This window comes from Rattus norvegicus, chromosome 2 (genome assembly GCF_036323735.1).
Source record: "Rattus norvegicus strain BN/NHsdMcwi chromosome 2, GRCr8, whole genome shotgun sequence".
NCBI lineage: Eukaryota > Metazoa > Chordata > Mammalia > Rodentia > Muridae > Rattus > Rattus norvegicus.
This window is the reverse complement of record NC_086020.1, coordinates 221,140,005-221,283,209: the sequence shown is the minus strand read 5'-3', so window position 1 is coordinate 221,283,209 and position 143,205 is coordinate 221,140,005. Positions and strand designations below refer to the sequence as shown.

Below are 143,205 nucleotides of genomic sequence, written 5' to 3'. Positions count from 1 at the left end.
CCTGGTCAATGCTTCAATGCATGCCCAGTGGAAATTTGCCTCCCAGATCACTTGGCCATCAGAGAAACCCGTGGGTAGATCAGTGGCCACTCATAGCAGAAAACTGCCTCTACTACTTTGGTGCAGAAACAGACACAGGACAGATACATAGACAAGTCTATTAATCCCCAGAACACCCCTATCTATCTAAAAAAAGAAGTTGGGTAAATATAGGCTATTATAGGATTTAAGAACATAAGCAAAGTCATGCAGACGGTGGACCCCAGCACCTCTTGTATAACATTTTCACTTAATTATACTTAACTTAAAGGGTTGCTGTCCACCATTTGGCTATATTCTGGCTATCTCAAAAAGTTTGCTTTTATCCCTCTGTCACCTAATCTTGGTCTGTCTGCATAGCACTTGCCCAGGGTATGAAAACAGCCCTACTGTGTGTTAGGAATCTGTTGTTGAGTCTGGCAAGCTCATACCTGACAAAGAGGCCAAGGTTTACATCACCTACTCAATGGACGATCTTCTAGTCAGTCGTCCTGATTCTACCAAACTGCCTATGAACTGTGTTGACCTCAGAAACAGCCTGTAGACCTTGGTGTCTTCAAATTGCTCCAGAAAAGATTCAGAAGGTGTCTCCACTCTGATACCTACATAGAATTATAGGGAAGCATACTGTACACCCTCAAAACCTAGAAATTCACAAGGTTTTTTCCAAAACTCTTAATGATTTTGGGAGATGTAAAGTGGCTCAGACCTGGCTTAGGCACTTAAGCTTACTACCAAGAACTTAGAAGGGGACACCGATCACTCTTCTCCATGCCAGGGACTGTTGAGGCTAGTATGGGAGTGGCTGTGTCCAAGCCTGTCATTAGCAATCCTAAAATCACCCATCATCATCCCTACTGGGGCACTCTGGCAATTTCAGAGCATTTTGAAATAGCTGCATTTAGGGCATTCCTCATCCAGGGTTTTGAACTTTTGCTATGATTTGGTGTTAAAGTTTATCTCAGAGGGACTCAAACATAGTATAGGTAAAGAGCTGGAAGTAAGTTATGTCTCATTCAGGAGATTCACAGCATTGGCTCTAGCAGCAATCCAGTGTCTAGCAACATTCTTTGGCTAATTATCCTGGCCAGCTTGATTCTAGTCTTCCACCATCCAAGGCAGTGTGCTGTACCTGACTCATGGGGTTATTTTTCCTGTGGTCATAGAGTCTTAACCCCTTGCTGTAGCTAAACCCGTTTACAGACACTTGTGGTAATGTTACAGCCCCTCCCAGTCCACCACTCTTCCTTGGGTTCTGAGGTACTATGCAGTGTGTTCAGTGAGTTGAACTCTTTGCAGTTGCATAGTTTTAGATTATTTTGCCTTCCCCTTTGTCAGTATTTACAACCTATACTTCATAGAGTAGGAGTAAAGCAAGCCTTAGAAGTGGTGACATTGGTCAGGCAGCAGATCAGAAGGCATCATACCATCTTTCCCATCCGCTCCTGGAACTTGCCCCCAAGTCAGCATCCTTGCTGTGCTGACTATATTTGGCTACCTCTAGCTTTTCCCAGACCATTGGCTGATGGTAATGCATGGCTAACATCTTGGTCTCAGGGTCCTTGCTCTGCTCCCTCCCCTCTTGCTGTGCAGTCTGCCTTGATCCATTATAGTCATGCTTTGTGTCATCAAAGCTCCCCTTTACAAAAGACACTCGCCATTTTCTGAGAACAGGCTAGGCTAAAACAATACGGACAGCCTGTCACACATGATGACATCGACCCTGGAATGTTATATCCTAGTGCTATCTGGCAGATGGATGTTCTTTCTTCCTGTCATCTCATTTGTACAGTTTGTGCATGTTTCTGTTGATAGCTGTTCTCATTGTTTATCCCCTGCTCACACAGGGGCCTGCCAGCATGCTGTTGTTGCTCATGGCCTGGCTGGATTTGCTGGGATGGGCCATCCACAGCACCTCACGGTGGGCAGTGCTCCTGCTTATAGCTTTTCTGCATTAACAAGCTTTTGTGTTCAACACAAAAATAGCTCACAACATGGACATTCCTCAGGGACAGGGTAACATAGAAAGACCCCACAGATGACTCAAGCAACAATTAGAGAAGCAAAAGGGTTCTCTAAACAGGGCTTTATTTACACTAAATTTTAATTGTGCAAAAGATGGCATTAACAGAATGGCACAGGTCACCTGAGGACAGGGAAATGAAACCTGAGGTGCTGTAGAAACACATCATGACAAGAAAGTGGTTTGGCCTGTTCCCCGTGCTAATGTGGGGAAGAGGGTATTCTTGTGTCTTCCCTGAAGGTGTGGAACAGCCAATTTGGGTACCTTCAAGGCACCTAAAGAGCTTTGGATGCAGTGAAGTTCCTGGTTGCAGGTGTGAAGAGGCTGAGGCTGGAGCCCACAGAGAAACCGAAAGTGTGGCCCTTGAAGCCAGTCGAGCGGTCTCCAAGGAGGAGGCCTCCTGCACAGACCTCAAGGAGGGCGACACCACCAACGTGGGGTCAAATAAAAAGGCTGATGCAAATGTCGGAGGAGGGAGCACGAGGCCTGGGGTTGGGAAATAACCCTGCAGCTATATTTCTGATGTGTCTGGTAATCATATCCATTCAGGTAAGTCCAGTCAGGGAAAAAGCCTACTGGACCTACGGCCCCAGGCCATCGCTTTTTCATTTAGTGGCTTGTCACATCCTTCCATCCCTGTTTATACTAATGTCGTCCTCTGTTCGGGAGAGTACTTCTGTAACTACCTGGAGTCCGGTGCGCTCTCTTCAGCTCTCGGTGGTGAGCTACAGTCCTTAGATGTAGACAGAATTTAATGTCACACAGATGACTACTGACGTGTGAGAGTGACCCCTCATAGCAGGAAGAGGTATGATTGGGGAGTGAGCTGAGGCCCACTCCTGGCTGTTTGGACCCACAGTGATAGTGTGTATTTGGCCCAGTTATGTCAGCTCCAGAGGAATGGAGGAGGCTCATGTAAGATTGTTTCTCCTGTTATTGTCACAAAACAGTCCTTACAAGCTTCAAGCTTCAATCTGTTGAACCCGTTAAAACATTCCTTTCACTTCTGTTGGGCACAGCAGCTGTTATGTTCTTCCCTCTTCTTATCCTTACAGTCTGGTGTTGAGCATTTCAGCGAACCACCTCTGGACTAAGCACGGAGAGTCTTCATGAACATCTAAGAAATAAGAAAGGGGGAGATGTGGGGAGCAGAGGAAGGCCTAAGTGAATTGTGTGTTGTTTGACATGAGCACGGCCATGTCATGGACCCCAGTGCCTCAGATCCATGGACATGGCAAAGCCTTTTCCGGGTCAGGCTCAGGGCCAAAGCCTTCCCCTGATCCAAGCACGAATGTTGACAGTGTGTGCAGAAAGCATCAACTTCAGCTTCCTCCTCCCAGCTGCAGCTTCCTTCTCCTATCTACAGCTTCTTCTCCTATCTACAGCTTCCTCCTCCTACCTACAGCTTCCTCCTCCTGGATATTTAAAGCCGAGACTCTTCCCTTACAGAGACTGTCCCCCAAGACTAACCCCTCCTCCTTGTGCTGTACATAATAAACATGCTGAGTTCCGGGGTCGCAGAGTAAGTGCTCTCCACCAGAGAGAGCAAAGCCCACCCAGTCTCAGCTTTTCTGTATGTGTGTCTGTCATTTCTTCAGTGTCTGTAGTTTCTTCATTCCTGCGTCGCCCCAGTTAGGTTTTCAGTACCCAGCAGTACTGAGCACAGCGGTTCCTAACTTAAGCACTAACAGCTAGTGTATGGCGGAACCTAAATCGAACCCAGAGCCACAGTTGTTTTTTTCTTGTGTGTTTGAGACAGGATTCTGTAGCCCCTATTGACCTGGAACTCACTATGTAGATAAGGTGGCCTTGAACTCACACTTGGTATCCAGGCTTCTGCCTCCTGAGTTTTGGCAGAGTCCCAGTTTTTCCCACACTGTCGCTGCTGCTCTGTTGCATATTTCTTACCGGTTTTGCTTTGCTCTTACAGGACACTTTGAAGGTTGGTAGTTCTGAGAGTAGTGTTTACAGGCTGATATGTGCACACACATTCACTGTCCCCACTCCTGTCTCTCACCCTCTTTGCTTCTGAAGAGGACCATGCCAGAGAAGTTCTAACAAGCGTCACCTGTTCCTGAGGCATTCTGAGTGCCTTTGTTAGTTGTTTAGGGGAAGAGAATATTTCTTTGTGGCTACAGAGAGGTTTTTGACCTCAATGTGGTATTTCAGAGTATACTTTTGGGGCCAGGGTTACTGTGTCCTTTCTAAGGTGGGGACAAAACTATTAACAAGGCACTTCTTTGGGTGGAAAGATAGTGCCTACAGAATATGAGTGTTTCTTACAAAGCTGGCCTTTTGAGAAAGCCCTTGCAAAGTATTCTAATGTTTGTTGCCTTGAAGATCATCTTAGGAAAGATAAAAGTTGCTCCAAAAATCTAAACTTTTGAATTAAAAAAAGTTCCTTCACAGTGGGGCTTTTTCTCTTGAGAGCAGTTCAGTGTCTTGCCAGCATAGCTGTCTGTGGGGACGGTGAAGATGGCTTTTGTTAAGCTGTCCCCAAGAGTGTACTCTACAAGACCTTCAGTAGTAATTGAATCTGAATGTGCATTTCAGTGTCACTTTACCCTTGCTGGGATCAGACTGAGGGCACGTGCAGTGTGGACAGGGCCCACACCAGCTGCACCCCCAGAGCACAGGAACAAATGGGGCATGATGGGTGGATGATCTGTTTTCATTTGGCAAGAAGCCTTTGAAATTTGACTTCTGGGTCCATAATTTTAATTTCCCCGTTTTCCAGAAGACACTAGGAAATGGAAATTGACAAGGAAAGTGGTTTTATTTAGTTTGGAAAAGGGAACAAAATGAGGTTTGTTTCTCAACTTCCGTATAGTAATGTTCCATAGGAAGGATGAAGCCCACAGGAATACGCCCTCACGGGTCCAGCTTTTTTCAGAATAGTGAGATTTCTCTGAGAGAGCTCAGCAAGAGGACCCCCAGAGAAATCTTGCCTATTTGGTCTATTTCCTGAGTGCTCCTGTTAGTGCTGCTGCTGGGGGAGTGTCCTCTTAAATCCTGGAGTCTGTAAACTGCAGTGCTCTTCGTTATGGCGAATCCTCTCAAGTGTCCCTGGCTCTTGGTTTCACTAAACTCAGAGCTCATGAGTGAGTGATCTAGAGTATAGTGGGTATTTTCTGCACACTTCCGTGACGGCTTTCAGGATGAGCTCTAGGAAGCGATGTTATGGTCTTACTTCATTGGTAACCTAGCCCATGCTTTGGGTTTTAGCACTTAAAGAGGGTTTGAATGGAAGCAACCCCTCTTTAAGTACTTCCTGTATTGTGAGATCCCTGTGTTATAGAGCTGGTGACTGTGGCAAGAATTACTTCCTTTTTGTATTCTAAATAAACTGCACATACCTGAAACTAGATTTTTAAATGGCGAAATCTTATGCCAAAGCTATTATCATTCCTTTGTGGTTCTGAAATATCATGTTCTTATCTATTAACATTTCAAGCTTTTAATGGAGCTTACTTGAACAAGCAAAGGTAAGCTAATTTCTGAACACATTAAAGTCATAATGGGAGAAAGGTATGTAGCTTTTAGTTAAAAATAGTAAATGGACAACCACAGTTTATTCTAAAGTCTACAGTAAATATTCTCATACTTAAAGGTTTGTTCTGGTGAATTAAATCATTGCCGGATGAATTCTTAGGATTGTTTAGTTATCTTACTTTTTCTCAACTAGACCTTATGTTTTTTTCTAATAATTGAAATTTGTTTTTCTCTAAATTTGGAGGAGAGGAAAATGTTTATTTTATTTTACATCTCTATATATAAAACTTGCTTTGTATTGTGGCTCCTCTGAGTAGCAGACTGTCCTAATCCAGTCATGAGGAGTGGGTTGTCTTATTTACCTGTTTATTGTCTTTTCTTTTACAGCAAACTATCTTTTCCTGTCATCTTTACACATGCATGTGTACTATTAAGTGCAGCACTAACAGTAGCACAACAAAGAAGTATGACATAAGTCACTAAATGTAAAGATTTCTTCTGTGAAAAAACTATGTTGGATCTGTTGAACTGTAACTTCTTTGTATATTTAATTTAGTCTGTTATTAGATAAGTTTTGTTTTAAGTATGTGGTTAGTGGGCCATGCCACTGAATTTGAAAGGTGTCAGTTTATCATGTAATTTGTGAATATATTTTATGTTGGGTTTTACATTCTTAGATGAATTCAAGAATACTCTTATTTTATCTATATTAAACATTTTAGCTAGCTAGCTATGGTAGTTCACATCTGTATACAATTTCATCACTTAGGGAGCTGAGACACAAGTTCTAGCCTGGACTATAGAATGAAACCAACTGAAAAGACAAAAGAAAAACAAAATCCAAAAGCAGCAAAGCTAGCATTTCCTGTGACTCTTCACATTAGTGTAAAGATCGATCTTAATTATGAACAGATTAAGTCTGGCTTTCCTCTGAACTCAAATATGTTTACTCATAGCCGCTTTCTTTCTCTCAAGATGAGTTATCTTTATCCACATGAACCAAACAGGCCACCCAAAAAATAGTCTTTAGAACATAGAAGGTGGCAGAGCCTGTGATTGGTGACACTTCAGAGTGTTTCCAGCCTCACGGGTGTTCTTAGAAATCCCAGCTGTTTCTAGAATTTTCCTTTTTCAAAGTAGACTGAGATTTTTCTTTTAAGCAAGTGTTTACTCCAATTTATAAGGCGTTGTCATTTTTAAGTTACATTAGTTGTATTTTCTTTTAAAATGTTATGGATGTTGCTTTTCACATTTTGATTTTACCAGATTAGGTAATACTAGGTGGTAACTGTATGATAAGGGAAGTCTCATAAGGAAACACAGGTGTACATGTCTTTCCACAGTTTACCTTCTGCTGGACTTCACATCCATATGTAGGCCATAGGGTGACACTCGACTCTGGGCATCTCAGGAAATGAAAAGCACTTCCGTTATTGTCACACTTAAGGCCATGGTATCCCCAGTAAGCAGAGAACTGAGCTCCAAATAGTTTGTTAACTGCCATTCTCTTCTGTTATGTCAACTGAGCTACCATCAAGGTGGCATACAGAAGGAGTGTGTTAGCATACAGAAGGAGTGTGTTAGCATACAGCATACAGAAGGAGTGTGTTAGCATACAGCTATACAAACGCAGTTCACTAGAAATGATCGCCATCTTCCAGGAAAGCATGTTCTCAAAGGAAGTGAACTACAACGGTAGTCTCAAGGCTGAAGGAGGTAAATGTTTACAGAGCGCAGAAAGCTTTTCTGAGAACACCACTGTGGGTTCTACAGTCATTAAACCAATTAGTTCAAGTTGAAATGCTTTTTTACTAAACTGCTTTGCATAGATTTTTCTAATGGTTCCTGTTTTGATAATAATCTGCTGATATTAATATGCATGCTGGGATGTCCTTTGGAATGTCAGATCTCTCTCACTTTTAATGTAATGTCAAGATGTATTTCCTTGCCTTTCCTGTTGGTTTGACTCTTGTGTTTGTGCTTTCCACTTTACAGGCATGCAGTATGGTGACTATGTTAATAATCAAGCTAGCTCCACACCAACTCCCTTGTCATCAGCTTCCGATGATGAGGAAGAGGAGGATGAGGATGAGGAAGCAGGTCTGCTTTAGCTTCACACAGTTTCCATCTTCGCTTGTTCAAACTGTCTTTCTTTTACAGTCTCAGCCTTTAGAAAATGTCTGAAGATTGAGCATGTGAACAGCTCAGTGTGGGTTGTAGAGCTTGGCTCACTTGACCTAATCACGTCTTTGATGATGGTTGAATGTTTTCTTCTTATAGACATGCCTGTCTTGCCCTGCTGTGTGCAAAGGAGTGAGCCCTGACTGAAGCTCCTGGCTGGATGCTGTGGCCCCCCTTAGGGATAATGTTTTCAGCTTTGCATGTCCTTCAGACTAATCAAACTGAGCTCTAAGGATGTTTTTTTTAATGTGACAGAGCAGTAAGATTGTCCTGTAGGGTCTGGGTCCTCTTGGACCCTGTCAGCATGTGCTTAGAAATACCACATCAGTATTTTCCTGCTTGTGAAATCGTAGTTCATCTCATTCACTAAAGAAGTACATATGGTTGTGTAGTGACAACCTGCTTCATTATATTTTTGTGCTTTGATAGGTAGAGTACTATTAAAAATTAAACAGTTCAGGTCTTCCAGTGATATTAATACTTGAGAGGAGATGAGGAAGTGAGGCTGCTCTGTCAAGTGACAATGTGACCAAGTTCTCTTCCTTACTGTATATATTATTGATGGAAGGATTTGCTACAGTTTGTCTAACCAAAGCCTGCTGTTCTGTATGTGTTGTTTAAAATGGTCAAGTCTTTATACCTGATTTGAGGGGATAAAAATAAGAGATGCCAGATAGGAAGAAATTGTCTTTACTCAGTATATAAAAATATCAGTTATTTTTCGGAAATGTTTTAAATATTTTTATTTTAATTTGATTTCAGATTTTTAAAGTTTAAAAGGTATTCCCTGTGTTTTGTCCAAATAAGCCACCTTCTTTATAATTCTTTCTATATTTTTCCCTCATTGTCTGAAAGTCAAATCTCAGGCATGAACTCTACTCCTGTATACTGTCGTGCGTGTTGCCTAGTCACAGTTACAGGAGGCTGACATTGGTGTGATGATGTCTGGTGTCTATAGCCCGTGGTTAGTTCTTAGTAATTGTCCCAATTTCACTTTTTATAGTTGTCTTCATGGACCTGGATACAGTCCATAATAGTTCTTTGAAATTAGTTGGTATGTCTTCAGTAGTTCCGTTGATGTAAAACTAATAGAAACAAAGTTCTTGGTTCAGAGGGGATAAGAGAATCTATTCAAAGCTGAATGTGAGTGACTGACTTAGGAACACTGGTTTTCCTAAATACTGTATTCCAATGCGGTAATGGTTTCAGGAAGTTTGATAGTAGCAGAATAAAGGAAGTCATAGTCAGGTGCTTTTCAATCTCTTGGTGGAAATACCAGGTAGAGGGATGCACAGCCCAGTGGGAGGGAACGTTTGCTGTGGGGCTCAGGTGTGATCTGATTGACATTCTTGTTGGGTTGGCAGAGGCTGGGTTTCTGTACATTCCGGAAGGGTTTAGCTGACCATCACTAGGGTGTTAGGTCACACACAGAGGTGGGAGGAGAGCTAGTTCAAGATGGTTTTGGATTTCAGCCTGTAGCATTCCAGCTTTGTAAAACCTGTCACACAGTCTTATAGAATTGTTTAACACAGATGGCTTGTTTCTGGAAACGTTATTCACATAGGCCAATTATTTTATAGTGTTTCCTGATAATGAGTATCAGATCATATAGTTTTTCCTCTTTATTGGTACTCTTTTGATTTATTGAGACTGAGAGTATCATGTAGCTCATGTTGGTCTCATACTCTGTGTAGCCACGGCTAGCCTTGAACTCTCTTGCCTTCACTTTCCAGCTGCTGTAATAAAAGATGTTCACAGCCACACTTGGGTTGAAGGACACAGCTCTGACAGGATTTTAAAACAGTGTTAGATTTCAATGCCCTGGGTGATGTTGTTCGCATATTGATGGCTAACATTCTGTAAGGTGGTTCTGCCAGGCCGACACTGTAAACCCAATGCTTTGTCCTGGTGAAGCTAACGAGTCCTTTGCAGAGATGTTTTTGAGATTTGCAAATGTACTGGTTTTGTCTGTTCATTCTTACCTATGTGCACATGTGCTGAGGCGTGGGTCTGTGCACAGGCAGAGGTCAGGAGAGCGCTTCGGATGTCTTGGAGCTAGATGGGTTCCACGTAGCCTGGAATCTTCCTTTCAGTCTAGGTGGGTAGGTGCTGAGAGCCTAACTCTGGCCCTCATTGCTCAGCAAGTACTCCAGCACCTGAGCTAGCTGCCTCAGTCCTCAATACCCATTATTCAACTGTCACCCCTTGCTTTAGTAGTCATTAATCTCTTCAAACTCTCAGGGTCCTGTATTGATGAGCTGGACATACTTTTATGAAAATCCATTGGCTTGGCTGGTGGTAGTGCCTTCAGTTGGGCTCTGATACTTTCTTCATCCCTTGCAAACATAGCAATGTTTGGGTATGGGGAGATAGAACAGAGACAGTGAAGAACTGTTCCTGAGTCTCACAAGTGCATATTGCCTGTGTGTCTGCTACACTGGCTGAATCCTGCCAGTCCCGGAGTGGGTGTTATTGTGAAACCTGCTGTTACTACTAGTCCATCCTTTGCATCCTAAGATTCTAGCTCCTCCTCTTTTCTCCTTTGGTTTTTTCAAAGCGTCATAAGCTGTCTAACCAGTGTAGACTGAGGGGGCAATTCTTCTCAAGAACTCCATCCATAAGCACTTCTCCCCCTGGCCTCATCTTAGGCTCTTAGTCTCATGGTAGGGTTGTAACAGTGGAACCTAGAGCTACCGAGTTTATAGGGGGATAATCTATCAAACCTGGTTGTATATCTAAAGTTACCTTTCCCATTGAAAAGGAACAGACAGCTTCCTTAATCCAAAATGTGAAATACTGCAAAAGACAGGTGTTTTCAGACCAATCTAAGGTGACAATTCTTCTTTTCATGATAGGTCATACATAGTTAATCTAGATGTACTAGGCACACCTACAGTTACTGTTGGGCCCATGTTTAAGATACATGGGAAATAGAAATTAGTCTATATTAGCTTTAGATTCATTTAAAGACACCTCATCTTTTATATATACATATTCGAGAAAATGAAAGAAAAATTTAAAAATTGAAACCTTTCTGGTTTCATGTATTTTAGATAAGAATTTTTCAGTCTGTATTTTTGTTCTAAGGAATAATACAGTGGCTTCTAGAAATACTTAATAGGGAAACAACACTTATAATTATAATACAACTTGGAAAAGCAATGATTTAAGATTTTAAGCAGTGCCTTACCTGGAGAAAAAATACTTTTCTATTGTCAAAAGGGAAGATTTCTTAAGTGGAAAAAGGAAATAAGACTGCAGTGTACTGGCCATGAACACGGGAAAAGTAGGGGTCTTGGTTAGTAGGTCTTCAGTGTCACAAGGTAAGAAGGGATGTCATACAGCAGTGTAGGAGAAATGAGGGCACGAGGCAGGCATCAGCTGGAGTTTGAAGGGTTACAGGGTGAGGTTCTCTAGGATCAAATGAGTTCTTGAGATTTAAGTGTGTTCAGAATGCCCACATACTGGTTTCATGTGTGTTTGTATGTATGTGTGTTTGGTTCCGTTGTGATTGCCATCGGCAGTGATACTGAGAATGGACCAGAGTGGATCGACTAAGCATTAGCTTTTACCAAAGTTCAGTTGTGTTAATTGGTTCTGACTCTTAGTGGTCCATTTGTGATTACAAATGTTACCACTTTGCTGTTGTGATAAGACTCAAACTTCTGAAAGTAAATGAGCAGACTAAATATTTCTAAATAAGCTAGAACGACTGTCTATAAGAGTCATACCTGAAAGTCTATGGTTATGGTATTATTAAGATTGACAGTTTAAAACTTATTAAAATGTTTTCATATATTTTGATGATAGTCTTTCTACTACTATTCCCATCTCTTCCTAGATCTTCCCATCTCAGTCCCCACTCGGCTTCAAGTTGTCCCTCTCCCTCTCCCTCTCCCTCTCTCCCTCTCTCCCTCTCTTCCTCTCTCCCTCCCTCTCCATCAAATGGAAATCAGAGTGGACAAATAAACTAAAAAGAGAAAAAACCACACACTGAAAAGCACAGTCAGGGAGCCCATGCTGTGTTAGCACACTGCTCCTGGGGATACGTCCTCACGGTGTGGTTGAGAGGTGAAGTAACAGTCTACTGAAGAGAACCAATTTTCCCTTCTCAGCAGATACCAGTGGCACATAGCTTCCTGGTTGGGGGTGGGACTTTGTGTCTACTTCAAGAAGAACAGATTTTATTTAAGATGTTAAAATTTTAACATTTAACTTGCCACAAGAGCCTCAGACATGATTAAATAGAAGCAGGTTCTTTAATAATTTGATATAAATATCTTAATCTTTGTCTTTACTTTTTTCACGAATAATTATTTTGCTTTTGCTTTAAGATTTACTTTTTAAGAAAAGCATTCATTTATAAGTATTTTTATGTGGGTGAACAGATGCCACAGCATTGTGGAGGTCAGAGGACAGCTTGTGGGAGACAGTGATCCCTTTCTGCCATGTTGGCCTTGGGCAGTCTCACTCAGGGGATTAGGCTTGGGTGGAAGATTCTGTTCTACACAGAGGTCAGCAAAGGGTGTTGAATCCCCTGTAACTAGCGGTTGTGGCCACCAGTGGTGCTGGGAATAGAACTTGGATCCTCTGGAAGAGCAGGCAGTTCTCTTCACAGCTGAGCCATCTCTCCAGTCCCAGTGTTATTAAATGTTTGAGTGTTTTGCCCAAATGTATGTGTACTACATGTGTGAGGCCCAGGGAAGCCAGAAGAGGGCACTGGATCCTCTGGTACTGGAGTTATGGACAGTTTTAAGTCACCCTATGAATTCTGGGAATGGAATCACCCAGGTCCTCTATAAGAATAGCAAGTGCTCTTAGCCACTGAACCAGCTCTCCGGACTCAATAATTATGATTTTTTTTTCCTCCTCTACTTCTTTTTTGAGAGAAGGTCTCACTCACTGTGTAGCATTGGGCTGGCTTGGAATTAGTTATATAGACCTACTGGCCTCAGGTCTCAGATTCTGTCTCCTGGGTGCTTAGATTAGTGCCCAGCAGGACTTGGTGTTTCTCAGCAGTTGCATTTAAATTAAACCTTTGTCTTGGTCATAGAGCACACCATAGATTGTGTTGGTGTTTGTTTTGAGATAGGGACTCATCATGTAGTCTTGCCTGACTTGGAATTCCCTATGTAAGCTAGGCTGGCCTTGAACTCGGGAGTTCTGCTTTTTTCCTTACTATGGTATTTTATAGCCATCCTATTGAGGTGTAACTCACACACCATAAAATTAACTTACTTAATTACTGCTCAGCAAGTCTTACTGTTTTCTTACTTTATTACCCACCAGTATTCCAGAACATTCAGATCACCTCAAAAGAGACACTCCTTATCTTTTAGGAGTCACTTCCCATTCTGCCTTTCTCAGCAGCTCGGCCTGAGTAGATGCTGATTTGCTGTTGAATTGAACTTATTCTGTGACTGGCTTCTTTCTCTGAGCACAGCATGTGAGGCTCATCCATGTTGCCCCCCGATATCAGCACTCTATCCCTTTCCGCTGTTGAAGAGCCGTTCCATTCTGTACGTCATTTTTTTCTTACCTATTCCTCACGTATTCCCGGGTTGGTGGACATTGGTGGCTTCCGTCTTTTGGCCATGAGAAGTAGTGCTCCTGTGAACGTTGGTCAGTAGTAAGGGTTCGTGTGTTTTGTTTTCATCGATCTTATGGCATTTCTTGATCACATAGTAACTGTATTTTTAGAGATTGTCATAATGTTTTCTAAAGTGGCTATACTATTTTACAATTTCATGAAGTTTCTGGTTTTTCTTTATTCTTACGCAAAAATTGCTATTACAGATCTTTTTGGGTTAGCTGTCTTGGTGGATGTGAAAGTGGTCCTGTGTTCCTGTTTGAATTTCCACTGTCCCAGTGACTGGTGATGATGAACATCCTTTGATGTGCTCACTGCCTTTCATTTACCCAATATGATGGAGGGTTCTGGGTTCTCCAGTTGTGTGGTTTTTAACACACTTAGGCCTTAGTGCATCTTATAGTACCCCTCCTGTGCTGTGAGCCTCAACTCTTCTAGTGATGGCTGGCTTTGTGGGTGAGCTAAAGTAAGTTGCTAAACATTTTTTGTCACACCAAAGGAGAACCCTGAACCCACTGAGCCATGTCTTTTCCCTTTACTCTCCCCTCAGTCCTCAGCGGCCACCAGTGTACCTTGTGACTCTGTAGACTTGCATGTTCTAGAGATCCATTGAAGTAGAACCATACAGTATGCAGTATGATATATATATATATCCTTTTGTGGCCTGGCCTTTTTTCTTTAGCATGTTTTCAAGATTTGTTTACCTTTAGTGAGTATGAATATTAATTTCTTTTGACTGAATGGTAATCCATTATTCTAGATACAGCACTTTTTGTGTGGCCACTACCTGTGGGTAATTATTTGAGTTTATGTGTGTTTTTGTTTGTTTGCTGTTTGTTTTGTGATGGGGTCTTGTTATGTAGTTAGACAAGTGGTGATCCTTCTGCCTCAGCTTCCTGAGTACTAGAATTACAGCACACACTCACACCTGCTACCCTGTGCGTTTTAAAGCACTAGTGCTGTGATGCTTTTTGTTTTGGCCACTGAGTAGCCCAAGCTCAGCTTCAGCACTGAGCCTCCTGAGGACCAGTTTTATAGTTGGGCCACTGTGCACACCAGCATTGTACTCGAGTTAGATCTGCAGGCAAACGGAAAGTGGCAGGTGAATGCACAGTTCATCGCCAGAGAGGAGGGCTTATAACTGCAGCTAGTAGTCCACTTCAGGGGTCGAGGAGTCAGACCGAATGGCAAGTGGTTTTCCCTCCTGAGCCAGTAGTTAGCCACATGTATTTAGGCAGTGGTAACTGACCCAAAGTAACTGTACGTGCCCATCCTTTACATCCCAGCTTTAAAAAATCAAGTTAAGATGTTCAGCAACATGGGAATTAGGTAAATGCAAAAAATTATTTTTCTGTACATGGAGGGTTTTTTTCCAGCCATAAAAAGTGGTTGTTTGCAGAGAAAATTAATGAAACTGGAGATAATCAGATCATGTGAGTTAAGCCAGTCCTAGAAAGACAAATGTGAATGTTTCCTCCCATCCATGACCATACAGTGTTATAAATGCATACTCGTATAAACCACGTGCAGGTAAAAGTAAAATTGTGTGAACAAAGGGAGCCAGTGGAGGGGAGAGGCATGGTGAGGCCTGCTTAACATGTGACCTATACTTGATGAAAAGGTAAAACAAACACTTTTTTAAAAATGGAAAAAACTAAAGTCACGGGTGTTTGTCAGTTAAGAGCCAGGGAAAACGAGAGTTTTGTCGCTTTGGTCTCAAGATTGGGGCCACGTGCGTTTTCTACTGTGTTTATCTGTGTAAACTGCAGTGTATTCACCTGAGCTTCCCAATGAAGTACTTGTTGAGTGAATGAAGGAAGGAGCTGTCTCTTATGTTCTATTCTCCCGTGTGTCCTAGCACCTCTCAGCTTTTCTTAATCTAACCGGTTTGAGTGGTCACAAACCGTAAGTTCTTATTGTCTGATGTTTATGTCTCTGAGCATGGCTTCCATTGATAGTTTCCTAGTCAGTGTGGCGAGTGTGCTGAATCTCTGTTCTGCACAAGGATAAACGGAGACACAAAACACTTCCGTGTTATGCTGGAAGGCACTCAAGCCATAACGTTTTCTCGTTTTAATTTTTCATTGTTTTTTTTATGTGTATGAGTGTTTTACTTTCATGTGTGTATGTGTACCACATGTCTGTGTGTGCTCATGGAGGTCAAAAGAGGCATCGGATCCCCTGAACTGGAGTTACAGCTGTTAGTAGCCACCATGTGGGTGCTGGGAATCGGACCAGGTCCTCTCTGAGATCTCTTGACTGTTAAGCCATCTCTCTAGCCTCAGAATCTTCTATGAATGTGTGAAACAGCTCTATTTCAGGTGTGGTTCCATTAAAATATCTGCTAGTTCTAAATTTTTATTTGCTTATTTTTATAGTTGAGGTCAGTATAAGTTTCCAGAGTTAGTTTTCTTGTTTTGGGGATCAAATTCAGGTAGTAAGTGGTCAGTTTATCATGGCAAGTGCTTTTACCTGTGTTTGTGTCTCTGTGTCTGTGTGTGTGTGTGTGTGTTTCTCTGTGACTGTCTTTTAAAACATCAGAACATCAGTCGTGTGTGTGTGTGTGTGTGTGTGTGTGTGTGTGTGTGTTTCTCTGTGACTGTCTTTTAAAACATCAGAACATCAGTCGTGTGTGTGTGTGTGTGTGTGTGTGTGTGTGTGTGACAGAGAGAGAGAGAGAGAGAGAGAGAGAGAGAGAGAGTGAGAGAGTCAGTCATTTTAATTTGGTACCAGAGTTGCGAATGTTTTTGGTTCAGCAGCACAAACTATTCATGTTGACAGCTGTCGCTGTGAGATGCACTGTCACTTTGAACTTAGCAGGTGTTTGGTTTTCCTTTTAGGTGTTGACAGCTCTTCTACCACAAGCAGCGCTTCGCCCTTGCCCAACAGTTATGATGCCTTGGAAGGAGGAAGCTACCCAGGTAATCTGTTTAGAGCTTGTGCATTGCTCATTTAAGTTACTGACTGCATCTCTTAAGTGACTGGATGCATATCAAAAGCAGACTGCATTTTTAAGTAAAAAAAAAAAAAGTGGGATATTTTTCTGGCATTTCTCAGCTGTAATATAGTAATATAACAACCATTCATGTTGTTTCTGGTGACCTGAAGAAATTGTTTTTTTGTTTTTTTTTTTAAACTTTTCTCTTTCTAAAAAAAAAAAAAACTATTTAATAGTGAGCAGGGTATTCTTTTCTCTTTTAAAAAACAGCTCCTTAAATTGTGCTATTTCTGTTCATTTGCATGGGTCCTTGAATCCCTTCCAGCTAACCCCTGAGTACGCATTTGATTCCTTACTTTCCTTGTGGCTCCTGATGCCCATGTGGTAAAAAGCCAAGTAGACCCAGGAGTGGGTTTTAGAGACATTGCTGTTTCTTCTGTTTTTTCTAAATGTATAACTACATACACATTTGTATCCCGTGTTCCTGGTCAGAAGAGAGGGTTGTTTGAGCTAGAATTGCAGAGGGTTGTGAGCCTCAGGGACTGAACCTCTTTCCTCTGTGAGAGCCATTACTCTACAGCCATTGTTCTTAATTATATCTGGAGAGAGCTTCATTACGTGAGAACGGGCAGTGGGTGGTACTTATGGAGAAAATACACAAGCTGTTGTAAGCTGTAGTCATTCCACTGTAGTATTAACTTGACACTGCAGTCTTCTGGATGCTGCTGTCTCCTGTCACCCACACAGTGGCACATTCCCTTCCCTCATGACTGCAGAGTCAGGACAACAGCTCAGATGACTTTGTCCTTCTGGTCCCTCACCACTGTGATAATATCATTTCACTGGGATAAAATTTAGCTGAAGCTGTGCTGCTCTGTACCTGACACACTGCTCAGTTACAATACCGGGAATCAGGACAAACATTGAATCCTCTCGACTCCCTTTACTCTTTAAACAAAGTCTCTTGTGGTTGAGCTGTGTGTGTGTCTGTGTGTGTGACTGTGTGTCTATGTGTCTATGTCTGTCTGTGTCACAAGGTGTCTTCTAAATTCAAACACAGTCAATAAAAAGATAGATTCTTCAAGAGAACTTTTAAACAAATTTTTATTAAGTCATGTACTTATCAGTACATGTTTTTGCAGACTCTTAGCTTGTAAGGAAAACAATTTTTAATACAAAAAGATTAAGTGATTAAGTAAAGTAAGACCAAGTCAATATACCAAAATCTTACACTGGTTACACACACACACACACACACACAGAGCAGTGTGCACTGCCAAGTATTCAATTTTTCTCTAGTTTTACTGGAATTTTTGCTTTTATGTTTAGGTAAAGAAATTTTCTTAGTCAGTATTGATGCCAGACGTTGTTCTAGAAGGTTTGGACACTTATTTTATATTCTACTCACAATTTAGCTCTGCAGATAATAAATATTTCTAGAGTATTAGAGGAATATGCCACTACTTTCATGGACATCTTACATTAAGGGTCAGATAAGAGCAGTTTGGAAAGAACCGACTTTTATCTTCATTCCCTTGTTTTGTTTTCTGCTTCTTAGCCCCCTTCCTCCTGGGAGAGTCGCAAACCAAAGGGCCGGGTGACCTGCACATGCACTTAGTGATCCTCTCTTTCTAGTTGACATGAGTTCTGCATTTGGCACAGTAAAGCATTCTGAAAGGAAAAGAATGCCAAAGGTTACTGCTTACCAACTGGATTTTGGGTCGTGAACACCTAATTTTTTCTTTGTAGATATGCATTCTTCTTCAGCAAGCAGCCCCGTTCCTGATCGTGCCCCGGAACCTAACTCCACCCTCGTCCCCACTCCCACTGCTGCTCAGCCAGCCAAGGTAGCAAAGCCTTTTGGCTATGGCTACCCAACGCTGCAGCCTGCTTATCAGAATGCAGCAGCACCACCCACCACAGCCCACCCCAGCGGGCCAGCGTATTCTGGATATCCTCAGGTGTGTATTCAGTCGTGTTTGATAAGTCGATGAAAGTTGTGTCAATTGGAGGACGTCTCTGATAATCTGAGTTTAAAGAGGTGGAGTCTGGATAAAAGTGAATATCTTGGATTTTTATGTATTTGCAGTTTTTATCCCGGTGTTTGCAATCAGGAGATTAAGTGTAACTTAAAACTTGATGTCCATAAATGCGTCTGTGCTTGCTGTGTATGCGCAGATGACTGCAGAGCAGGGAGGGAGCGCTGGGCTACCTGAGCTGCAGCTGGAGGCAGTAGGGAGTTTCCCACCGTGCATCTGGGACGTGAACTCGGGTCCTCTGGGAAAGCCAGTGCTCACAATCATTGAGCCACTTCTACAGCCCATAATAATAGCTTTAAAATTCTTTACATTGCTAAGCTGACAGTTAGCTTAGAAAACAAGAGAATGTAATTTAGTATTTATTTTAGCATCTGTTCTTTACTTGGAGTCTTATACAAAAACAACCCTGTGAGAGTCTTCATGAACACAAGTGCTCTCTGCTTTGTGTGTTCAGCAGCTGTATTATTTTTTTCTGTTGTTATGATAAGATGCTGTGACCAAAACTGATTTATGGAAGAGAGAGTCTGTTTTGGCTTATGATTCCAGAGAGAGAATTATAGTTGTGAGGAAGACGTGCCATGAGGTGGCCAGAGCAGAAAGCTGTCTGATCACATTTCAGGACATGGAAAACCAAAAGAACAGCCTGGAAGTAAGGAGAGGTGACTTAGGTCCTCAGCAGGTCCATGGCCTTAACAGTTCTATAGACTCCCCTAACGGTGCCACCAACTGGAGACCAGGTGTTCAAATGCATGAGCCTAGAGTGGGAGTGGGGTCATCTCCTGAGAGTCTCTTGAGCTGTCTCTAAGAACGTTTCGGTTTAGTTGTTTTTAGCATGATAAATAGTTCTCATTTTTATTTATTGAGTAGAAAATAAAGCAGGGAAATGAGTGAAATGGCCAAAGCAGTGTGTGTGTGTGTGTGTGTGTGTGTGTGTGTGTGTGTGTGTGTGTGTAAATTCTTTTAACATATATATACACTTTATATATAGACACACACTTTATATATATTCTGTGTTAGCGTGTGTGTGCATGTGTAGAGGTCAGAGGACGACATGGAACCAGTTCTCCTTCCAGCCGGGTCTCCTCCCACCTTTACGTGGACCCAGGGATTGAACTCAGGTCACTAGGCTTACATGGCATTACCTGCTGAGCCGTTCGCTGGCCCTAGAATATATACTTTAAGGAGTCTCCTGTAGTACAGCGTCATCCTTAAGAATGTTACGAATGCTCTACTGCTTCAGCTATTAACTCTACAGACTTTCCTTATAACAACTGCACCAGTTAGGTGGTGAGAAAGGCCCAGCTTGTCTCCCTCAGGAAGGCAGGCACCTTGTGGTGTTTGTTCTTCAGAGGCCAGGTGCTAGCACAGTATTGCTGGTTTCACATTCATCCCACGCCTGCCGCAGAGGATTTTGGAGAAAGACCTTTGGGTAGCCAACAAAGGGAATAATCATTTCTAAAGGCTATTACAATTCAGTGTACATACAAACTTACCCAGCTATCTTAGAAATGCCCTTTTATATTTGGTTGTTTAAACTATTAGCCAAATAATAACTTAACTGGCATTATGTTTGCTTTTGTGTTACAATTATTATTTTAATTTGAAACAAACTTTACCCTTTGAATTTATGCCTTCAATCTGATGGGAGGCTGAGGCAACAGCCCAGTAGAGCTTCGTTTTGCTGCCATGTCATTTTACTGCCTCCTCTGCTCCAGGAGCTTGGTCACATTCATATTCATATAGGAACCATAGGTTTGTGATTATTCTCTTTCATTTAGTATTTATGTATCAAGTCATAAATTCATGATTGTTAGTACAGCCAACCTCTTATTTCTTGACAGAGGCCTGATTAGAAACTCTTGACCCACTTGCAGAGCTGTGAGGATTGCCTGATGCTTTACCTGGTGACCTCCTGGTCATTTGAACTGTCCTCATTAAGTTTTACCCAGTGGGTTTTACCATTTGGTGATACCTGTCTACCTTCAATTCCAGATGACCATTACCTGAGTGGGTGGTAAATAGTGATTTTCTTGAAGTGATCATCCTATATGTATTAGTTAGAATCAGTGCATTCATATAGTGAATGTTGGTCCCTTTACTAAGGAATGTGGAGGATAACTATATACAGACACAAAGTGTACCCTTTGGGTTTTTTGTCCTTTGTTTGTTAAAAAGTTTGTGGTTAGAGTCACGTGTATGTCCAAGTTTATATTATAAATAACAAAAGAACTAAATGGAAAACTAATTTAAAATGTTTAATACAGGTGAAAAATGAAATGAGATATCCATGAATATTTTTCATAACATTTGCATATCAAAATAATACAATTTTTGGCCCAGAGTTGACTGAATCTATCACCTATAGCTTACAGAATAGAATATATACTTAAATATACACCTAATTAAATAATTTCAGAATAATATCAACTTTTATTATGAGTAGAAAATTATTAAATGTAAGATTTGTTTTGTTGGTAATTACGAGCACTGACTGCTCTTACAGAGGACCTGGGTTCGATTCCCAGCACTTACACTGTGGCTTCTGAGGGCACCAAGCATACAAGTGGTGCACAGACTTACATGCAGACAAAACACTCATACACAAAATGAAATTTAAATTTAACTTTACCACAGTGATGAGAAAATACAAAAAGCCATATCTGTATGAATCACATATTAAAATAAAAGGTTAGTGTTGTCATAATTTTTGTTTTTAAATATGTACCCCAAGTGTCAGTAAAATTAGCTCAAACAATATTTGTCATGATACTAGAGTTTGGGCTTGGTTTCCTAAACTTTAAAGATTGCTTTTTATTTCTTTTTGAATAGTTTTGTTGTTGTGTAAATAAAGGATTTTGTATTTTGAGGGAAAGTTCATGGAGAACCCAGTCGTGCAAATAAATAGCCTTAAAGGAAGTGTCAGTACAGGCGCTGTTCTGGTGAATTTCGACTTACTTACCTCAAAGCCTGGGTGGCAGCAGTTCCTTAAGTTATTTTGCGTTCATGGGAAGCCGTGCATGCAAAGCAGTACTACCACAGGCACAGCACGGAGCAGAGTCAGAGGGGCAGACCTCTCCACACATGTGCAACCCTCAACCTGGGACAACCCCGGAAAGCAAAGGGTCACATATCACAGATTTACATTACGGTCCACAACAGTAGCAAAATTTCAGTTATGAAGGAGCAACAATAATAATTTTATGGTGGGGTCAGCACAGCATGAGGAACTGAGTCAAAGGTCACAGCATAGGAAGGTGAGAACCACTGCTCTAAAATGAATGGAGCCTGAAATGCTTCAGTGTTTGTCGTCCCTCTTTAATAATGTAAACCATATTTTTTGATTTTGAACAGTATGAGATTATAAATAATATTTGTTTTGTTTTGAAATGTTTAATTACTCTTTAAATTGACTGTTTTGTTAAGGTATGACTCTAAATCCAGATAGAAATTTTCTCAGTATCTATAGTTTCCTTTGCATTAGAATCCAGTATTTAGGAACGTCTGTCATACTGGTTGTAAGCGCTGTCCTTCTGCCTTGTCTCTCTCGCAGCAGTATCCAGGTGTGCACCAACTGTCCTCAGGTCTGGGAGGGCTAAGCCTGCAGAGCTCTCCACAGCCAGAAAGCCTACGGCCTGTGAACCTCACCCAGGAGAAGAACATCTTACCTGCAACTCCCATTTGGGCACCTGTACCTAACCTGAGTGCAGAGCTCAGCAAGTTAAACTGTAGCCCAGAGTAGGTACTCTGTGTTTCATAGCATCTTTGCAGTCGGAGAGCTTGATGGACACAGTAATCAAGCAGTGTGGTGTTGGTCCCTTGATGGGAAGTTTTGTTCATTGGGCTTTTCTGTTTGGGTTTGTATAGAGGTACATTTAAGCTTTCCTCTGTGTGTTGGGGCAGGGTGTGTATGTGTGTGGTACACTATATTTATTTGTTAGTGGTGTGTATGTGTGTAGAGCACTGTATATGTGTGGGAATGGTGCTGTATATGTGTGTCATACACTGTATATGTGTTGGGATGGGGTGTGTGTGTGTGTGTGTGTGTATGGTGCACTGTATATGTGTTGGGTGGTGTGTGTGTATGTGTGTGGGCTGCACTGTATATGTGTTGGGTGGGTGTGTATGTGTGTGGGTTGCACTGTATATATGTTGGGTGGTGTGTATGTATGGAGCACTGTATATATGTTGGGTGGTGGGGTAGCATAGACACACATCAGGCATCCTGCTCTGTCACGGTGTTTTACTCCTTGGAGACACGCAGTCACTGAACCTGGAGCTAAGCCGGCAGTCAGTACACCTCAGCAATTTCCCTTCCTCCACTCCCACAGCAGGCGCACGTGGCCACTCCTGCTCTTTTACATGGCTACTGAGGATTTGAACTCAGCTCCTCAGACTTGCATAGCAAGCTCTCATTGCTGAGCCATCTCCTGCTCGGGTAGCTCCTCGTGCCGTAGGGTAAACTAACTCACTGTTAGATTTAGGATATGTCGCACATTGAACAGTGAAATGGGGTTCTTGGTTTAGGTCTTTTGTTAGCTGTCCTGCACATGCCTGACTGACTAATTTCCTTCTTATGAATAGCTGTAGTGTCCTGCCGATCTAGTTGTCACTCAGCTCTTGGAGGGTGTGGTCACCGCGGTAGCTAACATCCTGAATGCTTGTGTCTTTTCAGCTCGTTTCGATGTACCTTGACCAGTATCCCACAGACACAGGCTTTACTGAATAAAGCTAAGCTTCCCTTGGGACTGCTGCTGCACCCCTTCAGAGACCTGACGGTAAAGTACACTTCAGCATTTACCTTCTGACACATGTGTAAGGTGTCCAGATTATTTTGTTTCCTACGAATGCTGTCTTCTTTTATTAGAGTTGGAACAATCATTTCTAGGTTGGTGATCAGTCCCCAGGACCCACATGGTAGAAGGAAAAGGCCACCTGCCACAAGTTGTCCTCTGACCACCACATTCAGGCTATAGCAAGTGGACCTGCACACACTCCCACATAACGTGGGACATGCAGGATGGACACAAATAAATGTCATCCTTTTAACAGTCACTGTCTCTCTTAAGATTCAAGCCAACGCTTGTCTTCTGAGTAGCTGCCTGTGCTGACTGCCAGGGTGCACTGGTCACAGCCTGGGTTTCCTCCCGAGTGGGACAAATGTGAACCACAGCTGTGTGCTGGCTAACTGACATGGAGTCAGTCTGGTTCTGAGGCGCTGAGTACAGTGTGAAAAGCAGTTACTACCCTGTGGGTATAGTTAGGAGAGTCATTCTGTAAGAAAGTCTGGGTCTCACTTTCAGCTACTCAGTAGGTTGGAAGTCACAGGCACCAAGGAACAATGCTCAAACTTTAAGAGTCTTTTATTAAACTGTTATGTTCAGATAGAGCTGAAAGTTATCTGATTGAATTAGACAACCTTGTGACAGTGGGGGAAATCTACAAATGTCAGGTCTGCTGAGTGAAAGCAGTTACGTCTCCACAGTATGTTTGAGGTAACAGCCACTTTGCTAGACTCTTACACATCTTCCTAGCATTTCATGTAGATAATTTTAGCAGTACCTGCCTGACAAGATAGCCTATTTGGCTAAGAAAATAAACATTAAAATTTTAAAGTTGAGAAAAAATATTAGCCAGAGGCTTTTGTGCTTAAGCTGCATTTTTCTGTCACATTCTTTTTCTGTGGGACACTTGCCTGTTAGGCTGGATGCAAAGTATCAGTGAATAGAAAATAATTAAAATGCATAACCAGTCCTGGGAATTCATTCATTCAGTAAATAGTATGTCATTTAAACACTGTTAAACCAAGACAGTTTATTTCTTCCATGCATAGCTGAGAGTTTTTCCTTTCTTTTTCTTTTTTTCTTTTTCTTTTTTTTTTCTGGGAAGGTTGTCACTATGTAGATTGGTCATAAACTCACATAAACCCACCTTATTCTGCCTCCTGAGTGCCGGGATTAAAGGCAGATGTGTCTGTGCCTGCTGCCCAGAGTCTTCAAGTACAGATTCCACATGTTATAGCTTGTATACACTGAAAGTTAATGGTGATATCCTATGGGATCTAGAATTAGGAGTAATTTTTTAATTTTCAGTTACTTTTATTTTCCATTTGTTCCTCACAAGTGATATGTTATTATGATAAAATAATAGTGCAGAGCATTAAATACAGAAATTTTGTGTTGATTTTTTTAATCCCAAATGAAGCATATACTGTGGTAGTGAGTGGATTCAGGGACATAGAGTAGTATATGACATGTTAATGTGTTTTATTTTCTAAATTGACTAATTATGAAGTTCTTTCCCAAACTATACATAGGGGTATGTTTCTGTGGCATTGGCTTCTTTCTGTCCTCAGCTGCTGTGGGGTAACAGTCAGCCGCACAGCAGCCTCCTCTGCCTGGTCCCAAGGGCAGACATGCAGCAGAGGGCAAGGCTGTCTTCCACCACGAGTGCCGTCCCTTGCTGTTTCCTGAGTCAGGCTGAGAAGTCCTGGCATTGTTTCCTTGGCTCACCGGGCTCTTTGGTCGGTCAGCGCCTGACTGTTTTGCCTTTGTGGCAAGCGATGGCTGCTCGTCTGGCCAAGCACCCATGTCACTGAATGAATAGCACACACATGTTTGTGCATGCAGCAGGCGTGTTTGTGTCCTGATTGCCCTGGGGTCTGTGCTGCAGCAGTGTCTCTACTTTCTCTTGCAGCAATTGCCAGTGATAACCTCCAACACCATTGTGAGGTGCCGGTCCTGTCGGACGTACATCAACCCTTTTGTGTCCTTCATCGATCAGCGCAGGTGGAAATGCAACCTGTGCTACAGAGTGAATGATGGTGAGTTTCAGGTTCTAAGATGAGTGTGCCAGTGTCTTCTGACAGCTCTCCCACTGCCTAAAAACAGCTTTCATGACATTTAATGAAGACAACACAGGCTAGGGAGCCTTCAGTCTGATCTCTGGAGACAAAGTGACAGGGCAGAGTGAAACAGGGTGGAGTGGGAAGGCACACAGAGAAGCTGGGCTGGTCTCTCAGGTGACACGTGTAACCAGCCGCTGAGTGTTCAGTGAGTTCACACGCAGGCATGTGTGTCTTCCTGTTAGAGCTGCTTCCTGGTTGTGCTTCTCTAGGTCCCTCACCCCCATGTCTTGTGATGTTTATTATTAGGGGACACAAGTCTAAGGACAAAGGCAACCTGTGTCCTAGTTTTCTCAGGAAATAATTTTAAAAGTATTAAGTGTTTTCTTTTTTAGTGTTGAACTCCCAATGTGTTGCTAAATGTGCCTTGGATTCTTAATTCTTCTCTAGTTCCAGAAGAGTTTTTGTACAACCCCCTGACTCGGTCTTACGGAGAGCCTCATAAACGGCCGGAAGTTCAGAATTCAACTGTGGAGTTCATCGCTTCCTCAGACTACATGGTAACCACTCGGTGTCCACGTGGGTGGTGGGACACAATTAAATGAGTCAGTTCTTCTAAGTAAGTTCTCTTCCAGATTTTGAAGTCTGTATTTTAAGATATTAATATGCAAGTTTGCATGTAACAATCAAAACGCTCTTCCCAGATCTGATTTGGTCTTCCAGAATTATATTAATTATATTAATAGCAATGTGTTGTATTGCTAAGCAGCCTTAGCCATGGCTTAGGGACAAACAGCATCCACAGTTAGTTGCCACTTGAACGTGACAACTTACTGAACTGGAGTATAAATACTTAGGTCATTTACAGCTAAGTGACCCCCCCCCAAAAAAAAAAAAACAAAAAAACCCTAGTGTATATTGTTGTCCAGAACGGTGGTCTTAAAATTTTCGCCATCTTTAACGGCTCCTCCGGCACAGATAGCAAGATGGATGGCTGACTTGTTCCGTTCCCAACTTCAGTCATAAAATTCTGTTATTTTCTACTTAGAAAACTAGGTTTTACAAAATACTTAAAAATAGGTTTTAGGTTACATAATGCTCATCTCTGTCTTCTCATTTTTATTAAAAATAATAGTAAACCCCTCCCCCCATTGTTTTTACTCTGGTTGCTGGCCCTGTGAGGATCCTCAGGTAAAGAGAGGTAACCAGGAACAACTGCCTGAGGCTTGGTCGACTCTTGGTGTGGTCTTGTTTTTGTAATTTGGGTGTGAACTTAGCCTGAGGTGACTTAACTGCAGTTTTCATGTCAGTTTCTACCTCAACTCCACTGTCTCCTCGTGCCATCTCAGCTTTGGAGCTCCCATGTCCGCCACTCTGGAGGACTTCGAATCCTAGCCTGGGTGCAGTGCAGTAGGCTGTGTGTGCCCCCTGCTTATGATTCCAGCCTCATGGACTGAGTGCTGCTCAGTGGGAGAGCAAATGTGAGGGCCTGGGTTCACTTCCCCAGCACTAGGGACTAACAAGAAGAAAAGTTCTTTATGCCCTTCTATTACTTTCTGTGACTCAGTGACTGGGTTTCAGTAAGCCTTCCTCTACACATCATTTGGACTTGTATATTATTAACAGAAGTACACATACGACAAATATGTTTAATTTCCCATCCACCAACTTCACTCCTCATTCTCGCTCCCTTTCCTGCCCTAGAATAAACTAAATTCTAATCTGGAGGCTGGAGAACTAGCCCGGGGGTAAGAGTACGTACTGCGCAAGCACGAGGACCTAGATTTGGATCCCAGTACTCACATCAAAGCTGGGCATAACCCGACAAGCTTTTGTAATCCTTGGTAATGAGGGAGAGAGTTGGCAACAGGAAAACCGCTGGGCTTATTGACAGCCTAGCTCCAGGTTCAATGCCAGACACTGTTTCTATCACTAAAGCAGAGAGTGTTAGAGCTGGACAAATCTATGACACACACACTACTTAACTCACACACTCTCATATACAGTTACACACTCATATATACACATACTTCACTTACATACACCTACACACACTCAAATATACCCATTCATACACACGTACACTCACACATTCACATATACTCACACACATTTACATACACCACCCCCAGACTCATTTATAAACACAAGGGCTTCTAATCTGAGACACACACCATTTCACTTTCGTATGTGTCCCACCTGTCTCTAGCAGATAGAGACTTAACTGTCTATACGGTATACCATCACAGGAACCCTCTTTACATTTAGCCTTAAGCTTTGCGATTTAGGCACCATCGGATAATCTAGTAGCTAATGCCAGTGGCAGATTGTCAGACTTTAACATCGGTTCTTAGTTAGGTACCTGTGGGGGCAGGGGCGGGTGTGCATTTGAGGCCAGAGAAGGTGCTGGATCTCCTGAAGATGCACACCATTCCTTGTAGGCATCTGGGAACCGAACTGCAGTCCTGCAGGAGCAGTTGTAACCACTGGGCTGTCTTTAGGCTCAACATTTGATTTTATCTTTTGACAATAATTAATATTTTATTTTTAAGTAAAAAAATAAAACTAGGGGCTGGGGATGTAGTTCAGTGGTAGTATCTGTCTAGGATGTGCAAAGCCTTTGTTAATTCCTAACAAAGCAAAAAGTGAAAGATATTTTAAAAATTAAAATCTTAGGGGTTGGAGAGGTGGGTCAATGGTTAAGAACATTTGCTGCTCTTCCAGAGGACCAGAGTTTGGTTCCCAGCACCCACATGGTTAGCTCACAACTATCTGTAACTCCAGTTCTGGGAGATCCAATGCCCTCTTCAAGCCTCTGAGGGCATTGCATGGGAGTTGTTTACTTAGGCAAAAACACTCAAGCACATAAAATAAAATCAAATAAATTTTAAAAAAGAAAAACTTAAAATTACAAATTTTTTTTTAGGAATAATTATTTAGACAGGTTAGCGTTAAATAACAGTAACCTAGCATGTTTTTACTTTAGAAGATATGCTAGTCAATATTCCTTTAAAAAAAAAACAAATACACTTAACATACTTAGCCATTACAACTGTCTTTAGTTCTAATCACAAATGAACTTTACCAGAGAAATAAAGGCCACGCTGTTCTCATTAGCTACTGTGTGGTTTTGTGCAGATGCTCAGCAAACACAGCTAGACCAGGAACAAAAGGAAGTGCGACCGCTAACTAACTGTCTTCATTCCTCACAGCTCCGGCCTCCTCAGCCTGCAGTCTACTTGTTTGTTTTAGATGTGTCTCATAACGCAGTGGAAGCTGGGTACTTGACAGTTCTATGCCAGTCCTTATTAGAAAACTTAGACAAGTAAGAATTTTTTTTATTTATATATGTGTGTATAAAATGTATGTATACATTTGAAGTTGTCTTTTAAATTTATGGGTTTGGTTTTTTGCTAAATTTCGTTAGATTCTGCTATGTTTACCTAACTTTATAGAATAAGAAGTCTGTGTTTAAGTTGTTACACTTTAATAACTGACATGGTATCTGACTCATGAAATAATAAACGCTCCAGTATTCTGAGAAAACTTAATCTTACCCCTGCCTCTGACTGGCTGGCCTGACCACTGAGCCACAGAGACTATGTCAGGAGTCAGGATGGTACTATAACCACAGTGGCTAAATCTGGGGCGTATTAGGTTGAATGACATCAGGGCAGGCACTGAGAGTTGCACGCCCAATTGTTTGACTCACATCTAGACTGATCTACCTGCGGATCACTGCTGAGCTATCACAGGAGACTGCAGCAGCTGGGCTGCCTGTGTGGTGAGGGTTGAGAGGAAAGGATGCAGGCCTTCAGAACTGTTGTTGGGTTGGTGACTGACTGTGTTCCTGGAAATACTGACTTAAGTATTCTTCAAGGTGTCGACAGTATGTTTTAGTTAGCTAGATTTTGTTATTCTGCAGTATGGATGCATCTTAAGACATTTGTGGGCTGGAGAGATGGCTCAGTGGTTAAGAGCACCGACTGCTCTTCCTGAGGTCCTGAGTTCAAATCCCAGCAACCACATGGTGGCTCACAACCATCTGTAATGAGATCTGATGCCCTGGTCTGGTGTGTCTAAAGGCAGCTACAGTGTACTCATATATAATAAATAAATAAATAAATAAAATATTTAAAAAAAAAGACATTTGTGGGCTGGAGAGATGGCTCAGTGGTTAGAGCACTGACTGCTCTTCCAGAGGTCCTAAGTTCAAATCCCAGCACCCACATGGTGGCTCACAACCATCTGTAATAGGATCTGAGGATTCCTGGTGTATCTGAAGACAGCTACAGTGTACTCAGTACATTAAATAAATCTTTAAAAGAAAACCCAACATTTGTACAATGATGTATATAAATTTGTCAGTTTAATAAAGCTAATAAATTAAAACATAGATCTAGCAATAATTTATGACTGTGCAAGGTATTTTTTCACAAGCTAGTTGTATTGACACTAGTGAGAGAATGGTTTGAAGCAAGGGAAGGGAGAAGTTGAGTTTGCTGAACTGTTAGAAGCCAGAGAGTGTGCTCTGCATACTTGCACATGAGCCACATGCTGCGTGTGGAAACTGGAGCAGAAAATAACGTGATGCACATGCAGTCTTAACTCTCGCCTGTTGTCGGCTGTGAAGGGATCTTCCCATTAGCCTTGAAAAGGATCTCTCACAGTTTTTACCAGCTAGAAGTTGTCTATACCATCTTTAGGCTCTCATACGGCCAGCGGCTCTGTCACTGTCCAAGCCCTACACCTGTCTGCTTAGCTCTGTGACCCTTGGGGTCAGTGCCCCTGGAGGTACATGAGTGGAGCAGGTTCCTGTTGTATCTCATACTCTATAATCCATCTCCTGCATTAATTAGTCTCAGGAAAGTATGAGGAGACAGCCCTGGCTATCCCAGTAAGGATAAGCATTTACAAATTAGACTGTATAAAATTAGAAAGGTAAAACTGAGAATGGAAAACAGATATTTTTGCTTGATTGCAACAGAAAATAGACACTGGGAAAGTAAAGACAAAGCTAGCCTGGGAGCAGCACACCAGCTGTAGTAGCACATTTCCTGAAAGCCCTCTGGAAAGACTCCTGAGAGAGGAATTTGCTACAGAAACAGTTGAACAGAAATTAGGGTGGGTCAGTAGTCTCCTCTCTGGTTGCTGACTAATGCCCCAGACTTCCCAAAGGAGTGCTTATCATCTGTAGAAACTCGGGGCTTGAGCAGTGTTGGCACCTGAATACTGTATTTTTCTCCGTTTTCACTGGCCTTGAGACAGTGAGTAACAAATCAGTTATCATAACAGGAGTACAGTGCTGTGCTTTCACACACATTCTAGTTTTGAAGATTTGCTGACGTTTATGATGTGTACTGCCTGCATGCCTGGCCTCAGATACCCAGAACTAGAGTTAGGATGTTATAAGCCATTGTCGGTTTTGGGAACCAACTTGGGTTCTACCCAGGAACAGCAAGTGTTCTTAACCACTGAGCCACCTCTAACCCCTGGAATCATTTGCATTAAAAATGTTCTAAGGAGGGGCTGGGGATTTAGCTCAGTGGTAGAGCGCTTACCTAGGAAGCGCAAGGCCCTGGGTTCAGTCCCCAGCTCCGGAAAAAAAAGAAAAAAAAAATGTTCTAAGGCATTCTAAAATGTAGGCTACGTAAGCAAGTGAACACAGCTGTATGCACTTGGAGACACCCTTCGCTTCGCAGCTGAGGGGAGCTTGGCCGACAGGACAGAGCAGGCTTTGTTCAGCAGGCTTTGTTCTTATTAGTGTTTTTACTGAAAAACCTTTTCCTGAAAAGTTTTTTCCTTAGAGTGATCCCTCCCTGTTTGACTGCCCTTGAGACTGTCTGAATATACAGATTGGTCTTCCCTTTCTCAAGTACAGTGTTGTGCTTTGATACAGCACTTCAAATGCTTGGCACTACTGTGTGATACTAAGACCAGATGTAGGAGTATGAGAGTGAGATACAGTGTCTCCCTCCTGTAATCTTATAATCCAGCACCTGAGTCAAGGGCAGCCTGAGTGACAAAAGTCCAGGCCTCAAAACAAATGCAATGCCCTAGGTCAGTGGTTCTCAGCCTGTGGCTGACAGCTGCCCTTCCACCAGGGTCACATATCAAATGCCTTGCATAGCAGATTTTTATATTGATTCATAACAAGCAAAATTATGGTTACGAATCAGCAACAAAAACAATTTTATGGTGGGGTCACCGTAACATGAGGAACTGTATTAAAGGATTGCAGCCTAGGAAGGGTGAGAGAAAGGAAGTCAGCAGAAGTGTTGAGCTTCTAGAAACCACATGGGTTCTGGCTTGCTCTTCCCTGAAGGCTGTTTCGCCTTCTGAGCCTGAATTAATATGAATTAATATGGGTTTCCTGCCTGAAAACAAAATGCTGAACTTGTCACTTTCCTTGTATGTGGCTCAGACTCTGTCTCCTATACAGAGAGTCATGTGTAGCTGTCCTTAGACTTAAGGTGCTTTTTCATTACTTCATAAACAATGTGGTGGGACACTTTGAATTTCAAGTTGCCGTTTCTGTCACAAGGCTTCCTGGAGACTCACGAACAAGAATAGGATTCATGACTTTCGACAGCACTATTCATTTCTACAATTTACAAGAAGGATTATCCCAGCCTCAGATGTTGATTGTATCTGATATAGACGGTAAGCATGTGCCGGGAAGTCTGGAGCTGTGGACTCTCGAGTGGGGTCTACTCGTAAGTTCCATCTTGTCGTGGAGAGCGTGACTTGGTATATCTGGGAAATGCTGGGTTCTGACTTTTTACATGTGTGTGTGTGTGTGTGTTGGATGTGCATATATGATGCATATATGGAGCATTCCAATATGCATGGCAAGTGTCTTTGCAGAACCAAAACTTGCTACTTTATAATGTTCTCTTGACTGTGTGCTGATGGAGTGCTTTTGTCCCTGCAGATGTTTTCTTGCCCACACCGGATAGTCTGCTTGTGAATCTGTATGAAAGTAAAGAGGTGAGATTAATTTGTTTTTTCAAAGTAGCAATGCACTTACTCCATCAGCAGTTCCCATGATAACCTTTGTTTATGGTGCAGGGCTGTTAGACACTGTAGGAGGGTATCTAGTGAGTCCTCCACAGTCCAGAGGTGCAGCTGCCCTGCTTTATCCTGCAGTGTTTTAGAGAAGAAAACCATCTTGCCTTCTCAGTAATTCAACCTTCCCTCTTTCCTCAGCTTATAAAAGACTTACTGAACGCATTACCAAATATGTTCATCAATACCAGAGAAACGCACAGTGCTCTTGGACCTGCACTTCAGGCTGCCTTCAAACTAATGTCTCCCACGGGCGGACGAGTGTCTGTGTTTCAGACACAGTTACCTTCCTTGGGGGCAGGACTTCTGCAGTCCAGAGAAGATCCGAATCAGAGGTCGAGCACCAAGGTATGGTGTGTTGAGTGTCTGGTCATGACCCCGGTGTTTTCTTCCCACTCATCTCTTCTTCGTTACATCAACAGCAGTGATAAACAGTAAGAGTTGAAGCCACACTGCCTTTATTTGCGGGTTAGGTGTATGCTTGACTCAGTTAGCAAGCCATAAGTTTGGTCTGAGGAGACGGCTCTGGCCGTGCGCATGTGTCAGATAAAGCGTTGGGTGTGGTGCTACAGGGTCAGCGCAGCAGCCCTGCAGCTCATGGTGCCACATGTGCTGTGCGCTCACATCCACACACTCGCAAGATAAAGTAGTTTTTTTTAATGTTTAGAAACATACCCTAATCCTTGAAAGTAGTGTCTTGTCAAAGATGGGATGACTGTTTAAAGATCAAGCTGTGGCTTGATCCTCTGCCCCCAGTGTCATTTCTATGAAACAAGTGAAAAATGTAGTTAAGCTATTCTAATTTAACATGCTTATGAGCAAACTTTAGACTGTAGGGGGAATACTAATCACGCGTGAGACTTAGATGGCACAGAAAAATATAAGCCAGTGGTAGTCTCACTATCCTGGCATTAATGTTTAGTTAACACACAAACCAGTTTAATTTGTCTTCCCTCACATAGACTGTTAACCTTGGCCCTTTTCATTGTGATCTCCAAGTTTGTAAGTTAGTGAATGTCACACTCAGGCCACGGTAGGGGCTGGGAGGGAAAGCGTTCAACCTTCCTCACCACGCTGAGTAACAGGGCATTGTAATGCTCAGCACTCACTCTGGACCTAGCTTTCTGACCAGTCTGATGTCATCAGTATTGGCTCAGTGTTCTCATCTGTGAAAGATAAAGAACGGAATCTTAATGGGATGTGTGTGGTGAGAATTAATCATTCAGCTTATATAAAATATCTCAGCAGTGTGCCTTGAAATTAATTTTTCCCTCTAGGGGTGAAGGTGGGGAGATTCTCGTTCTCCAGGCTGGGTTTGAACATTCAGCCTTACTTCTGCCTCAGTTTCCAAAGAGTTGGGTCTGACCCATACATTGTTCCTTGCTGCAACGCTTTTTTTTTTAAAGTAAACACTAGGTTTTATTACTCTTAGAAATCTGGGCCCATATTCTACTGTATATATTGTTATATGATGGAATAAAGTTATATGCCTTGTTATCAGAGAGACATATGCTACGTGTATAACCAGAGGCTCTTCCTCTCTGACTTGTTGGCTTAGGTGGTGCACCATCTCGGCCCTGCCACCGACTTTTATAAGAAACTTGCTTTAGATTGCTCAGGACAGCAGACCGCAGTGGATTTGTTCCTGCTAAGTTCACAGTATTCTGACCTCGCTTCTCTGGGTAAGACGATGTCATTGCATTACCAACTTAAAGATTTCTAACGTGATTAAAGCTCTACCGGAAGCATTCTTAGGGGGAGACAGGCATGTGGATCATGCCTGTAGGTAATGTAGGTAATGTCTATGACAGTCACCAGTCTAAAGCCCTGTACATGAAGAAAATATTCTTACTACCTGCTTGGTAGCACTTAGCCATGCAACAGTGAACTTCAGTGTTTGCCATATTTTATGGATGCTTCAGGTTACAGCTTTATCTGGTTCCTATCCGTGTCGGGCTTATTCGTGACAGATATTTTCATAATGTGGTATCTGTGCTGCTGTTAGACAAGTCAGTTATCCTTCCTTCTCTAGCTAATACGCGATGTGCTTCTCTCTAAAGCCTGCATGTCCAAGTACTCCGCAGGGTGCATATTCTACTACCCATCGTTCCACTCCACCCACAACCCTTCGCAAGCAGAGAAGTTACAGAAAGACCTAAAACGGTACCTCACCAGGAAGATCGGATTTGAAGCTGTTATGAGGATAAGATGTACCAAAGGTACGGCCCGGGGAAAGTGTGTCCGTCAGTCAGCGCCCCAGACCCTTGGTGATGACGGTTTAGCATGGGGACTTCTGTTGGATCCAGCTGAACCCTGTTTGAAACACAGTTACGGAGCGATCTTTGACCACCTCCTTTTAGTAACTAGAATTCTGGTTTATTGAAGAGAAGCGTGAGTAAAGCACATGGTGGATTGTTTGAGAGTGACAGTGGGGAGAGCAGGAAAGGCTTAGCTGCCGCTTCGCTGATGATGGGAACCCTCGGCTTTTTAGTTTTGTGTATTGTATTTACGTCTGATCTAGACCTGCATATAGGATATGATGGTGAGGTTAGGTATAAATATAGGTTGAATATGTAGGCTCCCTTTGGAGAACACATTGTTCGCTTAGTTAGAACATCGCCCAGAGTCTGGCCTCACCTGTAGTTACCCACAGCCCGTCTCATGCCGGGTCTCTCTCCCTCAGGACTTTCGATGCACACTTTCCACGGGAACTTCTTTGTCCGGTCCACTGACTTGCTGTCTCTTGCCAACATCAATCCTGATGCTGGGTTTGCAGTGCAGTTGTCAATTGAGGAAAGCCTGGCGGACACTTCCCTGGTGTGCTTCCAGACTGCCCTGCTGTACACATCAAGCAAAGGTAACGCTAGCAGCACTGGGACAGCCGTGTCCTCCTTCCTCTTCCCTTTATTAGTAGAGGGGGCAGAGTGCTGTTCACTGACAGCACTGGCATTTGTAGTAAGTGACCGTGTGTTGTTTGTTTCTCTTCTTAACTCACATTTGAATCCTTAAATAATACAGCTAGAAAATAGATTTATTACATATGTCTGTGTGCCTGTGTGAGTTTGTATGTGCCACATGCAAACAGAGACTCCTGGGATGCCAAAAGAGGGTGCTGGACCTCCTGGTCTCATGAGTTACTCATGCTCGTGAGCCCAGTATATGGTGCCGGGAGTCAAACCCAGGTCCTCTGCAAGAGCTGGAATCACTGGAACCACGGAGCCATCTCTCAGCCTCAGATAACTTACAAGGACTTTGGTTTGCTTATTTCCTCTGTGTAGTACACTTACAGGCAGGAACGCCACAGTACACGTGTACAGGTCAGAAGACAACTGCAGACATCACTGATCCTTTCATGAGGGTCTCAGGGCTCAAACACAGGCCATCAGGCTCGACAGCAAATGTCTTCACCTGCTGAGCCATTTCACGGGCCGTGTGTAGTTTGTGGAAAATTTAGTTTTCAGCATCATGTTTCTGGCAAGCACAGAGACCTTTGCCTTGGTGCTCTGTAACAAACAACTGCACCAAGGAAGTCCCTCTCTTCTTACTTGACAGTGTGAGCTTTTTGACACCTTACTCAGTTGAGTATTGTTCTTGTAAAATTATAAAAAATATTTGCTGTCTTTTATCCCCACTAGGGCGGGCATCGCAGTGCCCCAAGGTATCTGGTGGATATCCTCATCTCAGTCAGCAAAGCCCCTCACCCGCTCTGCTCCATTCCATATAACAGTGCTGATGGCGGGGTTGGGGAAGCACAAGGCCCTGGGTTCGGTCCCCAGCTCTGGAAAAAAAAAAAAGAAAAAAAAAACAAAACAAAACAGTGCTGATGGCCTCTCTGAGCCCAGCAACAATCTCTCTACCCATCCAGTTCCCAAGGCAGGCTTCACCGTGCCAGAAATGTATATCCCAACTCCGTGGCAGACCAGTGTTTCTGCCACCACACACTCTCCCAAACTCAGTTCTCCATAAGAAAGAACACACAGAACAATAACCTGTGATCCCATTGATAAGATATAATTGCCCACCTAATCATACAAAGCCCTGAACACATCCATCCCTTAAGAACATTCGTAACAACCTGTAAATGTGCAGAGAGGAATCTTAATGTCCGCCTCTCCGTGGCTTCTTCTCTCAGTCTCCTCCCTGTCTCCTTCTCTTCCTTCAAACTTTTCTCCCATCCATCCTTCCTTCTCGTCCATTGATAGGCCTCATTCCATCTTGTACCTGCCTTCACCTACGTAATGACATCATCCCACAGAGAACAATTTAGAACAACAGTAAAGTTAAACTAGGAACTGAAGAGACAGCACAGCAGTTAAAGCACTTGCTGCCTCAGAGGCTGCAGTTCCATTCCCAGCACCGCACAACTGTCTGTGTCTCTGGCAGCAGATCCAACACCCCCGTCTGGCCTCTGTGGGCACATGCACACTTACACAAGTGTGTGTGTGTGTGTGTGTGTGTGTGTGTGTGTGTGTGTGTGTGAGAGAGAGAGAGACAGAGACAGAGACAGAGAGAGACAGAGAGAGAGACAGAGTCATCACAGATAAAATCTTTGAAAAAGATCAAAGCCAACCAGAAACTACTGTTCCAAATATGCTCACAGTTTACAGGATTGGAGAATTTTTTAAGATTTACTTATTTTATGTGTGTGAATTTCTTGTCTGTGTGTATGTGTGTGCACTATATGCAGGCCTGGTGCCTGTAGAGGCAAGAAGAGAGCATTCATCCCCTGGGGCTGGAGGTACAGACAGTGTGAGTGCCATGTGGGTTCTGGGAACTGAACCTGGGTCCTCTGAAAGAATAACATGCTCTTGTCTTCTGAGCCATCTTTCCTGTCTGGGCAATATGTTATTCGAAACATGATAATTAGACTGGGGGCGTTGCCCCAAGCTATAGTGCTTGCCCGGTGTCTGTGAGGACCTGGGTTTTCCTAGTACCAAACCAGAAAGAAGCATATTAATGACAAAGCCTTTCTGTTCTGCAGGCCAAAACATCCATCTGAGTGAAGAGGTGATGTTTGCTCTCTTTCTTAGCCTAGTATGTACGCCTGACGATGGGCTTCGTTTTCTTTAGGTGAGCGGAGAATTCGAGTTCACACACTGTGCTTGCCAGTGGTGAGTTCACTGGCTGATGTTTATGCAGGAGTGGATGTGCAAGCTGCCATCTGCCTTCTGGCCAACATGGGTGAGTAGCATATGAAATAACAGGAAATGCATGTTTCTAACCTAGAAACAAGCTTTTTAGCTTTAGAAATCCCCCCCCCCCAAAAAAAATCAATGCATTTTTATCTATTACAGGATAAATTAAATTGTTCTTACATTTTAAAAATAATTCCTAGTTTCAGTCTATTATGGGATTGTGATTTGTAAAAACCAGGATCTCCTTCAGCTAAGATGTAGCTGTGACAATCCACACTGTAAAATACAACCCAGGCCGTGAGCAGGGATATGCGATGTGTCACAAGGTGTGTCCATGTGACTAAGTACATGACATTCAGTGAAAGGACATTTGTGGAGAACAGATTGCCAAGACGGGGACAGAAAACTCTACAGCAAAGGAGCCCCCAGGGAAATAACTTTGGGGTGATAAACTGCCCTCTTGTGCACCCGCTGTGGTGACACGACTGTATCTGACGTGTGGCTGCTGTAGAGACACACTCAGAGTAGAGAAGCCTTCAGAAGTACTGATGGCAGAGGGTTGTGTTTTCTTTTATGGATAAACATGCAGTCAGCCTTGCTATTTCTCACATACACTAGAGAATGCGGCCATTATTACCAACTTGGTGCAAAATTAGACTAGCATTGCTAACAGATACCGGTCTCCACACCTCACTGGGCAGTACTGGGAACTGACGCAGGATTATGGCACTGGTCCATGCCACTCCTCCTACAGGATTTTATTCTGTAGCAGAACTCAGTGTGCACGCATGTGCGTGACGCACACTGAGGAGGCAGGAGAGCGCTCGCTGGAGCCCAGGGCTGAGCGCTTGCTTCTGGTGACTTTGCAGCTGTGGACCGCTCAGTGTCATCCAGCCTGTCGGATGCCAGGGACGCCCTGGTGAATGCCGTGGTGGATCCCCTGTCTGCCTACAGCTCTGCAGTGTCGAGTGTGCCCCGCTCCACCCTGACAGCACCGAGCTCACTGAAGCTGCTCCCTCTCTATGTTCTGGCACTTCTCAAACAGGTAGTTTGTGTTTCTCTTCCCCCCTCCCCCCTCTGTTTCTTACAAGCTCAGTTGAATGAAATTGAATGTTGATTTCAGTACTTAGCGAGGATTCTATACTTTCGTAGTTTAAGACTTTTGAAAACTAAGGGGAAAGTGTGGGATATGGAGGTACACAGAGGCACCAAGAGTCCTGTAAAATATGTGCCTTTTTTTACTTCATTTGAATGAACAATTTAAATTATGTGCTCAAAACCAGCCCTTCCCATGTATTTCTGGAAGAGACTCTGCTAAGGGAAAGCTCTAACTTCCCGACTGCCTTCCTTCCCTGTGTTGCATCCTCTTAGCAGGTGTTGTGTGGTACATTGCCCTGCAGAATGTTTCTGTTTTCCAAAAGGATAGGATAGTTCAGAGAAACGAATTTACTTCCTTACTTCCTATTAAATATCAGCTGAGTCTTGAAACCAAGTGTGTGGCCTTGAAGATGAGCTTTTCCTGTGGCTGACTACGTGCTTGCTGCTCACCTATGACCGTGTATGCCTCACTTGGGTCGTGTGTCTTCTTTCTCCCAGAAAGCATTTAGAACAGGTACAAGCACGCGCCTGGACGACCGTGTGTACGCCATGTGCCAGATGAAGTCGCAGCCACTTGTGCATCTAATGAAAATGATTCATCCCAACTTGTACAGGATAGACCGGCTGACGGATGAGGTGTGTACGTGAGTGCGTTTGACACTTCTGTCTTGGTGTCTCGTCTGATGTGACGAGGTGTTTCCCGTAGTTCTTCCATGCATTGTCCGTGGAGATACAGCATTCACATAGGGACTCAAGTTCAGATCCACGAGAGGATGTTCAGATGCTGTCAGCCAGGAGTTCTTAGAAGACTGTCCTGTATTTGACTCAAAGCTAAGTTACAGAGTGATCTCCATTTGCATATTGTAGGTATTGGCAGTTTGTGATATGACCAGATCACAATATTAGTTACATGGTAAACCAGGTCTGTTACCTAGTAATTAAGTAAATGCACAGCTGTATAGTATCTTTTCTTCCTTGTCCTCAAGCTGTGTTCTTTGGGATTAATATTTACTCCATGCACAGTATTATGCTGTACAAAGGGGCGGTCCGCTATGGTAGTTTTAATAACACTGACCCCAGAAGGGAAGTGAGGAAACAAAGGATCCGTTTTCCATGTTCACCTTTCAAAGTGGAACACCTTTGAGTAGCGTCTTCACTCTCAAGGGTGTCGCGTGTTAGTATTTGGTAGGGGTGGTGACCTGCTTCTGGTCTGTTGATAGCAATGATCTGCTCTACGACTGAGTTCTACCTTTTCTTTCCAGGGTGCCATACATGTCAACGACAGGGTAGTACCCCAGCCACCTCTTCAAAAACTGTCTGCAGAGAAACTGACCAGAGAAGGTGCTTTCCTCATGGACTGTGGCTCAGTAAGCATCACTGCCAACCACGTTTCCGCTCTGACTGGCGGACAAGGCACCCGGTCCGGCCCTGTGATCACCTAGCAGATGGGTGTGATGAGCTGTGACACAAGGACTCTGCCTGGCACGGGAGCTCAGTTAACTTTAGACTCCATAGTAGGACAGCACGTTAGCATAAATTAGTACATTATCAAGAGATAGATACTCTCAGAAAAGAAATCCCTGCCATCAGGAACCTAACCGTCAGAATCATAGATTCAAATGGAGCTCAAGAATTTCCCTTGTAGTTAACTTACACCCATTGCCAGTAATTCTGCTGGTGTTAGAGGGTCAGAGAAGTCACCATTGCTCAGGAGTGGTGGGAGGGGTGTACAGTGGGCAAGATATGTATGCACACCAAGGAACTTGGGAGTTGAAGGAGGGAATGGGAGGTAGGGCCAGGCATTCATATTAAAGCAGTTTGCTCCTATTCAGGAACTAAATGAAGGGGCTGGAGAGACAGCGGCTCAGAGTCAGTTCCCAGCACCCACAGGTAGTGCACAGCCATCTGTAACTCCAGGAGCTCTGCCTCTGGACATTGCACACATGAGGGACACAAACATGCGTATGGGCAAAGTGCTCACACGTGGAGTATTAAGATTTTCATTTTATGTACATGAGTATTTTGCCTGCATGTGTGTACATGTGCCACATGGATGCCGGGTACTTGGAAAGAAGAGAGCACTGGGTCCCTGGGGCTGGAGTTACAGTGGTTATGAACCACCATAGAGATGCTGGGCACCAGACCTGGGTCCTCTGCAAGGGCAGAGAAGCTCTTACCCGCTGAGCAATCTCTCCAGCCCCTAAATAAATAAGCCTTACGTGAGGAAGAATGTAAACTATTTCAAGAAGCCTTAAAATATAAGCAAAGACAGTGAGAACTGCTTTGGTTTCTTAGAACTGGGTTCACAATGCTCTATCTCCCTTCGTGTTTGCTAGATCTCGTGTTTGAGACAGTGTAATGACCTCTTTTGTGTATGATAACCAAATGAGTTGTAGTGGATTTCCTCTTAGGGAATTTAATGTTGTTTTCCCCCTCCCCTTTTTATGTCTTAGGTTTTCTACATTTGGATTGGCAAAGGCTGTGACAGTAATTTCATAGAGAATGTGCTTGGGTATCCTGATTTTGGATCAATACCACAGAAAATGGTCAGTGCATTTTGTTGTGTTACTTTTCTGGGGAGGTAAACAAATGTCTGTTTACCTGGGATAGGACAGGGAAGGCAGACAAAAGCAGGAGTTCATTCAAGCCAGTTTCGTGAGCAGTGAGTTTATCTGGCATATGTATAGGAACATACATGAGGGTCACGGAAGCCGTGACTCAGAAACCGCTGTATCCTTGAAGTCCCACCTGCCTTGGACAGTAGTCTCGGGACACTTAACCATGAGTCCCCGTCAGTTAACCTGCCTCCTACAGTCTTCAGTACCTACGGACAGGTGGCAGGCAGGAGAGACTGCTGGATGGAACCCAGGAGAGTGTGTGGGTCCCCTTCTCCCTGAGGAAATGTTAGCAGAAGACCAGTGTATTGTTTCAGCTACTTTGTTTTACATGACTGCACACCAAGGGTATCTCTCCTCCGTGGTGGGGCTGGAATGGTCACGGTGACTGTTGGCCTGGAGGAAGTAACTTTGTGTCAACATTTTTGGCACTATTATTAAGTTTTATCTTATTTATATATGTGTGTTGGCTTTTTGTTGTTGTTCTTAACATAAACATTTTGTAAGTTTACCTTTCTTTCCTCCTCCCCCCTTCTTAAAACTGAGTCTCCCTATGAAGTCTCAGCTAACTTAGGACTCACTCTGTAAAGCAGGTTGTCCCCAGGTTGTCAGTCCTTCTGTCCCTGTGTGCTAGGATTACATGCGTGTTTTGTGGCAGCTGGCTTAGTTTACGGTTTTGAAGTGTACAGCTCGATCATTGTGAGATGTATTCACAGTGGTGGACAAACAGCCAGCAGCTGTGGGGGCTGGGTACAGATACTCAACAGCTGAGATTTTTAGTGTCTCCCTCTCTGTTTCTCTCTCTCTCTCTCGCTCTCTCTCTCTCTCTCTCTCACACACACACACACACACACACACACACACACACACACACACACACACACACACACGTCAGGATAGGTTGGTGTAAACAGATTTGGGAGTTTAGCAAGAGGAGGCCTTAACAGGGTTGTCAGTGTGAGCACGAGGCGAGGAGAGGGCTGCAGAGGGAGGAGCTTGCCTGCAGGTGTGGGCTAGTGGTCAGCGCAGCAGTGCACCTCCACACTAGCTAGAAGCTGTGGAAGTCATGCTATTTAGAGGATTTCTAAGGAGCATCTCCTACACATGAGACTGTAGGGTTGTTGGTGACAGACGCTAGAAAATAAGATGAAAACTTAGTCCAGCAGAGTGAAAGGCTCATTGCTGTTCTGTGTCACAGAATCCTAGACATGTTTTGTCTGTACACGGAGTCCACCCTCTTGTGTGACCCTCTCAAAGGGATGTGTGCTCGAACCTCCAAAGAGGAATGGCCATTAAGCCTGTCTTACAGTACTCAGACGTCCATACTTGTAATAACTGCTGTCAGGAGATCGGATCTGTCTTAGGTGTCTTAGGTGATCCTCTTGTCTTGTTTTCTTGTTTTTTGTTTGAGGGGGCTGTTTGGTTTGTTTTGGGGTTTTGGAGTTGTTGTTGCTATTGCTGCTGCTGTTTTGGGGAGCAGATCTCTGCATGTGGCTCAGCTGTCCTGGAACTCCCTGCACACTCCAGCCTGGCCCTGGATCTCAGCAGTCCTCCCACCTCAGTCTCCTGAGCGTGAGGGTTGTGGGAGTCAGCCACAGGGCCTAGCTTAGTCTCCTCAGCAGGTTTTGTTGGTTTGTGTTGTTACCTTGACTCCCAACTGACAGGAGACATTCCCAGGCTCCCGGCCTCTGTCTTCCCTCAGTTCACTCTATCCCGCCTCCCCAGCACCACTGTCTAATTTAGAACATTTCCATCACTCTCAAGAAAGAAAACCTTTCTGTCCAGTTACCCGTCCTCCCTGGCAACTGTCAGTCTGCATTTTAGTTATGATTTTACCTGTTCTTGAGAAGTCATATTAATGGAGTTACACAGTACTTGGCCTTTCACCATCTCTGAGACAGAGTCTAGAAGGCGCTGATGTGACAGTAAATTTATTGTCAGGTACATGGACAGAGAAAGGATTCATTAAAATATGCTTCAAGGACAGCCGGTAGGCAAGCTCCCAGAGGGAGGATGGGGTGCCTGAGGGGTGGGATGTGTGTGCAGAAGTTAAGGGGAAATGCTTGGTCTTTTCTCATGAGCCATTTATGCAGGGTTCGGGGCCTGTAGAGTGGACAGCTCACTGTTGTGCACAGTAGGTTTCACAGAGTGGGTTGTTTCCTTGAGGTTAGCCTTAAAAGCATTAGGGTTGCCAGGACTTAGGCTCACAGGTACCATGACGATGATTCCCTCAGAGTGTGGTTCTGTGTGTCAGGATTATTGAAGTGTGGAGATTTCTTCTTTCATTTTTGTCTTTCTTGAGCCAGGTGTGGTAGTGTCCACCTATAATTCCAGCATTTGAGAGTTAGGTGAAAGAAGATCAGGAGGTTAAGGCCACCCAAAATAAAAAAGCACCTGAATGAATGAATGAATGAATGAATGAATGAATGGTATGGTATGGTAATGGTAGAGAAAGACCTTTAATCCCAGCACAGGAGAGGCAGAAACAGGCAGACCTCTGTGAGCTCAGTGCAAGCCTGGTCTATATAGTGAGTTCCAGGCCATCTAGGGCTACACAGTAAGACTGTCTCAAAAACAGATCTACAAAAAACACTACTGAAAATCTTAATTTAAAGAAGTTTAAGTATTGACATGAATTAAATATATGATAATTCAGTGGTTCCAAGATAGGGCCTAAAGAGATAGCTCAGCTGAAAATTCACTACTCTTCCAGAGGACCCAGGTTGACACAGCTCCCACACAGCAGTTCACAGCCGCCTGTAACTCCATTCCGAAGGGCTCATCCTCTCCTGGCCTGGGCACACTGCAGGCACACGGTGCACAGACCTGCATGCAGGGGAAACACCCATAGACATAAGTAAATCCATTTTTTCCTGTTAGTCACAGGAGGGATCTTTTCCTTTTAAGTTAATTTATTTATTTTATGTTGTGTGTGTTTTGCCTCTGTGTATGTCTGCCCGTGGATGTCTGCCTGCTGCCCACAGAGACCAGGACAGGATGTTGGATCACGTAGGGCTTCTGCGCCAGACAGTTGTAAACCACCATGTGGTTGCTGGGAATTGAACCTGGGTCCCCTGGAAGAGCAGCCAGTGCTCTCAGTCACTGAGCCATCTCTCCAGCCCCACCCCCCATAAGTAAATCTTTTTTTTTTTAAATCAAAGAAAAATTAAATTCTTGGAATGTGATTTTTTTTTTCAAGTAAGTTACGTGCAGTTTTAAGGTGGATTTGGAGCTTAGTGACTGCCTCCATTTGAATATTGCCTTAGAAGAAACAGGAAATTTTAAGACGAGTGGCATACCAGTTTGTGTAGGCTTCGCTGGGCTGTCTAGAAGTAGTCACGTAAAACACGCATATACCTAGCAGTGAGCACACTTGTTTTCTACAACTGAAGTTCCACTCATGTGGCTGCTGCTCTTGGGTCTGGGGCAGATGCAGGCTTGCAGTTGGCAGCCCTGGAAGCCCCAATTCATTGCTACCCCAGTGTCTTTGAGGTGGGAAAGATTTTCAGGACTTCTTAAGAGGGCTAGTTGAGGATAGCTGTTAAGTAAATAAATCACACAGTGTAGGACACAGTAAATTATTTCTCCCCAAAGCTGTTCGTTGTGAATGTGCTCGTGGGAATTGTGTATGTCCACACATGCTTACGGGATTAAACACTGCTCTGTTCCATTTCTAAAAGGAGTGCAGCCTGAAGAGGGAGGGAGGCTGTGCTCGGGGTTGCCATGTATTTGTGTATCTAATTATATTTCTTTTACCAGACACATCTTCCAGAGCTAGACACACTTCCGTCAGAGAGAACTAGATCCTTTGTAACTTGGCTCAGAGACAGCCGACCATTAAGCCCTGTCCTTCACGTGGTAAAGTAAGTCTTCCATAACTTCTTTATGACGTCATCCTCCCTGTGCTTCTCCTCAGAGCACATTTCAGGATTTTCCTGAAGTCCATGAAGTGATGTCTGCAATGCATAGTTTTTCTATAATCTATATCTACAGTAGCTAAATGCTGTTTTCTGCCCTTCAGAGATGAGAGTCCTGCCAGAACAGACTTTTTCCAGCATTTGGTGGAAGACCGCACCGAAGCCGCACTCTCCTACTATGAGTTTCTGATTCACGTTCAGCAGCAGGTTTGTAAGTGAGGTGAACAGAGCCCGTCAGATGAGCGCTCCACAGCCTGGAGGAGCTAGTCCATCGGAGAAGCACATGGGGACTTGACACTGAGAAGACACGATGCACACCACTCTGTCTGAGGCTTAGGCCAGAGATACGGAAAGACAGCAAGACAGAGCAGAGCTGACCAGGGAGCCGACGCAGCCGCCAGTGGATGCGGATGGAGTCGGTTTCTGCGAACTTCCGGGAGAGCAGCAGTGCAGTGCTCTTCTGCCCGCCCAGGCCTGAGGACCATGGAATGACATGTCACAATCTAAAGCCAGATAAAGCCATCGCACAGTTAACATTTCCCAGCTGGAACTCTGACAAGAGATGCCAAGGGGCACCGAGCGGTACCACAGTACTCGTCTGTATGATTTACTTAAATACGGATGACTCATGTCCATTAAATGAATTCAGCATTTTCCCTGTAAAGACCATAGAGTTTCAGTACATGAACCATAGACATATATATATATGTACATACGTGTTACATTTGTAAAGAAATGTAAAATGTACCTGAGACTGAATTGCTGACGTGTGCTGCATCGTCAGACGGCAGCTCTGGCAGAGAGGGACGAGGTGACTAATGCATATTATGAGTTGAGTCCACAAAAGAAACATGAAACTTTGTAATTCTGTTGAATCTTTTATGTGGATTTATTTATGATCAGCCTACTAATTAAAAATATTTTGCTTGACAGTTGGTTTGGTGGTTCGTTTGTTTGTAGAAGTTTTTGGTTTGGGTGGTATTGGTGATAAACAGTGGGAGTCTTAAATTTGCAGCTTGGAGGAAATGCAATACCAAGTTCCATTCATCAGTGAATGAATATTTTGTCATGGGTTTGTGGTACTACCAAGAAATTACTGTTTGTATTCTAAAACCATGTTATTTTCAGAATACATTTAATGACTAAGCATAATCTTATCTCATTTAAATTAAGGATTTTTTTCCTACCTATTTGTAATGAGAGTTTTTTAAGAATATGTGACTTTCCTTTCTAATTGACTTGACGATTATCATATTGAACTCTGAGAAAGTTTTGTTCTGATCAAGAATTCTGTCATTCACAGCAGGTTATTTGCTATAAAAACTGATGCTGATCCATTGGATTGTGGAGTGGAATTTTATTTTATGTTCTGTAACAGTTCCTGTTGGTAAATGTGGGGGAAAACATCACGTTCCTGGCACTGTGGCTTTTATTGGTTTATGCTTTGCATTCCTAACAAAATACTTTTATTTGGTCCCAGCGTCGGGCATAGACAGTGATGCTGACTGTGAAGAGAAGGCACTTACTTGGTGGCAGCAGTGGTCTGGTGACGAGCTGACGCTGTTGCATACTTGGGTGTAAATGTGGGGCCTTTTCTCTCTGAGAGTAACCATAGCCCCGGGGAGACAGCCCGTGGAGTCCCTCTTTTCCTTAGGTAGAGATAAAGCACTCTCTCCCTTCTGATGAAAGAGTTTAAATGACTCAGCATAATTCAGCAGAGCTGTAATCAAAACCAAGCGTACTCCCCACCCACAGCCCCCACTTGACTCTGTTTATCTCTGGATTCCATTGTCAGCACCCAGGAGCTTCCTGCCACTTAAGGTCACTAAATGCTGTCGTTTTGTTATTTTGGGTTCTTATTCTTATTTATCATGTATTACTGTGTATGTGTATGAGTGAGAGCAAGTGTGTGGAGGTCAGGACGTCTTCTGGAAGTTAGCTCTCTCCATGCACTCCAGCCATCAAGCCCTTTACTGAGCCCTCTCACTGGTCTAGTGCCATCATTGTGTGCCACAAGCTGATGCCCAGGGTGCTTACAGTGTGAGGTGAGAAGACGGCAACCCTGTCTTATCTGTGTGGCAGGCAGAGCTGGGTGTGGCAGGGGACAGCACCTTGGTGGGAACAGAAGGCCCTTCTGAATGGCAAGAGCCCAGTGAGTATTTGGGGGAGAGCCAGTGAGTCTGAAAAGTACCTTTGGATTGCACTCGATTCTTCTGGAAGACTCCAGAATATCAGCAGAGAAGCAGGAAAGTGCCCAGTGCCTTCCCAGAAACTAGGAGACTGAATTATCCGTTGGTATGTAGCACGTCTGACAGACAGACAGACACTGTCTAGATTCCAAAGCTGGGTGTGCAGCTGTAGTCCCAGCACCTGAGACATGGAGGCAAGAGAATCGAGAATTCAAGGTGATCCTAGGTGACATAGTAAGTTCTAGACCAGCCTGGGCTGCATTAGTACCAACTCGAAAAAAGGGGTGGAGCGGGGTGGGGAGACAGTTCTCAAAGTGTTGATGCTGGGGAAGGAATGGAATTCCAGGGAGAAGTTTATTATATGTTCATCTGACACTTCTTCGCCAAGCCAGGTGTACACCATTGGGCAAGCGCCTGACCAGAACCACATGCTGTGTTTATGAGCGTATACATTAGTATATATGTATGTGTCAAATAGCATCAGGCATCTGTTTTGACTTGGTTTTGTTTTGAGATAGGGTCTTTTATGTTTCAGATTGGTCATGAAGTTAACTATGTAGCTGGTGGGGATGTAACCTTGAATTTCTGACCCCATGTCTTCACCGAGTGCTAAGATTACAGGTGCACCTTGCTGCCTGATAGTATAGAGTGCTGTGAATGGAACCTAGGCCTTCGTGCGTGTTAGGGGAACAGTCTACCCACTGAGTTCTCCCAGGCAGTGTTTGATAGTTATTTAAGGATGTGACTATTTTAGTCATGAGACCAGAAAATACACAGATGGGAAAATTGGTATCTTAAGGAAGCCATGAGGCTATTTGACATGTATTTCCACTAAAAATACTTTTGAAAACAGGAAAAGATGAAAACTTAGTTGCAAAAAAAGTTTAACATTAAACTTTATTATCCAGACACAAGTAACCAAAAATAGGGGTGAGCGGTGACAAAAGGGGCCAGCGAGATGGCTTAGTAGGTAAAGGGGCTTGCTGCTAATCCCGATAGCCTGAATTCAGCCCTTGGGCTTCTGTTCAAAGGAGGAGACCAACTCCCACAGCATGCATACGGGACACAACACATGCAAATGTAAAAATTTAGGGAAACTTTCAATCTTGGTTTGGCACATGAGAAAAAAACTTTATGATTCATTCTCCTTTGATCTCCAAATTCAGGGATAATAATGCCTACCAGAAAATTGGGCATCACCCTTCCTGCCACCTCATGATACTTGTAAGAAGTAGGCAAGCGCATATGTTCAAGTGGCCTTAGGAGAGGTAGCCATGACTGAGGGGACACAGGGTTTAGGAGGAGAGGTAGCCATGACTGAGGGCACACAGGGTTTAGGAGGAGAGGTAGCCATGACTGAGGGCACACAGGGTTTAGGAGGAGAGGTAGCCATGACTGAGGGGACACAGCGCTAGTGCCCTCTGATAAGACACATGTACACTTACAGAGGTTCATTGTGTAGATCAATGAACGTTACTTCCTAGCCTGTAACCACTTGTACTAGCTAGTCTGTCAACTTAAACTAGACCTACCTGGTAAGATGGACCCTCACCTAAGGAACTACTTTCATTGGATTGGCTTGTAGGTAGGCCTGTTGTGGCATTTTCTTGATTAAGGATTGATGTGTGAAGGCCCCGCCCTTCTGGACAGTACCACCCTGGACAGGTGGTTCTGGGTTGAATAAAAAAGCTGGGGGTTGGGGATTTAGCTCAGTGGTAGAGCGCTTGCCTAGGAAGCGCAAGGCCCTGGGTTCGGTCCCCAGCTCCGGAAATAAAAAAAAAAAAAAGCTGGGTGCTGTGAGCAGCTTTTCCACTGCGGGCTTTGCTTCAGTTTCCGGCCTCCAGGGAACCTACAAGCCTGACATATGCTTCCCTCCCCCTTGTCACCCTTGGTCAGTGCTTTATCACAGCAGCAGTGAGGCCAGCTAGAACACTCCTAAGTGAGTTACCACAGATCCCTAGAAATTGGTCTTTGGGGATTTTTAGGATTCAATGTTTATTCAGAGTCACACTAGTGGAGGTTAGAGGGCAACTTGTAGTTCTCTCCTGCCATGTGGGCTCTGTAGATCAAGTCAGGTAGTCGAACTTAGTGGCAAGTCCTGTGTTCACTGAACCCTTCCACAGCCCCTGCTCCCCACATGTTATTGGGGTTTTTAGCTAGCACACAAAATAACAGCGTTCATTGTGACATAATAATATATCTCATTGTACCTTGCTTATTTTTACTCCTTCACTTGGCTCCCCATCCTCCCACACACAGATCCTCCCTCCAGAGTCCCACGTCAGCCCCACTCCTTCCGAACGCACATGCACACATACATACACACATTGAAATCTAGATTTCACTTATGAGAATAAATATACTGGACATTGTAGTTAGTACACACTTTTAATCCCAGCTGTGCAGGCAGAGGCAGGTGGGTCTTTGAGTTCAAGTCCAGCCTGGTTTATATATTGAGTTCCAGGTCAGCCAGTGGCACATACTAAAACCCTGTCTCAAATAGTAAAACTTTTTTTTTTTTTTTTTTTGGTTCTTTTTTTCGGAGCTGGGGACCGAACCCAGGGCCTTGCGCTTCCTAGGCAAGCGCTCTACCACTGAGCTAAATCCCCAACCCGTAAAACTTTTAAGATAGGAGTAAATATGTTTTTTGTTTTTTCACTCTCTCTCTCACCATATACCATTTAATGTCTTGTTAGGACTGTGCGCTTAGGTTCTGCATATGAGAGGAAATATATTTGCTATTCTGAGTCTGACTTAATGAAGAAGAAAAAAAAAAGCTGTGTGCACAAATGGTAGTCGATATTTTATGAGGATTTCTACTGGGACAGCTATTCACAAAATCCTGTTTCCTGTAGAAGATTACTAATTTTGAAGATTTCCCAGAAGCACATATGCAGGTCCCATCCCACATGTAGGTTCCCCAGCAGCTGACAGTCGGTCTGGACATCCCCTTAGAGCAGCCCTGCTGGGAGGGGCCGTGGTTTCTGTTGTAATCTTTGCTTTGTGGCGAATATGATTACCTTACCTTGAGAACCCATTCCATTGCTGTGGATTACTTTGATTGCTGTGTGGTGACATTTATGTGCACATTTTATACTTTATTTTTCTGGTGTTCTACAATAAGGTTTTAAGATAGCTCAGAAATGAAATAATCATGACATTGTAAAAACCAAATCCAAAACAAAACACCCAAGTATGTATAGCCTAACCTTTACTTTGCTTATGACACTGATGGCAACAGCAGGTTGGCAAGAGGCAATAGAAACACTGGGGTTTTTAACTTAATAACCTATAGTTTTATAATCGTGTGTTTAAGTTCTTAAAAAAAAGAAGCAATTTTTGTATGTTCCTCAGTTCTTTCTTATATTTGAGCTCTCTTAAAGGGAGGATTCACTGTATCCTAGGTTCCTTCCCTCCTTCCTCCCTCATTGCTAGAGGTTGAACCCTGAGCCCCCTGCACGCTCTGCTCTACTAATAATCTACACCCCAGTCTACCTTTATCATCTTTCTTGACCTTCTTACCCTGTTTTCCATATCCCCAAGTTCTCATCCCAAGACAGAGTACACAAAACCATACTAATTTAATTGAAGGAAAGACTTTAGCCCTACCTGGAGGGCCCTGTGCTGACCTTTGACCCACCAACACTAGAATCAACTCATTTCACATGACCCTTGGGCAAGTTGTAATATGTACCAGTTCAAAGGACGCTCCCATCCTTAATGAATTTACCACGTTTTAATGTTTAATGAACTCCCTGCAGCCCTGGTATTCAATCCCTTTGTAGTCCTGCTCCATTAGGATTTAACTTAGGATTTAATTTAGGAGGCAACTTGGAAAGGAATGGAAGGTACTGTGACCTGCTTCCGAGTAATTATTAAAAATGGATGTTTGTTGTTTCAGAGTCTGGAATAAAGAATAAACGAATGAATTTCACATTACAACAAGAAAGGCCAAGATTTGAAAAACCAGGGCTGAAACGGCATGCCCATAAGCAGCCATCTGAACCACACACACACACACACACACACACACACACACACACACACACACACCTCAGTGATTCTAATTGCCCTAATATGATTCATGGGGATCACTTGAGACATAGTCTGAGAAAGGAAAGAAAGAAAAGAAGGAAGGAAGAAAAGAAGGAAGAAAACAAAGAAGGAGGGAAGGAAGGAAGAAAACAAGGAAAGAAGGAAGAAAAAAGAGAAGGAAGAAAAAAAGAAAGAAAGAGAGAGAAAGAAAGAAAGGAAGGAAGGAAGGAAGAAAAAGAGAGAGAGAAAGGAAGGAAGGAAGGAAGGAAGAAAGAAAGAAAGAAAAGAAAAGGGAAGAAAAGAAAAGAAAAGAAAAGAAAAGAAAAGAAAAGAAAAGAAAAAAGAAACTGGATTGGAACAAAGTTGGAGTGTGTGATGGTTTGTATATGCTTGGCCCGCGGACTAACATTAGAAGGTGTGGCCTTGTTGGAGTAGGTGTGGTCTTGGAGGAAGTGTGTTACTCTCAGGGTGGGCTTTGAGAGCCTCCTTCTAGCCACGTAGGAGCCAGTCTGTTCCTGGCTTCCTTCAGATGAAGATACAGAACCTTCAGCTCCTCCTGCCCATGCCTGCCTGGATGCTGCCATGTTCCTGCCTTGATAAAAATGAACTGAACTTCTGAACCTATAAGCCAGCCCCTATTAAATGTCCTTACAAGAGTTGTCTTGGTCATGGTGCCTGTTCATAGCAGTAAAACCCTAACAAAGACAGTGGAAATTGCTTTGAAAGCAGAAGGGCACGCTAAAGCAGAACTTAGCACTAAGCTACAAACAGCTAACTTCATAGCATTGTCAGATCTGTTGTCATTGTCCCCAAGCCCAGTGCAGTGTGCTTCTCCTTTTTTGAAGCCCTTTAGACCCCTTTCTGCCTGGATTTGCTCAATGAGTCTCTCAGAACCCAGTCAAAGGAAAACTACCTCCTTCAGTCTTGGCTGACCAGTCCCTCCCTGGGTTAGACCTTCCTTCTGTTTGTGCTCTATTGTGCTGTCTCCACCACAGCCCTGGCAGTGCTGTGTAATAATTGCCACTCTCAAACACAGTCGCTGCCCTTTTTATTACAGGGTTTGCCATACCTGGCACATACTGAGTGTCTTAGAATTCTATTGCTGTGAAGAGACATCCTGACCACAGCAACTCTTATAAAAGAAAACATTTAGTTAAAGATGGCTTACCGTTTCAGAGGTTTAGTCCATTATTGTAATGGTAGGAAGCACGGCAGCGTGCAGGCTGACGTGGTGCTGGAGAAGGGGCCAAGAGCTCCACATCTGGATCTGCATGTGGCAGGAAGAGACAGCCACATCGAGTGTGACTTGAGCACTTGTAACCTCAAAGCCTGACCCTAGAGACACACTTCCTCCACCTTTTAATGGTGCCATTCCCTATGGGCCAATGGGGGCCATTTTTATTCAAACCGCCACACTAGGTATCAGTAAATGCTTGTAGAAACTCCGTGGAATAATTCTAAGGTAGCCAATTGAAGAAGAAGCCAGTAGCACATGTGTGTGATTGGGCAACTTGGGAAGTGGAGGCAAGAGGGTCAGGAGTTCGAGGTCATTCTCAGCTATCTAGCAAGTTCAAAGCTAGCCTGTGACACAGTAGGCCCTGCCTCAAGAACAAAATGGAAGGACCATAAACCATGGTCCTCAAAATGAGGAAAGAAATCTGTGCCTTGCTGCATAGGAATTCAAAGAATTTAGCAAGGGAAGGAGAGCATGTTTAAAGCTGTGGTTAAGGCAGGTGGGGACAAAGAGGCTGTCACTGTTAGACAGAGGACTGTCATCCAAGAGAATCTATGCACTTTGCAGTGGAGTAAGAGGAGAATCGCCTTGAAGCCAAGACGTCCACACCGAAGGCCACAGGATGCACAAAAGCAAGTCTATTTGAAATATACGTATTTGGAAGTACCTGAAGAGAGCTTCTAGGACACTATTCTAGGAAGGACAATATAGGAAGGTGTTTTCTCTGATCAAGTATTCAGGAACTCCAAAGTGACCACTGCAGCCAGGGGTCAAGGCAGCATGACTCTTCGTCAAGGTAATGTGAAATTGGTGTCACCTATATGCTGCTGCTTTTCCAGGCATGCAGGAGGCAAGAGTGCTGGAGTCCTAGGCTGCACAGATTCCAGATAAAGCCTGCGGGGCCAAAGTGACAGGGGTGGACCTGCCAGACCCACAGGAACTCGTGATGCCTCAGGAGCCCCAGGTGCCAGTCCAGTGTTTGCTCACGGACTTGTGTACAAAGTTGTCTCATCTGTGAGGACAGAAACTGTGTGACACATGCTGGCTCTCCTCCTCCAGAGCCCAGCTGGCTGTTACCACTGTATTCTAGCCTACCCTTCGGAACCAGCTTTGGTGCCTCAGTGTGGAATCGTTCCCTAGAGAAGCAGGTAGCTGCCTAGTTACAGGCTGATCGTAGAGCAGTTTTTCTTCCACGAAATTCACACATGGTGTGGACATGGAGTTGTCTACTCTGCCCATGTTTCTGCCTTCACAGCCTTGCTCCTGATCAAGGGACTGGTTGCATAAGAAACATGGCAGTGGAAACTTACCACAGCCTGTCACCCTAAAAAGCAGCTGCCCTGATGGACAGGTGGAGCATCCTTCTGAGGATTCAGTTAGAAGTGGTTGGGAGAGCAATCACAATGTACCATGGGCTGACATTGGCCTATAGCCAGTGCTCAACGTGAGCCTTCCGTCTTAACCTACATTCACCAAGCTGTAGCGTTTTACTCCCCACAGAATCAGAAGTCACGGCTGCTTTCTGGCCATTGGGAGCTCCTCAGACGAACAAGCAGGAGGAAATGGCTACTGGTTCTGAAGAGAAATTGATTTGCTACTGTGAAGCAGCAGGGAGAACCACCTCAGGTATAGAGGTTTCAGAGTGCCTTTTAAGACTTCCATGTTTGACACTGAAAGTTAACGAGGCCGCACAACCCCATGAAAGAACAAAACACGGACGGGATTCGGTTGCAGCCTTTCAGGAGCTGAGTGTAGAATTTCCCCCAGGTGAAGAAGGTTGAGCGGTGCTCACTGGAACTCAGCCTGAGGAGGGATAAGGGAAGGAACTGTGCTCCTGAGGAGAAGGACAAAAACAAAAGCAGTCCTGGTTCCACACCTGCCACACGATGGTCCCTTTGCTTGCTGTATTGGCCTGGACAAAGTCCCACCGAAGACCTTAGTCTTATCCCTGCATGATGTAACCCTCGTTCTTTGGTTTGAGTTTCCTGAGGACTGTGTGGAAGGTGTGTGCAAAGTTTCTCCTACAGCGTCTGGCGGTGGTGACATCATCTCACAACGCAGAAAGCAGCTGTTCGGCCAAACCGACCGTCTGGATCCTCGTCTGTTGGCTGAGCCTTCGCTTTGCCCTCGTGATGACCAACCAGTCTCTATGGTCACTGAAATTCTTACCCACTTGACCCAGAAACAAAACAAACTTTATTTTTCTGCTGTCACTGCTGCCTGATCTCCTGTTTGGTCAGTCTGTTTGTTAATGGCACTTACCACCATGTGCTTCAGAAAGTACCAAGCCATTTGAGTCTACTGTGTCTACAGGCTATCAGATTCAAAGGCTGGCGCTCCTGGAGAGCCACAATGGTGGGGCTTTCACTGTACCTGGCTCGCTCTCTCTCTCTCTCTCTCTCTCTCTCTCTCTCTCTCTCCCCCCCCCCCCTCTCTCTCTCTGATTGGAGTTTTGTTTTTTGGGTTTTTTTGACACCGAGTTGTACAGCTCAGCTTATGTTGGGTTGAAATTCACTGTGGTCCAGACAGATCTTGAACTCAGGCTCACAGGGACTCCTGGCCAACCTCCTTAGTGATACTCTTCCTGCCTCAGCTTCCCAAGTACTAAGGTGGTATTTTTCAGAATCAAAACCAAATGCTATAGAGATGGCCTATCAGTTCTGTGCCAGTCCCCACCATTCATGATAAAAAGCTGGCATGGTGGTACAAGCTTGTATTCCTAGTGCTGGAGAGGTAGAGACAGGAAGATCTCTGGGACTTCTTGGCCAGCCAGCCAGCCTACCGTAATCAGTGAGCACCAGGCTCCCATGAGAGTCTCTATCTTAAAAACCAAGGCGGACAGCTCCTAAAATGTAACACCAGAGGTTGACACCTGGCCTTCGTAGGCATGGCTACATGTGCACGTGTGTACTCATGCATGCACATGTATATGCACACAAGTCATGCAAAGTTTCATGATGTGCAAAGTTTCAAACTTTCGAGCTTGAGATTTGCACAGCATATTTCTTTTGTCACTTCACCCTGATCTGTGACTAGAGGTCTGTGACATCTGTGGCTGTGAGAAGGGGAGTCGTCAGCTGAGAGCCAAAGACAGAAGTATCAGATTAAGGTTATAAAATCTTGGAGTCAAAAGTGATGTAATTCTAGACCTAAATGCTAGATCCAAACTCTGGCTTCATGTGTACTGGGGATCTTACAGTAATTCTTTCTTTCTTTTTCCTTCTTTCTTTTTGGTTTTGTGAGAGGTTTTCTCTGTGCAGCCCTAGCTGTCCTGGAACTCTCTCTGTAGACAAGGTTGGCTTCCAACTCAGAGATTCTGTCTCTGTCTCCTGGTTGCTCTTGTTGTAAGACCCCATAGTGGCCTTACCTCAGGAGCACAACCCACAGAGCACAGATTGACAAAGTGACCGCTGCAATAGCATGAGGTTTTTTTATTCCACGTATGTGGGGTTGCTCATCCACACAGGGAGAGGCAACCCCAAACCCAAAAAGCACACAACTTTTATTTGTTACAGAAGGCAGACTTCAGCAACAGGGTTAGCTGGCCCATTCTCACTGGTGATACACAGGACAAAGGATCTGGTCAGGTATTGGCTGGCCTGCTGGAGGGGCTGTTCTTGGCTTAGTCAGTCACTTTCTTCTTCCAGCCCTACACCTGGCCTTGGAGAATCACTGGGAAAGGGCTAAGTTGGCACATCCCTTAGAGGCAGGGAAGAACTGGGTGGTCGGGCAAGGTCAGGATGACATCTTGCAGTTGTTCTCAGAATTTACCACAGGGAGGGGTAGGGGGTCTTTCTGAGAACAGTCGTTTTTTTTTTTTTTTTTTTTTTTTTTTTTGTTTTTTGTTTTGTCTTAATTAGCTCAGTCAGAATCAGATGTATCTCTCAGAAATGTCACAAGTTTGTCATAGGCATCCTGACCACCAGATGTCTTTCTCAAAACCTCGTTTTTATAACTTTGTTTCTCACATGTATGAAACTTTGAAACTTTATTTCTTCACTCTAACTAAAGGTGTGCACCACCATTTGTCTTGTTTGTTTTGTAACAGGGTCTCACTAGGTAGCCCTGGATCGCCTCAAAATCCCTATGCATTTGAGACTGGCTTCAGGCTTGTGGTGGTCCTCCTGCCTCTGCCTCCCAAGTCCTGGGATTATAGGCATGAGCTACCAAGTCTAGCCCTTGATTTATTCATGAATATCTTGTTTTTACTTTTTTTTTTATAAACAAACAGTCTCAGAGCCCAAACATCAGCTCCTCCAGTTGTTGATATTTTTGAGGTCCCCTATGATTAATGACATTTTGAAGCATGTCTTTAAGTTATTTTTTAGATTAATTCTTTTTTGTGTGTGCAAGTGTTTCCCTTGTGTGTCTGTCAGGTACTCACGGGTGTCGGAGGGTGTCAGATTCCTTGGAACTGGGGAGACTGGTAGTTTGGGAATAGAACTTGAATCCCCTGCAAGGGGCTCTTAACTGCTGACCCATCTCGGCGGGCCCTTGCAGCAAGAGCTGCCCCGGCTCTTGTGGCTCTCTCAGGAACACCACATATCTTTTTGCTTTTGCATATCTGCAGCTGTAATTCTTTTATAGCTTGGCCTAACATCCAGCTCTTCCCTTCTGCGGGTCTGGGTCACCAGTTCCTGCAGGTTCCAGTTCTGCCTCGAGTCAGTGCAACTTTCGGTCCCTCCTCCTCTGTGGCTCGGTCTGTGCGGTGTCCTCCACAGCTCTATGCCCTCCGGTTTGTCAAAGCAGTTGGTTGTCCCGCTGCTTCTGATGCTCAGCATGCTGCCCTGGCTTGGTGACTGCCACTGTTGACTCCACTGCTTCTTGTCTCTGCCTTCTGTTTTGTTTTGTTTTGTTTTGTTTTGTTTTGTTTTGTTTTGTTTTGTATAACCAGCTCTGCCTACTCTACACAAGTTGACAAGAAAAAAACATTCCTGTGCTGGGTAGTCCTATGTCAACTTGGCCCAAGCTAAAGTCACCTGAAAGGGGGGAACCTCAACTGAGACAGTGCCTCCATAAGCTCAGACTGTAGTCAGACCTGTGGGGCACCTTCTTAATTAATGAATGAAGTAAGAGGGCCCAAACTGTTGTAAGTGGCTCCAACCCTGGACTGGTGGTCCTGGATCCTATAAGAAATCAGGCTGAGCAAGCCATGGTGAGCAAGCCAGAAGGCAGCACCCCTTCATGCCCCTGTATCAGCTCCTGCCTTCAGGTTTATTTCTGTCTGAATTTCTGTCTTGACTTTCTTCAGTAATGGACTATAACTTGGAATTATATGCACCCCCCATACCCCAAAACAAACCCCTTTCCCTCCCAACTTTCTTTTGGACATGCTGTTTTATTTCATCAATAGAAACTCTAAGAAAATTGTATAGAACACTTTTTTTCTTTTTCTTTTTTTAATTTTTGGGACAGGGTCTTACTATGTAGCTCCAACTAGCTTGGAATTTATTATGGAGACTAGGCTGGCCTTGAACTTACAAACTAAAGTCCTCCCGATTGCTGGGATTAAAGTACATCATTACCTCGGACCTAACCTTCTCTTGGACCTAAGGCTGCCACACCAGAGCAGGGGAAACAGCAATGGTGCCTCCCCAGCCAAACACCCATGGCTAGAGAAGGGGGTTAGTGTACCTACCAATCACAGCAACACTCTTATACACATGGTTTTGTGTTCACACCAATGACAACACTTTTGAGTTGCCAGGTAAAATGCTTCTCCTCTGGGCTGGTTAGAAATAGTTACAGGGCACGGGATAGCAAAATGCCCTGTGTAAACTGAAACATTTCGGGCTGGAGTTGGATCCTCAGGAGCTGTAGCAAACAGCTCTGAACACCATCCTGTAGTTCCCTCGAGGCATCTGTGCCATATTCAGAGTGGCAGAGTGTTTGATTGACAGTTCTTTGGCTCAAGGTAACCAGGAACCAAGGGAAGCCTAACCGCTGCCAATTAGGAAGCCAAATTGCCTCCCCACCCCCACATGTTTGCCATTTACAGGAAAGCAAGCATGAGCATCGAGCATGCAGAGTGCTTACAATGCGAGCCTACAGGACTGATCGTTAACACTAATAGCGGTTTTTACAGTGATTTCGCAATGCTTAACTCCTGCCCCTGGGGGAGCAGGGTCCTTTCATCTGTCCCCAAAGAGAGGCCAGTTCTGCTATGGAAGAAAATTTCCCAGTGTCTGGATTTGGACCAGCCTGTAACGAGCTACAAACTTCAGGAGCACCTAGAGTCTTGGGCTGACTTTTCTGTGGGCTGAGGCCTCGGGGAGGCTCATACTAAGCCTTGGAGCCCACCTGGAGGTGGAAACTCATTTTTCTTCCTCTTCCCTGTTGGGCAAAGGAGCTCATTTTCCAGGTACCTTCCTGCTACCAGATCCCTTAAGTCCGTTCCTCAGGGCCCTGGCTCTCCCTGTGTAAGTAAAGGCACCAGTGTGTGTGGGGGCGGGCGTAGGGGGGACGGGGGAGGTATCGATAGGGAACACTGCTCTCCCAGTGCACGGTGCCCAGAAACTGGTGGTGGGAGTTTTGGTTCATGTTGTGACAGGGTTTCAGGTAGCTCAGAGTGTCCTCCAACTTTTTGCTGGAGGGTGGCCTTGAACTCCTGATCATCCGGCCTCCGTTCCCAAATCTGAGGTCCCAGGCAAGCCTCACTACTTCCGGCCCTGGCTTCTGTTGAGTTTCGACATCAACAGCAGTATAGTGTGAGAGCCCAGCTCCTGTTCCTTTCTCAAGACACATGTGAGGGGAGCCAGGCACCAGAAACTTAAGACTAGGAAGAAGTTCGTCACTGGTTCGCTCTTTCTTTTTCGTCGGAGGAAAAATAACCAGCCCGGCGGCGCCGGGGTGTGCACCAAGCGAAGTCAAAGCAGGGACACACCCTCCTGTCGCCGCCCCAGTCGGCGGGGCGGGCTGAGCCCACAGCGGGCTGGGCTCTAGCGGCCGGATGATGCGTCGCTAGTGCCAGGAGCTCGGACCGGCAGGAGGATGCTCCCGAGCCGGCTCTGTCTGGGTCGGTGGCGACTGATGCCGATCCGAACCCACGGCCGCTGGTGTCCGAGGGCTCTGCCACCCACGCCCCAGGTAAGAGGCAGCGCGGGTTCGAGAGTCTCGGATGGAAAGTTTGCGTCGGGCAACTTTGGAGGGAGTGAAAGCCGAGCAGTTCCCTGCGTGCTGCTCCACACCCCGACAGGTGGTGGCCGCGGGCGACTTGTCCCGGGGATGCGGGGGAGACCAGCCGGGAGCGGCCAGCGCGGGGCGCATCTCCTGGGAGCGCAGCCCTCGGACCCCAAGAGTCCCCACCGCTGTGTCGGGAGGTCTGTAGCGGCCGCGGGGGAGGAGAGGCCGCGAGAGCTCGGTGGACTGTGTCCAGGGATGTTGTCACGGGGTAGGCTGTAACTTAGGAACCTAGGATGTTGTCTCCAGGGTGGACTGGCCCAGGACCGTGTCTTGCCTGCTCCTCCTCCAAGCCCGGAGCGCTCCCCCACCCCTTACATGTAAACCCGAGGCAGTGGTGAATCAGAAGTGTGTGCTGTAACAGTGACGCGGGCACAGTTGTGTCATGGCCTGTGTGGAGCTTCGAGGAGGAGGGAAGAGGTGGGGATGTGCACAGAAAAGGACAGAAGAAGAGCGGGAAAGTGCTGAGTTAATTTGGGCGGTGAAGCAGAGGGAGCCAGGGGAAAGGACTGGAGCGGTGTTTGCCCACCCCTCAATTACTGGGTTAGATTTCAGATTGCTGAAGGGAGAGCGATGTATGGACGTGTTTACTGTCTTTCACTGCGCACTGAGAAAGGAGCAGTGTCCGCCCCACCACTTTCAGTTCCTGTATCTTTCCGGCTGCACTGACCCAGCCCCCCCATCCTTGGATTCTGCCCCAAAGTATTATCTTTTTTGTTTGTTTTTGTTTTTAAAGATATATTTATTTATTTTATGTATATGAGTACACTGTAGCTGTCTTCAGACACACCAGAAGAGGGCATCAGATCCCATTACAGATGGTTGGGAGCCACCACGTGGTTGCTGGGATTTGAACTCAGGACCTCTGGAAGAGCAGTCAGTGCTCTTAACCTCTGAGCCATCTCTCCTGCCCCCAAAGTATTATCTTAATACTCCAGAATTTACATTGATGAAAGAAATATTTCAATGCTTAAAGAAACACTTTTCTTAAATGTTTGAAAGCAAGTGGAAACACGTCTATTTTGATACTTATACCTAGGGCAAACTCCTTAAAACTTAATGTGGCAAACTCAGTGAGGCGGTTTGGGAGAGAAGCTCTCTGAAAATGGTACTTTATGGTTTACCTTGCAGAGACACACTCTTCACAACTCCTTTCTTTTCCTCACATCACAGAAAACACAGTGATAATTAAACAGGGCTGAAAATTGTCTGTTAAGCTCATTTGACAATTTCCTAGTGTTGAGAATGGAGCCAAAGGGCCATGCTCTATTAGGCCACACCCACCTCCTACTAGGCCCCTCCCATTTAAATACCTGGAGTAAAGGTTTAGGGTTTGTTTCCAAGACTGTGGCTGTCCTTTCTCAAATGATCGACGCCAGCTCTAAACTCTTTTTCTCTGCACTGTCCACTTAAGGCAGATGGGGTGACACCACCGGGTGCCTGACTCTAATGGAAAAAGAAACAGAGGGACTGTAACATTAAGCATCTTAAGAAACCTAAGTTGGAATGATTTAATTTGCAGTCTTAAGTCAGCTCCCTGGGCCATAAAGACAGACCACAGAACTTCAGAATGGGGAGCAGGTCCATCATTTTGCCCGAGTGATAAAATGACCCATCCCAGGATAAAGCCAAGCCTACGGGTTTGCAGCTTTGGAATCTCTAACCCCCAAAGAGTTTCAGCTACAACTGCTGAACCATTTTCTGCAAATCAAATCTCCCAGCTACTGGGACATTTATTATTCTAAGATCTTTCTGCTCTCCATATGAGACACCCTGCGGCTAAAGACAAATATCCTTGTTGTATATTCCCCAAAAAAACCATTCCTTCCAACCACATCCCATGAAAAAAGCTAGAGAGAAAAAAAAGAAAGAAAAAAAATATGGTTTTCTCATAAAATCCTAGCTTGCTAGGACTCGTCATAAGACCCATCTTTAATAAGCAACTATAATTAGTCTTTTCTGAAATTATGGGTGTGCATTTAATAACTTTGAAAAATATGTGTTTCTCAGCCTTTCTAAGTCAGGTGGGTGATTGGCAGGTTTTGTGTATGGGAAAAACCCCACAGTTTGTTGACATGATATGTTTAAATGTAGCAGAATCGTTTATTAAAGAGTATCTCTTGTTTGAAGCAAAAACAAACGAGCACATTGGATTATCTTTGGCCTGGCCTGGAAGCCACCACCATCATGTCTACTGACATGATTCTCATGTCTGGAGACAGCGGATCTGCCTCAGCGAGAGGTGGTTGTCAGGGTGATCCGAGGCTCCTGCTGGTGCCCTGGACGCTGCTTTGAGGGATAACAGTGCCCAGTGAGCTATTCGAACAGAAAGCTCTTGCCTAGTTGTGCCTTTGTTAATTTGGGTTTTCTGCTGCTTAGATTGAAACACTCCCAGATAGGATTTTGTGTTCCCAAAACATTTAAATCCCCAACACAAGCTGTTTAACAATTTTTTTTTTAAAGCAAGCATATTTTTGCTAGAAAACGCAAGGGTCAAGTTTGCTTTGTTCTTTTAACTTCCAGAAACAAAGCATCTAGGTGTTTCAGAGCCTGCAAGACGTTAAGTTCGAAGCGTTGGCGTCATATACAGGATTTAATGAGCACGTCGTTCTTGTTTGCCGTGTCCAGCCTCGGAGTGCTGTGCTCTGGGGTTCTGCCTGACGAGCTCTGTCTTGGGGAGCAAGTGGTTGTAGCTGATGCTTTGACCTCAGAGTTGTTCGAGATCAGCTTGTCTGTTAAGCACTGAAAGTCACCATCTCCCTAGTTTGTGGGACTTAGTGCTTTTTAAGAAAAGCTGTTACTTGCTATTTACTGCCACTAAGTGATACTTGTGTTGTTTTGTAGCAGATTACAATAGGAAGTCATTTTGTATCTTGGCAGATACGATCTGTGGATGAGGCAGTGAACTAGAAAGCCTGGGGTTAAATCCTTGCTGACTATCGCATGCTAGCTAGCATGCGTGTAGGTCATCCAATCTAGGACAGCAGGGTACCAGCAGTCCCGGCCCTACCCCTTCTTAGCTCTATACGTTCTATACTCTATGTTCGCTCTGGCCATTCAGTCTCTAAGCCTGTCACTTCAAAAACAAGGAGATTTGTCTCATTGATCTTAAAGTCCCTTTTCAACTGTAGACGTGCTGTTTTGTCATTTCCTTGCCGCAGGGTGTAACACCGTTGTACAGAGTGCTGCGGACCCCAGCAAGCTACATAATTGAAGATTCTGTCTTAGGTAGTCAGGAGTGCTGCCCCCTCATGGGCAACTGTTGTAACTTTGTTACACCTTAGAATGTGAACGTTTTTTCCAAAACCCGTGAGCCCAGTGAGAGGATGTTAGATGAGGAGAGTGCCTGATACGGGGGTGGGGTGGGGGATTGGGGGGTGGGGGGGTGGGGGGGTTGGGGGGTTGGGGGTGGGGTAGGGGTGTGTGTGTGGGGTGTCATCTGGACTCTGGTTCCTCCTCTTGCTGCCGTGCTGTGAACAGTTGTCTTCTCTGGCACATACACTGTCCAGGCTCTTCTGTGTCACCAATCCAACAGGGCCAACCGACCACGACTGAAGTCTCTTATGCCATGAGCCAAAATGACTTTTTTTTCCTCCTTAAGAGTTGGTTGTTGTCAGAAAGTCTATCCTTGACCAGAGCTCTAGCCAACACCCTCTAAGAGAAGTTTCTAGTCAAGCAGTTGGGTTTTTATATGTCCTAATAGAACAGAGTAAGTCCCTCAATATTTCATCCTAGTATCTCCATCTGTAACACATTGCCTACTCAAGAATGTTAAAATATCAGAACTATAAAATCATTGAAAATATTTTAGGCCACACGCCAATAGGAAATAAGCAAAAAAAAAAAAGCAAATTCTAGGAAAATCTCATTTAAATCCCATTTAGCTTGGTGTCATTGGTTCTTTTTATAACTTTAAATTTTATTTAATGCACATGGCTGTTTTGCCTGCCAATATGTCTGTGTATCATGCGCATGCCTGGTGCTTGCAAAGAGAGCATTGGATTCCCCGGAACTAGAATTACAGGCCATTGTGAGCTGCCATGTGGGTGCTGGGTATCCAAGCCCGGGCTTTCAACCCCTGAGCCATCTCTCCAGCCACTTTTGTTTTTAAAACTTACACAAAAACAAATTGATAAGAGGGCATACTGTTCACAGACTGTGACCTGGTGACACATTCTGGCAGCTGCTGTTGGAGAGGAAGGGGTGACACCTTCTATCCTGTTGTTGATGAGGAAGCAGGTGTTCTGAGGATGGACTGAGCCCTGACCCAGAGGTCTTGACCCAGATTCCTCCTGTGGCTCAGAGTTGGGTGTGTAGAGCAGTGTTGAGCATCGGAGTTGGGTGTGCAGAGCAGTGTTGAGCATCGGAGTTGGGTGTGCAGAGCAGTGTTGAGCATCACAGTTGGGTGTGGAGAGCAGTGTTGAGCATCGGAGTTGGGTGTGGAGAGCAGTGTTGAGCATCAGAGTTGGATGTGTAGAGCAGTGTTGAGCATCAGAGTTGGGTGTGGAGAGCAGTGTTGAGCATCGGAGTTGGGTGTGCAGAGCAGTGTTGAGCATCGGAGTTGGGTGTGCAGAGCAGTGTTGAGCATCGGAGTTGGGTGTGCAGAGCAGTGTTGAGCATCGGAGTTGGGTGTGCAGAGCAGTGTTGAGCATCGGAGTTGGGTGTGCAGAGCAGTGTTGAGCATCGGAGTTGGGTGTGCAGAGCAGTGTTGAGCATCGGAGTTGGGTGTGCAGAGCAGTGTTGAGCATCGGAGTTGGGTGTGCAGAGCAGTGTTGAGCATCGGAGTTGGGTGTGGAGAGCAGTGTTGAGCATCGGAGTTGGGTGTGTAGAGCAGTGTTGAGCATCAGAGTTGGGTGTGGAGAGCAGTGTTGAGCATCGGAGTTGGGTGTGGAGAGCAGTTGAGCATCAGAGTTGGGTGTGGAGAGCAGTTGAGCAGCTCCTTGAACCTCTGGGATACAGCTTAGGCCCTTCATACATTGGCACAATGGAAGGATTCATCTCAGTTGGCCTTCGTCTGTGTTTCAAAAGTCATATGCAGATGATTTTCTTGGTAGAGAAGCTGGTGACCTGGAGAAAGGTCCCTGAATGAGGCAAAGTTGTGTTGAACATCAAATACATTCTCTCCTTGGCCATCTGAAAGTGAAAGGCTGATGGACTGATCTGCGTTTATTCCTTGTGTTTGTGGGGAGCCTTTTCCCTCACCCCCTTCATCAGCTGCTTGGTTTGTAAACAATGCCAGGACAGTGTTTTGTGAGCCAAGTATTGAAACCTTGAGTCATGGGATTCCATACCCAAATGCTTGCAGGAATTTTCCATGCTCACACACCTTTGAGGCAATGGCTCTATAAAATGCTATAATCAACAAAAGGTGCCTTTATGAGGATCCATGGAAGGAACTGCTGCTCAGTCTAGGCATTAGAATGGGAGGGGTTCTCCTGAACCAACACAGGAGCTGTCATAATGGACAGCAGAGTCAGTGGTGGCATCCCTGTGCACCAGCTGCCAGAAAGCTGATGACCAGCTCTTGACTCACTTCTAGCAACAGCGAGGGTTCGACCAGCATTTTATGGTTTATGATACCCATAGCTCCTCTGCCTGAAAATTTGCCCATTGTGTTCTCATCTGCTTTATTCATAATCATTTTAATGGGGAAAGTAACTGGCAAATACAGCTTTGAGAAATGTGAACAAGTCAACACGTTGGTGTTTGAACCAAAGTGTTCTAAGTAGTAAATTGTGAAAGTATGGCAGACCATTGGCTTCTTGTTCACAATGTCTTTTTATGAACAAGAATGTGCTTTCCCCATAGAGGGTGTCAAAATAAGTGAATTGCTGTGAGACTGTAACTGTAATGCCGTGTGTGTGTGTGTGTGTGTGTGTGTGTGTGTGTGTGTGTGTGTAATGTAGGGTATGTGTGGTATGTGTTGCATATGTGTATGGTGTGTGTCCGTGCTTTGTATATGCATGTGATATGTGTGGTGTATATGCATATGGTGTGTGACTGTGTGTGTGGTATATGTGTATGATGTGTGTACATGTGTGTGGTGTGTTTGTAGTATATGTATATTATTGTGTAATGTGTAAGTGTGTTATATTGGTGAGGAGTGTGCACATGTGAGTGTGTTTGTGAAGGTCAGAGGGCAATTACTGGTCCTCATCATCTACCTTGTTTTAAGCATGGAGTTTGTCTTAATCAGGGTCTCTATTCCTGCACAAGCATCATGACCAAGAAGCAAGTTGGGAAGGAAAGGGTTTATTCAGCTTACACTTCCACATTGCTGTTCATCACCAAAGGAAGTCAGGACTGGAACTCAAGCAGGTCAGGAAGCAGGAGCTGATGCAGAGGCCATGGAGGGATGTTACTTACTGGTTTGCTCCCCCTGGCTTCCTCAGCCTGCTCTCTTATAGAACCCAAGCCCACCAGCCCAGGGATGGCACCACCCACAATGGACTGGGTCCTCCCCACTTGATCACTAGTTGAGAAAATGCCTTACAGCTGGGTCTCACGGAGGCATTTTCTCAACTGAAGCTCCTTTCTCTGTGGTAACTCCAGCTTGTGTCAAGTTGACACACAGAACCAGCCAGTACAGTGTCTTTGCTGTTTGGAGCTGCACGTGTTGGCCTAACTTAAAGATTCTAAGAATTCTCTTGCTCTGCCACCTATCTCACTGTAGGCACGCTGGGATTGCAGGCACATGTGCTTTTCCTGGGCTTCTGGGGATTTGAACTCAGGTCCTCACATTTGCAGGCAAGTGCTTTGACCACTGAGGCATGTCGCCAGCCCTGGATTCCTCATGTTTTCTCTCCTCCTACTTCATAAGATCTACGGCTTCTGTCTTATTGTTATTTCCCTTGTCCACACTTGAAGGGTGGGCTCAGTTACCCAGGCCTGTAAACTTTAGTTTCCACTTTAATAAACTCCTCACTGGCTTTTATTATTGTTGTTGTTGTTGTTGTTGTTGTTGCTGCTGCTGCTGCTACTACTACTACTACTATTACTATTATTATTATTATTATTAACAACAACAACAGGGTCTTACTATGTAATCTTGGATGTTGCTATGTAGACCAGGCTGGCCTTGAACTCATAGAGAACCTCCTGCCTCAGTCTCCCAAGTGCTGTGATTAAAGGCTTGTTTCCACTACTCCTGGCACTAACTGATATTATTTGATTTGACAAAATTTTGCTCTGAAACTTTTTTCCCCAGAAGTTCTGTTACGAGATTGAAGTAAGAATTTAGGGGTAAGTGTGCAGAGAAGCAAGACCATTAAAGACGGTGGGGACTAAGTAGTAAAGGAGAAGAAGCAAGAGAGATAGATAGGTTTAAAGTTAACATCTTTATACCAAAGGAGACCCCCCCAAAACAAAACAAAACAAAACAAATAAACAAAAAACCCAAACCAGGAAGCAATGTAAGTCAATGAAATGACCTCATCAAGAAGCCTTGTGGCAAACCTCAGGGAGAAGACATCTTGGAGACTGTCCCGAATCCTCCTTAGGACTCTTGGGATGCAGTTACTGGATTGAGTAGACATCTAAACTTGGCAGCCCATGCTCTTTTCTCTCCTTCTTCCCCTCTGAATTGCTACCGACACAGCAACCTCATTATATCCTAGTTTTTATAATGATTGCATCGACAGAAATCACATTTTGGGCTCCTAAAGATGAGCTTGTGTACTTTGCATCTCTGTGGCATAAACAGTAAATATCAACTTCACTGAATCTGTGGAGAGGAATGAGCAGCCTACAGTTCTTTTGGAGGAAACCTTTTTTGTTTCTCTGGCCATGGGGCGGGTGGGAGCTGTAAAATTTGAAAAATGTTAGACGAATCTCCCTAGTGGTGGTGGGGATTTTCTGGCCCTCTTAGAGGAAATCTTTGCGTGCTCCTCTGACTGATCTCCAGCTCCCAGGCTCGAGGGATCCACCCACTCCAGGGTCCTGACCGTTAGGATTGCAGGTGTGCGCCATCATGCCCGGCTTCTGAATGAGACATTTGAACACTGGGTTTAAAGGCTGTGAATGAAGAAGGATGAATGATTGCCCTTTCCAGAGGCTGACACTAATGTGACCATAAACCTGGAAAGAAGAATCGGTTTAGAAAACCTTGTAAACAGACCAGCTCAGTGTTGGCTGCCTAAATGCTTGCCGGGGGGTGTCTGTGGTGTTTTGTAGCCTGCCAGACAGCTTCTGCAGCTCTGCTGCTTTCTGCTTTGAGAATTAAAAGCCGTGTTCATTCAGCACGAGAAAGTTGTTTCCTTGATGCATGTAGAAGATCTTTCTATGGATTTACTATCACTGACACCAAAACAAGCAAGCTTTCAAATGAAAGCCACAGTTAGTTGATCCAGAGTATGACCCAGCTTGGCCTCCAGCCTCACTCCCTGCTCCACACCCCACATCATCCACGTTTATCCTGGCTGAGCTAATTATGTCTTATGGCTTGTCCCGTGTTTTTCTTCTTTCTGTGGCTATTGCAGCTTTCCTTTGATTGCCACTTATCCCTCCCACTACCCCGCTTCTAATGGCCACCCATCTCCATCCCACCTGAGGTTTCTGGAGAGCCATCCAACAGCTGCAGGCAGACTACACTCTTTTCCCTAGCACCCATGTCATTGGACCACGCAGTGTATTTAGCTGTGTGCATATGGTTTTTCCAGCTGGGTTCTAACCACCATTGTAGTCCAAATGACTCCCCATCTCTGGGCAACTCCACACCAGCACAGTGGGTACATGACAGACACTGGTGTGGTGCCAGGTGCCCTTTCCTGCTAAGCTGTCTTGCCAGCCCAGGATGATAAGTTTAATCACTAAAACTGACATAATTTAGAAATTAATTTAAAATCTGCTTAGAAATATTTGCTCATAAAATGTAACTCCTGCACAAAATATAAAATAGAGCACAGAGGAATATGGTTTTTGTCATAAGGTTATGTAAGTACAGACCCTTTAGAGACAGTACTTTTGTTCCTTTCCCAATGATGAGCATCGCTCCTTTGTCATGAGAAATAAGCCTGGGTGTGGCTGCCATTCACTGCTCAGCCCACTGCCATCCACTGCTCTATCCACTGCCATCCACTGCTCTGCCCACTGCCATCCACTGCTCAGCCCACTGCCATCCACTGCTCTGCCCACTGCCATCCACTGCTCTGCCCACTGCCATCCACTGCTCTATCCACTGCCATCCACTGCTCTGCACACTGCCATCCACTGCTCATCCACTGCCATCCACTGCTCTGCCCACTGCCATCCACTGCTCTGCCCACTGCCATCCACTGCTCTATCCACTGCCATCCACTGCTCTGCACACTGCCATCCACTGCTCATCCACTGCCATCCACTGCTCTGCCCACTGCCATCCACTGCTCTGTCCACTGCCATCCACTGCTCTGCCCACTGCCATCCACTGCTCTACCCACTGCCATCCACTGCTCTACCCATTGCCATCCACTGCTCTGCCCACTGCCATCCACTGCTCTGTCCACTGCCATCCACTACTCTACCCACTGCCATCCACTGCTCTACCCACTGCCATCCACTGCTCTACCCACTGCCATCCACTGCTCAGTCCACTGCCATCCACTGCTCTGTCCACTGCCATCCACTGCTCTACCCACTGCCACCCACTGCTCATCCACTGCCATCCACTGCTCAGTCCACTGCCATCCACTGCTCTGTCCACTGCCATCCACTACTCTACCCACTGCCATCCACTGCTCTACCCACTGCCATCCACTGCTCATCCACTGCCATCCACTGCTCTGCCCACTGCCATCCACTGCTCTGTCCACTGCCATCCACTGCTCTACCCACTGCCATCCACTGCTCTGTCCACTGCCATCCACTGCTCTACCCACTGCCATCCACTGCTCTGCCCACTGCCATCCACTGCTCTACCCACTGCCATCCACTGCTCTACCCACTGCCATCCACTGCTCTGCCCACTGCCATCCACTGCTCTGTCCACTGCCATCCACTGCTCTACCCACTGCCATCCACTGCTCTACCCACTGCCATCCACTGCTCTACCCACTGCCATCCACTGCTCTACCCACTGCCATCCACTGCTCTGTCCACTGCCATCCACTACTCTACCCACTGCCATCCACTGCTCATCCACTGCCATCCACTGCTCAGTCCACTGCCATCCACTGCTCTGTCCACTGCCATCCACGAAAGGAATCCCTGAGGGTGCAAAACTGAGCTCTGACACTACTGAGTGGGTAGGTTGATGTCATTATGCAGGGGAAGGCAAACACAGGATAAAACGAGGCCTGTCATTGGACGAGAAGGAGGATGGGTGGGAAAAAAAAAGTTTTAGAGATGGGGAGAGGAAGTCCCAACAAGGAGAGGGGAGTGGAGAGAACTTGGAGGCAGATGTTAAGATTCTTCTCTGAACTTGGTTACAGGTTGTTACGACTGTTTTTGAGGGATGGCTGTGTACAGGATTTTGTGTTGTCTAGATGGTCAAGTTATATATTACCAATTAGATCAGAGGCTACTGTGTGGTGTGTTCTTTTATGTGGTGACTTAATTGAGTTCGAGAGAGTGTATGGTGGCAGGATGTACCAGGGCCGCCACAGAATTGTGATGTGCATGCCTGGCGTGGTGGAAACCAGCCAAGAGAGCTGTGAGTGAGGTTGGGGCTGCCTGACAGAGTGCTGAATGGCTCCCAGACAGCGGGTCAGAGAGTACTTGGGGGCAGGGTGGAGCCGCTGACATAAATCAGCTCTAGTTCCAGTGGCCCTCTAGAGCAGGAACGGGAACGAGAGAGAGAGAGAGCGTGACCAGGGTCTACAGAACTGTTCTGCTGATTTTTTATTTTTTACCTCAACAGAGCATTCCCACACTGAGTACTTGAACCAGCAAAGATGTTGCTATTCATTCACAGGTTGACACAGCCTACAGTCTGCAGCTTTTGAGGACTGACTAGAGACTCGTTTGCTTATAGAGCTGAAGGGTCCAAGCAGGGACTCCAGCCATTGCTCCAATTTCTCTAGGCTTGTGGAACAGGATTAATAAGTGGGTGGCATTGAAATATCATGTGAGGGTTCTAGCCATTGCCAAAGCTTCTGGTCTGTCATTATCACATTGACTGACTCCAAGACTTTACCCCACCTTCACTCCTAAGATCACCTTAGCTGCAATCAGGTTGCCTTTTGGTTATAGGCACCACTTCCCATGGTTCCGACCCTTCGTGAGACAATCTTAATTATTAGAGACAATGAATTCTAGAAGAACTCAGAGATAGAATGTCATTAGAAACAGCAGAGGAGAAGCCCAGCATGTAGCCACACATCTGCTGCCTCAGCGTTCTGAAGGCCGAGGCTGGAAAATTTGGCGTTTGAGGTTAACCTGGACTACGTAATGAGTTCTGAGCCAGACTGGGCCACACAGCAAGACCCTGTCTTAAAATCAAACACAGAAAAGTTGCAGAGATGAGGTCAACCAGGCTCTGAGAGCACAGCAAAGGTTTAGTGGAGATGTTTGAGCAGGACAAAGAGTATGGTCGGAGAGGAGTTATAGGCAGATGCTTCTAGAACTTGCGCTTCTGTGGAGGGCCACACACAGTTCTGTGAAGAACAGTCCCTGACTTCATCTCCACTGGAACTTTAGATATATTAGCATTTTAATAAGTCATGGGTTCCTCATGTGTCAGCCTTCTCAGGCATGACTGACAGGCACATGGTACCACGTCTAGTAGCTAACCAGAAATCTCTGAACTGTAGAGATCTGAGACACTGAGGTGGATACTGTGGGAGGCTCTCAGACTTACTATACAAGCTGTCAGTGTGGTACCCATGATTGACATCTGAATGAGAACAATAATCAGTAAAATGTATGGATACAATGCATTTCATATAGCATAGCCACTTGCCGTATGGTCAGTAACCGACATCTGCTTTCTTTCTAGCTAAGCTCTGATATCTGGCCTTTCCTGATTAGATGCAAATCATCCATCTAATTTCTACTCTTTGGATGCCTATCTACTCCCTTGCACTAAGGCTTTCTGTGTGTCTGGCATTAACAGCTTCCTTCTTCCATGCAAAATGTCTTTCTTTGGGCACTGGAACTCTTCAAAAGAGCAGGTACCATATCAGCTGAAGAGTTGGGCATATATAATCTTTTTATTGATTAGCAAGAGTGCTTGCTGTTGTGATAAGTTAATGAAGTTTAAGAAGATAGCTTTCATTGTCTGCGTGAGAAATGATGTTGACTCAGACCGTGGACTGGCAGGTAAACTTCCCCTGTGAAAGTCTAGACAGTCAACAGTGTAGGCCTTGCAGGCAATGTGTGTGTGTGAACAGGCAAAGATGTCTTCTAATAAAATCTACTTCCAAAATGTGACAGCAGATGAAGTCCAGCCCCTAGGACCACCGTTTGCTGGTCTTTGGTCAGTTCCACCAAGCTTTTCACAGTCATGATAAAGATTAGGTCTGCAGTTGCAGACCTACTATAGGGTTTGCTCCGCCCCTGGGCATGGCTGCTTGGGGAAAAAGGAGAGTTTGATACTGTTTATCTCATGCTGCTGGTGCTGGTGCTGGTGCTGGTGCTGGTGCTGGTGCTGGTGCTGGTGCTGGTGCTGGTGCTGGTGCTGGTGCTGGTGCTGGTGCTGGTGCTGGTGCTGGGCCTTAGTGAAGCACTGAGGCACCGCTCCATGAGGGGTAAAGCCAGAGCTGATTCATGGGTCCCCAGGCCTGCAATGAGGCTGGGGCCACTGAGTTCTCAGACTCTTGGATATCCAGCCACCACTGGGAGCCTTCGAAGAGCAGAGTGGAGTTGGGGGTCCTCAGGCTGTGTCTAGCCTGGTGGTAGTGGTGGTAGGGGTGATTGTCCTTGGTTTGATGGAGGCAGGCTTGAGCAGGTGTGGCTGAGAGGACAGAGAGGCCTTCTACAGGAGATTAGGCTGTGGCTCTGTAAAGGCCTTCTCCATGGCTCGCCATGGCGGATCTTAATGAAAGGATCCATGGTTCTAAACAGTTTATTGTCATGGAGGAAAATGGATGCATAAAAATCATGCTCCACTCCTCAGGGTGGCCTGAGATTGAATAGTTTTTGTAGGGAGGGATGTCTGGGAAGGGAAGCTTGTTGGCTAAGCTCTCCAGGCCTCTAGGTACCTTATTAGCACAGAGAACTCTGTTTTGGGCCTATGTGACTGTGGTCACATCTCTTTTCCTATTGTCTTGGTCTGAGATATTAGGGATGCCTCATCTATACATGGAAGGGCTTGGGGCCCTTACGTGACTGATGGCCACAATTTCTCTTTGGTGGGGGTTGTGGCTATATTACAGGGGTCTGGTGCCTGGAGTAGGTGAAGCTCCTAGTGTCCCTTCAGGGTCCCCAGGGCTTTTAGCCTTATTGTTCAACCTTACCAGGCTTCCTCTCACAGTCTGTTGCCCCACGTTTTGCTAGAAGATGAATTGAACCTAGTAACTTGTGGCATGAGGTAAGTGAGAACACAAAGGAGACGTCATGATGTCATGGTCATGGTCACAGCCCGTAGAGCTAGAATAACAGGAGCTAGTAACATGGGGCAAGGTGACATGAGTCCAGTCTAAACCTCAACCATTTTCTGTGTTTAAGCTCCAGTGCCCAAAAGGGTATGAAGTTAAAAAAAAAAAAAGAATGAGATGATTGTGATTGAAGTGTAGGGTAGGGTAAGCTGTTGTCTTGGGTCACGGCAATGAGCCATCGTATGAAGTGGTGCAAAGCGAAGTGATGTGATGGACCAAACTCTGGTGGTGTTGAAAGGCAGTGCACTGCCCTGGGTGTTCACTCCCAAGGATTTCTTGTCAGCATGGTCATTAAATCATGAGAGATAGATAAAATAATATCATTTCCCCTTAGTGTGTTTGGTTAAGAGCAAAGCACTGTTAAAAACATACAGCGAAAGTGCTGTTAATGGCGGGACTTGATCCTTCAAGGCGGCTAAGGTCCCGAGGGCCAGGGAGTTTGACTCCTTAGTAGAGAACTGGTAAATCCGTCCCCAGCACCTGTGTCGCTCTGAATGAAGGACAATCAGCCAAGCGACGGGCAAGGCTGCCCTCACACCAGCCAAGCTGCTTAAGAATGCTAATACACCCACAGCAGTGGCTGCCTCCAAACCTCTCCACCCTAAATGGCACTTTCTGAACCAAGGCTGTTTCAAATAGCTTGCCCTCTCACAAACCTGAGGGAACTCTAGGAAAGATTTTAACTCAAGTCAGAGGGGGAAGCACTGCCTACTAATGGCCCAGCATGAGACTTGTAATTGGTGCAAATGTGATCCTCCATTTGTGTGAAGGTCACTGTGATTGGAGTTAATGAGCTTGCCCGTATTTTTGCTGTATTTAAGGAAGCTTTCAGCCCAGTCTTTCATGCAGTTCCTAAACACCCTCCAGTGTTGTTCCTTGGCATTGCTTAATTAAAGGTTCTTTTCTGGAGTGGGGGAGTGGAGGAAAGGAGATGGCAGGGGCAGGGGCAGGGGCAGGGACTGGGAGAGACTGGATCTTGTGTGGGCTTTTGAAGCCTCAAAGCTCACTCCCAATGAAGCACTTCTTCCAACAAGACCACACCTCCTAATCCTTCTTAAAGAGTGCCAATCCCTAGTGACTAAGCACTCAAAACCTAAGCCTCAACTATTCAACAACAACAACAACAACAACAACAACAACAAATTAAACTACTTGGTGTTGTGGCATTTGTTTTTATTTCCAGTGTGCCATTGAGCCCGGGGCCTTGAGAAACTTCGGTGTTCTTAATACCGTGGTTTTTCTCTCCTGTGAAAGGGTCCTGAGCTTTAAAAATGTATCAGGCATTAGCTCTGCTCCTCACCTTCCAGAGCCCACAGTGACCTTTTGCTCTGTCAACCACAGGCAGCTTCCAAAGTCAAAAACACACAGGGCTTCAGTTTTGCAGGGTAATATGGGCCAGGCCTTGGGGTGTTACATGTCACTTGAGCTCATATTCCATTGAATATTTCATTGGATGTGGCACACGGCTGCATTTAGAACAAAGGGCTAAGTGGTGTAGTCCTGACCAGGAGCCACGGTCCAGCTAAGCCTGATTACCCTGGAAGAAGGAAGAACAGAGTCAGACGGAAATTTAGTGATATTTCCCACAATTCTGTTCACCAGGAAGAAGGCAGCTTTGTTTTTGGGGTGCTCACTGAGTTGCCAAGGTGCTCTAGGGGTTCCCCTGCCAAAAACAGTAACAGGAAAACAGACTTCTTCCTGAACAATGTAAAAGTGAATTGTGGGGAGTCAGCATTTTTAATTTGTCTGGAACAGGACCGTTTGACACCTTGCTGGGTTCATTATAAGCAGCCCTCAGGCAGAAACTTAATAGGAAAGGAGGAAGTCTTCTCCGTACACCCTGAGCTAAAGACGAGAGAGAAGCGTTATAATTGTTCCGTCAGCATTGGGGCCAGAATTCGTATTTATGAGGACACCTGATGAGGAGAAAAAAGACAGCTGAGGAAAGATGCCCAGGCTGCAGTTTTACAGAATGGTTTCCTTTAGAAGACTCTGTGGTTAGCATCTCTGTGAGCAGTAGTCAAGGCTAGAGCATGTCACGGATTTCTAGCACATGACTTTATGACATTTCGTTAGCTTGGCATAGCATGGCTCCCCGAATAGGAAATCAACTCCTCAGGATAAAGACACTGATGCCTTAGGATAAAATAGAGAAGCCTAGACTACTCTCCTGCAGTCAGGGAACAGAAGGAGATAGACTAGCTTGCCTTTGTGTATTTCCTTAGCACTTTGGCTTCTAGACATGATCTTTGATCCCGTTTTGTCAGGCTTGGATGTTGCTACTGATGCACTGGTGAAGGGCAGTCTTGAGATGTTAGAAGTGCTTTCCCTTCCTGTCTCCTCTTTTCACCATGCTTTAGTGTAGTTGTTGCCTAATGACATGGCAACTTTGCTGTAGAAACCCATGTATCCTTAAACTTTGATACTCTGCAATCGTCACTGAAATATTAACAAGACCTCAACAAAATCTCTGTCCCAAAGAGTCAACATATGTATTATACATATATCAGATGTTTTAACAGATGTTTATAATATGCTCTGTTAGACCTAGCTGTCTTTAGCTGGCAGCATCAATGATAGATGTGTGTTCTAAGGAACTGAAAGATCACGTTCACATCCCTCACTACAGCAGACTGATCTGGGTTTGATTAACATAGACTGACCATCGGTCTGAGGTTAGGAGGGAAAGAAATCCAACTCAGCAGTTCTACAGAAGACAGCCTTTCTCAATGGGGAGAGGGCAGACGGAGCCAGTTGTGATGTGGCTGCTCTGGAGAAAGGCTCTGGGAATTTCAGCTCACCGACAAGCCACCATGAATGTGGGTTCTAGAGCACTCATCTTCCAGGACTCTCTCATCCAGAGGGAGAAGTAGAGTCCCACTCTACCCCAGCAGGACTGTAAGGCTGCCTCAGAGGTGGCCTGTTTTGCCATTGAGGCTGTACTTACCAAAAGGACATTGGCAAGTCACTGGTGGACATAGTGCATTTTCCCCATTGCTATGATGAAATACCCTGGCAGAAGCAATTTAAAGGAGAAAGCATGTATGTTGGCTCATGATTTGAGGGGACAGTCCATCCTGCAGGAAAACCATGGTGGCAGGGGCATGAGGTGTCTGGTCATATTGCTTCCTAGTCAGAAAGCAGAGAGGGATGAGTGTTTGTGGTCAGTTTATTTCTGCCACTTCAGACACAGTCCTGGATTCCCGCGATGGGAATGGTCTCGCCCATGGTTAAGATGGGTCTCTCCGTATCTATTAACATGAAAGAGATATTTTCTCACAGACATCCTCCAAAGCTAGACAATCTCTGGAGGCTCCTCTCCCAGACGATTCTAGAGTCTGTCAAGTCAACAGTTGACACTAACCAGCGAATAAAATGCTGAAGAATCATATAGGAGATAATTAATTAATTTTGTAAAAGAGAGCAAATAAAAAGTGAGATTTAAAATATTTATTTACTAATTTACTTACTTATTTACTTATATATTTATTTTAGACAGGGTCTCATATCATCCAGGATAGTCTTGAACTCTCAAACAAGCAAGGATCTTCTGCCTCCACTTCTTGAGTGCTTGGATTCCATTCATCCATTATTGCACCACATTTGTATGATGTTGGAAATCAAACCCAGGTCTCTATCCACTGAGCTATATCCCCAATTCAAGATATTTATGTCCAAATATCTGAGAGAGTAACACATGAAAAAATATTCCTCTTGGAAACGTATCTAACCAAGGAAACCCCTCTGAAGACTGGGGAGAACGGGTAGGCGGAGTTCGGTTCAGTTTAAGAGTCTATTTATACCTATTTTGGCTCTTCATTGCTGCTCATACTGTAGGATCTGTGTCATTAGAGGGATTCAGGCAGGAGCTGTAGATAACCATTAGCACGGCAGGAGGCCGGTGCTGGAGAAGCCACCAACGCCTACACCTGAAGGGCTTGCTAAGTAAATACACCAGAACCAGGAAGCAAATCCAATTTATTTCTCAAGATTCTCTCCAGGATCCTCTGTTAAAAACAAAACCTCAGAGCTATCCAGTACAGGAAAAGCATGTAAAGACATTGGATCCATTTAGACAAAGCAATCAAATGGGGTAAATTTGGAGCAGACGGGCAATGTGTTGAGAATCACGACAGGTGGACTAGGACAACTGTTGTGCTCCGCTGAAGGTGGCAGCTTCCTTTGAGCAGGGCTAAGCTGTCTAGGCCAAGGGAAGAAGAGAGGCAAAGCCAGAACACGGTTAAGGCACTGGTAAAGAAGTATCTGCCTACCAGAACAGGAAGCAAGCAAGAAGCGCCTGGCTAACCCATGACCCTGGGACATAGCTCAAACATGGCCGGGATGAGGCACAGAGATGCACAGCAGGGTATGAGGCTTGTAGCATGAAGGGACGTTAGAATGAAGACTTAGAGAATGGGGTGAAATATTGCAAAGCCAAGAGGTTGGCTTGTGTAGCAGGATCTGGAATGGGATCCTTGATTTTTAAGATTTACCTTCATTTCTCATGCTCCCTTAGACCTCTGACGTCCATCAAAAAGTTCGAAATCACTGACATTTTAGTCTCCTCTTTCTCTGTCCACCCCTTACTATCTCTCTTGCTATCCAAGAAAAGACTTTAGTTGTTCATAGTGTGCTAACTATTTTGTGGGGATAGCTCATTTTGGACCTCCTATATTTGTATGAAATCATTAATCTCTACAAAACATTTGGGCTTAGAATGCTGTAAGGTTTTACCCGGAGGCAACGCAACCCTGATAAACGGAGCTGTTGCTTGAGCCGCTCTGCTATCAGCTTGAAACCGGGCTTGTCTATGAGGACGCATTTAATTCGTTTGTTCTGTTTAGTGACATCGTGTGCCATTTCATTAGTGGAGCTAGAATGTCTGCCAGTGACTAAGCTTTGCAATTAACAGGAGTTGCGAAGCCTGCAATTATGAGAAAACATAAAAATCAAATCTTTTAGAAATTACAGACCTGAATATACCTTTCACATCAAACTAGAAGGAAATACCTTACTATTTATACTGATTTGCTTAACCCCATTAGACAACAATTGTTCACAGGCATAACAGTACAATTATTAATACTTAGTAATAAGTATGACTTGTTTAATACATAGTGAGGTTCTCAACTGTGAAATCTGAGAAAACAACTTTGCCATCTTCTACACGGGGGTCATCTAGCTTCTTGGGAATATTCATTCCTTTATCTCCATGGTCCAGCATCTTACCTACATAGTTCAGGGATTGGTCACCTTAGCGAGACACGACTTTCCCTGTACTGGTGGCGTAACTTGGAACTTAGACTTGATTCTGGGATGCCCAGTTCTACTAACAACACTGTTGGGTGTTGGAGCTGTTGGGTGGGACCATTGCCTATTGTGGAGCAGTGAAATGAGGTTCCTGTCCTAAGCAAGGTGATGCTTATGTGCTAAATACAGATGAAGAGAACTTTCTACACTCTACATCACGTTCCAGTCTCTGCTTCTAGTGTATCCATGAGGCTTCCACGGATCTTCGATTTAGGTCCCCGAGAGACATTCTTGTGTCCACAGAACACAATTCTGTTCTTGATTAAGCCAATTCATGGGGATATTTGTTCCTTTGTCTAAACATTAAGTATGTAGGAAGTCATCCCAATCTAGAGGAAAACATCAAGATCTTAGGAGAGGATTGGACAGAAGAAATAGAATAAAATGGGACTAAGCATGAAGCAAGTCAGCCTCTTTAGTAGCCAAAGAAGTAAATGAGATTGAGAACAAATATTTTCTTTTTTGGTTTGTTCATTTTTGGAAAAAAAATAGTAAATTGGCCAACACAAAGATAATAATTGTATAAGTTACTTTTGTTTTGCTGTGATAAATACCATGAAAAAAAAAGCAAGATGGGCAAAGTGGGGAGGGTTTATTTGGTTTATGAAAAGCAAGTTTAAAAAGGGTGGGATCCATTTGACTTATGGTTCCAACAGGACAGAATCTGTTATGGCAGAGAAGGTATGGCAACACTCAAGGAAACCATGGCCAAAGGAACAGAGAACAGGTTGGTTACATTTGCATCCACACTGGAAGCAGAGAAGAGGAAGTGAAGCAAAGTCACCAGTGACACACTTCCTCCAGCAAGGCTCTACCCCCTCAAGGTTCCACAACATCCCCAAACATGGCTACCAACTAAGGACCAAGTATTCAAATACATGAGCCTGTAAGGGACATTACTCATTCACACCACCACCACAACACTCAAAGCCTAAGGCAAAGCATGATGGGAAAGTCTCTGGTTTCTTGTGAGGGTGGAAAGCTAAAGTGTAACTCCTCATCCCAACATAGAATGTCCCTCAGATTAACATAAACAGAGGGGAGTTTACACAGAAGGAACATTCTCTGGGTGTGACTGTGGGGAAGCCAGTGGGGATGATGGAGTAACCCTGTACTAGTCCTGGCTGTGAGAGGCAAGGCGGAGTTGTAGATCACAGCTCTGACAAGGTCCAAGCCAGGCACTCCGGAGTAACCTTCCCTTACATGTTAACATTCCAAAAATACATTCAACTAAAATTGCAAAGATCTAGTTCAGGTGCTCAATGAAGGAACAAACTTTCAAAGTCAAGCATGAATTTTGAATTCATTACTCTTTGAATTTAGTACTGTCATTGAATTTGGTACTCTTTGTTTTAATTAATTATAACACATAATCACAGCCCATCCTTCACATATGCCAAGCAAGATTGAAAGCCTTTTCCACTCAGTCCCCCACCACTCTACTAGGTGACGTGAGACCCTTATGCCGTTAATTGCTTAAGCAGCTGAGGCATAAGCCAGCCCTTGGCCTCAAAGATGAGCATCCAACAGCTAATCTATGTTGCTGTAGAGGTTGCCTCTTGTTTTAAGGCTTTGATTGAGCTGACAGATAGGAAAGCTTCAATTACTGCTAAAACATCATTGCCCCATGTTCTGAAATGGAGACTTGAATTCTCTAAGAGATATGCAATGTAATGACTGTCACAAGATGACTGGGCTTTGGCAGTTTGACACAGGCTAGCATCATCTGAGAAGAGGAACCTTCAATTGAAACAAATCCTCTATCAGATTGGCCTATAGACAAGTCTATGGGGGCACTTTCTCCCTCCCTCCCTCCCGCCTGTCCTCTCTTCCCCCTCCTCCTTTTCCTTTTCCCTTCCCTCCCATCATTTGTGGTACCAGCCCCAGGTAGGCGGTCCTGGATGCTATTAAAAAAGTCAGGCCAAGCAAGCCAGTGAGCAGCACCCTCTGTGGTTTCAAGTTGGTTCCTGTCTCTGGTTCTCTGCTCTGGGTTCCTGCCCTGACTTACCTTCATGAGGGTCAGTGATGTGAACATGTCAGCCTTCCCAATTGCCTTTGGTCATGGTATTTATCCCAGCAATAGAAGCCTACCTAATGCAATGACCTAGCCAAACTTCTTTCATAGTTAGGATATGAGGTTTAACATTTCCTCAGCTTTTATAGGCTTTCACACGGACAATAAGGAAACGATTGGATAAAATTCCAAACAAACTACACATCTATCTCCAAGAGAAGCATTTGCCTTTGCAGAGGAAGAAACTCTCTAGTAAGAGATTTATTTTTTTTTTAAATCAGATCTAGGTGGGACATATGTCTAAGGAAGGGGAGCAGGCTTTCTACTGACTCAGGTGTACCTGTAGGTCAGTACAAAGATCCCAACTATTTCCACACAGCAAAGGTGTGTGTACCATAGTCAAGCTTATGTTTATTCAGAGAATGAGTCTAAGTAAAAAAGAAAAAGATATTTAAAGTTTCGTTGACCATAGCCAGTAGAAGAGAGAAAGAGTTAGATCTCCATGAAGGAACACAGTCATTGTTTCAGTAATCTTGGGACAATAGTTCATGGGAAGTGAGAATATTGTCCTATTGTGGGACATTGTCCATGGTTCTGTCAGTCCTGGGGTGTGGGAGAAACTAAGGCAACTAGGCCACTTACCCTCCAGTCCAGAGGGTTTTTGGTTTTTTGTTTGTTTGTTTGTTTTTCTTTTTTTTCAATCTTTTTCTTGTTATTTTTCTTAACCTTTTAGTCCAGAATTTTAAGAAACTTAAAAATCTAAACATTTTTCCATAGCCACTAAATGACTCATTTATAAAGCCACGTTTTAAGCATTGCATAGTTTATAAAAATAAAACTAAGATACAAGCATAGGCCTGAGACTTTGTAAACACATTAAATTTAAGGCACTGTTCTCCCATGTAAGGGAGAACCCTACTGCCTTTATTGTGCTGAAAAAAAAATCACAATAGAAAAGAAACCATTGGCCATTCTAGTTGATAGATTTGAACCACTAGAAGCAAAATCCTGGGACATTAATAGACAGGATACAGTACAGAAGGTTATGAAACCAGGAGTAGCTTCATGTGGTTTCTCAGCTCCCTTGCTTGGCCTTGTCCTCCTCTTGACCTCTTCTGTCTGTGTGTGTTAAATGATTGAGAACATCTTGGGACCTAAAGAAACAGGACGACAGGTAAGCCTTGAAGCCTGGCCCTGTGCATATTTCCTGTCATAGTTTTTTGTTTATAGAGGGAAAGTTCTGCTATAAGTGGGCACAAGGAAAGAGTAAAGCTTTTTACAGTTCAGTTCTGGAGACTGGGAGAAAAGGAGAAAGCGTTTTGGATGGTTGTTCTGGGAACTAAATTCTGGTCCTATGTAAGGGCAGTACCACTGAGCCATCCCTCCAGTGTGTGTGTGTGTGTGTGTGTGTGTGTGTGTGTGTGTGTGTGTGTGTGTGTGTGTGTGCACGCGCCCAGGTCTCACTACAAATGTATGGAGGTCAGAGGGCAACTTTTTGCCATTGGTTCTTATCTTCCACCTCATAGAGGCAGGTGTGCCTTGGTCTAGCTAGCCATTGTACTGCATAATCCATGTTAGCCAGCTCCGGGTCTCACTTTTTACATACCTTTCCTGGGAATTGAACTCAGGTCATCAGGCTTGCACGGCGTGCACTTTTACTCATTGAACCTTAATCAAGTGATCCTACACATAGCCCTTACCTCTGAGGAAGACTTTTTTTCCCCCTAACCTAAATGAACTGAGGAGTTCTTGGTTGCTTCCTGGTGAGTCTTCCTCCAAACACGCTTGTTTGATTTGGGGTCTCCTGTTCCCTACTGTTTTCATCAAGGTGTGGTGGGTTTGGTATATTACCCCAGATGTGAAGGCCCGTGAGATGCAGAAACACTGTACAATGATGAGCTCCTGGCTCCCCTGACTGGAAGCAGAGATGGGACAAAGAAAGTCCCTAGAGTTCTCTCTGGGAGGTTTCATCCCATCAGTAAGAAAGGGAAAATAATGCATTCTCTTCATCTAGTACAGAAGAAAGGCAGCCACCACCCTGCCCTTCCAAAACGATCAGGAAAGGTTTTGCACTTTCATGAGATACATGGGAAGAATCCTAGATTCATTCTAACTTTAATTTTGTATTAACTTTAATTATGAGTTTCATACATTCATATGATAAATTTTAGTCATTTCATCCTCATCCCCTCCCCTTTTCTGAATCCCCCCTCTCTCCCCCTCCCCCTCCCTCTCCCCCTCCCCCTCCCTCTCCCTCTCCCTCTCCTTCTTCCTTGTGGAACCCTCTACTTCTCTTGAATATGGCCCATTAAGTTTAATTAGTTTCCTGCCTGGGTGTGACTGGGAGGTTAATGTAAATACACTGTCGGTCCAAGAGCCACCTATACACACTCAGCGGGGGAAGGGAGATTATAAGCAGGAGGTCTGGACTTCTGTAAGAACTCAGGCTGCATGGTCACCCTGACCATTTGGACCTTAGGTGAGGGCCCATTCTGGGCTGTAGCTGTGAAGGTAAGTTGTATCATGGTTTTGGAAAACAAAGATAATTAGCCAAACAAATGTCTATAGATCTTATCTGTGGGTATGCAATACTCCCAGAAGAGCTGAAAATAAGCCATGTTTTTTTGTTTTTTTTTTACCACCCCTAACCATAGTGGAAATCCTGGGGGGTTCATTTTCCTATACATATGGAAACTCACACAGTTCTAATAAATAGTCCTGTTCTCTGACTCTCTCTCTCTCTCTCTCTCTCTCTCTCTCTCTCTCTTTCTCTCTCTCTCTCTCTCTCTCTCTCTCTCTCTCTCTCTCTCTCACACACACACACACACACACACACACGGGCGCGCACGTGCGTGCACAGACACTTGACTAGACAGATAAAAAAAGAAACTCAGTTGCTTAGATCTCTGACACATGAGTGCTTCTCCAATGAGTCAAGCTTCACTGGGACCAGGGTTCTAGGACATAGTTTATTTATCTCTCTGTTAAATGAAGAAGGCTGGTTATTTAGTGACTACAGCTTTTTATTGGTATGGTTCATTGCCGAGAAAGACCAGCAGATGGCAAACTGGGGCATTTTCTGTTTCACGGATAGCTTAAACTATAAGAAGAAAGTGAAGCCTCGTGGTTGTGCTGCATTGATGAAGCCATTAAAGAATACTCTGTATCACAAGTTCCCTCTCCTCCACTGTACTTAGGGCATGAAAAATTTAGCAGAGCTCATTTAAAAGGGACTTCTCACTCATTGTGTTGGTCTTGTGATGTATTAATCTGCTATAACCAGATATGATAGACAGGGTGGGCTAGAACCTGGCATTTGTTTCTCATTCCTAGGGGCTAACTCTAGTAACGGACATGAGTGAGGCCACTCAGCTTGGCTTGACAATGGCCACTTTCCTGTCATAGTTTTTCATTTACAGAGGGAAAGTTCTGGTGTGTCTCTTCTTTAAAGGAACCAGTCTAGTCATGGGGGCCCCACCCTATGACCTCATCTAAACCTAATCCCTCTCACAACCACTACCTCCCATGTATCATTTCATGGGGAATTAGGGCTTTAACATGTGTTACAGCGGGGAGAATACAACCATGCGGTCCCTAACAGAGGGATGGTAGATGACTTCTGATTAAATATGGTAGCTCCTAGAATGCCCAAAGTTAACCTGTAACCCCCACCTGCCTAAGGACCAGGTGACTTCCTAGAATGCTGGGAGTTGTAGTTCTTAAAAAAAATAACAAAGCCTCATGGGAACATACATAGGCTTGTCTTCATGACTTACTTGTCTGCATAAACCCCCTCGCTCCTCAACACGTCTTGAGGCCATTCAGCTGGGAAATTCCAGGGAATAATCCTAACCAGAGTCCATCTCTTGGTCAATATATAATATTTAATAAAGTTTGGCCCAAAAGACTGGAATTGCTTTTTCTCCAATGAATCTCAGGATTAACAGTCCAACAAGTACAGAACCTGAGGTTCTTATAAAATGGAGGAACAGAAATAAAAGGCTGCGAGGAAAAGAAGCAATGGGGAAACATTGGAGCTGAAAGGGGATCAGGAGCATGTCCTGCCAACTATATATTTATATTTAGTGGCCTACAAACTTTTATTGCCCTATATTTTCTGGGGGTCAAGGACCCGGGCATGCTTCAGGATTACCCACTGCATGAAGGCTTGGTTAAAATGTTACCACGGAGCTTCTAAGGTCTTGCCTTGGTCTTCGGCACAGGGAAGTGGGCTGTAGGCTTCATTCTGATTGGCTGATGCCAGAGGGCAGCCCAGGCAGCTCAGTTCTCTAAACAACCTTAAGGCAACAAGCGAGGGCGTCTGTTAGCACACAGTTAGCTTTATCGCTCTTTTCATTTCCCATTGGGTGGAAAGACGTCAGTGGGACCCGCCCACACCAGTGGGGAACAGAGAGCACTCAGCGGGAACAGCAGTGTAACGAGCCTGGCAGACATGAGGGTCTTCCTCAGAGACACTTCTGTCTCTCCATCAGACTGCTGAAACAGTGAACTCCAGAGCAATGGGGATCTCATAGAAATGGGGGTCTCCGTGAGAGTCCTTCTGGGATAAGGAAAAGGCGCCAGCCACTGGGGCATCTTGTCTCCGGGAAAGAGATGTCACACAGATCTAACGATTTGTCAGACGCCTTTGTTGGCTGACACTGAAGGCCAGGTAATGATGGTCACTGGTGGGCAGGACCGCACTGCTGCTGACTGCTCAGATCTGTCTATCCTCCGTCCTACCCAAGTTCCGGGACAGCCTAGGTTATGTGAGACCTTGTGTCAAGAAACCAAACCCAACGGAAAACATTTAAACTTTGGTCTCACATTGGGATAGACTGAAGTGGGAGGGGCACCCATGCCTCTCCTCGTTCCTCTTCCCTATGGGGCCATGTTGAATAGCGTTTCCTTTTTCTGCTTTCCACTCTAAATTTGGCTCTTGTAATTGGCTCCTTAGAGATGGGTGACCTGACGTGGCTTGGGGCAGAGATTGTAGCCCCGAGTCTGACACCATCAGGAGCCTGGTCGTTGAGAGCAGAGTGTTTCCTTTCAGTTGGCATATTGATTATATATTATAGATTCACAAACTGGTTGTAAGAGATAATAGAGACCAGGCATACACGTTTCCCATTTCCTTCCAAAGTGACTTTTCTCGAGACCGTAGTAATGACATCACAACAGGGGTCGACACAGATAGATGTCACCAAGGTTAGTGATGTCTTCCAACTTATTTTTGTGAGCTTATTCCTATACTGCTCCATGGCGTCTCCTGTAGCAAGGACAGTCTACAACAGCACAAAGATACTTCTGCATCAGAGATACTTCACGTTACAGGATCGTATTCGAGGCTGCCTACACGAGTGTGCCCCATGACTCCTATCACTCTAATGTGCAAAAGCACAGGGCGAAGAATGTGACTAAGCCGAAGAACTGGAGCCGTGTCCTCAATTCTTAGGCATAGGTTCAACCCCCAGCAACACAAACAAAGACAAGACAAACACTCTTAAATCCTCGGTTACCCAAGTTCCGGGACAGCCTAGGTTATGTGAGACCTTGTGTCAAGAAACCAAACCCAACGGAAAACATTAACTTGTATCCAGTGCCCCCAAATTCTCATCCCACATCACCATTAGTACAGAATGCAGAATTGTTCTACCAGAACCAGCCTAGGCCTTTAAGAACAGAGTCCTGAGAAAAATCCATTTCCATCTGTGGTATGGACAGAAGGTTTGGGTCCTTCTAAAATGTAGACGTTGAGACCCTGAGTCCCCAGGGTGCTGTTTGAAGATGGGGCCTCTGAGAAATAACCAGGTCACAAGTATACAGTCATCCTGATTGGTCAGAGCCCTTACAGGAAGAAACAAAGGACTGCTTGTTCCTCTCCTGCCAGGTGAGCACACAGATGCAACCCCAAAGAGCCTTCACTCAAACCCCATCATGCTGCTACTCTGTGGGCTTCCCTGCCTCCAGAACTCTGAGCAGTCAAGTTCAGCCTGTAAGCTACCGTAGACAGTCGTATCCTCCCGTTACAGCAGCTGGATGGAGGCAGCTGCAGAACTAAAGGGGCAGATTAACTGCCCAGTCCCCACTCCCGGGTCCCAAGCTGCGATGGCTGTTTCATCGTGTTTCCTTATCCACTGTGCATCCATCTTCCATGCCTACCCACCCACCCTGTGGTCCTCAGTGACATCGCCCGGATGAGACAGCAACCTTGTAGAGGCTGTTTACTGCTCTAACAGTTGTTCCAGGTCAAATCTCCGTAATAAATCTTCATATTGTCTTCCATGAATGTCAAACGCATGCGGCCGCTTGCTTTTCTGCTTGAGCCCAACTGCTCTCTGTACCCGTGGGGCAGATCCGTGCCATGGACAGTGCAGAGAAAAGCCAACCATCGATTACTTCATACAACGTACCCACAGGATCTAATGAAACCAGCACCACTCAAACCGTAGCCTATCAGCAGGATTGACTGGAAACCCTGCTCTACTCACAGAGCAGTGCCATGCTCAGCCATCACCCTAGAAGCTTCCTCTTGCAGTAGGCTGGACCAAATGCAGAGATCCACAACGAAACAGTGTGCAGAGAGTGAAAGAACTTGAACCATCCAGTCTCAAATGGGCTGTCTCCATCAAACCCTCCTTTTGGGGCTTAGAAACTTTGTGGCAGAAACCCTGTCCCCATCCCTAACCCAAAAGTTATCTCCAATTGACAACTACTTGAAAAGAAAAACAAATTAACTTTCTCCAACCAAGTCTCACTGGGATGCCACCACACTTAAGGGTAGACCCTGTGCCCAGCAGTAGATGAGCAACACAGATGAACTCGATGCTATTTTTAGAGTTTTTGTCTCCTAATGCATTGTTCAAGCACTTTTTTTTTTGCTTTACATGTTTTTTTCTTCTATACTATGGTTTACTATTTTGTGTTTTTATAGGATTTGTCTGTTTGTGTGTGGTGTGTGTGTATGTGTGTGTGTGGAGTGTGTATGTTGTGAGTGTGTGTGTGTGATGTGTGTGTATGTGTGAATATGTGTGTATATATGGTGTGTGTTGTGAGTGTGAGTGTGTGTATGGTGTGTATGTGTGTTTTGTGTGTGTGTGCGGGGTGTGTGTATGTATGTGAGTGTGTGTGTTTGTGTGTGTATTGTGTATGTGCTATGTGTGTGAGTGTATGTGTGTGTGGTGTGTGTGTGGTGTGTGTGTGTATGTGTGTGTGTGGTGTGAGTGTATGTGTGTGTGTTTGTGTCTGTGTGGTGTGTGTGTGTGGTGTGCGTGTGGTGTGTGTGGTGTGTGTGAGTGTGTGGTGTGTGTGTATGTGTGTGGTGTGTGTGTATGTGTGTGTGTGTATGTGTGGTGTTGGCATCTGTATGCATTTCTTGCACTTCTTTTCTTTGGCTCTCTTTTTCCTTCTGTTTGTTGTGGTTGTTTTAGTCGCCTGTTTTCTGATGAGAGAAAGAAAGGGTGTGGATTTAGGTAGGTGGGGAGATATAGATGGCCTGGGAGGAGTTGGAGGAGAGGAAAGTGATCATAATATAGTAAATGAAATCTGTTTTCAATAAAAATTAAAGTGATATCTATACTTCAAAAAAGAACACCAGTTGCCAATACCTTTAGGCTCCAACTCTATTTTGCCCACTGGGCGAGTGCCCTCTGTCCCTCTTTTAAGGGACTCTAAGATTTTATTACATTCATATTTACTGACATAATGCATGGTTGAACTTATGTGCTCAGTGGAAGGCAGCAGACTTGGTAAACATTAACATAGCCAAGCTGTACTCAGCCATCTCTACCCACACAGTCAGCGCCAGCTTCCTGCTTTATATCTTCATACAGATGAGGGTCCTCTTACCGGGGATGTGGCTAACTCAGACAAAAAGACTGAGAATGTTGCCCTGTGTAAAATTCTGAGGAATAAGCTTGTCATAATGCAAAAACTCAGCAAGTTAAAACAACCTCACATAGGTGATTTGGGGACAGGTACACTCCTGGGGGAGAATAATCCATTAAGGGTAGAAGACTTCTCTCCAAGGGTCCAATGGAGAAGAATCGCTATACACACAGCTGAGGGTGAGGGGACTCTTGACTACTTTCACCTGCCAGACTAATTAGTGCTGGCAACAAACGAGTGACAGGTGTCATTCCCTGTGCACCACCACACCCACTTATAACAAGGAAAAGGAGCACCCCCAACATGGTCCTTGTCTTAGTTAGGGTTTTACTGCTATGAACAGGCACCATGACCAAGGCAACTCTTGTAAGGACAACATTTAATTGGGGCTGGCTTACAGGTTCAGAGGTTCAGTCTATTATCATCAAGGTGGGAACATGGCAGCATCCAGGCAGGCATGGTGCACGCAGAGCTGAGAGTTCTACATCTTCATCTGAAAGACCAGGGAGTGGCACTGTTGGGAGGTGTAGCCTTGTTGGAGTAGGCATGCCGCTGTGGGTGTGGGCTATAAGACCTTCATCCTGGCTGCCTGGAAGTCAGTCCTCCACTAGCAGCCTTCAGATGAAGATGTAGAACTCTCAGAAAGAAAAGAAAGAAAATCTGTACTAATTCTACCACATAGAAAATTCTGGGCTAGATTAGGCTACATAATGCTGTGTCTTAAAAGAACCAAATAACAAGAACAAAACATGCCATGCACACACGTGTATACACACACACACACACACACACACACACACAGGAATAAAAAAAGCAAAAGCATACCAAAGTTAAAAGTATAAAATTACATTTTATGTTTTTATTCTTCTGAGAAAGCAGGAACACGAAACAAAGTTGCAAATGATAAATCACATCTCTGATACAGCTGGTTCTTAAAATTGCCCCAAATTTAGAGGTGATCCTAACTGAAGAAGATTTATTCTATTAATGGTGGTGTTAATATGATGATTTAGAGTTATTTGTTTGGTTTGTTTCTTTGGTTTTTTTTTTTTTTTTTGGTTTGTTTGTTTTTGAAACAGGATCTTATGTAGCCCAGACTGTGTTTGTGTAGCCTATGCTGGTCTGAAATTCCTGATCCTCCTGCATCTACCTCCCGAGTGCTGTGATTACAAGGTTGAGCCACCATGCTCACCAATGCCTTGTAGTTAACCAAGGCTTCTCCTACAGGTCCTTAAGAATTCTATCCAGGTGGCTGGAGAGTTGACTCAGTGGTTAAGGGCACTGTCTGCTCTTCCAGAGGTCCTGAGTTCAATTCCCAGCAACCACGTGGTGGCTCATAACCATCTGAAATGGGATCTGATGCCCTCTTCTGTGTGTCTGAAGACAGCTACAGTGTACTCATATAAATAAAATAAATCTTTAAAAAAAAAAGAATTCTATCCAGTTGAGGAAAGTTCATTCCAATTTTATGAGTCATGAGACCACAACTTGGAGAGACTGGATGATTTGCTTAGAAAGCAAAACCTTAACGTCTTCTAGCTGTAAACCTATGTAAATATACCAGATTAGATGGTTTTTTCTTTGTTTTTCCACAAATATTAATAGATTGAATTGTGTAGGGAGGAAAAATGGGACTAGCGGGAAAGCTTGTGAAGTTATGATTGTCAGGAGTTCTAGACACGGTGGTGCACACCCGCAACCCCAATTCTTGGGCGGTGGAGACAGGAAGATCAAGAGTTCAAGGCCAGCCTCTGCTACACAATGTCTTTGAGGCTAGCTTGGGCTACATAAGACCTTATCCCCAAACAACAATTTAAAAACGAAAAGAATACTTAATTCCACAGCTATTCTAAATTACACAGTTGCCTGGAGTCTGGGTGATTCAGAGAGTTTCTGTGACTCATTTTCTCTCTAGCACCTGCTAATGTGAGAAAAGTACTTAATGTCATCATTGTAACGTGCCACGGGGACGTGCTAGAAGGCAGAGGAGATAGAGGCTATGTAGCATTTTAAATGCTTAGAAGAAAAGGTACATGGTTTTAAATTATCACTATAGAATTACAGAAGGGACAAAGCCCACGACAGTAGCTGTACACAGAAGAAATAAAGTGAATTTTATCCCCCGGGATTTTACATTATGGGAAAGTAAAGGGAAAAGCTAATTAAACACAGAATGGTCTTTTTGTACTTGTTCTTGCTTAATGACAAGTCACAAAACAATAATGTCCCCATCAGAGTTACTACTCAGCGATGGTTCGATCCCAGTGAAATGACACTAAAGAATAGATTTGTTACCTCTGGTGGCTGACCCGTGGGAATAATGAGCATAAGTTACTGTTTGGCTTCTCTGGGTTTTATGACATCAGTGAATATATGTGTGTGTTTTTCAGTCACAGAATGAATTTGTGCTTGTTGTGAAAAGAGAAATATATAGACTACAGTGTTAGAAAGCGAAGACAAGTTTGTTCATATTTCTCATCTTTTCTCTTATGCTGTGGCCAACTTGTAAGCTATGTTTCTAATCTGATCAAAAGCATTTACAGAAGAATAGAAAACTCGGTGTTTTATTTGTGATAAAATATGTAAAAATTATTGATAATATTTTTTTCCTGCTTGGATGTGGCATTAAGTAATGAAAAAGGAGATTTCCATTTAGAATAATTTTAGACCAAAAGTAAGCACAAGTTTGGATTCTCCATTTCTCTCCCTGTGTTTTCCACCAGTGGCCTGTCTGTCACGTGTGTCTGATGTGGATCCCTCTAGCAAGGCTTCGGTTCCTAAGCCTCCCCAAACAGTGCCATCAACTGCAGACTAGATGTTCAGATGCCTGAGTCTAGAGGGGGCATTTTTATTCAAACTGCCACCCATCACAAACTGTGTCACACAAGGTTAGAACTCCCTGAACGCTTGCCTTAGGTAGTGGAGCTCAGTAAATGATCTGGGAGAACAAGAGAGAGGATTCAGGGTGAGGAGAGGGGACCTCGCTGTTTTGCAAAGTTTGATTTTCCCATTGCATATGATCTTTCTCGGATGCATTGGTCCATAGTACCAAAACTCACAAGAGGTTGAACCTTAATACTCTCCTGTTCTTACATTCATAAAGAACATTGGCATTTCTGTTGGCTATGTCTGCCATCTGAGAGAATGGCTGTCCCAAATGAAGCTCATAGTCTAAAGCTGACAGTTACAGCCCCCTTCTTAGATTGCCATTCCCAGCTGGAATTACCTGCTGTCAATCAGGGCCCAGAAGTGTTAAATAGAAAATTCCAGGAATAAGCAATTTATAAATTTTACATCACAAGCCATTTGAGTAGCATTGGTATCTTACAGTTCTTATTCATCCCAAGTTTTTTTCTAGAAATCATATATATATATATATGTACATATATATATATAAATTTGTGGAGAGGGAGAATTTACTAGAAAAATTTCTATTATTTTCCAATGACTGTGAGTGTACTACTTTCTGGATGGCTATATAAGGCTTAATAAAAAGAAATTTATGATATTTAATATTTAAAAATTCATGTTTAGGAATCGTGGCTCTCTGTAAGGTGATGTGTCCATTCCCACCCCACCCTTCCCCCACCTGCCTCTCTCTGTATTGAGACTGGATTTCACTATGTAGTCCTTGAACTGGCTTTTGGAGACCAGGCTAACTTCAAATTCACAGAGATCCATGCCTTTGCCTCCCAAGGGCTGGGATTAAAGGTGTGCGCCTCCATGCCGGGAAGTCTTGGAGAACTGAAGAGATGGCTTGACTTGACTCTTTACCCAATGCTGAGCTTAGGACTATAAGCCTTATGCTCACCCAGCCAGTACTTTAACAACTGAGCTGCCTCCCTAGCCCTGTGTGCAGCTGCTTAAAAGCAACAACAACAACAACAACATATTTGGGGCCATGAGATGGCTCAGCGTGTAAAAAGGCACTTGTGCAAATCTGAGTTCAATCTCCAAATGCCACAGTGGAAAGAGAGAACCAACTCCTGAAAGTTGTCCTCCAACCTCCCATGCATCACACACACACACACACACACACACACACACGCGTGCGCACACACACACACACACACACACACACACACATGTATACCTTTTCCACACATAGTAGTAAAGAAGCTTTGAGAAACTGGTTTCATTCTCTGCTTGGGTTCTGGATGCAGAACACAAGGATGAAGTAGGCCAGCCAGTGGCAGAAGCATTTCTCCGTGGAAATTTAGTGTCTGTTATTCCTTACTATTTCTGAACCTTTCATTCAATGCTACCTACCACTCTCAGAAGCTGTTTGAAAATTTGACCTGAGACGACATACTTCAGAGGTAGAGCATCTGTCTAGCTGTATGTGGCCCCAGGGCTTGCTCTCTCTCTCTCTCTCTCTCTCTCTCTCTCTCTCTCTGTGTGTGTGTGTGTGTGTGTGTGTAGCATGGGAGGTTGGAGGACAACTTTCAGGAGTAGATTCGTGATAGATGTAGGGTCCCAATATAGCCAATGCTGTCCTCGAACTTACTATGTAGCCAAGGGTGGCCTTGAGTTCATGGTCTTCTGCCTCCAAATTTTAAAACTGAACTGAATGTTTCCAATGTTCCATAGAGGAGACAGACATTAGGAAGCAGCCCTGTCTATGAGTGTTTCCCCAATAGACACCCTGTTGCATGTCTTTTCAATTGGCTGGTGCTTGCTAACCCCTGAGACCAATCTGTCATGAATCCGAAAGCTCGAACTTGTGGGAAATGACCAAGGTTGCTGAGTCATCTTCTCGAGTGGGGCATTAGCTGCAAGAACCCAGGCCCTTTCACTAAAGAGTCTCTGAGAATTTAGTGTGCAGAGCAAATATTGTAGAATTTAAGCTCACACCCAGATTTATAAGTTTTTTTCATATGTGTGGGTATTTTGCTTCTGTGTACGTCTGTGCATCATATACGTGCCTTATGCCTTCAACAATCAAAAGAGGACATTGGATTCCTGGAATCATAGATGGTTATAAATTGCAGTGTTGGTTCTGGGAATCAAACCTGGGTCCTCTGAGGCACCATGCACAGGTCTAAGCCAGATGGGGTCCCAGCTCTGAGAGCTGAAGTGGACACAAGCCTAAGTCATCCTTAACCCAGAAGCTATCTCTAACTGACAACTGCTCACAGAGACAAAGTTAGTTTTCTCTAACAGTCTCTCTGGGTTCCAATCTCTCTAACCTCACTTAAGGGCAGGCTCCATAGTGCCCAGCAGTAAATGAAAAACACAAAAGGAACTCAGTGGTACTTTTAGGGATTCTTTGTCTCCTAGTGCCTTGGCTGGACATTTTCCTTTAGCTTCCGTATCTTTTGCTTCTATACTATGGTTTACTATTTTGTGTTTTTATGAGATTTCTGTGTGTGTCTCTGAATCTATATGAGTTTCTTGGTCTTTTCCTTTGACTCTGTTTTTTTCTGTTTATTTTGTCCTATTCCGTTTTTTGTTTTTTCTTGTTACCCATTTATTTCTTTTTCTTCTTTTTTTAAAGATTTATTTATTTATTATATATAAGTACACTGTTGCTGTTTTCAAACACACCAGAAGAGGGCATCAGATCTTATTACAGATGGTTGTGAGGCACTTTGTGGTTGCTGGGATTTGAACTCAGGACCTCTGGAAGAGCAGTCAGTGCTCTTAACCACTGAGCCATCTCTCCAGCCCACCCATTTATTTTCTAATGAGAGGCAGAAAGGGTGTGGATTTGGATGGAAGGAGAAGGGAGGATCTGGAAGGAACAGGAAGAAAGGAAACGTTGATCGGGATATATGGTATGAAAAAAAACTATTTTCAAACAAAACAAAACCCAACCTGGGTCCTTTGAAAGAGCAACGGGTGCTCTCCAGCCCTGTGACAGATTTTTTTTTCTTTGTCGGCCTCTAAACAGTATAATTTACATGGCATTCAATGAAGACACTGACATTTTGATATACTCAAGGGGCCTTGGAATCAGAGTTCCTTCCCTACCCTGGACTATCAAGGGATCAATGGGACACACCTTTAAATGGCCACTCTGATTCGATTTCATGAATATTAACTTGGATCTTAATGCCAGATATTTCCTTAGGAGATGACATTTGTGATAAATGACATCATATCATTTCCCCAACAGGTGCTAGAAATCAGTTCATCTGTTGGAACCTACTCATGGTCAAATGAGGTGTCGAGTGTTGACCAAACTCATCTGTAAGCCGAAGTCAAAGAAATAGCCCAAGTAGAAAAGGGTGGATGTTGTTGTCCCCCCCTGTTGAGTGAAGGCAGAGTTTACAGTTGAGTATGTATGGCAGAAGTATGTATTACAGGTTTAATGTTAATTATCTGTGTCTCCAAGGAGAACACTATTTTTAAGGAAGCCCGGGCAGTTGTCACGCAAGATCCTACTGGACACATGAAAGTGTAACAATGGCTGTTATGCTGAGATTAAAACCAGCTGGCTTCTTCTATCATAAAGCACATTTCGGCAGGGATATTTGTTAAACCTTGAAGGGTAGGGAGAGGGAGTGAAGAGGCAGGGGAGTTAGTATGTGAAAAATATCAGTGATCCATGTGGAGGCACTGGGTGATTGCTGTGAGATTCTTTGACTAGAGGTAGTGAAATCAAGTATGTAGAGGCTTGCTGCCCCTTTTCCTGTCTCTCTCACTCTCACTCCCTCAGGCTGGGGTTTTCTGGCATATCCCCCCCTTGAAAATTCATATACTATATTCTGATCATGGTTTCCCCTCCCCTCTGAATCTTCCTTGGGAGGCCAATCAGGCTCCAACTTCTTCCTCAGTCTCTAAAGTTCTAGGACTGAGCTGTGAGCCCGCGTGTCGGGCAATACTTGCAGTCCTAATGGCTGCCATTATTTCTAAATTTAACCCTTTTGATTTTTAATAAATTTCCTAGAATGTATCCTTAAATCTGAATCCTTTAGGTTTTCTCTGACCGAGAGGAGATAAGCAATGTTGACTGTCACTACTTGAAAGCATCTCGGAAGGAATGACAAGTCCTAGATATTTCCATGGAGAAGGAACGGACCAATCTTGGTGATTACTTGAGTAGATGATGTGCTTGGGGAGGACTTAGAGCTCTGCTTTTACTGCAGGACATGAATCGCTTTCCCTTGTGGGGCTGTAGCATTTTCAGAATCACGTTTAAATAGCTGTGATGCCACATTGTAAACTTGTCTTTCACTTAATAGACATTTTTTTTAGGTACTTCTCATTAGGTAGGCCTGGGTGAAATCAAGCCTGCATCCTCCTGCCTCAGCATCCCAAGTATGGGGATTGCGGGTACATCACAAATAATTGTACGTGTGTTCACATGTGCCAGGCATGGCTCGAGATGCTAGAGTAGAAGTGACAAAAGCCAGAGGCATAATCTTTGCTTCTTGGAAGCTTTAGTGGGGAGAGATCAATAAGAGAAGAAACACATAGATAATCAATTTAATATCAGCTTGAGACAAGTAGGGAGATGTGACATAGGAGGAGGCAGGGACAGAATCAGGTAATCAGGGATGTCTTGGCCTGCATGGACCAGATAATCTTGGTTGGTGCCCGCGACCACTCTTCAGTAATGACAGGAGCCAGTGGTTCAAAGATTCAATGGAAAGACCTTCCTCCCGAGGGAACAGAAAGCATAGAATCCCCAAGCAGGAATGGATCATATTTACGAATGCATATGGGTCAGGTGGTGGTGGTGCATGTCCTTAATCGTAGTCCTCGGGAGGCAGAGGCAGGTGGATCTCTGTGAGTTTAAGGCCAGCCCAGTTTCCAGAGCGAGTTCTAGAACAGTCAAGGCTAAACCCGAGAATCCCAGTCTCAAAACAAACAAACAAACCAACAACAAAAAAACCCAAAAGAAAGCAAACAAACAATCAAGAATGCACATAAGGAATTCATGAGGAAGCCCGGGTGCTGGCCAAGGTTGGTGGTACTCGATTGTTAATCTAGCAGTTGGGAGATGAGGCAGACAAAGTTAGGAGTTCAAGATCTTCTTGGCCATATCATGAATTTGAGGCCATCCTGGGCTACGTAAAAACCCATCTCAACAAACAAACAAAGAAAAAAGAGAAAAAGGAAATAAGAGAAGAAAAGGCAAACCAGCTGCTTTGAGGGCACAGAGTAAGGGAAGGAGCTAGAGAAGAGGATGAAGTCCAGGGGCCAGGGAGAACACCAGGATCTCGGTTTGATTTGAAACGGGATGTTGGGTGTTTAGCAAAGGATAACAAGGTCTGATGCTCATTTATTTGATGATCAAATTAACTACTCAACAGAGAGTAGGTTGCAGAGGATAAAACACAAAGCCAAGAAACCAGTAGGGGAGTAGTCAGGGGTGGTGGTATTGGCTTGAATCTGAGCAAACAGAAGACGTAAGACTGTGTTAAGTTGGACTTTGGGTTTGAAGCACAGACTCTAGCCCTGGGTGCATGAATACACGCTTGAGAGAGAAAAGAGAGTAGCGAAGAGCTGTGATCTGCCCAGTGGATGCTGACGCCACTTACAGAGGTGAGCACTGGAGGTTAGGGTTGCCTTGGGAGGGAAAATCATTTGTGCCTTCTTTTTTAAGGTAGGGTCTCCCTATGTTTCCTAGACTGGCTTTGAACTCAAAGCTCTCATCTTCCCTCAGCATCCCAAGTGGTGGAATTGCAGCCCTGTATCCCATGCTTGACTCCTAAAAGGACTCTTTGAGGGAGAAGGAGTTGGGTCCAGAAAGGTTAATAAGGACTTGGGCGCACAGACCCAAAGAGTGAAACCCGGGCTTTAGTCTGGGCAGTCTGGCCCTGTAGGTTTTACCCAACTGTTTGGCTCCATGGTTAGGGTTATAATAAAGGAATACAAAGCAGGATGGCATCTAAACAGAAGCAGATGAGGGTGAGGTAGTGTGAATGCATGAGGGGAACAGTTGAACCTTCTTGCTAGAGAAAAATTACCTGTGGCCCTGTTAGGTAGGCCCTAGAGAAACTCCGAGCATTTTTCCTTCTTGACCTCACTAAGTCAAAATCCAGTCTGCCTGGAGAACATTTTTTATTAACATGCATTAGCTATATAAATTGATGAGATTTACTGTGATATCTGAGAATGTTTGCAATGTTGGACTTCTCTGTAGCCTAGGCTGTTCACTGGAAATTTGATTTGCCGACTGACTATGGCTTCCTGTTTTTATGTAATCAGGATAGCAGAGAATGTCGTAGACATCTTTCCTTTCTGGGGGCTACTTTCGGTCAGATGACAGAGTTGTGACTGTAGAGTCATGTCATGTGTCCCCCACCCCCACCCCCCAGTTCCTGTCCTGGCGCTCACTTGTTACTGGAGAGTTCCTGAGCCTGCCCAGAAGGCATGTAGAATGCCCTTGAGTTCTTGACGTGATAGTTTATTCTCTTCTCCGCTTTTCTGCCTCCATATTCAGTCTCTGGATGGAGGTCAGTGATGGAGAGCTAAGCACCGTGATGTGTTGCAGAGGAAGCCGTGGGAGTGGTTTCCACTCAGCAGGTCCCTGAGTGTACGCCTGTCTGTGAGCTCGGAGTGACGTAATTTTTAACAGCACCACACACAACACAAGCCCTGGGTTTGCAGTTACTGAAACAAATACATTTTTAACTTAAGATCCCTACCTATTAGGATGCTGGGAGCCCAACAATTCCACAACTATCACATGTCTTCTATCTTCCTATCCTAGTACTGGGGAGTGAGAAAGGAGTGTGAAATTCCTACCATGTACTATAGCTAATTTTCACTCACAAAATAAGTTATGTAACAGCATGCAAATGGGCGGCCACAGCATATATATCACACATGGTAACACACAGTGAACAGCATTCACTTTGTATGCACCAGGACAAACAGACTGGGTAAGGAAGGAGAGGAAGCAGCCTTGAGGGGCGTGTGCCCATTGCCTGTGGTATCTCCTTCACAAGCCTGTATTTCTGTGCCTTGCTTTGGGGTATGGGATTGGACCCCGGAAACAGTCTGCAGGTGCCAGCTGACTGTGTTAGACTTTGCCTGGGAGGGGGAAGGGCACGGTAAGGAATAGCTGCCAGAGACCTGTTCTCCCTTTGTTATTTAATCAGATTAAAAGGAATGCTCTAAGCTTTTCTTCTCTGGGGGTTGCTTTCAATTAGGTGATTTATTTCTCAGAGGTACAAGATAACCCTTTCCCCTTGTGACATCTGTCTGGTTCTCCATCCTTTACTTGGTATAGTAGTAGCCCAGAGGTCAACCATCACAAGAAGGGCTTCTGAAGGTGGACTGGTGGTATTCTGTGGTATAATGTCGAACGGCTTGGCTGGGTGGGTCTATCTCAGTGTCTCCTGTGAGACTGGATGATGGTGAAGGATTCGGTTGTCTAAAGGGTCACAGTTAGCCGGAAGACTCAGTTACTCATAGGGGCCTCTCCACTGGTGACTTGACTCACTTCCTAATGGAGCTCTGCTGGGAGTGCGAGCCTAGAGACAAAGCTGGAGATCCAGCGCCTTCTATGACCCAATCCCTGCAGGCACAGGCTACCTCTTTCTGCCACATGATGCTGGGCCACCAGGGTCATCCCTGATTGGATGTGAGAGGTTGGTACCCTAGTGTGAACTCTAGGAGATGCAGAGGACAGTCTAGAAGCCAATTCCTTGACAACTCTGACCAGTAATCACTTTAGGGAGTATTCAGTGTTCCTTGATAAAGTGTCGATACAAGTCTTAGAACTCTTCTTCTTTAGGACTTGGCTAATGAAGCGATACACAATTAAAACTAAATTGCCAATAAATAGCAGCTTCTAAAACTAAGTTAGTTATGTACAGTGGTGTTGTTCTCAGCCGCTCATTTAACTAAGCTCCTTTTAACCTAACACCACTTAACACCCCTCCTGTTACCTATGAACCATACAAGGGGGCTGAGTTCTGCAGGCTGCTCCTGTCATTTGAGATATTATCTAAGAGTCAACTGCTTATTCCTAAGCATATTAATTATATTTGTTAATGTAGTCATGTGTTTGAAACAGTACTACATGTAAAAGAAAGGAACACAAGAGTCATATATATCTATATCTATATTAAATTGAATACATCAGAATTTGATTAATTATGAGTTATCAAAATGTTTTTGCATTAAATTTGGGCAAACCAGCAGTGAAGGATCCAAACCAAAAATCACAAAAATCTAAAACAAACAAACTGATCCCCCAGAAGTCCAAGATCTCAACTCTGCACTTGGGAGACAGAGGCAGGGGGATCTCTGTGAGTTCAAGGAAAGCCTGGTCTACAGAGCGAGTTCCAGGACAAGGCAGGGTTAGGCAGAGAAACCCTGTCTCAAAACAAGTAAATAAACAAAGTAACAAATAACGACAGCAACAAAAAGATCTCAAATAGAAACCAGAGAATCCAGATGGTGCATTATAGATATGCCCGTGCCATTCATGTTGGATGTGATAACGGTTACTACGTAGCCGCTTTAGACATGGCTAATTTGATGGCATTGACTGGTGTCAATGGGCTGCAAACAAAAGATTGCTTCTCAAAGAAGACTTTAGACTTACAACAAAATATCAGGTGGGTATTTATGTGTTTTTGACTCAAAGCATTTATGGTGTTTGTATTTCATGTTTCCTTTGACTAACTAATAAAAGCAAGAGGCCCTTGGAAATTTGTAGTGAACCTTTAGGCTCCTGAGGATGGTGTGGGGATCTCCGAGCCATTGTCCTAGAGGAATCAAACCGGAAGGATGGGCAGGGGAAATCTAGGCAGTGATCAGGACTTCCCTCAGGTCCGCATGCCTATTCTGCCTGGGTAGGAACAAGTCCGGACAATCCTTCTAAGCTACCTACCTCATTAACTGCTTAATTACACTCTTCAACTGAGACTGGAAGAGGCTGTTGTGATTTATTTAGTAAAGCCAGGGTTCTTGGTAGACGTCTCGGCACCCTGCTTGCTCTCTGTCCTTTATTAGCCCCTCAAAATTTTACCTCCTTAAACTGAGCCTTAAATCTTACTAAACTCGAAACTTAATTGAAATATAGCAAGGTTCCATAGTGAGTTCCCGTCGTTGAAAGGAGCACTGGTCTCTGGCCAGGCATGGTGGTGCGTCTCTTTAATCTCGGAGCTGGGAGGCAGAAGGCAGTGGATCCCTGTGGAGTCAACCCATGGACTCCCAAGCCAGTGAGGGCTGCTTGAGGCCATGCCTCAGAAAACAATCACTCCCACCCCACAAAGGTGCTCTTTTTGGCCTGTGATAGATTGAAATTAAATCAGTTATGTTTTCTCTCCACCCTCCTCATGCCCATCAGTTCTCTTCTCTGCATCTCCTCATTGTGAGCATCTGCTTCTGGGGGTAGGGGTGGGGATGGGGTGCGGATGGGGTGCAGTGGCAGGGATCCTCCTCTTGATAATTTCCCTCTACCTTTTAAGGATCTATACAGTGAGGCCACCTTAGTCAGAGACTTTCCCCCTCCCACAACTGTTGCGTATATAACCTGAGCACCACTTAGCAATTACTTAAGTTTTCACTTTTTTAAACTTCCGAGGTCATTGCTGTCTTGCCTGCCCAGAGGGCTCTGACATCCAGAAGACAATGTCAGTGTGGGGACCTGACAGCCAGCCCTAACCTGATGGTACTGTGTTTTGCCTGCCCAGAAATGAACCTTTTTTTTTTCAGTCATTAGAGTGCTCAGACCTGGGTAGTAATTTACACAGGACCCTGTGATGTCGAAAGAGACTTAATATGGAGTCAGACATAATCCCTTAAGGGACAGTTTGCTCTGGAATGCTGGAGATCCTAGTGGCCTGCAGGTAAGAGAGGGTAATGGGCTGTGAGATACTAACAGCTGCCTTGTTTCTGTAGAACTTGCCTATCGCCATGGGAAAGGGATGACGTGGTCTTTCTATCACTATTCTGTGGGAAAGTCAGGATCATCTAGGAAGTAAAATGATTTCCCTGCTGAGCTGTGGCTCCATGGACAGCTGTAGTGCTCACCTTTCTGAGGTCCACCTTAAAACCTCACCTTAGACCTCTCTGCACGACATTGTGTTTCTGCAAGACATTATGCTGCCTGATGTCTTTCTGCTAGCAGTAAGAATAAATTCACCATCCCAAGAGTACACAGGGTTGGACCTATGGCTCCAGCCATATATGTAACAGAGGATGGCCTTGTTGGACATCAGTGGGAGGAGAGGCCCTTGGTCCTGTCAAAGGCCATGCCCCAGTGTAGGGGAATGCCAGGTCGGGGAGGCAGGAGGGAGTGGGTGGGTTGAGGAGCTCCCTCATAGAAGCAAGGGGAGGGGGGATAGGATAGGGGGTTTATGGATGGGAAACCAGGAAAGGGGATAACATTTAAAATGTAAATAAAAAATGCAATAAAAGAAAAAATTAAAAACAACAACAACAAAACTGAATAAATTCACTTAATCTAAATTTGAATCGAGTCTAAGTCTTTGGTCCTTCCCAATAGATGTGAACCACAACCTTTTCACGTTTACTTAGCAGCCTGAGTTGGGGTGGTTAACGGCTGTCAGTTGGCATAGTTTGGCTTCAGCGATCCACCTTAAAACAACAACACAACCGTCTGTTCTATGTTGAAGTAGACTTCACATCTATTGCTTTTAGCCCTTTTCCTCCCAAAAACCTCTTGGATGCCAGTGGGCCTACGAGACCGTCTTGCCGGAGCTGCCTTTTGTTACACTGTTTTCTTCAGAAGCCACTTAGTGAGCTCTCCATTCCTCTGTCATTCTTTCTCCATCTTCCTTGAAGGTCAGAGTTCAGGTCAGGGCTGTCTTCATCAGGCGTCAGGCATGGTGGCCTGGTAAATGGCAGGGGCAGGGGCTGATATGCCAAAATATTTTGATAATGAAATTATAATACAGACAATAAGGTAGAAGCTTCAAAACGAGAAGCAAAAGGGTATGGATATAGACCTGAACATATGCACTACATTTTAGGAAAAGATCCAAATCGAAATATAAAATTGTAAGTTCAGAGCAGAGATGACAGATATACATATCATATATATTCAAAGTGTAAATTTCACAAGTCCCAATTATAGTCTTTTACGTTTATTTCAACAGGTTTTATTTCAAAATCTTACCTTAAAATATTTTATAAGGAAGTTTCAAAAGGAATTAGTTGTATCATTAAATGTGTCTGTGGTGACAGAAACACGAAGCATTTAGGTGCTGGTTTGCAGGACTTGAATGGAGCTGCGGCTGTGCGGTTCCCTGGGGTTCTCTGCCTCCGAGTATCTCAGACAACCAGGCATCAAAGCGTTGAAGATGACGGAGCCAGCACCATCCAGTCAGACCTCTGAGTGTCAACTCCCTTCTTCCAGATCACTGTTGACAGTGAGTGCCCTGTCCCCATCTTGATCCCACAGGAAGCTCTCCTTCCTCAGTCGTTCCTTCCTGACGCCTTACTACGCTTTGGTCTTTTATTTCGCGCACATTCACGATGCAAGGATTCGTATCCCAACCCAACTATCAGGAGCCGTGGGAGAGGAGAGTTCCGGTCTAGCTCTCGCTCCCTGACCCGATTTAGCTGAGTCTTGCAGAGCAACGTTCGCACTGGAGCTGGGCAGTTTTGTAGAAAGGTTAATGGACTTTTGCGATGAAGCCAGAGCAAGAAAGAGATCAGAAACATTCCAGAAGCTTCCTTGTGCCCATTCTGACGTGTAGCTCTTCTCCTGCCTTCCCTCATTATACAGTACTTTCCCGTTTGGTTGTTTTAATTAAGTGGAATCTTACTGAATGCAATATTTTATATTTGTTTTTGTTACTTCACATCACACTGCTATATTAGTATACAATATATAAATATATATTATTATATATAAATATATAATATATAAATAAAATGTATCATGATTTATTCATTGTACTAATGATGACTTGTGTAATCTCTAGTCTTTATCGCTCATGAAAAGCGATATTACATAAAGTAACACTTAGCCACATCACATATAGGATATGTATATATGTGTGTGTATTATCACATGTATGTATTTTATATCTGTCATTTGAGCACATTCACAATGATCTCTTTTTTTTGGCTTATGCTCAGGGGTGTAGCATTGTTGGGCTTAGGGTTTTGTATATTTAGAGGGATATTGCTAGCTTTCCCAAAAGGTAGTTTATAGTCTCCCTGGCAGCATGTAGAATTATGATTTGAACATAACCTTAGGCTCAGTCAGATCCCTGTGCCTGGAATCTCAATGGCCCACTTTGGAGCAGATGTCTGCCCAGTTACAGAGAGGTAACCGGCAGTCACGTGACATAGACATGCTTTAGGGAGGCCTAGCATCCATTAGTTGAAAGCACAGAGCGTCTTAGAAAATACAGGAGTGTAGGAGCTGGGCAGCTCCTCAGAAGGTCCCAGATATGTATTTGCAGCTTAGACAGAGGCTCCAGATTGGAGAAGCTTCCTCAGGACAACAGCACAGCAGTGCAGTTGGGACCATGTGAGCAGGGAGACCCTGCTGACTTCACTGTCTGTGAAGATTGAGGACAGGTTATTTCTCATGGACAAGAAAGGGCATCTGAAAGTGAGGCTGAGAAGGTGTGACAAGACTAAGGAAATGTGGAATTACGGGAGACAGGAAAGTTTCGAGGGGGAAGGGTGTGGAGGAAACTCGGCTAAGGCTTCTGCAAAGCCAGTGATAACTAAGTTTTCAGTTGATTTACCGAGGAAGAACTCGGAGCCTTCTGGGAGTGATTTCTGGAAAGTGAAAGGCTGCAAGCCAGGTAGCCATGGGTAAGGGATGTGGGAAGGGTGAGGGGAGAGGGGTAGTCAGTGCAACCAGGCTTCTCAAGGCAAGGAGGAAGGCGGGCACGGGCAGAAAGCAGTCAGAGGACAGGAGAAACTCAACCACACTTTATCCACCCGTGGGAAACTATAATTGAAAAACCATTTAGGGCAGCGAAGTCTTTGGGTGGGAGGAGGAACTGGGATTCTAACCAAGTTTCGGTGAAATATATTGCATCTGAAGGACCCAGAAAGATGTCTGCCACTGCAAGAACAAAGCAGGCAAGAAGGTTAGCTAGATGGCAAGAGTTCTGAAGACTGGCGAGTCACTCAGCGCGTAGTAATTGCTTAGTATATAAGACACTAAAACTGTTGTCCAGATGACGTTAGATGTACGGACACTATTCAGGGTGGTTTTTTATTAGTTCTCTGTGTATTCATGTCTACAATGAAGGGATCTGTTATCTCCAGGTTTACCACACAGGGTGCGTATTGGTTTGGAGTTATGTGATGGCTAAAGAAACCTGGAAACACTATATAACTCTTCTTTGTTTCCCAATATGGAATTAACTCGTTCACTGTGCAAAGAGTCTTTATGCACATCTGCTGTATTTAAAAGTTGTGGCTAACTTTGTGTACTGATTTGAATGAATGGGTGTGTCTATACAAAGAGTATTTGAATGCTAGAATACATGTATGCAGTCTCTGAACTTTATAAACAGAGAAAAATACCTTGTTTGAGACAGTAGATGATATTTCTACTCATTTCAATGTGTATAAGTTATTGGTTTTACAAAAATATCAAGTCTATATTTTGATTCTGTGACTGGCGGACTTGTGGGTGTGGTGAGGGCAAATTACAGCACGCACGCTGAGACTTGCGTCACAGGCAGCTTCGCACAGCACGGTAATTAGAGCATCCTCCAAAGGCCTCTCTCGGAAGCCTGCTGTTTCCACTTTCCCAGACTAGCAGCTCACTGTTGCCTTTCGACCAAGAAGCTTAAATATAAACTGCTTTTCTGGCCCTCATCGATTTCCAAATGATGCCAGCTCCCGGTGGGTCCGCTCATCGCAGATGTCTCTTCTCCTTGTAGGAAAGCTCTGGTTCTGCTTTCCAGTGGCAGCATTTCATCCTTGTATGTCAGCTGGAGCTAGGCAAGGGTCTAAATGATGTTTTTGTGCATTTTACTGAACAGGTCTTTCCCATCGTGTACATGTGCAACCCATCCATCTACCTGCCCACACATACCCCATAGTAGAACAGTATGTAAAGTTTTAAATCACTTATGCATATATGTATTAAACTCTTGCACCTTCCTGTTACTGTTTTGAGATCGGGTTCTACTCTGTATAGCATTGAACTCCCTGCTCAAGGGGCTGGCAGGTTGACAAGTTGGTTAAGAGCACCATTCTCTCAGAGGACCTGGGTTCAACTCCAAGCATCCAAGCCATTCAACCCCAACTTACAACTGCCTGTGACTTCAGGTCCAAGGGATCCCATGCCCTTGTCTGGCTTCTGTGGATACTAGGCACGCATGTATTACATAGACGTATAAGCAAGCAAAATATGCATGAACAGAAATAAAAATAAGTAAATCTAAAGGAGAATGTTTAAGAAGTCAGGGTTCCGGGGCTGGAGAGATGGCTCAGCGGTTAAGAGTATTGGCTGCTCTTCCAGAGGTCCTGAGTTCAAATCCCAGCAACCACATGGTGGCTCACAACCATCTGTAATGGGATCTGATGCCCTCTTCTGGTGTGTCTGAAGAAGTCAGGGTTCCTGCATGTGCGTGCACACACACACACACACACACACACACACACACACACACACACACACCGGTGCATTCAGGGCCGATAGGATTGAGGTGTTTCCTTTAGACCTCAATGTCGTTAGCTCTGCACAGACTCTGCCACAGAATCAGCCTCAGGAGAAGATCATGACGTTTTAGAGAGTCAGACAGTGCACAAGCTCGGTCAGTAATTGTGAATGCTGGGGCGGGGCATGTGGGGTTCAGAGTGGCGGGGCTTTTGACAGGAAGCTGTTCTTCCTTGGGTTTGTGCACAGGGAGAAGTGTTTGAATCATAAAGCAGTTTTAAAGAACTATTTGACTGAAACCTCATATTTCTGCAATGTGTATGTTTTTCTCAATTTTCATCTCATTCCAGTAAAAGTAATAGCATTATAACATTCATTAGACAAGCACGGAAAACTACGATATGGCTTATCAATTGAGGTATATCCATTTTAGGAGATCAAAGCCAGGCATAGTGGTGTGTGGCTTTAATCCCAGCACTTGAGAATCAGAGGCAGATGGATCTCTATGAGTTCGAAGACAGCCTCACCTACAAAGGGAGTTCCAGGACAGTATGGGCTGTAGAAAGAGACCCTGTATCAAAGCAGACAAACAAACAAACAAACAAACAAAAATTTACAATTTTTCTTCTGGGACTTGATAATAGGTTATAGTTTGAGAAATAAAATTCAAGTAAACGGCCTTACATTAGTGTGGCATAAGATGTTCGGTAGAACTTGTCGCCTGTGATATGTTTAACACCTGGTGTCTTAGTCACTGCTCTACTGCTGTGAAGAGACACCGTGACTTACACAAGAACTTATAAAAACAAGTGTTTCACTGGGAGCCTGCTTACAGTTTTGTAAATTTAGTCCACAGTCACTATGGTGAGCAGTGGCGGCAGGCAGACAGGCAGGCAGGCAGGCAGACAGACAGACAGACAGGTAGACAGACAGACAGGCAGGCAGGCAGGCAGGCAGGGCACTGGAGCAGCAGCTGAGAGCTTACATCTGATCTGTAAGATGAGACAGAGAGACTGGGTCTGGCATGGGCTTTTTAAACCTCAAACTCAAACTCTATCCCCAGTGACACCCATCCTCCAACAAGGCCACACCCCCTCCAACAAGGCCACACCCCCTCCAACAAGGCCACACCTCCTAATCCCTTTTAAACAATTCTATTAACTGCACACCAAGCATTTATCTACAAGCCTATGGGGGCCATTCTCATTCAAACCACCACACCCAGCATGCGTAGGGTGCACACACAGAAGTTCACATTTCACCATGCCTGTCCTTTGAGCTGACAAAGAATCTCCCGGCATTTGGCTTTCCCATTTGCTTTTTAAAGAGACAATCTTTCTTACAGGTTTCAGGTATGAAACTCTATGGAAATCCAGAATACCACCAAGCACTCCATTATGGAACAGTGACGTCACAGGACGGTAAGGTTTTCCTTTTATCTTTTCTTTGGTTTATGACTTGCTTACTTGTTTCCATTCTTCCAAATACAGTGGGCGATGCAGTCTTGAGCTGAGCAGACTCTGCCCGTCCCACCTCAGCTGCTGGTGGTGTTTGGTTTCCTGCCCTTCTATCAGGATCCCATCTCCAGTGATGCCTTTCGGCAAACTTTATCCAATAACCAGAGAAACTGAAGATACGCCAGATAAAGATGAGTCAGTTTCTGCCCTAAAGATCTTTGCCTGGGAAGACTTTGAGCAGTTGATGATGATGCTGGGAAGTCAGTACAAGCTGCCGTGGGATGGCAGGCCTGCGGTGCATACAGTGACAAACGTTAGCACAGTGCAGACACCATATCATACAAATCTTACAGGAATTCCAAGATGTATGGATTCCATGTATAAGCAGAAACATTCCTTTATTACTTTCTAAAGGGGGTGGGAGGGCAATGCCTCTCCCAGTTACCATGGGCTGTCAATCAAAAAGCCCAGGGCTGGGCACGAGTTACTTCTTTTTGAAGTGTTGGTCAGTACTATGCCTAGGACACACACACACCTGACACACACATCCTCTAGAACTTGACGTTAAGACCCCACTGCTGGAGACAACCACATACTTGGAGCATAAAGAAATTAATCTGGGATACACACACTGGAAGCTTCATCTCTACCGACTGGCTTTCATAATGCTAGAAGGTTCTGTTTATAGACGGGAGAGAGCAAACTTTTTGACAGTCTCACTCATTTGTATAGTAACACAAGCTATAGTAACACAGCCTGGCAGTCAATGCCCGGTGGCACTCGAGTGGCATGAATGTTATGGGAGTTGCCGTAGCTCACTTTTGGATTGAGTGTAAAACCCACTCCATGGCCCATGACCTACCCTGTCATTTTGGGTTTTTTTGTTTTATTTTTTTGTTATCATTTTGCTTTGAGACAAGGTCTCACTATGTATTGGCTGTCCCTCTATAGATAGGCTGGCTTAGAATTCATAACGATCCAACATGCCTCTTCCTCCCCAGGACCAGGATTAAGGGTCTGCTCCACCATGCCCAGCAGTGGTGGGTTTTTTAAAAGAAAAAAGGGGCACATTAAATTGGGGACTGAGGGGTGCACGGTGGAGGGGAGAGGGACAATTGGAGGGAACGGTGGGTGAGTTTGATCTGAACACAATACATGCACATACAAAATGCTCGCTAAAACACATAAATTACTGAAGTTTACATTATTTCATTTAAATATTTATTTTATGTGTATATATGCTCGCCCGAATGTATGTACATGTACCACATGCATGCGGGAGCACATGGAAACCATAACAGTCATTGGATCCCCTGGAACCGAGGCTATAGACCATGTGAGCTTCACGAGGGTGCTGGGAACCAGACCTGGGTCCTCTGCAGAAGCGATCAGTATTTTTAACCACTGAGCCATCTCTCAGGTCCTGGTAAATTCTCGCATTTTAAAGTTTTAAGGCTTCATGTTTATGTTTTACTGTTTTTTGGTTTTTTTTTTTTGTCTTAACAGAAATAACAGTTAATTACAGACATGGTCTTCCCTTTGTAACCCTCACCCTGCCATCCAGAAAGGAACGCTGCCAGTTCGTGGTGAAGCCAATGCTGTCGACAGTAGGCTCGTTCCTTCAGGATTTACAGAATGAAGATAAAGGCATCAAAACCGCAGCCATGGTCACGGCAGGTGTGTATCCGTGCATCTTCTTTCTCCTCGGCTCTTTCCTTTCATAGAGAGAATTGCATTGTATAATAAATGATGTAATCTGTCATAGTATATACATTATATAATTCATTATATAATCAATTATACACCCATTGCAGACTCCTTTTATCTTGCATACCAGTACTATTAAAATAATAGGTCAAAGCCAGCACAGTGGTGTGTGCTTATGAGGCTGAGGCGGGAAGATCGAGAGTTCAAAGCCAGTCTGGGCTATGTAGCAAGAAAGTATCTCAACATTCAATTAAGAAAACAAAAAGAATGTCCCAACTCCTAAATAAAAGAAGATGAAATAAGTTTGGTTCTGATTTCAGTTATTTATTTTATAAACAGTCAGAGACTCTTTCCTATGAGAAAATTTTAGTAGAATGGCATTAGTGTGTACTTTTCTGCAAAATTTGAATAATTGGGAATAAGGTGTATTTTGTACAATTAAAGTAGCCAGTAGAAAAATGCATAAAGTAAATTAATATAGTGTGTTATAGAGCAATTACACTCAGGGACGTTTCCATAGAATTAGTCCTTAGGAAAATATACATTTTAATATTAGAAGTGGGAGCTAATCATTTATGTATTTAAGTATATGATATGGGCTTTATATATTCTCATTGCATGAAATAGTTTTAGACCAACTGCCCCTAAAATTAAGAAAGGAATTATTTTTATCAGTTCAATATTCAAAGGTCACTGGTACATAAACATCAATAAATTATCATTCTTTTTATGTATTAAAAGTTCCGTGGAAGCTTATTTAAGTTAATGATTACTGTTGTCGTTTTGAAAAGGAAATAAACACGACTGGGAGAATGAGTCAGCAAGACAAGTGGGGTTCCAACACCCCCTCCTTAGCAGCAGTCAGGTCCCTGTAACTCCATCTCTAGGGCATCTATCGCCCTCTCCTGGCCATGACTGGCATTGCATTCATGTGCACAAACCCACACACGCACACATAATTAAAAATAAAAAGGCTAAACAAGAAAAGCAAACATCTTTTTCCCTAACCGAGTTAAGAACAAATTAAGGGATAGATACAGATGTTGTAAACATAGAGGTGAAAGAATCTACTCGTCCACCAAATATTTGTTGAGCATCTAACATACATCAGGCCTTGTAGATAGATGCTAGGGACCTAGCAAAGAGTCGCAGAGACAAAAACTCCTGCTCTTAGTAGAACTTACATTTTTAGGAGGAAAAATAAACGAGATAAAGTAATAATTAGGCAGAATGTTTATTAGTAAAACTTAATGGAGAAAATAGAGTAAGGACCACGGGATTGTGATGGCTGAGTCTGTATGTCAGGGCTGAGAAAAGGTCTAGACAAGAAGAGAAGAACATGAAGAAGACGAGGGACACCAGGAGGAGATAAGGGGGCCTGGAGGGATGAGGGGACCTGGGGGAGATGAGAGGGACTTTGCAGTTCCCAGGAACTCCGGATGCAGAGGCCTTCCATTGGCCGTAGCCTCCCAAAGGAGGCAGCAAGGGCTGGAGGAGGAACTCTCAGAGGTGAGGAGAGCAGGTTGGAACAGGCTAGGTTCTTGTAAGGACAGAAAGGTGAGCTTCTTCCCACCCGTGGCCACAATGGCTTTCCAGATAACTGAGCCACAGAAGCACTGGGAATCCAAGGCTTTCCTGTCTGTCCTGGGAACCGGTGACAGACAGATGCACAGACATGCAGAGCTCAGACGGGGTCAAAACAAGCAGTGCCTTCGCATAACCGCCCAGTAAATGAGTGAAGAAAGGTGGGCAGGGTGGATGGGTAAAAATGGCTGACGTTTCCCCAAATAACTTTAGTAACTTAGAAAACACAGCACAGGGAAGACAGAAACGCAGCAATTTTTTTTTTTTTCCTAAGGAAATGGGACTGTGAGTTGAGTTGAAAATACTTTACCGAAGTTTTTAGTTGAAGTTATCTAAATGTGCTTCTTTTTAAACGACACTTGGGGTGTCGGATTAAAAAAGTCATTGTGTTGCTGGTTTTTTTGTTTGTTTGTTTGTTTGTTTGATGGCTTGTTTGGTGTTTTTAAGAAAATAGGGGGGTTGGGGATTTAGCTCAGTGGTAGAGCGCTTGCCTAGGAAGCGCAAGGCCCTGGGTTCGGTCCCCAGCTCCGAAAAAAAAGAACCAAAAAAAGAAAAAAAGAAAAAAAAAAAAGAAAATAGGGCACAGGTGGAACTTACCTGTGTTTAGTTTGCACTTGAAAAGTGTGACCTGAACCAGCCATAGATCTGCCCAGTTTGGTTTTTTTGTTTTTGTTTTTGCCAATTCGTGGGAACATGGTCTCACCCAACTGTACAGGAGCCCAAACAGCCAGATTCTAGCAACAGAGGCAGCTGCAGACTTGACTAACTGCCTCCTGGAACGGTAGAGCCACAGAGCCAGCCAAGAGGCAGCCCGCCAGGTTCTTCTCCACTGTGAGAGCAGCCTTCGCTGGGCACACTGGTTACTGTCGCTGAAACAGCTTTGGCTGAATATATGAGCAGACACCTGGGCAGGAGGAAATACACTTCCAGAACTTTCCTAGAGTATATTTCACTCTATAATTACGTGTGGGCTGTTCTGGAGAACAGAGAGAACTCCCTGCCCAGCACTAGTTTCCCACGCACTGCCCAATGAGTTTGCTTTCTTAACACCTGGCCTACATTAAAGCCACACTGTGGGTTTTGGTTTTTAAGTAGGCTGTACAGGACACAGTGCAAAGCACGTTGAGGTTAAAACTTTCCAGGAGACTTCCTTCTCCCCTGATGATCCCCACACACCTGAAGCATTCCTAAGTGCTAACCTGAAATGCAGTGTGGGGCGGGGGCGAGGGGGGGAAGGGGACTGGAAAATATGTATATGTGTGTGCATATATGTGTATGTGATATACATGAGATATATATGTATGCGTGCGCTTGAAAAAGCACCAAGTCTTGGGACAAGTTTCTACGAATACTGCAAAGCCAGACAGCAACTGGGAAATGCCTGCTGGGCCTAGAGCTAATAGTCCTGTCGTGATGAGAAGTCAGAAACTGTGACTTTACTTTGAACCGCATTGGCTATCGAGCAATGGAATGGTGCCAGTAGTGAGGGAAATGGAGCTAAGTCAAAGTTTAGTGAACATTCAAGAATATGAACATCTTGTTCTGGCTTTGTTCCTGGTGGGTTAAGGGTGAGGAGGTCTGAGAGACACAGAGATCAGACTGAGACCCCTACCCCACGTTTCTAGAACCTTGACCTTCCGAGTAAGAATTCAGAGATGAGACAAGGTTAGGGATTAGGAAATTTCATTTAAGAAGGACACACTCAGGAGGGTTGGTGGACTTCCCAAGAGAGTTACACATTGTGGCCTTCAGACAACATCTGGGGAATGTGGTACAAAGGTTTAATCCTGGAGGGGATTTAACGAGGAATGTTTTGTCATGTCTGGATGCAGAGGGGACGTTCGGTCATGGCACCTGCAGTTGAAGCTATTTTCCTTTTAATGATAAGTCCACGTTTGATGGCTATTGGTTCTATATTTAGAGGCTGTGTGGTGGGGTTGGGGATTTAGCTCAGTGGTAGAGCTCTTGCCTAGCAAGTGCAAGGCCCTGGGTTCGGCCCTCAGCTCCGGAAAAAAAAAAAAAAGATGCCGTGTGGTTTATGGCCCCAAAGTTTTTGTCTTAAAGCGATTTCTTCTTATTGTTTTATTTAAACCCCTTCTTGTGTCCTGACCAGTCCAAATTTCAGTTTTGCCTACAGCTGTTGACTGACTTTATTTCCTATCCTCTCGAATAGCTCTTGTAGTTCAATCTTTTATCTCTGGGACATTTGAAAATGCTATTAAATTCTCTTCTTGGTCTCTATTTGTTCTCGTAAGTCATATGAATGCAATTTAATTTTTAGATGTAGTCACATCTATTTTTTCTCTCTCCACCCAATCTCCTTGTGCCTTTGCCTTCTTTTCCGTGCTAAAAAGGAGCTGTGAGCCCGTGTGGTTGACACTTTTAGGTGCTATTGGGATACTGAGGCTTGTTTCGTTTAAGTCAAGGTCTCATTGTGTGGCCTTCAGATGCCCTGGGGACTCACTGTATGGACCAGGTTTGCCTTGAACTCACAGATCTGCCTGCTTCTGCCTCCTGGCTGCTGGGATGAATTGTGTGTGCCGCCATGCCCAGTTTGTGCTATTAAGTTTTGAACGAACACCAATAAGTCACCTCCAATAATTAAAAACAAGAAAATTTGAATGCTACTGCCTGGGGCTGGAGAGATGGCTCATTGGTTAAAAACATTGATTGCTTTTCTAGGTCCTGAGTTCAAGTCCCAGCAACCACATGGTGGCTCACAACCATCTGTAATGGGATCTGATGCCCTCTTCTGGTGTGTCTGAAGACACTGACAGTGTATTTATAATTTAAAAAAAAAGTCACTGCCTGCATATCTGTCTGTCTATCTATATCTATCCCTGTCTGTCTGTCTGTCTATCTACCTATCTATGGCTCTCTTTCTATATATATTTATGTATATTTATATATGCCATGGCCTTGGCTGTAAGCAGCAGTAATGAACTTTAGCTAATCAGGAGAGTGTGTTCTTTGAGTGGAAGTGGTAGAAATCCAGGCTCAGGGAGAGGCAAAAGCAGACTGGATGAGCCCAGGTTTGCCTTCTGGGCTCCACTACTAACACCTGGTTCCAAATGCCATCTCAGGTTATAAGAGCATATCATAAGTGACTCAAGACTAAAGAAGAATGAAGACAGAGTCAATACTGCATGGATATGATTTATCGGTGCACTTGTATGCACACTAATGTTATGGGTAGCATCCCAATGGGGATTCCTCCAGATGTAGTGGTGTAGCACCTGAAAAGCAGGAGAATCAGGAGTTCAAGGTCATCTTTTGCTACATTATAAGTTTGAGGGTAGATCACAAATATGAAACCTTGTGCTGGTTAGAAATTATTATCATCATCATCATCATCATCATCATCATCATCATCATCATCATCACTGCCAATTTGATGCATGAATGAGGAATTGTCAGTTGAAGAATTGCTGTCATATTGGCCGGTGGGCGTGCAGTTTGAATTAAGAATGTCCCCTCTCCCAGGTTCATACATTTGAATGACTGAGCCCTAACTAATGGAACCATTTGGGAAGGATTAGGAGGTGTGGCCTTGTGTGTCATTGGGGGTGGGTTTTCAGGTTTCCAAAGTCCACGCTAAGTCCAGTGTCTCTCCGCTTGGAACTTGTGAATCAGATACGAGTTCTCAGCTGCTGTTCCAGAGCCCTGCCTGCTTGCAAACCACCCACTCCCTACCCTGATGATCATGGACTCACCCCCTGAACCTGTAAGCAAGTCTCCATGCTTTCTTCTAAATGTTTCCTTGGTCACAGTATCTCCTCCCCGCAATAGGACAGTAACTAAGACAGAATATCTGTGGACATTTTCTCCATTCACAATTGGTGTGGAAGGGCCCAGCCCACTATAAATGCTGTCCCAGCCACGTGGTTCTGGATTGTACCAGGAAGTAAAGGGAAGAAGCCATGGAGAACCAACCAGCAGGCAGTGCTCCTCTGCGGTCTTTGCTTCCATGCCTGTCTTGAGGTCACCTCTCAGCTTCCCTCAGTGATGACCTACATGCCAAATGAACTCTTTCCTCCAAAAGTTGGTTTTGGTCCGGTGGTTTTCACAGCAATTGGAGCACAACTAGTACACGCCGTATCTCAAAGAATGAAAAGAAAAGGAAACAGAAAAGGAGAACAATTTCACAGTAAGTCCAAAGCAAAGGACTTGCACGGCAGTGCCCCCTAAGTGATTTCATGATTTCACCTACACCGGAGCAGGCCTGGTTTCTCTCGGGCAAATCTCAAGAATGCCAGGCACATTCCTGGCTCTGATCACGGCCAGGGCTCAGGCCCCGGCAGTTAGTTCACCTTCCAGGCTGGTGATGGTTTTCTCTGCTTGAGGTACACTGTGCAACAATGTGGGGAAGCAGAGCAGGCCTGCTAAGGACCATCCTGAAGACCGCAGCTCAAGTGAGTGCAAAGTCAGCCTAGATACTGTTGCCTCCACGGGCGTGGTCTTCCTGTGCAATCCCCGCCTCCCTGAATCTTTGCAGAGCATCCTAACCACAGACATTGGTCTGGATTTCAGTCCATGTGGCACAGTGGGAGAGGAAGGCCCGCCTGTTACCTGTGGTCCAGTGGAATGGGAGGTAATGAAGCAACCAGGGAAGATTCCCTTCGTGAGAAAGGGGAGCTACCCGAAGGCAATACTCACACCTGCGTTATAAAAGCCGCAGTCTTAGTTTTTGCAATGTCGGGACGAGGAACCCACTGCTTCAAAGCAGACTTAGTTCTGTGTTGTTTCTTTCAGACGGCAGCGAGATTCCAGCCGCAACATTGATGGACACTTTGCTAATGAAAGACTTTAAGCTCGTCATCAACAACCTACCATATGACATCCGGCGTCACGAGAAAGGTAAGCAAAGGCCCTCAGCCATCTTAACGTTTGCTTTAGTGGGAGGCTTTTACAGAGAACAAAGCAACCTTGTTGAGCACAGAGTTTTGAAAACTGGGTAAAATGTGGTACGACCCTCTCTCCTGAATGCCCTGACACCTTAAAAATCTTAAGAGTGGCAATTCTCAGTCTACTCAACATGGAGGGCTCTAGTTTCCCTGTAACCTCAGTTCTCCCGTCCAAGTTCTAACCAGGACAGACCCTGCTTAGCTTCTAAGATCAGACCAAACTGAACACAGCCAAGGTAGAGTGGCCTGAGCTCAGCTCTTGCAGCTCTCAAGAGAGTGGCTGGCTGTTGGTTTGTTCCCCTTTTTAGTTGCTGTTAAGGAATAAGGACTTCCAGACTCATTCACAGGCCAGATATGAAAGTAGAGGTCTTAACTCTTTCAAGCTTTTCTTTTTAACTCTAGGTTGAACAATCTTAATCTAAAGATTGGAAAGCCAAACCTTTTTGAATGTTGGTATAATGTAAAATCCCACTCTTTATGAGTCCTTTGGCTACAGTCAGAAGGCAGATACATGGAGGGTAGGGTATACCTCAGGACACAATGTTTGCTTAGCATAATCTATATGCACATATTACACACACATATATATGTATGTATATACATATATATTAAATGTTGTGTTTACCTGGATCACATCCTCCAAGATCTCTCATGCTGAGCCAGGATTCCAAAATCTGTAACATAAGCAAAATTTGAAATAAGTGTCTGGCCCCAAGCATTGTGGGTAAGAGATACTCAACCAGAGACGTTTTCAGCATCAGCAGTTTGCTTCTGACATTTCTATTATCTCCACTCCGCATATTGCTTCTGCCTCCTCTCCCTTTCTTCCTTTTCCCTATGGTGTGCCCGGCCTGGAGACATTGTCTTTTGTAGCTGTGTCCTACAGTTTTCAGGTTTTCTCTTAGTGTCCCCCTCTCGTCTTTTTCTTTAATTTTCAGCCTTGGGGGTTTCTCTAGGTGGATCTTCAAGCTCACCAATTCTTGCCTCCCCAGGGCATGGTCACCAATGGAGCCCATGCGGAAAGTTTTCACTCCGTGTGGTGTCTTTTATTTCTAGTGTTCCTTAGCATTCCCATTTCTCTCTTCACTCGATGTTCTTGGATGCTACTCACCTTATCCATCAGAGGCTTCATGACATTAATCAGTTGTTGTCATAGTACACTAGTTGAGTTTTTGAGTTTTGCTAACATAATGATCACACATACACACACACACACACACACACACACACACACACACACACACACAGAGTCATCTGTGAAGAGGGAAATTCAATTGAGAAAACGCCTCTATCAGACTGCCCTACAGTTACCTCTGTGGGCACATTTTCTCAACAATTTATATGGAAGTGTCCACTCCACCGTGGGTCTCCCCAGCAATCCCTGCGTGGTTTCTGGATGGTATATGAAAGGAAACTGAGCAAGCCATGGAGGAGCAATCTGAGCCCTCTCTCCAGCCCCTCATACTGGATTAGAGAAGAATTTATTAAATTACAAATTTAGAGTTTAAAAAACTCCATTTCAAGTCATGTCTTAAACATTAACAGATAAGAATTTAAAAGTTCAGGCAGGGTGAACTCAAGACACAGGCCCACAGGAACAGCTGAAGACCTGTAGAGAGGAAAAACTACACGCCCGAAAGCAGAACACTCTGTCCCCATAACTGGCTGAAAGAAAACAGGAAAACAGGTCTACAGCACTCCTGACACACAGGCTTATAGGACAGTCTAGCCACGGTCAGAAATAGCAGAACAAAGTAACACTAGAGATAATCTGATGGCGAGAGGCAAGCGCAGGAACCCAAGCAACAGAAACCAAGACTACATGGCATCATCGGAGCCCAATTCTCCCACCAAAGCAAACACTGAATATCCAAACACACCAGAAAAGCAAGGTCTAGTTTCAAAATCATATTTGATCATGATGCTGGAGGACTTCAAGAAAGACATAAAGAACTCCCTTAGAGAACAAGTAGAAGCCTACAGAGAGGAATCGCAAAAATCCCTGAAAGAATTCCAGGAAAACACAATCAAACAGTTGAAGGAATTAAAAATGGAAATAGAAGCAATCAAGAAAGAACACATGGAAACAACCTTGGACATAGAAAATCAAAAGAAAAGACAAGGAGCTGTAGATACAAGCTTCACCAACAGAATACAAGAGATGGAAGAGAGAATCTCGGGAGCAGAAGATTCCATAGAAATCATTGACTCAACTGTCAAAGATAATGTAAAGCGGAAAAAGCTACTGGTCCAAAACATACAGGAAATCCAGGACTCAATGAGAAGATCAAACCTAAGGATAATAGGTATAGAAGAGAGTGAAGACTCCCAGCTCAAAGGACCAGTAAATATCTTCAACAAAATCATAGAAGAAAACTTCCCTAACCTAAAAAAAGAGATACCCATAGGCATACAAGAAGCCTACAGAACTCCAAATAGATTGGACCAGAAAAGAAACACCTCCCGTCACATAATTGTCAAAACACCAAACGCACAAAATAAAGAAAGAATATTAAAAGCAGTAAGGGAAAAAGGTCAAGTAACATATAAAGGCAGACCTATCAGAATCACACCAGACTTTTCGCCAGAAACCATGAAGGCCAGAAGATCCTGGACAGATGTCATACAGACCCTAAGAGAACACAAATGCCAGCCCAGGTTACTGTATCCTGCAAAACTCTCAATTAACATAGATGGAGAAACCAAGATATTCCATGACAAAACCAAATTTACACAATATCTTTCTACAAATCCAGCACTACAAAGGATAATAAATGGTAAAGCCCAACATAAGGAGGCAAGCTATACCCTAGAAGAAGCAAGAAACTAATCGTCTTGGCAACAAAACAAGGAGAATGAAAGCACACAAACATAACCTCACATCCAAATATGAATATAACAGGAAGCAATAATCACTATTCCTTAATATCTCTCAATATCAATGGCCTCAACTCCCCAATAAAAAGACATAGATTAACAAACTGGATACGCAATGAGGACCCTGCATTCTGCTGCCTACAGGAAACACACCTCAGAGACAAAGACAGACACTACCTCAGAGTGAAAGGCTGGAAAACAACTTTCCAAGCAAATGGTCAGAAGAAGCAAGCTGGAGTAGCCATTCTAATATCAAATAAAATCAATTTTCAATTAAAAGTCATCAAAAAAGATAAGGAAGGACACTTCATATTCATCAAAGGAAAAATCCACCAAGATGAACTCTCAATCCTCATCTTCGGTTGGTTTATATACAAGTGTGCAATTTCTAGGCTTGAAAGTAAAATGATGCTATCTGGTGCTGGATAGAGGAGCCTTATTTTTTATTATGGCAGCTTGCTATTTTTGTAATATGGTGATTTGGTTGAACACATTAAAGTACAGTAGTAACTGATCTCCCCCTCTTCCTGGATGAGTGAGGAGATGATTAAATGTTGATGTCAGCATCCATGAGCATATTCAGATGAGCTTCTGCTTCTGTTGAAAAGGATGCTGTGTTTGATTGTGGTCCGAAGCTTTGAAGCACTACTTGGCATCTCCTTCCTTGGAGGTCTCACTGTTTAAACATAACAGATTTGATAGCTTGTTGGTAAGGTGAGGTCCAGCTTGTCTCTACTAGGTCATCTTCATGTGAATCCGGTGGTTATACGGTTTTGTTCTAGGGATATTTCATTTTTTTAATAACGGTTTTAGCTGACATTCATGGAGAGAATGAATCCTTAGAAGTGTGCCACTAGTGAAAGGAAATCCTGTCTAGAGTATGTTTCTTTACAAAGCTGTGTCACACCATCCTTTGGGCCCTCTGCTGGAAAAGTAGAATCAAGTCTCAAATAATGCCTTTTAAATTGTATCCTCTAGTATTATAGAGGTAGGACAGTACTGTATCATACCTCTGTGGATGTAAAATAGCTTGTACCTGCTTTATGATACGTAGTAGTGACCGTGCTTTATCAGAGCTGTTTTTAATGATGTTGCTCAGAATGTTTTCTTTCCAGATGATGATTGAGAAGCTAATTTAAAAAAAAATGGTGCCAGGTACCACAAGAGTAACAGAACTGTGCTGTTTTCTCGGGTTTTGCTTTTTTTACTTTTTTTTTTTTTAATGGAGTGTGCTGGATGTCTCTACAGTTTTGTTCAGATGACTGCAGAACCTGGAAAAGCTGTTGCTGCTGTTGATGCATAACACACTGCTATTATTGGTCTTTTTATATAAATATAAATATATATATACAGATATATAATTTGAATTTTTTGAAACTTTACCTGTGCTGTCAACTTTCGAAAAAAGTATCCCCGTTTACTGTGTTGAGTTGGCACTGTACAGAAATTAACAGCCATATTGGTCTAGAAATGTTGAACTTAAGTTTTTTCCATTTGTACAGGGGTAACACACTGTATTAAATATGTAAGGTCTTATATACGTGGGTTTGATTACAAAAACTAATAAAGTATTCTCTAAATAAAAAAAAATGAAAAAGAATAAAAGAAATGTTCAATTGAACACTTCAATAAAGAGCAGAGCTAAAGCCAAAAAAAAAAAAAAAAAAAGACGAAGGTTACCAGAAGGTGTGATTAAATATACATCGTCTGTAAGTGTCTGGTATACAAAATACAAATATAACAACAGAGTGTAAACAACAGTTGTGGAAATTTTCCTAAGAACGTTTCCCATACGACTGTGTTGAGATGAATTTGATGGAATTATGGCAACTGAAGACAGTACGAATTTTTTTAAAAAGTTAAAACCAGACAGTAAAGAAAGAAATTCTGTATCTGTGATTGATGGTACAAAGTTAATTGGGAATAAATATAAAGTAATTCTTGTGGTCAAAAAAAAAAAAGTTCAGGCAGTAAAAATGAACTCTACATAAGAGACATACAAAAAAACCCAACCACATGTAAATGCTTGTCTCAAATATGGGTTTTATTAGTAGATACACAAATACTTGGTCAGTTTGGGTTGGAAATTAACTGAGAAATTCTGTGCTACCCATTTCTCTGAAAGCACAGTAGGCAGTCTTGCACCACGGTGTCCTTTCAGAAAGAGACGGAAGTTTGATTCTCCTCCTAAACTGTGTAATTAGTAAACCCCAGTGCACAGTCACATTCATCTCCCTGGCCACTTTTTGTAAATTTCTCCTCTTCTCACTGTCCCTCTTTATCCCTTCACTGTTTCTTTATTCTCCTTTTAAGACATCATCACTTTGGGGCTGGAGAGATGGTTCAGTGGTTGAGAAAACTTGGCTGCCCTTGGACCCAAGTTGAGTCCCCAGCACCCACACAGTGGCTTACAACAACTCCTAACTCCAATTCCAGGGATCCAGCAACACACACACACACACTCAAACACACAGACACACACTTGTACACACCACACACACACCACACACTCAAACACACAAACACATACTCATACACACACACTCAAACACACAAACACACACTCATACACACCACACACACACTCAAACACACAAACATACACTCATACACACACCACACACACACTCAAACACACAAACATACACTCATACATACACTCATATACACACCACACACATACTCAAACACACAAACACACACTCATACACACACACAGACACACACTCATACACACCACACACACACACCACACACTCAAACACACAAACACACACTCATACACACACACACTCAAACACACAAACACACACTCATACACACCACACACACACACACTGACACACACACTGACACACATACACAGAGTGTACTTACTTACATGTAGACAAAACATTCATGCACATAAAAGCAGATGGGGACTTTTTTATGTAATTTTGAAATTTATAGAAAGTACAAGAGACCCTGAATAACCAAAGTAATCCCAACCAAAAAGAACGGTGCTGGAGGGACCCCATACTTTGGTTGAATTTCCATTGATTTCTGTTTAGGGAACCTGCTATAATTTCACTGGATGGATTAGTATTTATCTGAGCTCCTTCTGCCTCATAGATTTCTTAGACATGGTTTCTGATCATATCTCAGATTCATGCTTCTGTTTTATTTCCTTTTTGATGTTGGAGTGTAGACTTTAATCATTCATTCCCGTCTTAGTTCTGTTTCTATTGTTGTGACAAAGACCGTGACCAGAAGCAAGCTGGGGAGGAAAGCGTTTACTTCACCTTACATTTCCTGGTAACGATCCATCACCAAGAAAATTCAAGGCAGAAGTCTGGCAGCCTGACAGAACCAGAAACTGTGGGACCATGTTGCTTACTGGCTTTCGACTTGTGGCTTGCTCAGCCTGCTGCTGTCTTGTATAACCCAGGCCCACCTGTCCAGAGGTGGCACCACCCAGTGGGATGGGCCTTCCACACCATCCATTAACCAAAAAAATTCCCCATAGACTTGCTCACAGGTGATCTGATAGATGTGTTTTTAAATTGAAGCTCAATTAAGAAAACTGTCCCAGATGACTCAGGTCCATGCAAGATCTAAGCAGGACAGTATCCTTCCTGATACATTTTCTGCTTGGTTGAGTCTCTGTTTTGTGCTTTATTCACTAAGTCTTTCGTTTCCAGTATTTTTGGGTTTTGTTTTGTTTTTTTTTTCTTCTTCTTGTTTTTCACCCTTCAAAAACCTCAGTCTCCTACATTGCTGACGTTTGTCCACATTACTCATTTTCTTAGCAGTTTTGCTGACTTTTCCTCTCCAAATCTGATGTGTTTGTGTCTCCTCCAAGTCTTCATTGATTTTTACCTGACTTCTGGATTTTCAGTAGGGGCGGAGCTCTGATTCTCTGGAAGAGTCGTGTTGCCTGGCTTTTCCGGGTTTCTTGTGTTTTCTGTCTTGCAATTTGTACATCTGTGGGTTTGTGTCCCTCCCATTGATTGTGTTTTTGGATGGTTTCTTAATTAACCTTCCCAAGACACTAAACACCCCCCAAATCCCCCAGAAGGAAACAATCTAGTGTTTTATGTTGAGGTAGCTTCCTCTCCCTGCCTCGGCAGGGCACGGCTGCAGCTGTGTTTGGCTTACTCCTCTGCGTCACCTTTTTTCCCCCTGACATATATTCACTTTCTTTATGGATTTCTGAAATCTTGCTCTGTTTGAAATAGTCCATTTTCCCTTAATCTGACCCTTCACTGGCTCACAGGGAAGCAGGCTTTACACAATGTTATCTAAAAGTGCCATATTAATTCTGCTAGTTCCTGAACAGGGACGGGCTTTCCTTTTAGTGTCTTCTTCATGGTTAGTTGTCACTCAAGGGGACTTTGTTCCTCTTCCTGCTGGATCTTGGTACCTTCCCCCATCATTTTCTCTCCTTTCTCTCCTTCCCTGTCTCTGGACCATCTTCCTGAGTGTCTTAGTCAGGGTTTCTATTCCTGCACAAACATCATGACCAAGAAGCAAGTTGGGGAGGAAAGAGTTTATTTAGCTTACACCTCCACATTGCTGTTTATCACCAGAGGAAGTCAGGACTGGAACTCACACAGGGCAGGAGGCAGGAGCTGATGTAGAGGCCATGGAGGGATGTTACTTACTGGCTTGTTCCCCTGGTTTGCTCAACTTGCTCTCTTATAGAACCCAAGACCACCAGCCCAGGGATGGCACCACCCACAATGGGCTGGGCCCTCCCCCACTTAAACACTACTTGAGAAAATGCCTTACAGCTGGGTCTCATGAAGACATTTCCTCAACTGAGGCTCCTTTTTCTGTGATAACTCCAGCTTGTGTCAAGTTGACACACAAAACCAGCCAGTACACTCTGTCTTTCTCTGAACGGTCATGACTGCTTTGTAGAAAACCTCCTTGTCCCTTGCTGGAAGTGCTCATCAGATCTAAGAGCTTCCTTCCTTTCCTATTTGTCGTCTGGATTTCCTTCCCTTGACAAGAACGCACACACCCTATGGATTTAAGACTCCATTCTCACTGGATTTTAGAGGAAGTGTTTTCTGTTATTTTTCTTCAGTGTAACATCAGCTATCTGTCGCACATGGCTTTTATTATGTTCGGGCATGAGCCCTCTGTCCCTGGTTTGTTCCGGGCTTTTATCATGAAGAGATGTTGAGGTTTTCTAAGTCATTTCTCTGCAGCTGTTGAGGTAGTCATGTGATTTCTGTCCTTGATTGTGTTTGTATGCTTTATGGTGCTTACCGATTTCTGTTTGTTGTGTCCTCCTGACATATGAAATAAAACCAACCTGACCATGATGTGTATGTGATCTTCTTAATCTGTGGTTGAATTTGACTTCCAACTATTTTATTGATAACTTTGCATTTATGTTAGATTTTTGATCAGGTTATTAGATTAGATGCTAGATTTTTTTGTTCAGTTTTTATCCTGCTTTTTTTGTATTTTTTGTATATATATATATATTTGTATTTATATCAGTGATATAAAATAAATTTAGAACCCTTACTGCCCTATTTCATGGACTAGTTTAAAACTCTTTGGTGTAATATCTTTGAAAGTATAGGAGAACTCAGCAGCAGATCCATCCAGCCCTGCGCTTGTCTTCATTGGGATTACTGTTGGTTCATTCTTACAACTCATTTTAGATCGGTTTATTTATATCTCCTTCAATATTGGTAGGTCATATATGTCTTGAAGCTTGTCAGCTTTTTCTAACTTTTCCAATTTGTTAAAGATATCTTGAAAGTATTCTTCAATGAGTCTCTAGGTGACATTTCTATTGTAATATACGTCTTGTGTTTTATTTTTCTCTACATTAATTTGGTGGAAGGCTTGTCAGTCTTGTTTTCTGCCTGTCTTGCCACCCCATTGTCGTGTTAGCTTGTTTTACGAATCCCACCTTTCTCCTTATTGCTCCACATCTGCTAACTTTGGGTTTATCTTGCTTCTGTTCTTCTAAGGCCAAGTGGCTAAATTACAAGATACATATGACTGCCGATATTGAAACAAGAAGATGTCAATAACGTAAAACGCAGATCTCTAATGAGCAGTAAGATGGGGCTGTTTATTTGAGATCTAACTTTTTCATGTAGACCTCAGTTGTGAACGTCCCTCGCCCTTCTCTCCACGGTTCTGGGAAGCAGTAGTTTTATGTTCACTCTCTTTGAGGACGTTTCTGCTTCCTTCCTGATTCTTTCCAATGACCAATTACTATTCAAACATTTCTTGTCAGTCTCCAGGTTTGTATAACGAGTGGTTTTCACTACTGATTTCTAGTGTTACCCTACTATAATCATCATGGTCTAGTAAGCTGCAAGGCATTCTTTCTTTTTACTTTTCTTGTATTTGTTAACTCTGATTAGAATATGTGCCTGTTTTAGAGAAAACTCCATGGGCTGACAAAAAAATAAATAAAAATGTGTATCCCATAGGTTTTGGATATAATATTCTATGGTAGAATTTAACTTTTGAAGTTTCTACTGTTTTTTTTTAATCTGGATGGATTACATATAAAATTCAAACACACGCACATACCCATAAACACCACACACACGATGTATGTGTGCATGCATGGTGGGGTTATAAAAATATATTTTATATAATTTTTTGAGGCAGGTTCTCATTTTGTAGCCAAGAATGGAGCTATGTAACCTGGCCTGACCTTGAAGTCATGGTGACCCTCCCCTGTTATTGTTGTGTCTGGACATATCTGTCCCTTTTTGTCCAGTGGAGTTTACAAAACTGGGTGCATCAATGTTCCATATGTATATGTATGTATATATGTATATATATGTATGTATATATGTATATATGTGTATGTATATATGTATATGTATGTGTGTATGTATATATGTATATATGTGTATATAATTATTATATTATTATATCTTCCTAATGGATTGTCCCCCTTATTACTATATAATACTTTCCCCCATTCTTCCTCATTTTGGTTCAAAGCGTGCTTTGCCCTAGCTCGCACTGCTCTGTCAGATCCCATAGCTCAGCGGCTGCTCTTCTGTGTCTGTTCACTCTCTCTCCGTGTATGTCACTGTCACTGAGGCTTCTTGAAGACAGCAGACAGGTACTGCATTTAACCCATTATGCCAGTCTTCATCCCGAGACCATACACATGCCCACCTGTGTCTTTCTTAAAGCAACAGTAAAATCACATTACAAAAGGTTGCAGGTACACCCAACCTCCAAAGTTGAACTTTAAGCCACTCTCGGTAACTTACCATTGTGGACTGACTTTGTAGGAGATCGACTAAATCCCCGTGGAGTAAGAGTAAGGAAGAGCCGGGCAGGCCCAGACCAGAGCTCAGGGGGCCAGGCTCGGGGACTCGCATTTCATTGGCTGGACTTATCTAGAGGAAAACCACGTGGTCAATGTCTACTGTCTCTCTTACCTTTTCTCAGAAAGGCCAAGCGAAGAGCACAGGACCCAGCTGGAAAACACGAAGTGCTTGGTTCACAGACTCTTTACCATCCTGCATTTAGAAGAGGTCCAGAAGAGACGAGAGCGCCATCTGATGGCGAAGATCGACCACCTGCAGGAACAGCTGCGGCCCCTGGAGCAGGTAGCAAGGGTCCCCAGCCTGTCCCTGTGGGACTGATGCCTTTTGTTAATGAGTGCCTGTCACAGGAGCATTTGGCTGCTTTGTGTATGCTGGTTTTCTCCTTCAGTCCGAAAAATGGGCTGTGAGCTGCGACCTGTGGGCTGCGTACCATCTTCCTCGTTTTGAGATGAGGGCTCTAGGCAACGGAGGTAGTGTGTAGCAGGTGATCTGACCCCAGAGCTGGTGTCAGCCAGGAGTCTCTGGATAGCAGACTATTAAATGCGATACTGTAGAGTGCTACATCTCAGGTCTCATTTCCACCTAAGAGAACTGTGGGTGGCAAGTTAGTAATGCCTCATAACATCTATGGTTCTTTTCTACAAACTATGGAGGAAAAAAAACTATTTTTTTGGTGTGGTAGTCTGTTTTTTAAAAGATTTATTTATTATTTATTGTATATAAGTACACTTTACAGTGTACTTATATAGACACACCAGAAAAGGGCATCAGATCCCCATTACAGATGATTGTGAGCCACTATGTGGTTGCTGGAATTTGAACTCAGGACCTCTGGAAGAGCAGTCAGTGCTCTTAACCACTGAGACATCTCTCCAGCCCGGTAGTCTGTTTTAAGGGAAAAACTTGCATTCTTTAAGCTGTAATTCCACTTGTAATTTAAAAAAAAATGAATTAGAGGAAAAGAGGGGAGGGGGAGGGGTGTGGGGTTTGTAGGGGGCAGAAAGGGGGACATTTGAAATGTAAATAAAAGAATTAAAATGGGTAGCTAATCTTTGTATATGAATAGAAATTTTAGAAATGCAGTAATTATCTCCAAGGGCACTGGAAGAATGGCAGAGAAGCACTTTTTTGATTTTTCTGGTTTATCCACATTTTGCTTCTTGAGAAATGATATTCTGGGTATGGTGGTGCCTGCCTTCACCCAGCACTTGGGAGGCAGAGGAAGGCAGATTTCTATGAATTCAAAACCAGCCTGGTCTGCATTGCAAGTCCAGAGAAGACAGCTCCCTCTACCAGAAGACCCTGCTTCACTTCACGGAACAGAATGTCTCTTTGGAGGATGGCATAGGCACAAAGTGCCCGAGAGAAGAGTCACAGAGTGGCCATGGAGGGACAAAGAAAACAGACCTGTGATTTCACATGGGCTTAGAACAGGCTCGTGGGCCTCTCACTGCAAACCTTCTACAGTGTTCATGGGTTTTGTTTTTGTTGCTTAAGACAGGGTCTCTCTGTGGTCCTGGCTGTCCTGGAACTCTGTTTACCAGGCTGTCCTCAGACTCAACAGAGATCCTCCTGCCTCTGACCCCTGAGTGCTGGAATTAAAGACATGTGACCCTATACCTGGCTGGTTTGTTTTCAATGAGAAGATATTACCTTTATAACTCAGAAAATATTAATGAACTGATTTGGAAGTAAACAGTTGATCCAAACTTCATTAAGTGTCATTTTTCTACATACATGACCTCTTCGAAGTAACGCAAAATGTTCATCGGTTCAACTGTTTCTTCTTGTTTTTGTTTTCTCCTTAAGTGAGCAAACTCGTAAACTGAATGGCTTTCCCTTCCTCCAGGTCAAAGCTGGAATTGAAGCTCGGTCAGAAGCCAAAACCAGCAGTCTCCTGTGGGCAGGCTTAGCTCTGCTGTCTGTGCAGGGTGGGGCACTGGCCTGGCTTACTTGGTGGGTGTACTCCTGGGATATCATGGAGCCAGTTACGTTCTTCCTTACGTTTGCCAATTCCATGGTCTTTTTTGCATACTTCATCGTAACTCGGCAGGTGAGTAGTTAGGAAAATGGTACGTCAGAGCGTCTGTCTAAAACAGTAGTTCTCAACCTCTGGCTCGTGACCTCAAAAGACCCTTTCACAGGGGTCGCCGAAGATCACTGGACATATCAGAGATTTATATTATGGTTCAAAACAGTAGCGAAATTACAGTTATGAAGTAGCAATGAAGATAATTTTATGGTTGGGGGTCAGCATAACGTAAGGAAGTGTATTAAAGGGTCGCAGCGTTAGGAAGGTCGAGAACCTACTGGTCTAAAGATTCCTCAAGGCAAGCAGTGTCTTAGTTAGGGTTCCTATTGCTGTAATGAAGCACCATGACCAAAAGCACCTTGGGGAGGAAAGGGTTTACTTGGCTTACATATCCTGAATCCCAGTTCTCTGAGGGAAGGCAAGGCAGGAACTCCAACTGGGCAGAGGCCATGGAGAAGCGCTGCTCAGTCCACTTTCTTATAGCACCCAGGACCACCAGCCCAGGGGTGGTGCTGCCCACAACTGACCCTGGCCTTCCCCTATCACTAATTAAGAAAATGCCACACGGGCTTGCCTACAGCCCGATCTAGTGATCTAGTTTTCTGCTGAGGCTCCTTTCTCTCAGAGGACTGTAGTCTGTGTCAAGCTGACATCAGACTAGCTTGCACAATCAGCAGCAACGAACCCCTTCCATTTCCCGAGTCTTTTGAAGTTTTTTCACAAGGTGGGATGGAGTCTTTATGGCGTGGAAAAATTTTAATTCCTACAGATGAAAGAGTATAAACACACGAACGCCTCCACTGGGATGAACGTTGAGCCACATTCCCCACTCCCTCAATTAATGACATCGAACTTGTGCCACAAAAATTAAGTTATTCCCAGAAACTAGCTTCGTGTCGAGGTTGCCAAATCTTTCCACTATTCTCAGAATGTGCATTTTCTCGTCCCAGTCAGCCGGCCTGTAAGAGGTGCTCCCGACTCCCACGCACGCCCTGCTTCTGTGGGCTGTCTGCTCTGACGGCCACTGTAGATGGACACGTAGGTCCCTTCTCTCCCTGTGCTGACTTGGCTGGGTTAGCATTTCCATGTAAAGGATGCTCTGCTGTCTCCCCTCTCCTTCAGAACTACACTTACGAATCCCTTCGGAGCAGGCAGTTTCTCCAGTTCTTCCACAGGAAGTCACGTCGGCAGTGCTTTGATGTGGAACGATACAACAAGCTAAAGGAGGACCTGGCTGAGGTATTTTACTGCGAGCACAGCTGAGCTGACTTTGTCCGGGAGACAGGGAAATGCACGCAAAGCTGAGATTTTTCATGTATGGTTTAGCAAAACTTTGGGATGGATTTTTTTTTTTTTTTAAGAATATGAATGGGGGGGAGATGATGAAAGGGATTACTTGGTACTTTATGAAACCATAAACTCGTCTCTTAAAAAAAGGATTCATAAAGCTGGGCATTGTGGCTTATACTCTTGATAACATCCTGGCACCAGGGAGGCAGGGAGATCTTTGTGAGTTCAAGGCCAACCGGTCTACTGATTGAGTTTCAGGACAGCCAGAGGTATACGCTGAAACCTGTCTCAAAAGAAACAAACAACTGAACAAAAACATCAGGAAGATTCCCACAAGGCATCTACCTCATTAATTTCAATGTTTTCTTGTCCCAAGGTGTTGAGTTTGTACGATTCCCTTCAAACCTCAGTGTTAATATTACTTATTTTCTCTGACCTCAAGCTTTTTTTTTCCCCTCACGACAGGCTACAGAATCCCTGGAGAACGTGCGCCACTCCCTCTGCTTGCGACTTCAAGGACAGGAAGTCAGCAAGAAGAACTAGCCTCACACTTTTAGTCATCAACAGGCTATGTGCTGGTTTTATAGCTTACCAAGTGGATGTTTCTAAGGTCGTGTTCATTTCTCTTGACGTTTTCAGATACAGTTTGGTTAATAAATTTGTGTGAAACAGAAGTATTCCCTGACAATCCCACTCCAGGGGGTTTGGAGATCTGAGCGTACTGGTGCTTGTGGCCTGGGTGCCGCTACCCAAGCTCCTCCCAAGCGGGCTCCACATGGGGGTAAACTGATCAGCCTTCAGTGGTCAGCATTTGGCATTCATCCACTCTGGTTCTTAGGTTCATTTGGTCTCACCTTGTTGTTACCGTGAACTTTATTTCTTGAGACAGTCTCACACTGTGGCTCAAGCTTGTACTCCAAGCAATCCTCCTGCCCCAGTTTCCCATTACACCCAGTTTCTTTTTGCCTTTTACTGTGCAATAGTTGTATGGCCGTAACACTGTATCAAAGGTACAAAGGCCCAGCTGCCATACTGGTACCTCAACTGTGGTTGAAGCAAGGCCTCCAAGGCACTGCTTTTATACCAGCAACTTATGTGTTTCTGTTCTCAAAGCCCCAATATAACCCTCAACCAGTAGGTTGTTAACAAAATATTCTGATACAAAAATGGGCAGGTTAACAAGAAGAACCTTAAAGGAGAACTGATTACACTGTTAATTCAATAGTCTGCTAAAAGCGTCAAGCTCTTCAGCTTTAAGTCCCATTTAGGGAGATGCTTTGCCTATGGTGGTCAGCATTTGCTGCATGCTGGATTACAGTGGCGAGGTGTCACTTCCTGTGTGTCTTTATCAGGTAGGGATCACTGCATCCGCGCCTATAGGGGCTGTACGTACCCAGAGCGACTAAGTATTACTATACATGTGTCTATACATGGTGACATGTCACTACATACTCCCCAGAGTGCCATGAAATAGTTCTGAAAGGTTTATTGTTTCCAAAATGGGAATTAAAGCCACACATAAAATGCCCCATTACAGGTAAACAAAATAATAAATGAAAGCATGACCGACTAAAACAGGCCCACTGTACATTATGTAAGCATATGAATTAGAAAATGTTAGTGAGTTTTAGACATTTTTATTAGGTGAAAACGATCTCATTCTTGAGTTTCAAAGATCTTTAAAAACATTATACAATGAGCCTATATAAATAGTGTCACAAAAGGTAAGGCAAAGTAGTTGGTATTCTTAGTAATCTTGCCATTTACCAGAAACATAATAAATGTATTGGGCATTTGCGCACAGTAATTTCCTGAGGATTTCTTTAGCCCTTTCCCCATCCCCAACATGATTGGAAAATAATAACAAAGGCAAAACATTACTTTTCTGTAGCACCTTAAAAATTCAAACAGTGTCCGTTGGTGGGCGGAGTCTTTGGCCAGCTGGCCTCTGTGTAGAAGGGAAATGTGTGTGAAACATTTGTAGCAAGTCGGACGGCCCTACTTACTAGGTTTGGGACAGAAATGCAGCTTTTTGGTCAGCATTGAGGCAAAGCAGGGAACCTGCTTCTTGCCAATTGCACCTGGGTCTTTGCAGAAATCCACACGGCGCTGAGAGACCTTCCTGTTCACCAGCGTGAGCAGCTCGGTGAACTCCAGGGAACTACCGTGCCTGGCCAGCATCTCGCACAAATCCTGAATGTACCAGGAGCCGTTCACAGTCTCTCGGTGAGAGTAATACCCTAAAACAAGAGCGGGGAGGTCACGGAAAGACACTTACGATAAAGCCAGTTACAGAAATGAAAGCTCCCGAAAGCCCTTGGAGAGAATAAGACACACTGCTCGTCGTGTGGCCATGATTTCTCCCCACTGCTTAATCTAATGTCGGAAAACATAGTAATCCTATGGTCTTACACACAAAGGATTACTGAACTTTGACAGAAGCCATCGAGGAAAGGCTGTGGCAAGCGAGTGAGCTCACTGGAGACAGCCCACTGTTTCCATGGCTACAGCGGGTGCACTCTGGAGAGGCACAGCCCAGAGACTTCATCCCAGGATGCTTCTCCCGGCCGACATGCCTCTCCTGCCACTATCACATAGCCTAATGACTCCCGGGCATCGGCCCACCCTATTGGGCAATTTTCCTGCACATCAACGTGAAGATGAACTTCCATGAATTAATGCTGTTGAGATGAATTAATGACTTTATAGCATTCCTGATTTGGTTCAACACCCACCCCAGTGCGTTGCTAGCAGCATGACCCCAATCGCCAACGCCATACCCCTTTTTGCTGCCTCAGTTTACCCTGAGAAGCCAAAGAAGGCTTTTGACAGAAATTTTCTCTGCTCTCCGAAAAAGCAAACTAGAACAAAATAATACCCAACGAATTTGAGGTCAGAGATTAAACAAAAAGCAGAGAATTTAGCAGAACTTTTTTGTCTTTCAGCAAGGATTTCCACAGATATATCAGAGTGGTGTTGCCGAGTGACCAAACGCCATCAAGCTGCTAACACCCACGACAACTCTACAGCTGTTAGTCTGTAAGGTATCTCCCATTTCACTTATCGATCAGAAAGGATTTCTTCACCGTGATTAGGTCTGTGGCTTTTTAACAGAACACAGTGATTTGATTGTGAAAGACCACTCCAATTCAAAGGTGACACAGGCTTAAGTACAGGTCACCAGCTTCAAGGCTTCAGTCAGCAGCATCTGCTGGCTCACCTTCTGCAACAGAGTAACACATGAGGAAGTCCGCCCCCGCAGGCAGAGTGTACACCGAGGCAGCATCCACCTGGGTCACGTTGTCGTCCAGCTTGTCTGTCTGATGATCCACCACGTCCAGAGGAACCACGGGCACGTCATGCTGGCTGCCCCGACAGGCCTACAAAAGAGAGAGGAAAGGACGCGTTCTCTGCCCGCCATCTTGTTCCCAATGCTTAAACGCAGCGGGAATATATAACTCAGCACACCTCCCATTAGTAACCCACACAGGCAGTTTGAAAATGACGCAATCAGGCTCTGAGTGACGTAAGCTGACCAAGCTATTTCCCGATAATCTTTCCTTTTAGACAATGTGGTCCCAACCCACCCCACAAATAAAAACAACAATATGCTGAATGGTATAAACTATCTTCCTTGCCAGAATGCTTTTGTTCAGTCAGGTAATTACTTCCAAATGACATCTGGACCGTCCAGTTGAGGTCACAATTTACCAATAGCTGAAACAGCACTGACTTAAGAGGTCATCTCTCCATGTGCTTTTGCCTTCTGTTTTCACTGTGTTTTTAAAATCATATTTAAAAAGTATGTATCTACCTGTGTATCTGTGGCTGTGTCTCTGCACATGTGTCTCTGCACATGTGAGTGCCGGTGCCCCAGGGTTCAGAAGAGGGGGCTGGGTCCTTGGAGAAGGGACTGGAACTCCTTTCTTCACTGAGCCACTCCTCCAGCCCTGAGCGCTCCCCCTTCCTCTTGACCCCTCTCCCTCTCCCCTTCTCTCTTAGTCTCTGTTCCCACTTCAAAGTGAGTTCTAAATTTCTATCTATTCCTTTCTATCCAGAAGCTGGCATCACAGGTTTTTGTTTGCTCATCCAGTGCCCTGCCACTGAGCTACGTTCTGCTCCTCAGTGTTACAGGCTAAACCGTGCTCCCGCCTCAAATTTACATGGTGAAGCCTCTCTACTAGCAGACTGCTCCTGCTCCAAACACTTGTTTTCTTCTTTCTGAAACTATCTGGAAGCTTGGAGACGTGTAAAGGGTGAGGCAGGTGAAGATGAGCCTGCTTCCCCCGACAGCATCTCCAGGGCTTGCATGCTCCCACAGACGGAAGCCCAGCGTAGCCAGGCGGGCCTTCCAGGGTCCTGAGCAATCAACGGCTTCCCTTCCTGTGGCCCCTCCTCCAAACTCCGCCCAGCCACACAGCAGCACGGCAGTGCCTCTCTGACAGACCAAATATTAATCAAAACATTTTTTTTTTTTTGTTTTTTTGTTTTTCACGACAAGGTGGCACTGGCTGGCCTAGAGTCTGTGGACCAGGCTCGCTGGCCTCGAACTCCCAAGTGTGGGGATTATATGCTCCATGCCCTGCCCAGCTCAAAACACTCTTATGATAAGGAAACGCAAACAACTCAAAGTACAACTCTATTTGACCAGGATCCCAAAAGGGCCTTTCTAATTGTTGGAGAAACCTATCTTAGAAATTAACTTTTTAACCTTTTTAATCAATGCTGAGTTTTATAGCTGAGGTGGCGAGATCGGTCTTACCTGGATGATGAATATCTTGGGTTTTCCAACCAGGCTCTGACACTTGTCTCCTTTGAACAAGCCAGTCAAGGTCTGAATTTCAATTTTGGCATCGTATGCGTAAATGTGGTTGCCTTCCCCGTGGCTCAGGAAGACACACAGGAAGCAATCGGCATCTACGTGGCTGGAAGTCGACACTATGGATATCCCAAAATGCACACAGAGTGAAAAAGAAGAGTTTGTTATCCACATGTGGATACCTTGAAGTTAGAGGTACTAGGACAAAAATACACTTACAGAGTGGCAGGAGAGGGGCCTGCTTCAAAAAGCACAAACTTCCTGTAATAACACACACCTGTGTCTTTTCTTCCTCTTTAATATTGGGTCTCGTTCTGTTGTCAGGCTGGTCCTAAAGTATTTCTTTGCCCTAAACTCTTTCTAATGTTGGTTGTTTGAGACAGGGGCTGACACGGTTGCCCATGAAGAAGGCTGACTTGGTGTGTCCTACCCATGGCTGACTTAAAAATAATCATTAAAGTTTAAAGCAATTTCATTAAAAATATTAGCTTTTCTCAAGTACAGAAAAATGGAGAGAAAAACGGGGAAGCTCCTTTAAGATCCAAGTTACTTAAAGATATAAGAACAAAAACATCATAGACCAACATAACATCCCCAAGACTATGGATACAGAAATTCTCAGTAAAATGCTTGCAAACAGAACTCAACAATACATTAAAAAGCCATGCACCATGGCCAAGCTAGCTTAACTGCAGGATTATAATGTGACCCATCATATGCAAATCAGTGACTATAATACAGGATAAAAACAGACTCGAACTCGGAAGTACGTTAACATCAAAAAGACGCTGACAAAGTTCAGCCTCTCCTGAAGGAACCAGGACCAGAAGGAGCACAGTTCAACACCACACACACAGGCTGTACAGCACTGACCTACAGCAACTCTACACGAACAGGAGAAGCAAAACAGTTCCTCCAAAGACAGAGGCCCCTCCATTTTTACTCAATGTGCTGCTTTAACCGTTAGCTAGCGCAGTGTGGCAAGAGGAAGAAATAAAGGATACAAATGGGAAAGGCAGAAGTAAATTATCCCTGTTTGTCGATGGCACGACCCTATACTTAAAGACACTAACAGCTGGAGAGACAGCTCAGCGCTCAGAGTGCAGGTCGCCTTCGGTTCAGTTCCCAGTACCCACGTGGCAGCTTGCAACCACCTGTGGCTTCAGGCTTTGATGCTCGTTTGCCCTCTTGAAGGCACCAGGCAGCTTGCATACATGCAGACAAAGCGCTCAGACACAAAGCAGTTAAAAAATAAAAATAAGAAGCTAAATACTAAATATTCCAACAAAAAAATTCAGATCTGATTAACATTTTCAGCCAAACAGCGGATACAAAAAATCAAAATCTTTCTTTCTTTTTTTTAGTCTTTCTTTCCTCCTTCCTTTCTTTCTTCCTTCCTTCCTTCCTTCCTTCCTTTCTTTCTTTCTTTCTTTCTTTCTTTCTTTCTTTCTTTCTTTCTTTCTTTCTTTCATGAGTACACTGTAGTTGTCTTCAGACACACCAGAAGAGGCCATCAGATCCCATTACAGATGGTTGTGAGCCACCATGTGGTTGCTGGGAATTGAACTCAGGACCTCTGGAAGAGCAACCAGTGCTCTTAACCACTGTGCCATCTGTCCAGCCCCCCAGTATCTTTCTTATATGCTATCCACTGAGAAAGAAAGCAGGGACAGAATCCTATTTGCAATAGCATTAGAAAAAGAAACAAACGGGAATAAACTAAGGCGGTGAAAGGCCTCCAGCTCATGGGTTGACAATATGGAGAAAATGGCTACCGTGCAAAAGCTATCTCTGGGCTCTCATGACAATTCTTCACAGAATTAGAAAACACCCTGAGGTGGAGGCTGAGGCAGGAGGGACCCCTAATAGCCAAGGCAATCCTTAGCAAACAGAACGAAGCCGGCATCATCGCCACACTGATTTCACGTTACGGTGCAGGAGGGAGTAACAAAGCCAAGGTGGAGCCAGCACACACATCGGCCAACAGAATCGCAGAATCCACACGATGGAAAAAGACTCCCTCCCAAGGCTGGCCCCTGACATCCATATGGGTACTGTGGTATACGTACAGGCTCACAACCCCACAGACACAAAATACTACATGAGTAAGAAAAAGGAAAGAGGTAGGCAAAGCCTTTCTGAAAAGGACTCCAATCGCTCAGGAAATACTTCCAAGGACTACCAGATGGGATCCCATGAAAAACTAAATGAACTTCACAGTGAAAGAAACCATTTCTGGAGTGAGGAGATAGCCTACAGGGTGGAAAGGAATCTTTTTTCCACCATACATCTGAAGAAATTAGGTCAGTATCCACACTAGATGAAGAATGATGGGGGAGGGGGAAACCTACTAGAAAGCCGAATAATCCAATCAGAAATCAATAAATGAGACACAGGGGTGGTTCTCCAAATATGAAGTGCCAAGCCAGATGGTACTTTAATCCTAGCACTTCAGAGAGCTCTGAGAGCTCAAGGCCAGCCTGGTCTACACAAAGAGTTCCAGGACAGCAAACCCTGTCTTGAAGAGAAAGAAAAACTCAAACTGTGAAATACCAAACGTCTGTAGCGAGGCGACAGAATGTTCATCAGTTTCAGCCATCAGAGAAACACAAGTCAGAAACACCTTGAGATCTCTTCCTCTCAGTCAGAATGGCTCTCGCTAAAACAACAAAAAACGTGATAGCAGCAAAAAACCAGTGCTGGTGAGGGCGGGGACAGTGGGCAGCTGAAGTGGGAATTGGGCTGGAAAGGGCGGGAAGTGAGCAGCTGATGTGGGCTGTGGGCTGGGGTGGAGGGGAAGTGGGCTGGGAAGGAAGAAGTCCTCATGTGGTGCTGGATAGAGTGTGAGCAGCCACAGGCCCGTGGAAATCAACCCAGAGCTTCCTCAGAAAACAAAGCACATTTCCCAGCTGTACCACTCCTGGGAACGCACCCAAGGGGTTCAGGTCCGCTCATGGAGAAGTCTGCTCCTCCATGTTTAGTGCAGCACCACTCACAACAGGCAAACCACAGAATCAGTTGTCCTTCAACTCACAGCAAGTAAAGAAACGTGGTACAGCCACACAGTGGAGTTTTACTCAGCCATAAAGAACAAAATACATCAAAAAATGCTTAGAACCAGAGACCCATCCCCCTAAGCAAAACAACAGGGAGGAGTCAGAAAGAGAAGATTCACATTCTCTCCTTGAAAGTCCAACCTTTGGCTTCACACGGTTCTCTCACCCGTCATACTCATGGGCCGTGAACATAGATGGCGGACTATCAGGGAAGAGGAGGGGTACCAGTCAGAACGGAGGTGAGGGATATAAGGTCAATACGGACAGAAATGCACAATGTGCTTGGAACATGAATGCCACTGTGAAACCTGTTTTATATGGTGACTATTTGGCGATTTCAAAATTCGTTCAACCCCACGTGGCTTTGGTCACACAATAAAAGTTTCTTTGAATGAGCAGACTTCTCTACAACAGACTGAAACCTAGAAGCAACCACTCAGCAGCTGCCTCTGTGGCTGCTCCCTGTGTCCTACCTAACTCTCAGAGCTTCCGGGAGAGTTGAGACCCCATGTCCTTCAAAGCTTAGGAGCAAAGCAGAAAGCCTAGGAAGCAGCCAGTTCCAACTGGAACTATTTTCAATCTAACTAAAGGAAGGCGCTGGAGAAAGCACCATGCCAATAGCTGTAGTCACAACCGGTTGGCAAAAGATTTGAAGGCTCGAGGCACGCGTGAGGACTGACTCTGAGCTGCACCGTCCTTAGAATACCTTCTGCACAGTAATGCAGCAGTTACAGGCACAGGTAATCAGACCTAGTGATAGCATCCAGTACCCGATCCCACCTCAGCGAGCACGGCCACCTACCCTCGTGAATCTTGAGCAGTAGTTCTTCTGCCCGGAGGTCGTTAAAGCATTTCACTTCAAATCCTAGCTCTGAGAACCTGGTGACACATGAACTCGGAATTAGCTTGTGAGTAATTCCAGGCCATCCAAGTCCCTTACTTCCTTGAGTACTCACTTCCATGCCTAATTTTTACAACCAGGGAAAACAACCAGGGCAATTCCCTCGATCGCCTGCCCCATGAAAGCGCTTAGCGGTGACAAGAGCCAATGCACTGACGATTACTACCACCTACTGCACCGATGTTAGCAACAGGGAAAGCCTGGTGGCTCGTTTGTGGGGCCTCATGCATGCTAAGCACATGCCGGGTCCCCAAGAGGCTCCAGATCTGTCATCAGGTCTCAATGACGATTAGCTCTCAATTAAGTGTATGACAGGGGAAACTACCTTCGAGTCAGGTTGTCCCTGTCTGCGTTGGTGCCCCGCCTCTCTGGGAGTGCTAGGTGCCAGAAGAACCTCTCGTGATTGAAGATTAGGGCAGTTCCTCTCCTCTTGTGGTCCATCTTGTACTGCTCGGCTGGATCCAACACTTCCCTACTAATTAATGAACAGTAAACAAACAGTCACACTGGGCCCTTTGACCCTGACATTCTCCACTGGCTTAATGAAGTTCCTGGTATTGTGGGGACCCCTACCCACCCATGAAAGAATATCTGTTGCTAATCTGTAACTAATTTTGCTACTGTTATGAACTGTAATGCAAATATCTGTGGTTCCCAAAGGCCTTAGGTGAGCCCTGTGAAAGTCGCTTGACCCCACAGGGGTCATGACCCACAGGGTGAGAACTATTACTCTAACCACACTATATCTCGGCTCCCTGAATGCTAAACATCACGGAACCTAACAACTGCATCCCTGCATTTATTCCCGTAAGACGGTTGTGACCAAGAAAGAGGAAAGGCTTTTAAAAAGACAAGAGTAGCTTTACCTTCTGTAGAAGCCATCTGTCTCCGTCATGTTTTACTTTCCCCTATCAGGAAAACAAAGTTGTTGTCTGTTAGTTTCATTTTCTTTCATTTTACAAGATTTTATTGTGTAAGCCTGGATGGCCTCTAACTCACAGAAATGGCCTGCTTGGGTCTCCTGAGGGCTGAGATTATAGGTGTGTGCCCCCACACCTTCCTCATTCGTTTTACTTTCAACAGAAGGGCAGCATAGGTGCTCCGCCCCTCAGGGACCCCGCCCCCCACAGTCCTTAAGACTCTTGCAGATGAAGAGAGGAAGGGACAAAGGTATGAAGGGACAAAGGGATGCTATCCAGTGAGTAAATCAGCTACAGTAATACACTGCTCCTCTGGCCTTCAAAATAACGATAAGTAGAAAAGGAGAAAACCTTATTTAAACAAGTGTGTGGTTAGAGTCTGAAGGAAATGCTTTGGTGTGTAGAGCGGAGCTGAGTCACACAGGGGAACCGAGTCCACTCTGTGGTTTACACTGTTTCCACGGAATAAACTTAACTGGAAGAGAGGAGGCCTTCATTGCAAAGGCCTAGATCTTGGTTTTCTCATCACCTATCTCCAGTGTTAAGTCTCTGTACTCACTACTGATGACACCTCACAACCCTCTGAGGAAGCCTTCCTCGTGTCCTTCCCTGCTCTGGAGAGCGCTATGTGACGGACCTCTCTATGCTGATCCAATTGCTCACAATGCAGTGTGTTGGTCACTGGCCACCCGCGGCTGCCGAGCACCAGAGAGGCGGCAAGCACAACGGAGAAGCTCACGCCATCACCTCACTGTGTTGTTCAGGGAGGCAGCCCAGTCATGGGATCAATGCATTGCTCATCCTGGCTCTGCACCCAGAGTAGCTCAGGCCCAGCTTCCAATGGCATTGAGTGTAAAGAGGCTCACCCAGCCAATGGCATCCGTAATTGGCTCAATAATCTGCTTTCCTTTGGTTGGTTAGCAGATTCAAGGGAGGCCAGAGTTACAAACAGAAAAGGAAAGTTAACAGGATACAACTTTTGTGGGGGTCTTTGAGGCAGAATTGGTTGTTTTTCCCTCTGTCCTCAGACAGTCTCCCCTGGCATCTGAATGTCCCAACCTCATGTCAATAAAACAAAACCATGACCACCCTGGTGAGGGTGAGCGGGGAGAGGGCTCGGTCCTATGAGTTTACCCAGGCAGCACCATTTCTCAACACAGAGTCCAGTAGGGCATTTCCCTGTCCAGTAGGTGCTCATTAGATTTCCTCCATCTGCCTCAGCGCTCCCGGTGACTGTTAGGAGGCCGACTGCTGGGTCTTGGTGGCAACTGAGACCTTACAGAGCCAGAATCCAGGAAGGGACAGCCAATCTGCCTTTGTACCGAGGCACCAGAGAGCTGCTGGGGCAAAAATGCCAACCGCAACTCGCCACGTCCCTTGAAAGCCTTGAAAACCAACTCTGCTCTTCCCATCCAATGAGAAGCTTCGGTGTGGGTTGTCTCCTGCACCTCCCTCATCGCAGTCAGGGCCTACAGACTTAGCCCAGGGTTGCTGCTCACGAAGACCCATTAAAAATAGCATCCAGTTTCAAGGCTGTCGAATCCACACCCTCTGTAAGGGTTTGCTTAGTGTAAAGTTGGGATCTGTTAATAAAGTTTTAACATACATTTGTGTGTGTGTGGGCGAGGGGGTGCGAGCTGGCAGGCACATGCCACAGCTCTGCAGAAGTCAGGTGACAACCTGCAGGGGCGGTTTCCTCCTTCCATAACATGGTCGCAGGTCTTCAGGCTTAGTGGCAAGCGCCTTTACCTGCTAACCCATCTTGCCAGCAGCGAACAGTTGTAATATACACTTAAGTACAGGCGTTAGGAGAGGGAGGAGGCATGCTTAGGAAAATTACAACAGATACCCAAGATACCTGTCTTGGTTGGGGCTTTTACTGATGTAATGAAACACCATTACCAAAAGGGAGCTGGGGAGGAAAGGATTGATTTGGATTATACTTTGAATTTGGATTATATATTTCAGCATCAAAGAAAGTTAAGACAAGAACAGAGCAGAAACCTGGAGGCCGGAGCTGCTGCGGAGGCCATGGGGGATACTGTTTACTGGCTTGCTCAGCCTGCTTTCTTAAAGAACCCCGGACCTCAGGAGCCCAGTGATGGCACCCACCACCATGGGCCGGGCCCTCGCACACTGATCACTAATTAAGAAAGTGCTCTATAGGCTTGTCCACAGCCTGATGTGACAGAGACAGTTCCCTAATTGAGGTTCCTTCTGCCCAGATGACTTTAGTTTGTGTCAAGTTGACATAAAACTACCCAGCACAAGGGGGCAGGCTTCTCCAGAGAGTCTCCCCTTGGCAGGGGTTTAGAGCACTGTGCCCCAGGCTGGCTTCAAATTTATAATCCTCTTGCTTCAGCCTTCAGAGACTGGGTTATAGCAAAGCACACGGCAAAGCATTTCCCCAAGACTCGTTCTATGTTATCTACCTTGGAACCCGAGGTCGACCTTGAACCGGAGATTTCCCGACCTTAGCCTCTTTTGCAGCTGGGATTAAGATACAGTGATGGTTTGTATATGATTGGCCCAGGGAGTGGCACTATTAGAAGGTGTGGCCCAGTTGGAGTAGGTGTGTCACTGTGGGTGTGGGGTATAAGACCCTCATCCTAGCTGCCTGGAAGTCAGTCTTCTCCTAGCAGTCTTCAGATGAAGATGTAGAACTCTCAGCTCTGCCTGCACCATGCCTGCCTGGATGCTGCCCTGCTCCCACCTCGGTGATAATGGACTGAACCTCTGAACCTGGAAGGCAGCTCCAACTGAATGTTGTCCTTTATAAGAGTCACCTTGGTCATGGTGTCTGTTCACAGCAGTAAAACCCTAAGACAGACACCCTATATGAGATTTAGTTATTAAAAATGTATACAGTGCCGGCCATGTCTCACTTCTCCTTTTCTGTCACACCCTAGAGTAAACACTGCCTCCTAGTTCCTTGGTTTAAGGTTTAATTTGTATAACAGCACTCACTTCTTTTTCTCTTTATGGTAATTTCCAGATAAAGGTATCAGCCACGGTACTGATTGGGTGGCACTGTAGATACTCTATCTTACTACTTCCAAAGCTCAAGAATGCAGAACATGGGCCAGGCCTGCCTAAGGTCAGCCCTGAGAAGTTGGAACTGAAAGCCTGGCGCTGGTGGATCAGAGCGTCTGTACTACCCGTCACCAGGCCTTCCACCGGAGCTTTCCAAACTAGCTCTCACGAGAATCTACCCACATTCCCTGTCAACCATCTATTTAATAACCTGTAAGAAATAACTCACCTCCCTAGAACATACACTGGAAAGAGCATGGTGTAGAAGGGGACAGGGGAGAAAAGGAAAAGACAAAAAGGAGAGGGAGCCGGTCCTCCCCGCCCCCCCACTTGGCTTCCCACACCTCACCATTCATCCCTAAACTGGAGATGGCCACTAGACCCTGTGTGTCCAACAAGGGTCACTCCCTGCAGGACCATGGGGACTTTCACAGTTTTCCTCCGGAATTAGGACAGAAGCTCTGAAATGAAGGCAGTCTCTGACCTTAAAGACTATTCAGGCTTGAAGTTTCTAACCTAACCAGGGCCGATTTTGCTAGGCAACAGAAAGCCTGTTCTGAAGCAAGAACTAACAGTTTATCACTGTATAGAGAAAAGTTATTTGGGACTAACCTGTGGACAGCAACAAGTTCTGACTGCAGAAGGCGCTGTGATGGAGGTGCCTGCCCAGGTCTGGCCTTGGTCTGGCCTTGGTTAGGGGTCTTGAGCTGGGCTCCTGCAGGCCTGTGCCCCGAGCTCTGGTCTGCCACTTCTCCCCACTTTTCAGGCTGACGCGAGCAACAAAAACAGGATTCAACTTGCAGAGCCAAGTTCTCTACCACTCAGCGCAAGCACCGCCCTTTAAAGTTTAAACAGCCCGGATGCGGAGGACAAAAGCGCTCGGTGGGGTTAGCTTGGGCAAATACCACGGCTACGTCCTCAGCACCGTAAGCCCACAACTTCTGCCAGTCCCAGCAGTCCTGGCAGTCCCAGGAGGCTGCCCACCCTGCTCCGTCCCGCGCCCCAGGGTCGCACCTGTGCCCCGCACTTACCTGCCCACGAGCTCCGGGTGTCCGCGCTCGTCCTGAGGCCTCCGCTCTCCAGGTCCCGTTTCCTGCCAGCCCCACCCCGCCTCCTGACCCGCCCCAGGATCCGCCTCTGCCTCCCCGGGCAGCAGGGCCCTTTGTCACCCAGGCAACGCCAGGACGCCACTGTGGCTTCCTCAAGCTCAGCAGCACAGGCTGTGTGTATGTGTGAGCACTGAGGAGGGGAGCACTCAAGTATCGCTGTCCCTGAAAGACATTCGCTCTGAGCCACTTCATCTAGTGCTCAGTTTAGTGTAGAGAGCTTACGCTACAGTCCGTTACTTTAGCGGGTTTATTTCTCATGTTTTTCCCCCACAACCTCCTCTCTCCTTCCTTTCCTGAGTCTCCTGTAGGTCATGACCTTGATCCTCCTGCCTCCACACTCAGTGCTGTGATAACTG

General features: G+C 44.5%; 3 protein-coding genes across 16 annotated transcripts in view; 2 read left to right on the top strand and 1 right to left on the bottom strand.

The window, feature by feature from the left end:
- Positions 1–46,313, top strand: part of Sec24b (SEC24 homolog B, COPII coat complex component) — a 70,090-nt gene extending 23,777 nt beyond the window's left edge. For 3 of the 11 annotated variants that reach the window (XM_039102107.2, XM_008761458.3, XM_063281664.1), the window contains 21 exons: positions 7,550–7,654; positions 16,166–16,246; positions 18,013–18,224; positions 21,856–22,037; positions 22,975–23,077; positions 24,996–25,122; positions 25,594–25,703; positions 28,356–28,468; positions 31,688–31,806; positions 32,078–32,133; positions 32,353–32,559; positions 33,770–33,893; positions 34,272–34,430; positions 34,895–35,068; positions 37,282–37,392; positions 38,216–38,391; positions 38,943–39,080; positions 39,707–39,811; positions 40,898–40,990; positions 44,819–44,922; positions 45,081–46,313. In XM_039102107.2, the coding sequence (XP_038958035.1) occupies positions 7,550–7,654; positions 16,166–16,246; positions 18,013–18,224; positions 21,856–22,037; positions 22,975–23,077; positions 24,996–25,122; positions 25,594–25,703; positions 28,356–28,468; positions 31,688–31,806; positions 32,078–32,133; positions 32,353–32,559; positions 33,770–33,893; positions 34,272–34,430; positions 34,895–35,068; positions 37,282–37,392; positions 38,216–38,391; positions 38,943–39,080; positions 39,707–39,811; positions 40,898–40,990; positions 44,819–44,922; positions 45,081–45,195 (2,714 nt within the window). In that variant the 3' untranslated portion in view covers positions 45,196–46,313. Of the gene's footprint in view, positions 1–7,549; positions 7,655–16,165; positions 16,247–18,012; positions 18,225–21,852; positions 22,038–22,974; positions 23,078–24,995; positions 25,123–25,593; positions 25,704–28,355; positions 28,469–31,687; positions 31,807–32,077; positions 32,134–32,352; positions 32,560–33,769; positions 33,894–34,271; positions 34,431–34,894; positions 35,069–37,281; positions 37,393–38,215; positions 38,392–38,942; positions 39,081–39,706; positions 39,812–40,897; positions 40,991–44,818; positions 44,923–45,080 lie in introns of all 11 variants that reach the window. The other 8 variants (XM_039102106.2, XM_039102108.2, XM_006233275.4 and 5 more) reach the window with 4 other exon arrangements.
- Positions 46,314–59,395: 13,082 nt separating this feature from the next.
- Positions 59,396–129,685, top strand: Mcub (mitochondrial calcium uniporter dominant negative subunit beta). 2 transcript variants are annotated; one of them, NM_001398673.1, is made up of 8 exons: positions 59,396–59,520; positions 107,196–107,271; positions 108,814–108,984; positions 115,351–115,455; positions 125,811–125,971; positions 127,539–127,742; positions 128,844–128,960; positions 129,477–129,685. In NM_001398673.1, exons 1-8 carry the CDS (start codon positions 59,425–59,427, stop codon positions 129,552–129,554), a joined length of 1,008 nt encoding a protein of 335 aa, NP_001385602.1. In that variant the 5' UTR covers positions 59,396–59,424; the 3' UTR covers positions 129,555–129,685. The 2 variants fall into 2 exon arrangements, with proteins under 2 accessions (NP_001385602.1, XP_063137736.1); XM_063281666.1 differs by lacking the exon at positions 59,396–59,520 and adding an exon at positions 102,460–102,638.
- Positions 129,686–130,482: 797 nt separating this feature from the next.
- Casp6 (caspase 6) lies at positions 130,483–142,923 on the bottom strand. Of its 3 annotated transcripts, none has more exons than XM_017591135.2 (8): positions 142,772–142,923; positions 142,353–142,507; positions 138,654–138,695; positions 138,113–138,259; positions 137,689–137,765; positions 133,774–133,949; positions 132,232–132,391; positions 130,483–131,251 (listed from the first exon to the last, which is right to left on the bottom strand). In XM_017591135.2, exons 3-8 carry the CDS (start codon positions 138,680–138,682, stop codon positions 131,010–131,012), a joined length of 831 nt encoding a protein of 276 aa, XP_017446624.1. In that variant the 5' UTR covers positions 138,683–138,695; positions 142,353–142,507; positions 142,772–142,923; the 3' UTR covers positions 130,483–131,009. The 3 variants fall into 3 exon arrangements, with proteins under 3 accessions (XP_017446624.1, NP_113963.2, NP_001258913.1); NM_031775.3 differs by having other exon boundaries at positions 138,113–138,262; positions 142,772–142,824; NM_001271984.1 differs by lacking the exon at positions 142,353–142,507 and having other exon boundaries at positions 138,113–138,262; positions 142,772–142,824.
- Positions 142,924–143,205: the final 282 nt, after the last annotated feature.

Bases quoted from the DNA above. Each gene is read 5' to 3' on its own strand.
- Mcub (XM_063281666.1), top strand. From the start codon at position 102,492: ATGGAGCTGCGGCTGTGCGGTTCCCTGGGGTTCTCTGCCTCCGAGTAT. The intron at 125,972-127,538 runs GTAGCAAGGGTC...CCCTTCCTCCAG, and splicing joins AGCTGCGGCCCCTGGAGCAG to GTCAAAGCTGGAATTGAAGC. The intron at 127,743-128,843 runs GTGAGTAGTTAG...CCTCTCCTTCAG, and splicing joins ACTTCATCGTAACTCGGCAG to AACTACACTTACGAATCCCT.
- Casp6 (NM_031775.3), bottom strand. From the start codon at position 138,682: ATGACGGAGACAGATGGCTTCTACAGAAG. The intron at 132,392-133,773 runs GTAAGACCGATC...TCTCTTTTGTAG, and splicing joins CCAAGATATTCATCATCCAG to GCCTGTCGGGGCAGCCAGCA. The intron at 131,252-132,231 runs GTGAGCCAGCAG...CTCTTGTTTTAG, and splicing joins GTGTTACTCTGTTGCAGAAG to GGTATTACTCTCACCGAGAG.